Genomic DNA, 143,183 nt, shown 5'->3' with positions numbered 1-143,183 from the left:
AGACACATTAGCAAATTCCTGCCCTTATTCCACAGTGTAATTCTTTTTCCTACCCTGGTTCTGCATTTCTCTCCAGACCACGTTGGGTTTGGATGCTGGTTCCCAGCCAAGTAGAGGTTTGAGGTAGGGAAACGGGATCTTTCCTGGGAGGGGGAGGGTTTTTCCTCAGGGAGGGGAGGCACAGTGAGGGGTGTTTCAGAATGATGGGGTTTGGGGGTATCGCAGACTACTCCTGGGTATTTTAATTTCATTTCCAACTTGTCGGCCTTTCTTTCTCAACCATTTCTGTAACTTTCAGTTAAACGTACTGTAGACAGTGAACTTGACTGTGTATATTCTTTGCATCCGCCTGAGATTGTTTGGTTTCCGGTAGTCTTAGGCCTACTTTTAACCAGTACATAGTAGGAAGACTCTCAGATTCTATTCCCTTCCTCGAAGCAAGTGTTTTGAGATTTGGGCTACTGGTACTTTAAAGTTTGCTGACGCTGACAGAAGCCACCACTCTATTTCCCAGCTTCTGCATTTCTCATACCCTTTAAATTGGCATCTGGATAAAGTTAAGGGAAAAAGGCTCGGTGTATGTATAGGATGCTACCTTATTTTATGCAGACATAATTCTCACACCATATAATTCACCTTTTCAAGGTGTACAATTCAGTGGTTTTTAGTATATTCACAGCGTTGTACCACCGTCACTGCTCTTTAGTTCCATAACATTCTCATCAGCCCAAGAAGAAACCCTGTTCCCATTAGCGGTCACTTCCCATCCCTCCCTGTTCCCAGCCCCCGAAACCACTAATTTACTTTCTGTCTCTGTGGATTTTCCTATTACGAACTTTTCATATAAATGGAATCATATAATATGTGACCTCTTGCGACTGACTTCTTTGATTTAGCATCATATTTTCAAGGTTCAGCCATGTTGTGTTATATATATATCAGTACTTTTTTTCATGATTAAATAATATTCTATATATGAATATACCACATTTTATATATCCATTCACCAGTTGATGGATATTTGCATTGTTTCCACTTTGGGGCTATTATGAGTAAAGCTGGTAAGAACATTTGCATATAAATTTTTGTGTGAACATGTTTTTATTTCTCTTGGGTCTATATCTAGGAGCAGAATTGCTGGGTTGTATAGTAACTCTATGTTTAACTTTTTGAGGAACTGGCAGTCTGTCTTCCAAAGCAGCTGCGCCATTTGACATTCCCACGAGCAATGTGTGAGGGTTTCAATTTCTCTGCATCCTTGCCAACACTTGTTACTGTCCATCTTTGATTGTAGCCATATTAGTGTGAAGTGGAGTATGTTACCTTTTATGTAAGCATGAAGAGGAAAGAAGAATATATCTGTATGTAATTGCTTATTATTTTACAGAATAGCTCTGGGACATTATATGAGAAACTAGAAATACTGATCGCTTCCAGGGAGGGAAACCAGGAGCTGGTGGCCAAGGTGGGAGGGAGATTTTATACTCTCTACTCTTCTCGAAGTTATTCCATTTTAGATCATGTGGAAATAATTACCTATACAAATAAAATTAATTTGAAGTTTAAAAAATAAAAGTTACATTTATTGATGTATAGCAGGGCTTGGCAACTATGGCCTGTGGACCAAATCTGACCTGCCTCCTATTTTTCTGTGGCCCGTAAGCTAAGTAGTTTTTCCATTTTTTTAAATTGAAGTGTAGTTGACTTACAATACTGTGTTAGTTTCTCCTGTACAGCAGAGTGATTTAGTTCTACGTATATACATTCTTTTTTATATTCTTTTCCGTTATGGTTTACCCCAAGATACTGAATATAGTTCCCTGTGCTTTACAGTAGGACGCTGTTGTTTATCCATCCTATTTATAATAGCTTGCATTTGCTAATCCCAGCCTCCCAATCCATCCCTCCCACACCCCCCTCCCCCTTAGCAACCACAAGTCTGTTCTCTGTCAGTTTCTGTTTTGTAGGCAGGTTCATTTGTGTCATATTTTAGATTCCACCTCTAAGTGATATCATGTGGTATTTATCTTTGTCTGATTTACTTCACTTAGTATGATAATCTCTAGGTGCATCCAGGTTGCTGCAAATGGCATTATTTCGTTCTGAATAGTTTTTACATTTTTAAATGGTTGAAAACAATAAAAGAAGACTCTTTTGCAGCACATGAAAATTATTTGAAACTCGGTGTCCGTAAACTTTTATGGGTACACAGCCGTACTCCTTTGTTTACGTACTTTCCGTGGGTGTTTTCCTGCTACTGAAGCAAAGGTGAGTAACTGCAGCAGAGATTGTGTGGTGCTTTCATGGTTTTTATGCCACTGGTTGGAACAAGGCCAGTTGCAGTTGCACAGTTGGCACCCGATGGCATTTGGAGTGTCATACGTATTGCCATGCTGTGACTTAAACGCGAAGTTTCCAGGGCATATCCTTTATGTCAAAACAAGAAGAAAAGACAAAAGTGGACTGACTGTCTTGCTGGTAAGGCATAGTGGAGTGTGGTTTCTGTTGTTACCACATTACAAGGCAAGATGTTGCGTTTATTGTGCAATGACACTAAAGCTGTGTTCACGGAGTACAAGACACACCAGCAGGACCAGACTGAGCATTCATCAGAATAGTCCCAAATCAGAGGGAAGTGTGGTCAGAAAGATTGGAAAATTTAAAACGATATCTCATCATGACAGAATTTTTCTTCACACCAATAAAAAATGAAAAAGAATCCACTACCAAAATTAGTTGTCAAGGGGCTCATTTGTTAGCCAAGAAAGAAGCCATTTGTAAATGGTAAGATAATTAAATGGTATTTGATTGCAACAGCTGAATAAATGGGTCTGGGAAAAAAATGTTTTTAAGAATATTAGCCTCATACTGAGAGTAGTAGCTTGAAGAATTTAGGACATTGGGGACAAGAACAACTTAAAATCAGGGCAGATGTTACTACTCAGTTGGTGTTTAAGAAGTCAATACTAAGTTAAAAGTGACTAAAGGGCTTCCCTGGTGGCGCAGTGGTTGAGAGTCCGCCTGCCGATGCAGGGGACGTGGGTTCGTGCCCCGGTCCGGGAGAATCCCACATGCCGCCGAGCGGCTGGGCCCATGAGCCGTGGCCGCTGAGCCTGCGCGTCCAGAGCCTGTGCTCCGCAACAGGAGAGGCCATGGCAGTGAGAGGCCCGCGTACCGCAAAAAAAAAAAAAAAAAAAAAGTGACTAAAGAATTAGCCTCTCTGAATAGTCTGATTGAAAATATTCTCGCCTGTAGTTCAAAGACATTGATAAAACGCAAATTCAGTACAGCCTGAAATTCAGTGTACCCTTAAGTAGAATTTACTAAGATGTGTTACAACCAGAGGTATTAAAATATGTGTGCATTAAATAGTACAGACTTCCAGTTATAAGATAAATAAGTGCTGGAGATGTAATGTACAACAAGATGACTAGAACTAGTACTGATATATGACCCATAAGAAAGGTAGGAGAGTAAAGTCTAAGAGTTCTCATCGCAAGGAAAATTTTTTCCCCTTTTCCTTCTTCTCTTTTTCTGTTTTTCTTTTTATTGTATCTATATGAAAAGATGGCTGTTAGCTGAACTCCTGTGGTCATCATTTCACAATATCTGTAAATCAAACCATCGTGCTGTACATGCCTGAATCTTGGACAGTTTGTATAGCAATTATTTCTCAGTAAAACTGGAAAAAATATGTGTGGAGCAGCCGTTGGCTTGGTTGGACAAAGATGCAAAGATTGTGAAAAAGTGAAGTGTTTAAATCTATGGTAATTCACTGTATTATCCATCAGCAGGCACTTTGAGGAAAATATCTGAATCTGTCACGTATCATTGAATCAGTAGTATCAATAATGAACTTCATTTCTTCTTGTGGACATAAACATCAGTTCTGTGAAATTTTGTCAGAAATACAAGAGGGATATCCTCACTTGTCCTAACACAGAAATTTGAAGGCTTATCAGTGACCAAGTTTTACTGAGATATTTTGAGCTCTGAGTCAAATTGAAATTTTTCTGAACAAGAAGGACCTCTTTCCTTCAACCACTATTAAAAATACTGAATGGCTTTGGAAGTTGGATTTTCCTGTGGACTTGAAAATGTTTTTTAAATGAATTCAAACTAATATTAAAAGTCAAGAGACTTCTCTGGTGGTCCAGTGGTAAAGAATCTGCCTTACAATGCAGGGGATGAGGGTTCGATCCCTGGTCAGCAAACTAAGATTTCACATGCCGTGAGGCAACTAAGCTTGCGCGCCACAGCTACTGAGCTCGCACGCCTCAACTAGAGAGCCTGTGAGCCACAACTGCAGAGCCCACGTGCCCTGGAACCCACGCGCCACAACTAGAGAAGAGAAAACCCACCGCTACAACTAGAGAGAAGCCCATGTGCCACAACGAAGAGCCCACATGCTGCAACTAAGACCTGACACAGCCAAAAAAAAAAAAGTCAATACAGAGCTTATATGTAAAACACATTGTTGTTAAGTCATTTCAACTTTACTGTTTGACTCACAAGTAATGTCAAGCTGCTTTACATACTTCCCGTGCTTTAAAAGTTGAAACAAGAGGGAAGATCTCAATTCCTAAACAAACTTGCTGTGCATTTAGTTTTTGAGTTCAAACTGCCGTTCAAGTTGTGCTTTTTAGACTTTGATGCAAACTCAAAGGAAATCTGAATATTTAAAAATCCATTTAACTGTGTAACTGAGCAGCTTCCACCCAACCTTCAGCTGGAACTGATCAACCTGTAATGGAATGATGTGCTGAAAGGAAACATCAAGAGGAGAACCTAATAGAATTCTGTAATCTCCTTGTATGTGATGAAGATGCTCAATTAAAATCACAGGCTTGTGCACTGTTACCAGTTTCGGCAGTACCTGTCTGTGTGAAAAAGCATTTTCAAAGATGGAAAACAAAATCTCATCACAGATCAGCATGTATAGATGAATATTTGCATTTGATTTTGATTATAGGGGACACTAACTTTGATCACCAATTAAGCAAATTATTAAGCAATTATTAAGCAAATTATTCCCCCCAAAGTATTCCATTCTTCTCATTAGTAGACCTATATAACAAAAATTATAGTTATTATATTTTGAATTTCACCAATTAAAAATTTTTCAAGTTTGTTTCCTCTCTTGTTATATAAGTGTGTACATTCTTGAGTTTGCCCTTCACCCACAGAGCCTAAAATATTTATTATCAGGTGCTTTCTTAAAAAGTTTACACGTTAGAGCAGTTGAACTTAACAGATGTATACAGAACACTCCACCCAACAGCAACAGCATACATATTCTTAAGTGCACATAGGACATTTTCCAAGATAGACCATAAGGCCACAGATTAAACCTCAGTAGATTTTAATAGATATTATACAAAGTATCTTCAACTACAACAGGACAAACTAGAAATAATAACAGAAGGGAAACTGGGAAATTCATACATTTGTGCAAATTAACACTCAACCAATGGATCAAAGAAGAAATCACAAAGAAAATACTTAGTGATGAATGAAAACAAAAAGCATCACAAACCAAAACTTACAGGATGCAGTGAAAGCAGTACTAGTGGTGGAATTTAGAGCTATAAACACTTACATTACAAACAAGAAAGATTTCAAATTAACAACCTAAATTTACAACTTAAGGAACTAAAAAAGAAGAACAACTAAACCCAAAACTAGCAGAAGGAAGGAAATAATGAAGATTAGAGCAGAGATAAACAAAATAGAGAATAGGAAAACAACAGAGAAAGTGAATGAAACCAAATGTTGGTCTTTGAAAAAAATCAACAAAATTGACAAACATTCAGCTACATGGGCTAAGAAAAAAAGAGAGAAGACTCAAGTTACTAAAATTAGAAATGAAAGTGGGGACACTACTACCAATGCTACAGGAAAAAAATAGATAAGAAATTACTATAAAAAGTTATAGTCCAAAAAATTGGATAACCTAAATGAAATGGACAAATTCCTAGAGACACCAACCTAAATCATGAAGAAATAGAACATCTGAATAGACTTATAACTAGGAAGGAGACTGAATCAGTAATCACAAATCTCCCAACAAAGAAAAGCCCTAGACCCAATGGCTTCATTGGTGAATTCTACCAAACATTTAAAGGAGCACCAATACCAGTCCTTCTCGAACTTCTGCCAAAAATTAAAGAATGGGGAACACTTTCTAACTCATTCTGTGAGGCAAGCATTACACTGATGCCAAAGCCAGATAAAGACACTACCAAAAAGAAAACTACATACCAATGTAATACACCACATTAAGGGAGTGAAAGGGAAAAAAACAAAACAAACCACATACACATGACAATTGATGCAGAAAACGTATTTGACAAAATTCAACACCCTTTTATGATAGAGTGCTCAACAAACTAGGAATAGAAGGAAACTAGCTCAATATAATAAAAGCCAAATATATCTTTTACCACTGAGTATGTTAACCCACAGTTAACATACTCAGTGATAAAAGACAAAGATTTTCCTCTAAGATTAGGAACAAGGCAAGGTGCCCTACTTTTACCACTTCTATTCAACGTAGTACTGTATATTTTAGCCAGAGCAGTTAGGCAAGAAAAAGAAATAAAAGACATCCAAATTGGATGCCATCTGTTCCCAGATGATATGATCTTACATGCAGAAAACATTAAAGATTATAACACAAAAAAAACCTGTTAGAATTAATAAATAAATTCAGCAAAGTAGGACACAAAGTCAACACGCAAAAATCATTTGTATGGACAATCTTTAAAGGAAATTACAAAACCAGTTCCATTTACAGTAGCCTCAAAAAATTTAGAAATTAACATCAAGGAACTTGTACAATGAAAACTCTGAAACATTGCTGAAAGAGATTAAAGAAGATATCAGTAAATGGAAATGAATTCCGTCTTCACGAATTGGAAGAGTTAATATTGTTAAGAGGTCAATACTACCCAAAGCAAACTACAGACTCAATGTAATCTCTATTGAACTGAAATTAAAATTTTTCTATTTTTTACAGAAATAGAAAAACCCATCCTAAAATTCATATGGAATCTCAAGGAACCCTGAATAGCCAAAACAGTCTTGTTAAAGAAGAACAAAGCTGGAGGCCTTAACACTACTTGATTTCAAAACTTACTACAACAGGGCGAGAGAGAGGCATGGACATATATACACTAACAAACGTAAGGTAAATAGCTAGTGGGAAGCAGCCTCATGGCACAGGGATATCGGCTCGGTGCTTTGTGACCGCCTGGAGGGGTGGGATAGGGAGGGTGGGAGGGAGGGAGACGCAAGAGGGAAGACATACGGGAACATATGTATATGTATAACTGATTCACTTTGTTATAAAGCAGAAACTAACACACCATTGTAAAGCAATTATACCCCAATAAAGATGTTAAAAAAAAAAAACTTACTACAAAGCTACAGTAATCAAAAGTGTTTGCTAACATTGTATTAGCATATAGACAGATATATATCAATGAAATAGACTAGAAAGACCTGAAATAACACATAAATACATCATCAAATGATTTTTGACAAGAGTGTTAAGACCATTCAATGGGGAAAAGGACAGTGTTTTTAAAATGGTGCTGTCAGAGCTAAATGTCCACGTGCAAAAAAGATGAAATTGGACACTTACCTAACACCAAACAAAAAAAAACTCAAAATGGATCAAAGATCTAATGTATGTAAGATGTAAGACCCAAAGCTATAAAAATCTTAGAAGAAAACATAGGGACAAAAGCTTCACAATGCTGGATTTGGCAATGTTTTCTTGGATATGAACCAAAGGCACAGGCAACGAAAGAAAAAAACAGAAAAATTGGACTTCCTAAAAAATTTTAAATCTTGCGCATCAGAAGACAATATTAACAGAGTAAAAAGGTAATCTACAAAATAGGAGAAAATATTTGCAAGTCAGTAAAATAAGGGATGGGTATCCAGAATATAGCAAGAAAACTAAAACTCAACAACAACCAAAAATCCTCATTAAAAAACAAAGGACTTGGGAATTCCCTGGCGGTCCGGTGGTTAGGACTCTGTGCTTCCACTGCTGGGGGCCCGGGTTCAGTCCCTGGTCCGGGAACTAAGATCCCGGAAAGCCGTGAGGCACAGCTGGGAAGGAAAAAAAAAAGACTTGAATAGACATTTCTCCAAAGAAAATATAAAAATGGCCAATAAGCTCATGAAAAGATGCTTAACATCACTATTCATTCTGGAAAATGCAAATCAAAACTACAGTGAGATAGCACCTTACACCCATTAGGATAGCAACTATCAAAAACCCAAAACAACCAAACCCCTAAATAAACAGAAAATAACAAGGAAATGCAGAATTGGAATCTTTGTGCACTGTTGTTAGAAATTAAAATGGTACATCCACTGTGGAAAGCAGTATGGCAGTCCCTCAAAAAATGTATTTATTTGGCCGCACTGCGTGGCTTGCTGGGTCTTAGTTCCCCCAACCTGGGCCCCACTGGACCGCCAGGGAATTCCCCGCTCAAAAAATTTAAAATAAAATTACCATATTATTCATAGTTCTGCTTCTGGGTATACACTCAAAGAATTGAAAGCAAGATCTTGGAGAGTTTTTACACCCATGTTTATAGCAGCATTATTCACAACTGCTGAAATGTATTAGTAGAAGCAGCCCAAGTATCCCTCCATGGGTTAACTGATAAGCAACATGTGGTCTATACTACATGCAATTGACTAGTATTCAGTCTTTAAGAAAAGGAAATTCTGACACATGCTACAAAATGGATGAGCCTTGAGGACATGTGTTAACTGAAATAGGCCAGTCACAAAAAGAAATACCCTGTAAGATTCCATTGATATGAGTTACTTAGCAAAGTCAAAATCATAGAGACAGTGGAATAGTAGATGCCAGGGGCTGGGGATTGGGGAGTTACTGTTTAAAGGGTATAGAGCTTTTGTTTTAAAACATAAAAAGAGTTATGGAGATGAATGGTGGTGACGGTTGCACAATGTTATGAATATATTTAATACCACTGACGAAGAAAGATGCTTTTCTTTCCCTGGCCTCCTGTGTTAGATATTTGGAAATAGTCACCCCGAGTCTTCTTTTAGAATAAATTTTTAAATTTCTTTGGGAAAAAAATGTTAATAGATGCTTAAAATGTTAGAATTAATGATGATGACAATAATAACAACAGAAACCTACTTGGTCACAGTTGAAGGATGCTAGAGGGTAAATATATTATTTTGAACACTAGTAAATAAAGACGGAGAATCCAGCACTTCCCTTGCCTATCCTAGACACACTGTATATCTGGGTAACCAAATAGATGAGAGCAAGTTTCTTTTCAAAAGAAGCATTCCAGCTAATACATGGAAAAGGAATGCTACTATGAGTTTTTGACCATCTTCCAGCCCCTGATGAATTGATGTAGACACTGAACATCAATGATGCTTTCGACAAAAAGAGGGAAAACAAGACAACATGTATTATCTAATGAAAGTAACGGCCCCACCTATGAAGTCCAGACTGTGGAAATAAATTGTTTCAAGGAAGAAAAAAGGGAGATGGAGGGGGACCTATGGACCCAAAGGAACTTGGGAATTATGTCAAGGAATCTTATTATTGGATCCTTATTGATTTGTTATTTTTCAGAGCAGTTTTAGGTTCACAGCAAAATTGAGTGGAAGATACAGAGATTTCCCTTTATACTCCTTCCCTGCCACCCCCAGCCTCCCCCATTGTCAATATCCCCCTCCAGATGATGCATTTGTTACAATAGAACCTACGCCACTGGCACATCATGATCACCCAAAGTCCATAGTCTACATTAACGTTCACTCTTGGTGTTGTACATTCTATGGGTCTGGACAAACGAATGATGACATATATCCATAATGATGGTATCGTACAGTGTAGTTTCACTGCCCCCCAAATCCTCTGTGCTCAGTCCTTTTATTGATACCCCCTTCCTTCACCCCCGATCTTTTTACTGGCTCCATAGAATGTCATATAGTTGGAATTATACAGTATGTAGACTTTTCAGATGGGCATCTTTCACTAATAATATGCATTTAGGTCTACTCCGTGTCTTTTCATGGCTTGATGGTTCATTTCTGTTTCGTGCTGAATAGTAATTCCGCTGTCTGGTTGCACCATAGTTTATTTACACATTCACCTACTGAAGAACATCTTGGTTGCTTCCAACATTTGTCCATTATGTGTAAAGCTGCTATAAACATCTGCAGGCAGATTCTTGTATGAACATAAGTTTTCAACTCCTTTGGGTAAATACCAAGGAGTGCGATTGCTGTATTGTATGTTGAGAGTATGTTTAGTTTTAGAAGAAAAAGCCAAACTGTGTTCCAAAGTGGCTGTACCACTTTGCATTCCCTCCAGCACTGAATGTCTTTTGCAGAGTAGAAATTTTTAATTTTAATGAAGTCCAGCTTATCAGTTATTTCTTTCAAGGGTTATATCTTTGGTGCTTTATCTAAAAAGGCATCAACATACCCAAGGTCATCTTGGTTTTCTCCTAGGAGTTTTGTAGTTTTGTGTTTTACATTTAGTTCTATGATCCGTTTTGAGTTAAATTTGTGAAGGGTTAAGGTCTGTGTCTAGATTTATTTTCTACATACGGACGTCCACTTGTTCCAGCACCATTTGTTGAACAGGCTATCTTTTCTTTACTGTACTGCCTTTGCTCCTTTGTCAAATATCAGTTGACTATATATTGCGGGTCTATTTCTGAGCTCTGTTGTCCCATGGATCTATTAGTCTGTATTTTCGCCAGCTCCACCCTATCTTGATGACTGTAGCTTTATACTAAGGCTTAAAGTAGGATAGCATCAGTCCTCCAACTTTGCTCTTGTCCTTCAACATCATGTTGTCTATTCTGGGTCTTTTGCCTCTCCAAATACCTTATAGATTCACTTTGCTGATATCCACAAAATAGTAAGTTTTGATTGGGATTGCAATGAATCTGTCGATCAAGTTGAGAGAGACTGACAACCTGACTATATATATATATATATATATATATATATATATATAAAAAAACATCTTTATTGGAGTATAATTGCTTTGCAATGGTGTGTTAGTTTCTGCTTTATAACAAAGTGAATCAGTTATACATATACATATGTTCCCATATCTCTTCCCTCTTGCGTCGCCCTCCCTCCCACCCTCCCTAGGTCACAAACCACCCAGCTGATCTCCCTGTGCTATGCGGCTGCTTCCCACTAGCTATCTACCTTACGTTTGGTAGTGTATATATGTCCATGCCTCTCTCTCGCTTTGTCACAGCTTACCCTTCCCCCTCCCCATATCCTCAAGTGCATGCTCTAGTAGGTCTGTGTCTTTATTCCTATAACCTGACAATATTGAATCTTCCTATCCATGAATGTGAAATATCTCTCCTTTTATTTAGTTCATTGATTTCAATCATCAGAGTTTTATAGTTTCCTCATATAGATTTTCTGCATATTTGATTAGATTTACACCTACGTATTTCATGTAAATGGTATTTTTAAAATCAGATTCCACTTGTTCATTGCTGGTATATAGGAAAGCAATTGACTTTTGCATTTTGAAACTGTATCCTGCAAACTTGCCCTAATCACTTATTAGCTCTAGGAGTGTTTTTTGGTCAGTTCTTTTGGATTTCCTATGTAGATGATCATGTCATCTTCAAACAAAGACAATTTAATGTGGATCACACTAGTTGATTTTTGAATGATGAATCGGCCTTCCTTGCATAACTATGGTAAATCCCACTGGGTCATGGTGTATAATTTTTTTATACGTCATTGGATTTGATGTGCTAATATTTTATTACGCACAGAGTCCTAACCACTGGACCGCCAGGGAATTCCATTGTTGAAGATTTTTGTGTCTATGTTCATGAGAGATACTGGTCTGTAGTTTTCTCAGAATATCTTCATCTGGTTTTGGTATTAGAGTAATGCTGGCCTCATAGAATGAGTTAGGAAGATTCCCCCTGCTTCTATCCTCTGAAAGAGATTGTAGAGAATCAGTATAATTTCTTCCTTAGAGGTTTAGTAGAATTTATCAGTGAACCCCTGTCAGGCTCTTATTTTCTGTTTTGGAAGGTTATTAATTATTGATTCAATTTCTTTAATATAGGTAGGCTCATTCAGATCCTCTATTCTTGTGTGAGTTTTAGTAGATTGTATCTTTCAAGGAATTGGTCCATTTCATCGTTATCAATAGCTAATACTATTCCTTTATTATCATTTTAATGTCTAAAGAATCTCTAGTGAAGTCCTTGTCGACTTAATGGATCTTTTCGTAGAACCAGCATTGGTGTCATGATTTTCTCTATTGATTTCCTGTTTTCAATTTCATTTATTTCTGCTCAAATTCTTAATTATTTTCTTCTGCTCACTTTAATTTCCTTTTCTTTTTCTATTTTCCTAATGTGGAAACTAAGATGATTGATTTTAGATCTTTCCTTTTTTCTAATATATGCATTCAATGCTGCAAACTTCCCTCTGAACTCTGTTTTGTTACATCCCACAAACTTCGACAAATTGTGTTTTCATTTTCACGTGTTTAAAAATATTTCAAAATTTCTATTGAGATTTCTTCTTAGTCCCATGTGTTATTTAGAAGTGTGCTGTTTAATCACTGAGATTTTCCAGTTGGAAAATCTTTTTTGTTTTTAACATCTTTGTTGGAGTATAATTGCCTTACAATGGTGTGTTAGTTTCTGCTGTGTAACAAAGTGAAACAGCTATACATATATTGTCATATCCCCTCCCTCTTGCGTCTTCCTCCCGCCCTCCCTATCCCACCCCTCTAGGTGGACACAAAGCACAGAGCTGATCTCCCTGTGCTATGCAGCTGCTTCCCACTAGCTATCTATTTTACATTTGGTAGCGTATATATGTCCATGCCACTCTCTCACTTCCCAGCTTCCCCTTCCCCCTCCCTGTGTCCTCAAGTCCATTCTCTACGTCTGCGTCTTTATTCCTGTCCTGCCCCTAGGTTCTTCAGAACCTTTTTTTCTTTTTTAGATTCCATATATATGTGTTAGCGTACGGTATTTGTTTTTCTCTTTCTGACTTACTTCACTCTGTATGATGGTCTCTACAGACCTGTCCTCTTTCATCTGAATATTCAAGTCTCCTTCTCACATGGATATTTCTTTCCGCTCAATGCTTAAACACACTCAGATTGCTTCCATCTTAAAGAAGCAAAACAAAGACCAACTTTCCTTGACCTACCTTCCTTGGGTCACCGCCCCACCCCCAATTTCCTTCTCTCCTTAACAAACACTTTGTAAGGATTACCAACTGTCCCAGTTACTATGGCTACATAACAAATGACCCTCAAACTTAGTGACATTTATTGTTGGTTTCTTTGGGTCAGGACTTCAGATAGAGCGCAGTGGGGATAGCTTGTTTCTGTTCCACAACGTCTGAGCTCTGGCTGGTTATCCCAAAACCTGCGGCTGGCGGCTGGCGTTACCTGAAGGCTTGTTTACTCACGTGAGGAGGTGGGCGATTGCTATCAGCTGGGATCAAAGTGGTCTCTTCATGGACTACTTTGGGCTTCTTCCCAGCATGGCAGCTGGATTCCAAGGATGAATGTATTGAACAGAACCAGAGGTTGTTAAATTCACAGAGACAGAAAATAGAATGGTGGTTGCCAGGGGCTAGGGAGGGGGGACAGTCGGGGGTTAGTGTTTAATGTGGACAGAGTTTCAGTTTTGCAAGTTGAAAACAGTTCTGGAGATGGGTTGCACCATGATGTGTATGGACTTAACCCTACTGCACTGTACATTTTAAAACGCTTTAACTGGTACATTTTATGTTACACAACTCGAGAGAGAAAGAGAGAAAGAGAATAAATATGAACCAGGGAAGCTGTATCCTTCCGTATCCTTTTAATGACGCAGCCTCACAGACCACGTGGCATCAAACCCCCTGTTCTCTGTTGGTGAAAGAAGTCACAGGTGCCCCCAGATTCCCAGGTTTGGGGATAGGGTCCACATCTGGATGAGCAGAGGCGAGGTTCTAGAGGAGTGTGTGGAGCCAGCGTCACTGATGCGGGCGTTTGTGGGAAGCTCCGCTCTCCACGTTAACCGTCACAGCCCCCACAGCCTCGGCGCACAAATCCCTCTTCTCTCTCGTCTGGCTTCTGCTTTTTAACCACTCTTGTGAAAGTCACCAGTGACTTCCATGTCACTACATCAAATAGGTTTTTTGCTTTATTTTCTTGTGATGTGTGGAAACGTTCAAATATATTCAAAAATAGAGAGAAGAGTATCACGAACCGCCATCCTCCGACTTCAATTACCAGTATTTACGAATCAGTCATTTGGAAGAAAATCTCATCTCACTGTCCCTCCCCCGCAGCAGCGCTGGACAGAGGTGACCTCTCCCTTCCCTTGAGACATTGGCTCCCTTGGCTTCTTGGCACAAACACCTCCTGGTGCCCCTTCCCTTTCCAGACCTTTCTTCCTTGGTCTATTTCTTGATTATCATCCTCTCTGAAACTCCAAAGGTGAGGGCACGCCAGCACCTGCTCTCGGCTTTCTTCACCATCACCTGGTCTCACTCATGCCCTTAGCGTCAATCACCACCCACGTGCAGGTGACTCCTGGGGCAGAGACCACCAGTTGACACCAACGTCCGTCCTGTCTTTCTTAGGAGCCCTGGCTTCTAGCTGGGCACCAGGCTGCCAAGCTAAAGCCACATTTCCCAGCCTCTCTCTCTACTTTTAATTTTTAAAAAATTTTATTGAAGTATAGTTGATTTTCAATGTTGTGTTAATTTCTGCTGTACAGAAAAGTGATTTAGTTGTACATATATATTCTTTTTTTTAAATAAATGTATTTATTTTTGGCTGCGTCGGGTCTTCGTTGCTGCGCGTGGGCTTTCTCTAGTTGCAGCGAGCGGGGGCTACTCTTCGTTGCAGTGCGCGGGCTTCTCATTGCGGTGGCTTCTCTTGTCACGGAGCATGGGCTTTAGGCGCGCGAGCTTCAGTAGTTGTGGCACACAGGCTCTAGAGCACAGGCTCAGCAGTTGTGGCGCATGGGCTCAGTTGCTCCGCGGCATGTGGGATCTTCCCGGACCAGGGCTTGAACCTGTGTCCCCTGCATTTGCAGGCGGATTCTTAACCACTTTACCACCAGGGAAGTCCCTATATTCTTTTTCATATTCTTTTCCATTATGGTTTATCACAAGATATTGAATATAGTTCCCTGTGCTATACAGTAAGACCTTGTTGTTAATCCATTCTATATATACTAGTTTGTATCCACTCATCCCAAACTCCCAATCCTTCCCTCCCCTACACCCCTCCCCCTTGGTAACCACAAGTCTGTTCTCTATGTCTGAGTCTGTTTCTGTTTCATAGACAGGTTCATTTGTGTCATATTTTAGATTCCACATATAAATGTTATCATATGGTATTTGTCTTTCTCTTTCTGACTTACTTCACTTAGTATGATCATCTCTAGGTCCATCCATGTTGCTGCAAATGGCATTCTTTAATTCTTTTTTATGGCTGAGTAATATTCCATTGTATATATGTACCACATCTTCTTTATCCATTCATCTGTCAATGGACTTTTAGGTTGTTTCCATGTCTTGGCTGTTGTAAATAGTTCCCAGCCTCTCTGGGAGTACTGTGGGAGGCTGGGAACTATTTACAGCTGGGAGTACTATGTGACAAAGTTCTGGCCACTGGGTAGTGAGAGGAAGTGACACATACCCACTCTGGTGCCTTCATAGAGAGGGCCCTGGCCTCTCCCTCCCCAGGGCCCCTTCTGATGCTGGAATGCTGTCGTTGTGATGAGCCAGGCTGCCCCTGCAGACAAGAGCATCACCCCACGCAGGTAGAAGACACCTGGGCCCTGGGACACCTCGTGGAGTGGGGCTACACTACCTTCTCAGTGTTCTCCATGTCATAGAAGTGACCTTCTATCCTATTGTGCCCCTGTTACTTCAGTTCATCAAAAGAAGCCAAACTTATACCCTAACAATCAATTTCATCAATTCTGTGATGCATTTTTTCACATTTTATCTGAAATCAAAACTATTCAGTCAGAGGCATGTCATGGTTGAATCTCAGTGCTTTTTTTTTCTTTCTTAGTGGCATCTAAAATAATGGTGCAGCTTCCAATCGGTGGCATCTTAGATGACATGAAATCCAGTCTCAATGCCACATGTGTCTCCTCAACCCAGACTGTCCTCAGAACTCTGGACTTAATCATCCAATTGTCTACTTGGCATCTCTGCTTGGGCATCTCAAAGGCAATGAACTCAGTGTGTCCGTAACCTCCTCTTCCCCCTCCCCACCCTCCACCAAAGCTGACCCTTTGTCCAGCTCCCTGTCTCAGTAGACAGCACCACTGCCCATCAGTAACATGCACCAGAAGCCTAAAACGTGACCCTTGAGAACTTCCTCTCTCCAACCCCATATCCTATCCATCACCGTGTTTGTTTTTCCTCCTCACTTTTTTCCACTTTTCCAATGTACATTGTCATCATCTCTGTTTTGAATTATGGCCTCACCCTCCCAACCCTTCCCCCTTCTTCCTATCTAACTCAACCCCAATCCATTCACCCCATCGTAGCCAGAGGGATCTTCTAAAAACCCGGATTTACTCATTTCATTCTCTTTACCAAGAATCCTTCAGCAGGCCTCCCATTGCTCTTAGGATAACGTCCCTAATCCTTAAGCTGGCTCTAGAAAGCTTTGAATTATCCACCCCTCGAGCATCAAAGGGGCCTGATGCAAGGGGACAAATGGAGGTTACTGGGTCTCCACCCTCCTCTTTCTTCTTTGCCTTGGTCCCACCTTCAAGGGACTGGACATGCATGTGTGTTGACACCCATGCCACACATCCAAGCTCTGTCCACACCCTCAACCACAAACCACTGCCCCTTGGTCACTCCTCAGGCCCAGAGTGTACACACCAGGACTCCATCTGCCCTTGGAGGGTGGCCCTGAAGGAGAAGCCTGAGCATGTTCATTTTTCTACCCAGAGTTGTCAATCTTTTAAAACTTTTATCATTTTTCCTGTCTCTCAGACATGTATTCCATTTCCCTCATCAATTTCTGAGATGTTATTTCATGTCATTTTCTCATACTTCCTTGGGGGTGTCCACTTTGTCTGGAATCTCTAAGAACTCTTGGGCACACATGGGATCCCAGTACTTTGATGTGTGGGTTACAAATGTTTCCCCCCAATTTGTCATTAGTCTCTTAATCTTGCTTGTGGAGATTCTGGTTGTTTGTTTTGTGCTATGGAAGTTTAGAAGGCATCAGTCTTTGTCGTCATGGTGTCTGATTTTACTGTCATTGTTGGAAGGGCATTTGCTGAGCCCCTAATTCTTTCAATCACCAATATTGTATTCTTTTTTTTTTTTTTTTTGGTATGCAGGCCTCTCACTGTTGTGGCCCCTTCCGTTGCGGAGCACAGGCTCTGGACGCGCAGGCTCAGCGGCCATGGCTCACGGGCCCAGCCGCTCCGTGGCATGTGGGATCTTCCCAGACCGGGGCACGAACCCGTGTCCCCTGCATCGGCAGGCGGACTCTCAACCACTGCGCCACCAGGGAAGCCCACCAATATTGTATTCTTGTTCTCCTGTGGTTTCTTCCCCCACCATCCCATATCCTTGTCCATATGGAATCCATCCTTGATGTAAGGAATGAGGCAGGGATCTGGCCTGGATCTGGCATTTCTGGGTTCTGCTTGTCCAGCATGTCTTCTCTCTCCTTCTGGCAAGCACCCCTCTTTCCTGTGGGGCACCCTCTCATTGAGTCTAAAGTGGCCCATCCACCACCCATCCTTGACCCGTGTCTGACCAATCAGATGACTCCATCCCTCTGGCCACAGTGATTCGTTCAGAAAAGGGCATGTCTTGTAGGTTGGACCAATCAGAATTCTTCCCTAGGACTTTTTTCTACCATAAAGGTTAGGAAAGAACCAGGTTTTTTAGGCTTCAGTTGTTAAGGTACTATGTGAGTTTGGCTATTGGTGGCCACCATGCCCACCTTAGAGAGAGCTTATTGGAGAAATAGAGACAAAGGTGGAGACCTGTTGGTATTTTTGGGCACCTACCTCCAGCTCTCCTACCCATTGGACTTTTGAGGTACTTGAATGTATTTAAAAAATACATTCCTTTTTAAAAAATTTTAATTAATTAATTTATTTATAATACATTCCTTTTTTGAAACTTAGTTTCAGTTGAGTTTCTGTCTCTTGCAAACAAAAGAATCCTGATGGATACATGACCTTATTTTTTACATCAAATGCTAAGCCAGGGATCATCTATTGCTTTGTCTGCCCAGAAGAGCATCCCTTTCTCCCTCCCTCCCCCTGCAAACTCCCCATTTATACTGGGAAATCTTTTTCTTCTGTTCCAGCTTTGTGGTTTAAACAGAAGCTGTCATTGTATAGGCCCACCTTCCCAGTCACCTTTGATTGGCCCAGGAATGGCTTCTGATTCAAGCCTAGTCTATCTTCCTTTCTTTAATTTTTTTTTTCCCCAAAGAGTTAGGAGATGAGATGCAATCCATTAAAATAATATATAACTTTCTGGGAGATCAGGAGTATATTCACATTCATATTGTTTAACATCCAAAAGATATTAAAGACTATAGAGTAAAAATATCTACCAGAAACTCATAAAAATCAAGAAGAAAACTATAGTAACCCTAATAGGAAAAAATATAAGAAGATATGAACAGGCACTTTACAGAAGAAGACATGTGAAAGGCTGATAAGTATATGAAGAGATACTTAAACTCATTAAAAATCATAGACTACAATTTAGAACAATAACAGCTATCACCTTATACCTACTGGACTGGCAACATTTTAAAAGGTGGTTATTCCGCAATGAAGACCTGGCGCTGCCTAAATAAATAAATAGATAAATAAATATTTAAAAATAAATAAATAAAACGTGGTTATTGCCAAGCATTGGAAGGATGTGAGGATATACACACCTTTGTGCCTGCTTATAGCTCAGACTGTAACAGGCACTCCTTAGTGAAATGAAATATATGCTCTACTGCCCAGAAATCCCACTCCTGGGTGTATGTCCCAAGCAGTGGCTACATGGGCCTGTAGGGGACGCATATAGGTATGTTCATCACGCCATCGTTTGGGGGAACATGGAGTTGAAGGCAGCCTGGGTGTCCATGGTGGTCACTAAGACTGTCTACAAATATTCCAGCTTTCTCTTTCCACAGCCACGTGGTGGGAGTGAACTTCCCTGCCATGTAAAGTAGGGGGGACCATGTGAAGTACTTTTGCCATCAGAATGTGGGCAGGAGGGATGTGTGTCACTTGCAGATGGAAATCAAGAGTCAGCGCGTGCTTTGCTACATTCTTTTGTCTACAGTGGACATGCAGCGTCTATGAGAAATAAGCCTTAGTGATTTTAAACCATTATACAGACATACCTCAGATGCTGCAGTTTTGGTTCCAAGCCGTGGCAATATAGCAAGTCACATGAATTTTTTTCGTTTCCCAGAGCATATAAAAGTATGTTTATAAGTGTGCAATATCATTGTAGTCTATTAAGTGTGCAATATCATTATGTTTAAAAAAACAATATATGTACCTTAATTTTAAAATACCTTATTGCTAAAAAATGCTAATATCATCTGACAAGGAAGGATTGCCACAAACCTTCAATTTGTTTTAAAAAAAGCAGTATCTGCAAAGTGCAATAAAGCAAAATGTAATAAAACAAGGTATGTCTGTAATCTGGGGAGTATTTGTTACTGCAGTGTAACCTACTCTGTCTGACTGATACAGAGGCCACAAGTAGACATTGGAAACCATGGAGGAGGCACATACACAGCTTTGTGGATAGATATTAAAAACAGTGCTGCAAGACATGGAAACAACCTAAATGTCCATCAACAGATGAATGGATAAAGAAGATGTGGTATATATATATATATATATATATACATATATATATATATATACACACACACACACATACATACATACAATGGAATACTACTCAGCCATTAAAAAGAACGAAATAATGCCATTTGCAGCAACATGGATGGACCTAGAGATTATCATGCTAAATGAAGTAAGTCAGAAAGAGAAAGACAAATACCATATGATATCACTTATATGTGGAATCTAAAATATGACACAAAGGAACCTACCTATGAAACAGAAACAGACTCACAGACATAGAGAACAGACTTGTGGTTGCCAAGGGGGAGGGATGGGTTGGGAGTTTGGGATTAGCAGATGCAAACTATTATATATAGAATGGATAAACAACAAGGTCCTACTATATAGCACAGGGAACTGTATGTAATATCCTGAGATAAAGCATAATGGAAAAGAATATGAAAGAGAATATCTATCTATCTATCTATCTATCTATATATATATAACTGGATCACTTTGGTATACAGCAGAAATTCACACAACATTGTAAATCAACTGTACTTCAATAAAATGAATTTGAAAAATTGCTGGATGGGAAAAAATACTGAAGGAGGTCTATACCATCACACCATTTATATCAATTAAAAATAATGTACCCCATGTTGCTGAGTGGGGTCAGAAGCAGGAATGATTGTCACATCCTTATATCAATATGTCAAGGGCAGGGACTTCCCTGGTGGTCCAATGGTTAAGAATCTGCCTTCCAATGCAGGGGATGCAAGTTCGATCCCTGGTCAGGGAACTAAGATCCCACATGCTGAGGGGCAACTAAGCCCGTGTGCCGCAACTACTGAGCCTGTGCACCACAACTAAAGAGAAGCCTGCGCTGCAGCTACTGAGCCCACACACCACTAGACAGCCCGTGCTCTCTGGAGCCCATGTGTCACAACTAGAGAGAAGCCCATATGCCACATCGAAGATCCCGCACGCTGCAACGAAAGACACTGTGTGCTGCAACTAAGACCCAACGCAGCCATAAATAAATAAATAAATATTTTAAAAAATATGTCAAGGGCAGTTGTGGATACAGAATTCAGAGAAGGCAGTTCTGAAAAGCTCTTGCTGCAAAAATATTTGATAAACTATTCTTGGTTTGATGTGGTGAAAGTTCTGTTGAAGATTCCTGGAGATAAATATGAAAAATGGAATTTAAATATTGTAACTGCTGCTTCTCAGCAGAGCAACCAACTTGCTTTTCTGATGAACAAAATTGAATGACTGAAGGGAATGATACTTGATATTTTGTAATAACCTATAAGGGAGAAGAATCTGAAAATTTATATATATATATATATATATATATACACACACACACACATGTATAACTGAATCACTTTTCAGTACATCTGAAACTAACACAACATTGTGTATTAACTATACTTCAAAAAAATCCTAAAAATTAAAAATCTGTCCAAATCTGTTTTTAAAAATTGAATGCCTGAAGGTAGGCAAGCAGAGCTCACTGGGATTATTGGAAACTGGTGCACAGTATACTGTAATCCCCGAAGGAGGATAAAAGAGCAATAAGAGAGGGGTGAAAGTAAAATTTGAAGGTCTAATGAGTGGTGGGTGAAGTCTGGTATGTGTCTGTGTCTAGTTTGGTGGTTAATCTGAATCCAAGTTTGTTGGTGCTGGTTGATCATCTAATTATTTAGGGACTAATGAGATACCATAAAAGTACCCAGCACAGTAACTAACACATAATTAATCCTAAATACATCATTTCGCTTGTTGTTGGCATACATTTTTTCACTTATTCTTAGAGTTATCACATTTGTCAAATCCAAAGTTATAAACTCACTGGACAAATACAAATACTGATTAAACGCATGTAATCTCTTCAAAATATTGAAATCATATCTGTATGTTAAGAAGAAACATGTTCAGGGCTTCCCTGGTGGTGCAGTGGTTGAGAATCCACCTGCCAGTGCAGGAGACATAGGTTCGATCCCTGGTCCGGGAAGATCCCGCATGCCGCAGAGCAACTAAGCCCGTGTGCCACAACTACTGAGCCCACGTGCCACAACTACTGAAGCCTGTGCGCCTAGAGCCCGTGCTCCACAACAAGAGAAGCCACCAGAATGAGAAGCCCACAAACCGCAACAAAGAGTAGCCCCTGCTCACTGCAACCAGAGAAAAGCCCGCGTGCAGCAACTAAGACCCAACGCATCCAGAAACAAATAAATAAAATAAAATAATAAAATAAATAAATTTTTTAAGAAAAAAAAGAAACGTGTTCAATATTAAATTCACATGCAAATTCAAAATAGATAATGACATCTGATATGTCTTTTTCTGTGATTGTACTTTTTTAATATATAAACTTGTTTTAATTTTTAAAAAATGTGCCCCAGGGACTTCCTGGCAGTCCAGTGGTTAAGACTCTGTGCGTCCACTGCAGGGGGTGTAGGTTGGATCCCTGGTTGGGGAACTGAGATCCCGCATGCTGTGAGGTGCAGTCAAAAAAAAAAAAAAAAAAGAATAGGTAAAAATGTGCCCGGAACAATCTACACATTTTCCCAAGGACACATACACACAGAAGGATACACATCAAACATACTGGAATTGCTGTCAATGGTGAGAAGGGAATTGCAGCTAAAAGGGAATAAGTAGATCGGTAAAACAAGAGGCACCTTGCACAGACCAGTGACGGCCTGGCTGCAACCTGGGGACCATCGTTAACTCTTTTCCTGAGGTCCAGTAAGGGGAAAAAGATTCTCGCCTTGTACCTCCTCCCTAGAGGCATCCAATAATATCTGTTTACTACGTATCCTGCTGGGGTGGGTTAAACATATGCAAACAAATATATGTGCTTCCCCCAACACCACACACGCATGCAGCCTTTTTATACAAACGGAAGCACGCCAAAGGGTACACTGCTTGGCCCGTTGCTTGTTTCTCAGTCCATTTTTGATGGTGAAGTTGGAAGAGCTGGGGCATGGGACAGGGTTGTCACTATATGAGAAAAAAAAACCCTGGGAGAATAAATCCATGATGCAGATATCCACCCTTGATCTTTCTAGAGTGTTATGAATCTCCATTCAACCCCCCTTTTGCTTAAGCTATTTCACATTGAGTTTCTGTTACATGTAACCAAATGAATCTTGATCAATACAATCAAATGCCACTTGGATCGTATATTAGATTTCCATACTCTTGGGCCTCTTTTCTGGATTTCCCGTTTCGTTCCAATGCTCTGTTTATAACATGTTTATAATATTTAGAATGTGTTTTATAGCTAGTCAAGCAAGTCTGTCCACAACCTCCATTTTCAGAATTTCATCTGCTTTTCTTTTATATGATTCATTCTCCCAGATGAACTATAGCATAATTTTGCAGCTTTCAAAAAATCAGGGGAGGGAATTCCCTGGTGGCCAAGTGGTTAGGACTCTGCCCTTCCACTGCAGGGGGCATGGGTTCGATCCCTGGTTGGGGAACTAAGATCCCACAAGCTGTCTGGTGCGGCCAAAAAAATAAAAAATAAAAATAAAAAACCGGTACTCTGAGGTTGCATTACATTTAGAGGTTGGTTTAGAGAGAATTGTCATCTTTAAATGTGGAGTCCTCCTAGCCAAGGAGAGATTTTTTTTTCATTTATTCTAATATTCCTTTCTGTATTTCAGTAAACTTTGTTTGGGTTTTTTTACTTTATTTATTTTTGGCTGCGTTGGGTCTTCATTGCTGCGCGCAGGCTTTCTCTAGTTGCGGTGAGCCGGGGCTACTCTTCGTTGCGGTGCGTGGGCTTCTCATTGCGGTGGCTTCTCTTGTTGTGGAGCACGGGCTGTAGGTGTGCGGGCTTCAGTAGTTGTGGCTCACAGGCTCAGTAGTTGAGGCTGGGCGGCTCCAGAGGGCAGGCTCAGTAGTTGTGGCGCACAGGCTTAGTTGCTCTGTGGCATGTGGGATCTTCCCGGACCAGGGCTCGAACCTTTGTCCCTTTCCTTGGCAGGCAGATTCTTAGCCACTGCGCCACCAGGGAAGTTCCAACTTAGTTTTTATCTAATAAAATCCTGCACTTGTTACGTTTATTCTTAAGTATTTTATAATTTTTCTTGCTGTTGTGACTGGTGTCTTTTTCCAGTTTTACTTTGTAAGAGGTTTTTGTTAGTATATATGCTGTAGGCTCGGAGTGTATTTATTCTGTACCTAGTCCATCAAGTGGTTTTAGGGTGGGTCTAATTGTTGCAAGAAATGGAGACTCCCTCAAAGTAATCAAAGTGTGTGTGTGTGTGTGTGTGTGTCGGGCGTCAGGGAAATTGAGTGGTGGCCGAGGGGAATCCAGGTAAGGAGTGAGGCCGACCGCAGAGGCACGGGACCGGGGAGGCGGGTGAGAACCGAGAAGCTGCTTGCTCGCCCTTCCTGCTGGAGGTCCTCTGCTCTCTCCTCACGGCTCCTCTGCTTACCTGCCTATCAGCTCCGTTCTACTAGCTCGGCCATCTGGCTCCTCCAACGGGCTCCTGGTTACGATTTCAGCTCCACAGTGGTCCAGCTGCCCCTACCTGGGTCCCCTGTAACGCTTCCTCTGCAGCATCCCTCACCCGGTGGCTGCTTCAGTTGGTTCTTTCCTCACATCCCTGAGGGAAGAAATCTGATGGCATCACCTCCCCTTTCTGTGCCCGCAGGTGCCCTGCATCTCCACCTGTTCCTCCCTCCTTCAGTCCCCTGTAGCTGGGAGAATGGGACCATTTGGACTTTTAAAATCACACACAGACACGCTCATGGAGCTTTTGGCCGTCAGCAGTGTTGAAAACAACACACTTGCTTTTTTCAAGGCGCGGAGGGGGCAGAGCAGGCAGAGCTTCCCACAGCCAACGGAGAGCTCAGCCGGTTCCAGAGAGGGTGGAGAGGCGAGGTTAAGAGCAGGGATTCTGGGGACCTCCCTGGCCCAGTTGTTAGGACTGGGAGCTTCCTCTGCAGGGGGCACGGGTTCGATCCCTGGTCGGGGAACTAAGACCCTGCACACCATGCAGTGGGGCCAGAAATAAAAGAGCAGGGATTCTGGAACCAGAGTGGGATGGGAGCTCCAGGAGCCTCATAACCTCAGCCAGGCCACACCTCCCTGTGCCTGTTTCATTCTCCATAGATGGTGGCATTAAAACATAATGTAATGTAGTATAATGTAATTTAGTTCACGTAATTTAATGTGTGATATTATGCCCCATCATACACATGTAATTATGATATAAAATATATAGATATGTAGCAACGTAACATGTCAATAGATATTAATCTCTATCATAAAATATTGTGGTATAATAAATTATATATAACTGGTAATATATCACCTTATACATGTGTAATTATAATGTGAAAAGTTATATCAGTATGTAGTAATATAAAAAAATAACCATTACTAATAATCTGTAATAAAATAAAATTTATGATGTACAATATAAATTATATATAATTTAATATATAATAGTATCTAATATGTAAAATTCACCTATAGGTGTGATTATAATGTAAACTATATTATATAAATGTATCTAGTAATATATTGTTAATAATCTAAGTATCTCATGACACAAATAGGATTTAAAGCCTCTTACAATTGTTAAAAGTATTGAAGTATTTTGACAAGGCCTAGCCCATAATCAGCACTCAGTTAGTATAAAATTTTATGGTTATAGTTGCATAGTTTATGAGTAGCAAAGTACTAAGCAGTGCCTGGCCCATGGTGACTGCTCCATTGATGCTAGCTTTTACTGGTATATAGTAGGTGAGTATTAAATCAGTACCCAGTGCTCGTGTTAATTTTATATTATACTGCACTTAGTAAGTTTTCTTTGAGATTTTCTTAAGCTATACAATCATGTCATCCACACATAATGACAATATTACCTTCTACTTTCTTGTGCTTTTAATTCCAATTATTGTTATTATTTTGTCTAATTGTACTAGAAGTGCAACCTTTCAGAGCCAAATTAAATAACAGTGATGAGAGTAGATTGTTTTGTTGTTCCCGGCTTCAAGAATGTTAAGAGTATTGCTAGCTGTTGGATCCATTCTCACAAACAATGATATTAAGGAAGTGTCCTTTTATTACTAGTCTTCCAAAGCCTTAAAAAACAAACAAACAAACAAACAAGCAAACAAAGCAACCAGGAAGGGACCCAATGCTCTCAAATGCCTTTTCAGTCCCCAACGAGCTACTGAAGGTATCTTCTCTTTTGACCTGTTAAGTGGGAATCATATTGACCAATTTTGTGATACTCATCTTTGCATTCTGTCCCTAAACCCATCTTGCTCTGGTCTGAATCCTGTTTGCTATGATTCAGTTCATCTCTCACTTTGTAAAATACATCAAGCACCAGGGTCAGGAGGCAAAGGATCCGTATCATTTTGGGGAAGAACCAAGGGAGCCAGAACCAAGCCCAACATGACAACATTCCCCTAAATCCTATCAACTGGTGGAACCAGCTTTGACAAACCCAAAGCAAAATCTGTCATAATTGCTTATTTTGAGGACAAGGGCAGAGACTAACTAACTCTCAAGACTCATTTGAATTTAAACTCTTACAGTGAAGGTTAGAGTTTCAGAAGACACACTAAGTTGTACCTGGAAAAGCTCTTGATCAGATGTGAGTGTGAGTTAATTCTGTGTCTGAATTTAAAACTATTAATTGAAAAAACAAAAAGTGACATCAGTTAAATTTTTATTTGCGGTACATAGGTGTAAAACAAATCCTTTTTTTTTTTTTTTTTTTTTTGCGATACGCGGGCCTCTCACTGTTGTGGCCTCTCCCGTTGCGGAGCACAGGCTCCGGACGCACAGGCTCAGTGGCCATGGCTCACGGGCCCAGCTGCTCCGAGGCATGTGGGATCTTCCCGGACCGGAGCACGAACCCGCGTCCCCTGCAACGGCAGGCGGGCTCTCAACCACTGCGCCACCAGGGAAGCCCAACAAATCCTTTTTTACAGAGAAAGAAATAGAAGACAGTTTTACTTTGTTTCGGTTTTTTTGTTTGTTTAATTTTATTGGAGTAGAGTTGATTTACAATGTTGTGTTAGTTTCAAGTGTACAGCAAAGTGATTCCGTTATACATAGACATATATTCATTCTTTTTCAGATTCTTTTCCCATATAGGTTATTGCAGAATATTGAGTAGAGTTCCCTGTGCTATACAGTAGGTCCTTGTTAGTTATCTATTTTATATATAATAGTGTGTGTGTATGTTAATCCCAAGCTCCTAATTTACGTCTCCCCACCCACCCGCCGCCCACGTTTCCCCTTTGGTAAACACAGGTAAGACAGTTTTACTTTGAGCACACGACAGGTTTCATCGAGGATTGAACCTTCATTGATTGAACTTGTTGCAGGCACACAGCAGGGACCTCATGGTGTCTCAGCTACTATTACTACTCAATAAAAGTAAAAGCCTTAAGACAAATGATAAGCTACTATTATGACTTCAATTAATTGCTGAAACTGTTATAAGAATATTTGAACCTCTATATGATGATAATGGAAATGTTTATAGTTGTGGATAGAAGCAATTATGGAATTCTTTGTGGGGTAATTTGTCAACTGATTGTACAATGAGCTATAATTTTATGGGTAAAGGTTGAATGCTTTGCTATCATGTGCTGTTGCTTGAATTTAACCTGGCTTACCTGCTGATTTTTAGATTTTCCAGTTACTAATTAAGGAAAGGCCTCTTCGCTTTTGTGAAATGTATTCATTTCTTCCTTCGATTCTGGTTCCTAGAGACAAATAAGAATTATTCTAGCTGTTTCCGTGACAATAATTCTGTTTTTCTGAGAAGGCTAGAAAATTCGAATTTTTCCTTAAAACCAGTCTGATTTCTCCTCACCTTTTTACCGTTTTTTTCTTTAGGATCCCCTGTTTTTCTGACCTACAGCTTTTTAGTGGCCATTCTATTTGCGATCTGATACTAAAAGAGGTTTTGGTTTGAAATTAAGAGAAAAAATGTAGCATCAAATCACACGAATGAAACTACATAAAGGGTTCATCAAACCTAAGGAATCTAAGACCTTACAGTCTTGAGAGCCATCAGAAAAATGTTGTCACTGTGGACTCTGCCACCAAAGGCTACTTGATAATTGGGAAAGAAAGAAAGAGGGAGAAATATTGAATAACTAAAGATTTACGAAATGCAATGGGATTTAAAATGGGTCTTCAGATGTTTGCTAAACACTAAAACATCATAAAACCCCAAGAACATAATTTAGAATGCCCCCACTGATCAGTTACTACGATATCCCCAGTTTGCCAATCTATAAAATTCTAAAGCAAATGCCAGATGATCAGGGAGTAAATGATGAGCATACACAAAAGCATTCTTAACCTTTGCTTCGGGGGCTGTTCAGTAATCCCAGCCCTCTGTGTGGTTTTCCATTCCTCAAAGACATTGTTCCCTGAAACCCAACTCAATAGAGACTGTCTTTCCTTTGAGGTACCCCGACCTTGGGGAACAGGGTCACAGTACGTTTTTTCTTCGTTAGCTATTTCTCTCCTCTTGGAAAAAGAGCAGAACCAATTCTTGTTACTGGTCCACGGATCCTCATTTCTAGCAGCTGATCTCAATTATTTTCAGACCTGAACTTCATCTCTGACGCAGCAAAGTGGAGGAACAGTATTGGTAGGTGGGGTCAGGGGGGTCCTACACTCACCTTCCTATTATTGGAGGAGCCATATTGATGAGCTCGTCGATTTCAAGAGAAAATGGACGCAATCGCCCTCCTGTCTCTCCAGGTGTTTCATCCCCAAACTCATGACTTCGTGCCAGGTGCTCTTCTGGGCTCTGTGGTGAGGCCATTGATTCCAGATTCTGATATGTGAGTCTTTCCATCTTTCACTCTCTTCCTAACCCCAACCCCAAGTCCGACCTCCTCTCGGCCAGAATCTCAGCTCTTCGTGTGTATTTCTGTAGAACCTCACTTAGGAAAGGAAGAAATCTGGGATGCAAGGCCATAGTAAGTCCCCAAAGACCCTCATTACAAAAGCGCATTTGTGTCTCAAAATGTGTGCTTGAAAGACATGGAGGGCGCTCAGCCTTCCTTGGGGGTGCGCCCAGCGGCTCGAGCTCCTTCCTCAGACCCTCACACTCTTCTTACCCTTCAGGTCTCGGTTCCAGTGTCACCTCCTCCAAGAAGCCTTCCCCGACCACATCTTTCTAAGCAACTCCACCAGCGCATCATGTCCTGTCACTTTACATAGACCTTGTGGCCCTCTGGCTCACCTCGATTATTAGGTTACCATTACTGTCTCAATGTCTAGAATGACAGAGCTTTCCCTCTGTTCACTCCTGTCACTCTGGAGCCTAGCACAGCGTCTGGGGGATAGTAAGTATTCAATAAACACCTGCTGAGTGGATAAAATAGTCTGTGCTGTGACAAAGAGAGAAAGTTACTCTCAACAGATTTATGCAGAGAAACTACCAGAACAGCATGGCGATAAAAAACGAACCCAGGAATTTATATGAGCAATGCCCCTGCCCCGGCCCCATTGAGCCCTGTGTCAACGAAATCCCCATTTTGGAAATGCACTTTGCCTCTCCGTAGAGAAGTACTCCATGGGAACAGGGGCCAGTCTGCCTGGTCGCCATCAGCAGGTCCAGCACTGGTCTACTGGAGGCATTGGGCGAATCAGTGATGGGGAAAGGGTTTCCTAGATGGCGGATTGTCTATCATTCAGCAACATCCCTGAGTTTATTTCCAATACGACAATTTTGGGCATTTTTTTTGAAGCAAGAGTCTTGGGTCAGAGTTTAAAATCGCAGGCTCTCGAGTCCCATTATCTGGATTTGAATCCCAGCTCTGCCACTTACGGCCGTGTGATCGTAGACCAAGCAAGTTGTTCAGCTTTCTACTCCTTGAGTTCCTGTAAAACACAGATAATAGTAGCCCCTCGAGTTATTCCTTGTAAAGCACTAAACCAGATCAAGCAGGTAGTAGGCACTCAACATTATAGCTCTTCCTTTTGTCATTAATTTACTTTGGCACGTCTCTTGTGGACCACTGATGTGATTACATCTAATTCTTTTTTTAAAAGGATATTTATTTATTTATATATTTGGCTGTATCGGGTTTTAGTTGTGGCATCCGATCTTTCATTGTGGCGTGGGCTTAGTTGTCCCACGGGCGTGTGGAATCTTAGTTCCCGGACCAGGGATTGAACCTGTATCCCCTGCATTGGAAGGCAGATTCTTAACCACTGGACCACCAGGAAAGTCCCTACATGTAATTCTTGTTCATCATTCTTTGCAGTGGCCACTCATAACACTGGAAGGTTTTAAAAATTTAATCTTGATATTTAGGATTCTTTTTTTCCTTGTTCTAAAATTTTTGTTACAAAATTAGCATATTCAAAATTAGAGGGGTGTCATGTACAGCATGGTGACTACAGTTAATAAGACAGTATTGTCTATTTGAAAGTTGCTAAGAGAGCAGATCTTAAAAGTTCTCATCGCAAGAAAAAAGAATTTTGTAACTGTGTGGCAATGGATGTTAACTTATTGTGGTAATCATTTTGTAATATATACATGAATCAAATCATTATGTTGTACACCTAAAGCGAATACAATGTTATATGTCAATTACATCTCAATTTAAAAAATTAGGATAGTATAATGAACCCCCATGGACTCATCCTCCAGGTATCAACTCACAGCCAATCTTGTTTCGCCTCTGCCCTCTCTCAATGATGTCCTGGAACTGGCTTGCTCTGCCTGCCAAGACCTGATTTTCTTCCCAATTCCATGTTCAGTGACACACTGCTGGGAGTTTGCAACCAACTGTGATGGGAGTATTTACATCATGGAAATTGGCAAATACTGCAAATCAAGCCTTCCTTCTCTCTGCCACCTTCGGGCGGGAGAGCCTGTTGTTAAGGAATTACCAGACTATCCACTGCTCCCACTCCCACCCCACTGGATTCTTTTGGAACCTCATATTACTTTGTTTCAGTGGGTACACCTAAAATACTAGATTCCTTAAAAATTATCCTTAAAAATTCCTTAAAAATTATCACTATAATTCCCCTGTCACGTACTAAAAAATTAACACCAATTTTTAAAATATTGTCAAATACCCATTGTTCAGATTTTCCTGATAGTTTCATTTTTTAATTTTTTTCATAATTTTAACAAGTAGTTGGTTTGTTCAAATAAGAATTCCAAATAGGTCTATACTATGGGATGCAATCAGCAAAATCTAAACTATGGAAAACTGTAGAGGACAATAACCGTTTTCCTTCAACAGCTAAATTGTAAAATGTAAAAGAAAAAAAGAGAGGGAGAAACCTACAAATTAAACAAGATTTAAGAGTCATATAGGGGCTTCCCTGGTGGCGCAGTGGTTAAGAATCCGCCTGCCAATGCAGGGGACACGGGTTCGAGCCCTGGTCCGGGAAGATCCCGCATGCCACGGAGCAGCTGAGCCCGTGCACCACAACTACTGAGCCTGCGCTCTAGAACCTGAGAGCCACAACTACTGAAGCCTGTGTACCTGGAGCCCGTGCTTCACAACAGGAGAATCCACCCAATGAGAAGCCGCCCACCACAACAAAGAGTAGCCCCCGCTCACCGCAATTAAAGAAAGCCCACACGCAGCAATAAAGACCCAACGCAGCCAAAAATAAATAAATAAATATTTTTTTAAAAAAAGAGTCATATAAACCAAATACAAGGGACTTCCCTGGTGGTCCAGTGGCTAGGATTCTGTGCTCCCAATGCAGGGGGCCCAGGTTCGATCCTTGGTCAGGGAACTAGATCCCACATGCCGCAACTAAGACGCAGTGCAGCCAGATTTAATTAATTAATTTTTAAAAAAACAACACAAATACAACATGTGGGCCATATCCAAGCAGTAGTTTTCTACGCTTTCTCCTAAAAACTTTATTGTTCTACCTTTCACATGCTGATTTCCCCCATCTTTATTGAGGTATAATCGACAATGGAAAATGTATGTATTTAAGCAGTACAGCTTGATGTTTTGATATATCACCACGTTACGCGCATGAACACATCCATCACTTCACATAGATAGCATTTTCTTTTTCTTTTTTTTTCTTTGTAGTGAGAACACTTAAGATCTACTCTCCTAGCAAATTTCAAGCATACAACACAGTATTAACAAAAGTCACATTGTGTACATCAGATCCCCAGAACTTATTCATTTGCGTAACTGAAACTTTACCTCCTGAACAATATCCCCTCCCCCTCCCCCCCCCAGCCCCCCCATCACCCCAGCCCCTGGTAACCACCGTCCTAATTCTCTGCTTCTATGAGTTTGACTCTGTTAGATTCCACATATAAGGGACATCACACAATACTTGTCTTTCTGTGTCTGGCTTATTTCACTTAGCATAATGTCATCCAGGTTCATTCATATTATTGTAAACGACAGGATTTACTTCTTTTTTAAGGCTGAATAATATTCCATTGTATATACAGTATTTTCTTTATGCCTCTGTCCATAGACAGATTTAGGCAGTTTGCATATCTTGGCATTTGTGACTGACGCTGCAATGAACAGGAGAGGAGGGCTGCTTGAGATACTGATTGCATTTCCTTTGGCAGATACCCAGAAGTAGGACTGCTGGATCATATGGTATCTCTATATTTAATTTTTTGAAGAACCTCCATACTGTTTTCCATAATGGCTGCACTAACTTACATCCCACCAATAACGTACAAGGGTTCCCTATTCTCCACATCCTCACCAACACTTATATTTTGCCTTTTTGATAATAGCCATTATAACAGGTGTGCGGCAATATCTCATTGTAGTTTTGATTTGCATTTCCCTGACGATTAATGGTAGAGTGCCTTTTTATATACCTGTTGGCCATTTGTATGTCTTCTTTTGAGAAATATCTATTCATGTCCTTTGCCTATTTTATAATCAGGTTTTTTACATGTTTTGCTCTTGAGTTGTGTGAGTTCCTTACATATTTTGGATATTAACCCCTTATCAGATACATGGTTTGCACAGATATTCTTCTATTCCATACATTGCCTTTTCACTCTGTTGATTGTTTCTGTTGCTGTGCTGAAGCTTTTTGGTTTAATGCAATCCTACTTGTCTATTTTTACCTTTGTTGCCTGTGCTTTCAGTGTCATATCCAAAAAATCATCACCCAGGCCAATGTCCAAAAGCTTTTTTCCTATGTTTTCTTATTTTAGTTTTATGACTTCAGGTCTTTATTTAATCCTTTTTTTTTTTTTTTTTTTTTTTTTTTTTGCGGTATGTGGGCCTCTCACTGTTGTGGCCTCTCCCGTTGTGGAGCACAGGCTCCGGACGTGCAGGCTCAGTGGCCATGGCTCACGGGCCCAGCTGCTCTGCGGCATGTGGGATCTTCCCGGACCGGGGCACGAACCCGTGTCCCCTGCATCGGCAGGCGGACTCTCAACCACTGTGCCACCAGAGAAGCCCAATTTAATCCATTTTGAGTTTATTTTTTTCTTTTTTTTTAGCCATTCTTTAAAAAGTGAAGTATAGGGGGCTTCCCTGGTGACTCAGTGGTTAAGAATCCACGTGCCATAGCAGGGGACACAGGTTCGAGCCCTGGTCTGGGAAGATCCCACATGCTGCGGAGCAGCTAAGCCCATGCACCACAACTACTGAGCCTGTGCTCTAGAGCCCACGAGCCACAACTACTGGAGCCTGTGTGCATAGAGCCAGTGCTCCGCAGCAAGAGAAGCCACCACATGAGAAGTCCACACACCACAACAAAGAGTAGCCCCCGCTCGCCACAACTAGAGAAAGCCCACGCACAGCAACGGAGACCCAACGCAGCCAAAAATAAATAAAATAAATTCATTTTTAAAATTTAAGTGTAGTTAATTTGCAATGTGTTAGTTTCAGGTGTACAGTGAAGTGATTCATTCTTCTGCTTGTGGATATCCAGTTTTCCGTATACCATTTAATCAAGAGACTGTCCTTTCCTCATTGGTAATCTTGTCAATAGTCAGTTGACCATAGGTGTATGGATTTATTTCTGGGCTCTCTATTCTGTTCCATTTTTCCTTATGTCCATTTTTATGCCAGTACCATACTGTTTTGATTACTGTAGCTTTGTAATGTATTTTTAAATAAGGACGTGTGTTGCCCCCAGCTTTGTTGTTCTTGTTCAAGATTGTTTTGGCTATTTGGTATCTTTTGTTGTTCCATGCTAATTTTAGGATTTTTTTTTTTTCTATTTCTGTAAACAGTGCCTTTGGGATTTTGATAGAGATTGCATGGAATCTATCGATCATTTTGGGTAGAATAGACGTTTTAACAATATTCTTCCAATCCATGAACATAGGATGTCTTTCCATTCTCCTATGTTTTCTTTAATTTCCTTCATCAGTGTTTTATCATTTTTAGTGTACCAGTCTTTCACCTCTTTGGTTAAGTTTATTTCTAAGTATTTTATTATTTTTCTTGCTTTTGTGATGGAACTGTTTTCTCAACTTCCTTTTAGGATAATTTGTTTTCTGCATAGAATTGTGACTCATTTTTGTAGATTTTTTTAATCCTGCAACTTTACTGAATTCATTTACTAATTCTAACAGTTTTTTTGGTTGTTGTTGAGTCTTGAGAGTTTTCTACGTATATGATCATGTCATCTGCAAAGAGAACTAATTTTACTACTTCCTTTCCAATTTAGATGCCTTTTATTTCTTTTTCTTGTCTAATTGCTCTAGCTGCAACTTCTAGTACTATGCTGAACAACAGATGAGAGTGGGCATGTTTGCTTTGTACTGAATCTTAGAGGAAAAGCTTTCAGTTTTTCCCCATTGATTATTGTGTTAGAAGTAGGCTTTTCATATGTGGCCTTATTGTGTTAAGTTTCTTCTACACTGATTTTGTTGAGAGTTTTTATCATGAATGGATGTTAAACTTTGTCAAATGTTTTTCTGCATTGATTTAGATGATCATGTGATTTTAACCCTTCATTAATATGGTGTATCACATTGATTGATTTGCACATGTAGAACTATCTTTGCATCCCAGGGATAAATCCCACTGGTTCATGGTATATGAACTTTTTAATGTGTTATTAAATTTGGTTTGTTAGTATTTTATTGAGAATTTTTGCATCTGTGTTCATCAGGGATATTGGCCTGTGGCTTTCTTTTCTTATCTTTGTCTGGCTTTGGTATTAGGGTGATGCCTACCTCATAAAATGAGTTTGGAAGCACTCCCTCTTCTATTATTTTGGAAGAGTTTAAGAAGAATTGGTATAAATTCTTCTATGAATGTTTGGTAAAAGTTACCAAAGAAGCCATCTGGTCCTGGGCTTTTCTTTGTTGGGAAGGATTTGCTTACTAATTCAATCTCCTTATTTGTTATTAGTCTGTTCAGGATTTCTGTTTCTTCTTAAGTTTTGGCAGGTTGTATGTTTCTAGGAATTTATCTATTTTATCTAGGTTATCCAGTTTGTTGGCATATAATTGTTCATAATAATCCCTTATGATCTTTTTTTTTATGAGGCATCTGTCATAATGGCTCTTCTTTCATTTCTGATTTGTAAAATTTGAGTCTTCTCTCTTTTTTTCTGCCAGCCTAGCTAAGGGTTTGTTGGTTTTGTTTATATTTTCATAAAACCAACTCCTGTTTTTTTTTCTATTGTTTTTCTGTTCTCTATTTGATTTACTTCTGCTCTAATCTTTATTATCTCCTTCCTTTCACTAGCTTTCGGCTTAGTTTGTTCTTCTTTTTCTAGTTTTTTGAGATGTAAAGTTATATTGTTTATTTGAGGTCTTTCCTCTTTTTTAATGTAGGAGTTTATCACTGTAAACATCCCTCTTAGTGCTGCTTTTGCTGCATCCCATAAGTTTTGGCATGCTATAGTTTCAATTTTGTTTATCTCACAATACTTTTTTGAAATAAATTTATTTATTTATTTTTGGCTGAGTTTGGGTCTTTGTTGCTGCGTGCGGGCTTTCTCTAGTTGCAGCAAGTGGGGGCTACTCTTCGTTGTGGTGTGCAGGTTTCTCATTGCGGTGGCTTCTCTTGTTGCGGAGCATGGACTCTAAGCATGTGGCTTCAGTAGTTGTGGCTTGTGGGCTCTAGAGCGCAAGCTCGGTAGTTGTGGCGCACAGGCTTAGTTGCTCCACAGCATGTGGGATCTTCCCGGACCAGGGCTCGAACCTGTGTCCCCTGCATTGGCAGGCGGATTCTTAACCACTGTGCCACCAGGGAAGCCCTCAAAATACTTTTAAAATTTCCTTCTTTAAAAATTTCCTCTTTGACCTAATAATCGTTCAAAAATGTGTTATTTACTTTCCACATGTTTGTGAATTTTCTCATTTTCTTAGTGTTTTGATTTCTAGTTTCATTCCATGTTAGATGGGAAAGATACTTGGAATGATTTTGATCTTCTTAAATTTGTTAAGATTTGTTTTGTGACCTAACACATGATTTATCCTAGAGAATATTTCATGTGCATTTGAGGATAAGGTTTATTCAGTAGTATATATCTGTTAGGTCTTTGTGTCTATGTGGTCTATTGTGTTGTTCAAGTCAGCTGTTGGATAGAACATCCAGAAAGAAAATCAGTTATTAAAAGGCTATGGATTTTCGTATGTTGATCTTATAAACCTATTCTTTTCTAAATTCTCATTTTTTAGTAACTGTTTTTCTGTGAATTTTTTTGGGGGGGGACTTATGGTATTTAATTATATCATTTGCAATAAAGAATAGTTTTACTTCTTTCTTTCCGACTCTCAGACCTCTGATTGCTTTCTTTTGTCTAATTGAATTGGCTTATATTTTCGATAAAATGATAACTATAGTATGGCAATGTGAGGCATCCTTGTCTGTTTTGATTCTTGTTCCTGACATTGGTGGAAAAGCTTTTAGATATTCCTCATTAAGTAAAATGTTGTGTTCTGTAGAAAAATATATTTTATATATGTATCATACATATATAATTTATATATATAACATTTATATAATATATGCTAATAGACTTATATTAAGGGAGCATCCATTAATCACGATTTTATTGGATTTTAAAAAATATAAATGGGTGTTAAATTTGGCAAATCTTACTATGTTGCCAATATTGAACCAGGTTTGAATTCACAGAATAACTCTTACCTAGGCGTGATGTTTCATTTTTTTAAACTAATATTGGATTCTACTTGCTTATATTTTAAGATTTTATGATTGATATTCATAAATGAGATTGGTCTGTAATTTTATTTTTGGATGCAATGTTTGGCATGTTTCAGAGTCAGTGTTATACTTCATAAAAATACTTTTGAAAGTTTCCTTTCATTATATGCTGGAATAATTTTAAGTAGTATTGGAATTATTTGACCTTTAAAGGTTTAGTAGAATTCTCCTATAGAATTACCTGGGTCTGGTGCCTTTTTCCTTTTCCTCATTATAAAAAAAAAAAAAATTTTCCCTCCTCCCCTCCATCCTAAAATTTTTTTTCAGTATATATACTGAAAAAAAGAATCAAATCATAGGTGTACAGTTCAGCGGATTTTCTCAAATAGAGTATATTTGTTTAATCAGCATTTAGAGCAAGAAGCAGACCCTGGTGCCCCATAAGCCTCCTCCATGTTTCCTTCCACTCACTAGCTTCCCGCAACAAGCGCCTGAAGCCCGTTTGTCATGGTGCTCTCTAGGCTCTGTATTTTTTTTCCCCCTATGTTAAGCGGTCTGCTTAGATTTTTTTGTCTCCAGTCAGTTTTGATAAACAGTATTTTTCTGGACAATTAACTATTTCATCTAGGCTTTCAAACTGATTTATATATAATTATGCAAATGAGTTCTTTATGATTTGAATGTTTTTACCTGTTATATTCCCTAATCCTTAAAAACTACAGGTTCTGGGTGTATCTTTCTAAAGTTCCATCATGGTCCATGGGACAAAAAATTATAAATCTCTGTGTGTGTGTTTGTAATAGTGTTATTGCACGCATACTTTTCTGTCTTATCTAGCTAGCTAGCTATTTATCTCGCCATCTAACTATTTATCTTGCTATCCTGGTATCTATGTATATTTCACATGGTAGAGAGAACAAAGGGCATCTACAAAGCATTTGCATTCCTGATGAGAGAATTGATTGGGCTGTCCTTTTCTTCTCCTTTCTGCCTTAGGCTAAGACATGGTACCATTTTGCAACAACAGGAGAGAAGCCAAGAGAACTGTGGAGGCATAGGCTCTGCCATTGATGAGCTGCTGAGATAACACCAGGAAACACCTACCTCCAGAATTCTTGGTAAGTCAGAGGTATAAGCCTCTGTTTGTGCCGCTCCAAGTCAGGGTTCCATTATTTGCAGCTGAATACATTCCTAACTGATAGAGGAAGTAAGATTTTTAGGCGAAACCAGACAGTTTTAGTTGTTCATAGTATGTAAATGTTTATATACAGAAAAATTATTGTAGAGACACCAAATTCGCCAACTCTAAGTTAGGAACTGGAGTAGCAATTTCACAAATTAAGTGCATATCGCATGGCCTTTTTAGTGTAACCATTGTTAAAAGCATGATTTGCATAAATTATTCACAATGTTTTAGATGTATTTTACCTTTTTCATTTTTGTACAATGGGATACAGATTTGGTTACATCTTGTACAGATGATAGGGTATATATCCTCCTAGGGTTTCAAAATGATTAAATGAGATAACCCATATAAAGGGCCTAGGACAGTGCCTGGCACATGGTAAAGTGCTCCATAAATGTTAATTATAATGTTTTAATAAGGAATATTGATTAAAGAATAGTGATGTTTGCTACTCATACTTAGATGACTAGCTCCTTGTCATCCTTTGCATTCCCATAAGAAAAGTCACCTCCTCTGAGAGGCTCTCCCTGGCTATTCTATCTCAAGTGGCATCCCTCCCCAAATAGCTCCCATTCCCCATCACCACCATCCTGTTTATTAGCCCAGAGACCTTTTCATCATTTGTAATTCTTTTAGTTATTTATTTGGTAAATGCATGTCTCCCCTGATAGAACTTACCCATGAGAGCAGAACTCCCAGTGGCTGGCATAGGTTCTGTACTCTCTATATATTTGTTGAGTAAAAAGATCACCAAAAATGTCCAAGAAACCATTATCATAAGAGAATACCATTTGACATAGAAAGGCTGTTCTGAGGTGGTCATTTCTTTGGGGATAATTTTGCCTACATTTAAATAAAAGTGAAGGTGGGTAAAATTTCTGCCCAATTCTAGACCCTCCTCAAACTAAATAAGCCCTCAGGGGGCTTAGTGGTTTATTATTATTATTATTATTAATCTCAAAAAGATCAGAGAATAGTTATTTTTAATATTTGGCCTCTACAGCTTTATGAAGTGGAGCACAAATTGTTACTTTTAGAAAAATACGTTGTTTTGCATTTGAGTAGGGATTAAGATTAAGTAAGATTCAGCTAACAACTAAAAAACTAATGGTTTATTGTCATCAAATATTTAGATGAAATTCTTCATGATGTTTTGGAATTCTGAAGATCCTAGAATTTAGATTTTAAAATAGCCCTATAAGAGTTACGTTTGGTACCAAGTCAAAGGGAAAACGAAAATGAAATTGTTTTAGTAGAAGGGATAAATCCCAAGGAGGAGAAGGGACCCTGAAACACATCTGAGTGACTGGAGGTGGCCCCATGGCAAACCTCTGAACTGGGGGTAAGGCAGGAGTGTGTCCAGTGCCATTCTCTGAGGGATGAGGATGTCCCTCTCCCCTCCCCGACCTGCTCACGACCCCCCACCCCACCCCACCATCACCACTGGATATGGAATCAATGGAGACATGCAGGATTTCCCCTTGGGGTCATGGGTCCTGGGCTCCTGGCAGCTGGCATCCAGGAGAGGAGAGCAGTAGATCTTCTCTTTTTTTGTATATCTTTTAGAACTACAGGATATTGTAGTAGCCAAGCAGTGGGCTTTGGCTACCTGAGTTTGAAGCCCATTTTCCCTGCTTAACTCTTGGGGCAAGTTACTTTGGCCTCTCTAGGCCTCGTAAAATGGCAGTAATAGCTGAACGGGTCTCATTGGGCAGTGATTTAATTGGCACACAGTAGGTGGTGGATAACCGTGACTTTTATTACCCTCTTTCTGGACGTCATCACAAAGTCTCTGCCAGTTTTGACCAGCAAGGGCCGGGGGTTCTGGGATATCATTTTCTATGTATAAATGTTCTATAGCCTGAGAATTTGCTTCCTAATTGTGATGGCTATGTGGCTAGCACTACGACAATCTTACGTGGATTATTCAGAGAAGGCTCTAGAATTTCTGTGTGGGCGGGGCATACAGGCGGCCATATTGGAAGAGGGGCTTTGGGACTTTATTCTCCGCCAGCACTTTACTTGGATGGGTGTTTGTATGGTGGGCTGGTCTTGTACTTGTTGCCTAGGGTTTAGTTAATTGTGTTTATTTGGAGTACTTTGGACAATTATGGGAATTTGGGGACTGGTCTTCTGGCTATATTTGCATAGCAAGCACTCGTGTAGATTATATGTTAATCTGGGGGGGCGGTTTGAGTCGTTTTGTAACGAAATCTACCTAGTAAGCCAACAATTTTTACGTGGAATGAATGTTACATAGGAAGCTTTGGGAAGGTTTATGGACATGGGGTATTCGCTACTTTTTCTGCCCTCCGTGGGGCATGCTTTGCTCACCTCTGGTATACTCTGCTTGAGGATTAATTGGCTGGGATTAATTTGACCTAGAAAATGGAACAGGAAGTAGGTTTTTGGCCTGAATTACAGAATCAACTTGATTAATGTCCCATTTGGCCAGTTTCAGAGGGTGCAATGATTGATGCTGGGGGCAAACTGGTCTCTCCCTCCCACCCCTCCAGGAAGCCACACCATGGGTGACCGTGAACTTAAGGGATGAGCCTGGGGGGGTGAAGGACTAGGGAGCCCAAGTGGACCTCAGGTCCAAGCCATAACCCACCAAGGATTCAGAGTTTGATGTGGGGCCCATGAGTGCTGGCGGCCACCCCCTCCCCCAACAGTGGTGGAATATTGTTTTATTTGTATTTCACTTCATTATGAGTGAGGTTGCATGGTTTCCCCAATGTTAATTAGTTATTTGTACCTTTTTAAAAAAGTAAAATTGCTTGTTCATGTACCTTGCCCATTTTTGCGAGAGGTGCTTGCTTATTAATTCTTCAGAGCTCTTTGCTTATTAGGGAAACTAACCCTTTGTTAGATTTTTACCCAGTCTCCACCCCCCACCCCATTCATATTTGATATTAATTTTTGTATGGTCATCCCCCACCCTTTTATTTTTTTTATAGCCTCAGGTCATGCTTAGAGATGCTTCTATAAACCAAGGTTTTAATTATAAAAATTGCCATTTTTAAAGTAACTGTTTGTACTTAAACATATGTGTTAGACCCACGTTGAGTTCATTCGTGTATGGAACAAGGTAGGGATAATTAGTTATTTGTACCTTTTTAAAGAGTAAAATTGCTTGTTCATGTACCTTGCCCATTTTTGCGAGAGGTGCTTGCTTATTAATTCTTCAGAGCTCTTTGCTTATTAGGGAAATTAACCCTTTGTTACAGGTTTTTACCCAGTCTCCACTCCCACCCCCATTCATATTTGATTTTAATTTTCGTACGGTCCTCCCCCACCCCAGCGCCTTGTTTTTTAAATCTTAGGTCATGCTTAGAGAGGCCTTCTATAAACCAAGATTTTAATTGTAAAAATTGCCTTTTTAAAATTAATTAATTATTATTTTTTTGCGGTACACGGGCCTCTCACTGTCGTGGCCCCTCCCGTTGTGGAGCACAGGCTCCGGACGCGCAGGCTCAGCGGCCATGGCTCACGGGCCCAGCCGCTCCGCGGCATGTGGGATCCTCCCGGACCGGGGCACGAACCCGCGTCCCCTGCGTCGGCAGGCGGGCTCTCAACCACTGGGCCACCAGGGAAGCCCTAAAAATGACCTTTTTAAAAGTAACTTGTTGTATTTCCACATATATGTCTGGCCCACACTGAGTTCACTTGTGTATGGAATGAGGTAGGGGTTGAGTTTTTTCCCCAAGTCGCTATACCATTTCTTTCTCAACCCCCACCTCCCGCCTTTACTGAGATACAATTGACAAAATTTTAAGATATTTAAAGTGTAAAACGTGATGATTTAATATGCATTGTACACCATTCCTTGAATAACTCTTTCCCTGATTGTAAACTGCATTCCTAAATTCCTCCCACCCAGCTGAGTCCCTGTCTTAATGCAGGACAGACAGCTGAAATTCAAACACCTCTTTGGGGAGACCAGGTAAGCAGGCACACTGTGAGACAATACATAAGGGTATAAGTCGATAGACTCTTTGGATAGGGCAGCAGTGATCAAAGCACAGAACTTTTTTGATGGGGCTTAGTGGTTTTCTATGGGGCATGGTTCGAGAGGAGGACAGAGTGGACATTTTGTATCGTCTGCAAATTGTTTTCAGAAACCCAAGGTTCGGTCAACAAAAACATAGAGTGGCGATATTTTATACCCACTTATAACCCTGGGGCCTTGTCACCTCACCACAGGGGCCTCCCAACTTTTGATGCAGTCAAAACCCTGGACAATGGGTGTCTGCTCGAAACCACAAATAATTCACGGGAGTCACATCCTTTGCTCACATTTAATTTTTATTTTGATTTTTTTAATGCTGCACAACACAATATTTATTTCATTTGTTTCATTTATGTCATTTATTCTTTTATTTCTTTATTTCTGTTTGCTGCTGTTATTTTACTTACTTAAAGAGAGAGGGAACGTTTGTGGCCTTTTTTTCTTTTATCTTTTTCTGTAGGCCGCCTTAAGCTTTCTAAATTTGGAATATTTAAGCAAGCTGAAGGGTAAAGGGGGTTTCGCAAAATCACTTGAGGGAAAGGAAAGGTTGCTTTGTTAATCATGCCCTATGGTGGGTGATCAACTGCGTGTACAATTACGTTTCACTTTTAATTAATTGTGCTTAAGGCCTTAATTAAATTTGGAAGTTCCCTTCTTAGAGCAGCTCATACTGACGGAGGTGCATGCGCTGGATGATGTCACGGCAGTCGTTGAACACACGGCGAATGTTCTCTGTGTCCACAGCGCAGGTGAAGTGAGGGTAGCAGTAGTGGCGCCCGTCTCCACTAGCAGTGCTGATTCTCTGTGGGCAAAGAAGGAAACTCGGTCAGTGCCGCCTCTCCAGTAAGTCCCCCTGTCGGCAGTGGGGTCACCTACCAAGGACTGCCCACCAGTCACTGACGTTATGTTAAAACAAACCCAAGTTGAGGGGCACAAAGGCTAAATTCATACTGACTATTGGTGAAATAACACTGAGGAACTGGATGGTTTGATCCCCAAATTTAGAAGTAAGGAAACTTGCGCCCCTAAGGATAAGAGAACAAGCAGAGAGAGGGAACCAAAGACAGTCTCTACTCACCAGAAATTCATCTCGAATGAAGTACTTGGCCCGGGTCACGCGTGGGTCCTCTCCGGGCTCGGGAGTCGCTGCAAAGAATATAAATATTTTGTTACTTAAGTGATTAAAAAAATAAGGTTCTTTGGCTCCTCCCTACAGATCCCTTATAGTGTGGTGGTGGTTGAGGGAGCGGGGGGTTCCATTCTTAGAGGATGTTCATTTTAAAAATCCAGAACAGAAATTTTTAACATATGCAAGACACCCCGTAGGACCAAGGGGGCACTAATCAACTGCAGAAGGCCACACATACCATCCTCAGGAGTCGTGTAGCGAGCAAATTCTGGAAAGTAGTCCTCAATCTTCGATTTTCCAGCAAGGACTTTCTCAGCGAGCAGATCTTGCTTGTTGAGGAACAGAATCACAGAGATGGTGCGCAGCCATCTAAGAGAGAGAGACGCAGGTTTAATGCTCAGGAAAAGAAAGGATTCTTTCTGCAAGGGGTTTGAGATGCTTGCCCAAGAACTCGCACAAGATTCTTTTCTACCAGCCATGCAAATACAGGGCCTTGAGATCAGTGGGGAGGAGACCGGGGGTCACGCCCAAACCTGTTGTTCCAGATGCTCTTGAAGAGGTTCAGCGCCTCCTGCAGGCGGTTGGTCTGGTTGTCCTCCCGGATGACCATGTTGTAGCTGCTGCTGGCAACCACGAAGATGATGGCAGTCACATCTTCGGCACAAGAAAGCAAAAGCAGTGCACGTTAGAAGAGAAAATGATCCTTGACGATGAAAAGACCAAAATGTCCTTAAAGAGCAGAGAAGCCCATGGCTTCCGTACCATTGAAGCACTGGATCCATTTGCGGCGTTCATCACGCTGGCCGCCCACGTCGAACATGCTGCAGGAGAGAAATGACACCTGGTCACCCCAAGGGCCAACACTGGTCCACCATTCTCCCTGCCAGAGGGAACGTCAAGAAATCTCTCTCTCTCGTTCTTTCTCTTTTTTTTTTTTTTTTTTTAAAGGGAGCCATTTACTTACTGGAAGTTGACTTTATCCACCTGGAACTTGGTCTCAAAGATTCCAGAGGTCAGGACGCGGCAGCGCAGCAGGTCCTAAAACAAAATCTTAGGTCAAGGGATCTCACCCAAACCAACCTAAACATTATTAATAATTGACAGTCTGGAGCAAAAGTCTTGACTCGTTCGGAAAGAGGGCTCTGCGTCCTCTGCTTGTGAGACCGTGTGCATACCTGGTCGCTGGGCACATAGTCAGCCTGCTTGATGACGTCAATCTTGTCCAGGAAGCTGGGAGGGAAAGAAGAATGCACAGGGGTGAGCACACAGTCACGCCACTTCGCCCACTATTCCTGCCTCTCTGCCAAGTCCAGCTAAATGGAAATGATCACCCCCCAGTTACCTGGCATTAAGTCAATGCGGAGGTTGCTTGTGTTCATTATGAGTCCAAGCTTATGCCTTAGAAAAGGTTAGAGCAAACAGAATTTAAGATAAATGTACCTGGCTGACCAGTAGGTCTAGGAACCAGGAACTAGGGGTGGGCTCTCAGGACCCCTGGCCTACAGGTACAGCACAGGCCAGTGCAGAGCTCTGGTCTTGCTTTAATTTTAAAAGGCTGGTTCTGTGCATGTCAATTAGCTGAAGGCCCCAAGTCAGGTCTGATTTTGTGCCATTTGATAAAGACTGAGTAAAATATTCAGATTTTCAAATTGTTTGCCTTTGACTAAAATGGCGAGTAGTTTGAAAACTGTACCCTTCCACGTCACAGTTTTTTTTTTTTAAATGAAAAAGATGGCATACTTTAAAGAAACAAGGATTCCCCCGCCCCCCCTCCCCAGCGAGGGACTAATGAAAATAAGATTGAGTTACTCAGAAAGGGTATCCCTTCCTTCTACTTTTAAGAAGGGGCCCTTTTGGCCCTTACCACAGTGAACAGGAAACAGACACAAAGTTCCCTTCCGTTCCACTTGGTCCATGAAATAGGACAGTCCAGATATTAAACTTTGAGTTTTCAAAAAACCTCACGGCCATCCAGGTTAGGGGCCCTTATCTGGGCAGGGAGCAAGTACAGTGGAGGGGCGGGGGCGGTCTCAGGGGCCATCATTAGTGATGCAAAAGCTTTAGGGGGAAAAGCAGTGTTTTCTATCTCCTGCTCCACAGCCATAACTGTTCCCAAAGTAAAAAGTATCTTGCTTGTGTTGCCTGACTAGATACACTGTTAGGAAAAATAACTTCTAAAAGACTGGACTAATTTAATTACTGTGAAAAGTTAATATTAAAACCAGCTTTTTGGGGGGCAGGGGTCTGGATTGTTGTAAAGTGGGCTAATCAGGAAAAAATCACAAAGAGAGAAAAGTCTATTTAAAGAAATTCTATAAGGTCCCCCCCCCCCCTTCCTTTTTACCAGTTTAAAGTTAGTCTGGCTTAGAGGATATACCGACTTGCCCAATCAGTCTTACATTACAGCACCGGGCCAGAAATAGCTCCCCAGCCGCCCTGGCCTGCAGCATGTTGCCATGGCAACAGAACCACAGTTCTATAAATAGATCATCAGCACCAAATCTTGTGAGAGAGACATCTGGAGTAAGGCCAGCCAAACCCCAGCTCAACAAATAAAAATAGGCACCTTAAGGAACGGGCAAGGTACCGGGAGCTCAACTTTAACATAAAGGCCGTTAAACCAGAAACGCGTTGGTCACTGCAGAGGCAGGGCTACTTTAATCATCGGGCTGGGGAAGACATTTTCTAAGATTCAAGCTATGTTCCCTTTTTCCCTGGAGTTCCCTTGAAACTTTCCATAAATTGTGCAAATGTTGCCATTTTCAGATAAAGTTGCAGGAGTAACTGAATTTTGCCTTAAAAAAGCAACTTTTAAATGGTGTCAGATTCAAAAAAAAAAAACTGGCTAACTGTTCATCAATGAAGTTGTTACACCCTCCCCACTTCCAGAGCGCTCAAAACTGGGACGGTTAAACCCTCCTAATCTTGTACCTGTACTTCTGACTTGGATCCAAAATACAAAAGGCAAACAATTCCAGGATTTCCATTTGTTTTGCGTTACTATAATTAGCACTTCCAGCTTTAAGCTCAAACTTTTGAGAAAATCAGGGGCTTTGTTGAAGAAGGGGTGGGGGTGGGAGGGTCACAGGGACCGGCCCAGATGGACTGTTTTTCTGCTCCTTGAAAAAATATACAGATTTGCTTGTATATTTAAAAAAAAAAAAAAAAAAAAATCACAAAATAGCTACAGGTGTGACAACTGAAAATAATCAAATGCATTTTCGATGGGAAAGCAGGGCCAGGGAAAGATAAACTGATAGGTTTCACAGCCCCTAACATCAGCTTGTGTGATGTGTCTCTAACAGGATTCTGGGGAGCTTGCTTTGCATTTGCTGTTTGAGCGCTGTCACCTCTTCCTCCCTCCCGTTTATTCGAGTGGTTTTCACAATAAGATCCTCCGGCGTGGGGCTCCTACGTCATGCGATTTTAGCTTGTTCTGAGCCAGCCGGGGTACCTTGGTCCTGGTCACTTAATATTTTCAATAGCAAAATTGTTTGTGAGTTTCAGTTACTTACATGAGAGAGGCTAAAACATCACAAATCTCTCTTGCCCTTCCCCCGGTCATAAAAGACAATCCAACTTGAGAAAGTGATAACTGAGCCCACTTAGTATATTTGTGCCACGTCAGCAAACAAATGACACCTTTAAAATATTTTTGATGGCTCTGAACCTCACATATTTGCTATGTTATGTACAGGATAAGGAGGGTCATAAACTATTTAAAAGGCAACTTTCCAGCTGTGTTATCACATCCACTGGAAGGCAGCCCATGAAAGGACAGACCAAGGACCCCAAGGGGGGAGCATCCTTGAATTAAGGCCCAGTGTGAATGAATAAATAAGGATAGGAAATGGAATTCAACACAGTCCCCGACTCTAGATGAACCAGAAACATGGCACTCTGGCAGCTACTGTAGTCACCTACCTGATAGCAGAAATAGCAAAGCAACTTATCAGTCACCCAGGAGGAGGAGGCATATTTTTGTCCTCACTGTTCCTCTTTGTCAGGTTTTTACATTACAGCAATAAAATAGAATATTTCTACCTGATGCGAAGTGTGAGAGCTGCCCTATCTCCCTGAACGCTTGGAGGTCAATTCAATTAATTACTTCAAGCTCATTAATTATGAATGTCACTTTATTGCAGGTAATTATCATTTTGCTCTAACAGGCATTAATTGTTTGTATAAAAATAATGTCACCGCACTAAAAAGTGCAATTAAGGGCTTTATAAAACAAATGAATCAGACTAGAACTTTCTAACCGCAGGTGGGAATAACTGGCTGGCCTCTATGAAAAGAACTCATTTACAAGTAACTTGAAAAGTGGGAGTCGAGGTTTGTAAGGTTCTCTCCGTGCGCCCGTGTGTGCCTATCTCACATGCGGATGTGGAGACGGGGTTACTCACTACTGGGCGCAGTCGATGAGCTGGTACTCGTTGGAGCGCTCGTAGCAGGCACGCACCCCCTCGTCCTCCCACAGAGCCTTGGCGTGCTCGTAGAATTCCTGAAAGTGAACACGAGAGGGAAGGTTTAGACGCGGGAGCTGCTCCAAGTCAATGAGACCGGAGTTCACTCTGCCACCAACCCTGGGCGTGATTATTCCCAATTTCGGGGCGAACGAAGGAATGGGCGTTCATAAAGACCTTCAGTGCGCTAAACGTATTCAGAAATTGAATCCAGCTGTCCTCTTATTGCGAATTACTGTTCTTGGGTAGTTTTCAGCCTATATTTTTTGGAGTGGGGGGCGGGGCCAGAGTAGACTACTGAATAAGTTTGTTCACCCAACGGCTCATCTAGGAGAACTATAAGCTCATTAGGAGGCGCCGCCAATGTATGATTCCATGTCGTGGAAACAAGACGTTTTCATTTGTGAAGATGTGGTGGGATCGAAATTTTCCTTCCAGGAAAATTTGAATTTTAGAAAAAAAATATTATGGTTGGGAGTTGCTGGCAAATCCGACCTTGTCCATCAATGCCTGTCGATCAAAAGAGCAAGTGACCTCGGCGTGGTTTTAAACTGCAGCAGGTCATGATTCGTATTTCATTTGAACAGAATAACATTTTTAATTGTATCGGGGCAATTCGTCCCTTACAAGGAAAGAGGAGGTTCTTCTGCAATGTGAATGCAGCAAGAAAAGGGTCAAAAGTAGGCAGGAACGTGAAGTTCAGCTAACAGAAGACCCTCTTAAGAGGTCACCGTCCTGGTGTATTTTTAACGGGCTGCCTTTTTTCTCCTATTAGAAATACAGAATCACGTCTCATGAAAGAGTCTGTGTCTGGCATTATGTGTGCTGTGTTTACTGCTCGACTTCTTTTCCATTTAAAAGAATTTACCTAGCCGTACTTACTAATACTGCTTCCTTGCTAGGAGAAGTTTGCAGCCAAACCCATTTAAAATACACAAACACAAATTCCCACGAAAGCCTGACAAAAGGCAACAATAAGTCATTGTTTTTGCTGTAGACAAGTCTTTTCCTTCTGGGCCTTATAAACTTGCCCATCTTTCCATCTTGTTTCCTGTTCCCCTCTTATAAACTATTCTTCCCCCACAAAGGGGTCAAAACATATATGCTTGGGCCACAGGCAATCTTGTGTTCCCTAAATATAGTTCTTTATGGAGCAGACAAATCTTTGTAAGCAGTGTCCACGCCAGCCAGGGTGCATAGAGGACAGTGCCTGGGTTATGATTTATTTAGGTGAAGGTCTTTTCTTTCTTTTTTCTGAATAATGAGAAAAGACTTCATTTGCCCCAAGACAAGGACTGACTTTAGAAAAACCTTAATAAAGGTTAAATGGCAAATTGTTTCAAATGAGAAGATCTTCCGTTTATAAAACTCAGAGCTGGCTCCTCATTTCTGCATTCCTTGTATCTTAGGATATCTTCGATTAGCCAGACAATTAGCATTTGTGTGTCATACTTAACAGTTTGTCACAAGATGTGTATAGGGGAATAATTAAGGCTGCCACAACTCGTGACTTTTTCTCATAAAGATTTACAATCTAATACAGCGAGAGCTGTAGTACTGAACTGTGACGTTGACTTGTGGGGACGGGCGAGCCAAGACTCACGAGGGGCGACAGAAATTCGCTCATCCATCTTGACCAAAGCTCTAACGATGATTTTTCCTATCAATATCACAGAAATGGGTTTTGCTGGCAGCGTGCCTGTGCGGGGGGACAGCCCAGGGGGTGTGTGGGGTGGGAAGGGGCACGGGCTTAGCTTACGGGAGGGAAGTCAAAGTCTGGCACGTTCATCACGCTCAGAATGTAGTCCACTCTGAACTGGTTCTCGGGGTTGGCCAGCTCCACAGGGGGCACCAGGTTGCTCATGGCGGCCACGATGGTCTGAAAATGACGGAGCAAAGCGGTCAGGGGAACAGCGCTGTCTGACAGGGAGGCTAAAAGAATGACAAAAAGGACCAGGCACGTACTTCAATGGCCTCTTTCAGGTTGTTTTTGATGTCCTGCACTTTGGTTGCCTTCTCACTACAGTGGGATTGAAAAGGAAAAAAAAAATCATATTGCATCACGCTGACTCACAGTGTCGCTTCAATCACGATTTTCCAACCAAAATAGTATTCTGTTCTTGAAGGAGTGGTGGGTTCAGATCGGTGCAGAGGTTGGAGAATAAAGGTGGTTTCAAATGATAACCTCCCAGACTGTGTCCTGAGGACACGCCCAATTGGGGCAGATTACCAAGTCGGCATCTAGATAAGGATCAAGGCTACTGTACCAGAAGTGGGGGCTGGCTCATCACTATTCAGGGGTGCTTCCATTTTCTTGAGGCCCACACCGCACACCAGCACTTCCAAAAAGGTTCCTACTGGCCCTTGCTAGCATCCCTGCTTTGGGGGTGGGGTTGGGAGGGGGAAAAGTTCAAGGTGTGCCTTGGGGCTTCCTCAGTCACTGGATTAGCACACGGACAACCAGTGGATGAAATGCAGGTGGTGGTGTTAATTACAGATTTGAGGGCTTTGGGGCCCTATTTATTTTTGTTTATTTCAATAGTCACTGCAGCCAGCAGCAGTGGATGACATTCCTAGTTGATGATGTTAATATAGATCGATCCCTCGATGTGAATAAGGTAAAATAACATTCTGCCCCCGGAAGGCTTTATGATCTGGGGTTTATTGGGGGGAGGGGAGGGAGGCGGTGTGGCTCTTGTCCCTCCGTTAAGTAGAGGTTAGCGTTTGTTGCTTATTAACTTGGGCACCTGGGACGGCCTGTGTGTAGATGTGGAACCATCTACGTTCAGGGTCCCTGGGACCACAGATAAAGGCCACGCCCTTTGGCTCTGTGGTCCCCTGACGTTGTTTGTCCCCCTGTGTCTTTCAGACACTGTCCTTCATCACAGGCACAGCCAGGGAACATTCTCGGATTTGTGTTTTTAGGGGTTAAGGACCTCTTGCTCAGGGTGTAAATCTTGCCACTCTACTGCCCAGGCGTCACCTCTTGGTTTGGGGGGTGGGATGGGGTACTGAACCCACAGCCATGACACACCTACTGCGTATTGGGCCCTGGGACGTGACAGCACCGTCACGAGGACCTAAGGTGCTGTCCTCACAGAGGAGGGGACTGAGGCTGAGGGAGGGAGGGTCTGAGTGACAGAGGCAGGACGACAGAGGGGGAGACAGAGTTTACGTTTTTCTTGCCGGGATTTTTAAAGAAATGTCTTTAAAGAGAGTCCCAATTTTTGACGTATTCACGGGGTTAATTGCCCAAGAGTCGTGGGATGGAGGTAGAAATTAAACACGTAGCCCCTCAAGGCAGAACACGACAGGACATTAATGCGGAGGACACGCGGGGTGGGGGGGAGGGGGGCGGGTAACAGCAAAGTGCAGCCCAGGGGGGAGGTCAGCATGTGACGTGGGGAGGCGGCTCTCGGGTCGGGGGACCACGGCGGTGGGGGATGGGGGATGTCACGTGCTCTCCTGCAAGAGCCCCGCCCCTCGAGAACCTGGCCTTTCCTTGCATATTCGTTTGAGGGGTGGGCCCTCGTTTTCTGAATGATCTCATCGCATTTCATCCCTACCCCAGGGGCAAACTAGCCTTTGAGACCCCGCCCCTCTCACACCGGAATCAGGAGCTGGTTTAGAGGTGCTGTGCTCATCAGGGGCTGAGGGTGTGGGGCGACAGATGGTACCAGGAACCCCCTCATGGTCGGGAGAACTCCAGGCACGGATATGAAAGCTGTGCTGCCAACTAGGAGAGTGGGATCCGTGCCCCAAGCCCCCAGACTCTAAACGCAACGACCCTAGGCTTAAAGGGCGAGTGTCCCGACCCCTCTCTGTGGGGCTATTCTGCTTCGTACGTTTCTGAAAATTACTAATCGTGTCCAGACTTGGTGCTACAGTCTGAATCAGGTATTTAAGCCGTTGGGGTTTTAAAAGGACACGTGTTTGTCCCTAACGTTCACCCAGGAATTCAAAGTCAAAACCCCATAGGACAAATCCATTCCCATTCATTAGATACAAGCTCCACTTTCATGGTACCGAGAGCCTTTAACCTGTTTTTATGGTCCCACCAGAGTTAAAATTAGATATGTCCGGGTATTTAATACCCAAATGAACAAAGAGCAAGAGCAAAGTTATTTCCAGAAACCTGATTCTTTCATTCAGTTTGATATTTTGGTCTAAGTAGTAGTATGATAATTGGAAAACTTCCAGTCTTAAATACGGATATTCTGAGAACGTGTTCAGTATTCATCTACGTATGTGAATAGGTGTGGGAGTATATCAAGTATAAAACAGCTAAAATAGAAATCTAAAATCTAATTCGGGCGTGTAATACTAAAACATAAAAATTCCTCCATTGAAGCAGTTACTCTGTAGATGGAGCTATGATTCTGGGGGCTGGCAGGTTTATCATAATTTTTACTATCGCTTAATGAACTTAATGTTGATTGTGACATTTGGAGAAAATTCCTCAGATGTCTCTAAACTACTTAACAAAGCCAAATTGTATATCAATTGCTAGAATTCTGATGGACTGAAAAATGGGGGCTGGAAGTACTTATAGGATATTGTAGCTTCTCCCCCCCCCCCCCACGTATAAAGCAGATCAGGGCTGCTTTCTATGCTAGGTTTGAATTCTAAGAGCTGCCCACCCCGCTCCCCCCTTCAGCTAAGTATTAGGGGAAGGCTATGTCGTACTAAGTTCTATACCTTTCTTTTATCTTTATGCCTTTCTTTTTTCCCTTTGGTGGGAAAAGACAGAAGACAGACACAAGATACAGGGATTGCTGAGACATGCAGATAATTTTTATTTATCACATATGTTAATACTTATTTCTACTTGTAGAACAGAGTCACAGAAGAGCAGGCTGTTAGTAGGTATTAGAAGGGTTCAGGGGTCTAGCATAGCATCTAGTACACAGTAGGTGGCTCAGTAAAGATGTGTCGTAGCTCTCAAATGCCAACTTTTGGTACAGTAAACTGTCAATCACTTTTTATGTAGATGCCTTGGATAGTTGATACACTACATTTTTGTCAATTAGGGATTCTTTTTTTTTTTTTTTTGGTTTTTTTTTTTGTTGTTATCTTTAGAGGTTAGGTGGTAGGGCCCCTCCCCCCTCCCCCCTCCCCAACAGAATAGTATTCTTATTAGAAGTTCCTAAGACGGGCAATTCCAGCATGCAAAGTGTGATAGGACATAGCCGGGAAGATGAGACACTGAAGCCATCATCTAGGGGTAATGTTGTCTAAAAAAAACAGATGAACAAACATGTGTCAGTTACTTAGTCCCAACCCCCTAGTATCCTTTGCCCCTCCCCTCCCAGGCCACAGAAGCTATTTCTTTGAGATGCCCTAGGCTAGGTCAGTCGGCTCTGCATGTTCTCAGGAGAAATAGCTGCTCCCCCACTGCAAGCTGAATAAGCAAAGCAGTGCTCAGAGGGTTACCTGGCATGCGTGTGTGTGCGTGTGCGCGCGCGCACGGGCGTGATGGGCAGTGCGGATGCAGGAAGTGAAGAAAAAAATAATTTGATAATGAATGGAAAAAGATGGAGGCCATCATTAATTTCCTGTCCACTAGCTAACATAAAGTGCCTTGGGTTAAAATAAAGTTGACAATTTTAAAAAGACCAGAGGCTTTTCGAGATCATTCTCAACAATGACCTCCCCTCCTCCTCGGCATGCTGTTTTCCCAAAATTAAGGACAGTGTGGCACCACGTATTTTAATAGAGGTAAAAAAAAAAAATCCCCCCCGCCCCGCCCGAGGTCTGAAATTTTAAAATCAGACCAACCACTGGGTAGATGGAATTTAGTAGTTTTAAAAACAAGTAGCCAGTTTTAAAAGCAAGCAGCCAATTCAGATGGTGAGCTGGGGGGTTGGGGGGAGGATAGAAACCATATGGAAAAACATCAATTGTAGAGAAACCCTAAACTGATCGTCTAAAGCTGAAATCTATAGCCTCCCCCCAGCTGGATCTAATTATACTTTAAGGTTGGCCAAAAAAAATTGTTTTGCACCTTCACTTGCTCTGAAATGTTAAGAAATGATGCTGTTTGCAGACATACACCAAGATGGCTGATGGCCCTTAAATGATTTTGGTTTTCTTCCCGGGTCTCTGTGCCCTCAGTTTCCCAGTATGACCCTCGTGTGTGTCAAATGTGCGTGTGAAGAAGTTTCTCTGTTTTTGAATGTGCCTACCCATCGCTGTTGCTCCTTGCGGCCTGCGGGTCCTCTTCGCCGCCCCTTTTAAAGAGAGATTGAAAGCTCACCTAATCTGCAAGGCACCGCAATTTCACAAAAACCCCACACAGCCTCTCTACATTCCTAAACAAATGGCCACCATCCTCCCGTTAATTCTTAGGTCGCCTTTCTGGCTAAATTGGAATGTCTACTGAGACTGCAGGCCGTAGAGGGAAGAATTCCACACCTTCGCTGCAGTATTAGCAGAGTCCTCTGGGGACTCCCGTCGGGTACAGAAGAGACGGATATTTTCTTGTGCTTTCACTAAACGTACGTGCATCAGGGAGCTAAAGCAGTGATTTATCTCACAATTCTTTGGAGAATACAGCAGCGCATACGGCCCCTGATTGTCCCAGACCTCAATCTTCACCATGTTGCATCTGAACACAGACATGGGTGCTTTTGGCCCATGATTTCCTGGTGCCAATATTAATTTCCTCCCTTTTTGTAGTCGGGAAACTACCTATGTTATTTCTATATAATTGCTCCCCATAAACTGTCATCAATTAAAAGTGTGCCTGGACCATAAGGCAACAAAAAATAAAAAGAATAAAACCCACCCACTACCACCAACCCTCCCCACCCCCCAAAACCCAATCTTCATGAATGGTAGGAAATCCTCCTCGAAGGTGGGACGGGCAAGATGGCTTAAGCTGTCTACGTAGGTTTGTACTTGATTAGCTTATCAGCTCAACCAGTGTTAACGGCACTTTTTTTTTTTTAATGTAAGATAGAGAGTTAGCGTTGAGTTAGGAAAATCCGCATTTGACCTCTGTATTTCTGAAGGTCAGATTAATGACATGTTACTCTGCAGATGTACTTGGCACAGCAGTCTGCGGACAGTTAAGGCAAATGTAATAGCTCAGCCCAGCCCTGACAAAGCGCACATTTATGGAGGAAGGAGGGAGAGACCCTGCACCACACAAAACACCCTTTCGTGGACGGATGTCCCCACTTCACAGGGAATTCCTAGTGGAGAAGGAAACCGCTTTTGTTGCAATACCACAGCGAGGAAAAAGAAAAAAGGAGGCTCAGTTGGACAAGATAAAAATAAGGTTTCTAAACTCACATAAAGAATTCCCCTGTATGTCACTTTCACGGACTAAATTTACCATCCTCGGAGATTACCTATGGCTTCCTCTACAAAGCAGGCAAACTGGGAATGGCGCTTCCTCTTTTGAAAAAATAGAAAAGAGAAGTTCTGGTTTAAATGCCTCGTCTGCATTACAAACGGGCTCACTTAGGGAGGAGAATCCTTTCCCTAAAAATTAAAAAATTTTAGGGCAATCTGCAGAGTAATAAAACTTTAAGTGAATTATGTCAAGGATGTCCTATCTTCTATTGGACTCGAGCTAAGGTAAACAGTGGCTGCTGCATCCTTTTAAAAAATTCGAGCCATGTCCAGTTTTAATCAAAATATTTATCTAGAGGGTACATGGTCAAATTATTTTTGCTTAACTAGCCTCATGAAGAAGCTCTCCCCAGCAAGTTGCAGGGGGGAAAATTATGCAAGATTTTTCTTTAGATTACAAAATCATAGCAAGGAGCCTATTTCAGGTTTTTTGTTTTAATTGACGGATGGCAACTCTGGTGGCAAGGCTTTAGAAATTAAGAATTTCAGACTGGTTTGTGACAAGTCAACTGACTAATTAACAGCATGTATGTGCGTATCGGTAACTCATCAGGAGCCATTCATAAAATTAATAGTCCATCCCTCTGAATTTTAAAGCTTAAAGCATCCTAAACTAAAATGTCCATTTGTATGGGCGATGTCATCCTTTTCTCCACCCCCCCTTATTTGGTCTAAGAAATTCTAGAATTTTCCATAAAGAGCCTGTTTTCCATAAACTGCCTTCAGCTCAGCTCTTTTACCTCTGAAAGGTGATAAAATTCATCTTTGTCATGTCCCCCCCCCCCCCCCCCCCGCCCTTAGTAGGCAACAGTAACTTTTTTTTTTAACTGGTTTGTTCTGGGTGCACAACTGAATTAAACTATGCCCCTTTGACTCAATCTTCCCTTTTGAAACCAAGGGGGAAGGCAACTTTCAACTGAATCCAGGTTTAAGAAAGGGAATAGGATTGCTAACCAACTACTAACTGCAGACTAGTGGCTTCAGGTGTTTGTAATCTAGTGAGGTTAACTGCTCTCACCCCCGTGAAAACAGAGGCTGGGTCTGGGGAGACTTGTGCCCCTTATTTGCATCCTTCCTGGCAAGCAGAACGCCATGCCCGTCTTCTACATCCCTGATATAGGCACTCTCTCGTTTCATCTTTATTCTCACTGCGGTATTGTCACATTGTCCTATAGCAAAATGCCCTGAAGGACTTTTCAAAGGCAAAAGTACCTCTTGGTCTGGCCGGAAGTGCCCAACTCCCAGCCTTTCCATCATTTAAACGTCTCCTTTTTCTTTTCTTTAGGCAAGACCATCGATTTTTAAAAAGGGAAACAATGATCTACCCATGATAATTCCAAAGGGGGTGAGGGGTGGGGAATGAGGAATTATGAACAAGGGCTGACTCTTCCAACTTAGTTCTATGTGAGAATATTATTGAAACCATGTTTCCCTAGTAGTTTACAACATCCTGCACTGGTGCATTGCGCTGAAATGTGCCTGGGGGCGGGGGGCGTCTCTGCAGTGGTCAGCGTCACCAGGCAAAAGGGTGGCCACGGCCAGAGTCAGCTATGTCTGAGACCCACTGCACCAAAATCTGCCGCAGACCCGTCACAGGGCCAACACTGGGACTTTATTATTATTACTGTCTCGTTGCTGCACCAAAGAGTAAAAGGAGGGAGAGGAGAACAACCCCTAAAGAGCTCTTCCCTGGATTTTCTAACATGTAGGCTGAAAAAATTCAAGCGGACGTTGCCCAGCCCCCAAAAGCTACCTGAACTTCCTAAAGGTTAGCATCCAATGTGCTACTCTGCCTGTGCCCTTGCCACAGATTTGACACTTACTCTCCATTAAACCCATTAACATGCAGGATCCTCATTTGCTTCACGATGGTGCTTTTACCAGATTCTCCAGCACCTAGAAAATGAAAGTAAGTCTCAGGTTAAGAGGGAGGCATTTTACACACTTTGGGCAGGGAGGAGAGAGAAAGAGGACTGCCGTTTTCTCCATAGAAGCAACACACAAAAAACAAACAAGAGACTTGCAATTTTCCTTGACATTTCGACGCAGAGAAAATGAAATAAACATCCAACTTTGTGTGTACCTGCAGTATTCCACCGTCAGAACAACAAACAAGAATGAAAGGTTTTGGTTTGTTTAGGTGTTTTGTTTTCTTCTTTTTATTTTTCCTTTTGGTTGCCTTAAAATTTGTGGGGTGGGCAAAGGGGCAAAGAAAGAATGACGCAATTCTGTCATGGGAGGGGGGGGTCAAGAAAATTGCTGTTAAAGCCATGAAACTGGATGTTTGAACTATGAGCGTTCACTGGTAAAAATGTACACATTAATGTATACGGCCACATAGTTCACTGCTCGTCAGATGTTTCATGGTTAAAATACCCCAGTATTCACAAAACAATGCCCCGGCCCTGCAGGCGCCCCCAGATCACGTACTGACGCAGCGACTGCCTCTTCAACATTTTCTCAAGGCTGCTGCCTTCTCTGCAGGGTTCTCGCCCCCCGGGCTACTTAAAAATCAACCCCTAAGCCCCATACTATTACATTTTATCCACTTCTCCACACCCCTCCCCCTTTTCCTGCTAACTTTGTTTTTCTAAAGATAAACTCTGGATACAACAACCATGGTGGGGGGGACACCATTGATTTGCTGTCACCTTCTCGAAAAACACATTTAAATATTAAATACAGGGCTTGAGAACTACCCTATTAGCATGTTAAAAGGGCAGGACTTTAATCAGAAGGGAAAATATTCCTGGTAACCACTGAATTTTCAAAGATTCCAAGCCCTTCCCAACGAACAGAGCTTAGAAGGGGCACATGCCCCCATTTTAAACCACCTTTCATTTGTAAAAACATATATTTTATGGAAAAAACACAGTTCCACCAAGCTAGAAGGAGGATTGCTAGTTTCTCATTTTCTGTTTTTGCAAATGGATACTCTCTCCAGCAACTAACCCTGAGGGGACAATTTCTGTCCTCCTCAAGCACAAACCTGTTTGGTTTTTTAGTCCTCTTTTTCACTTTTAATTTTATTAATTGTTTTGTTTTACTGCCCAGAGAGCAAAGCATTCCTCCTTCTCTTGCCTTCTCACAAGGCTGTAATCAATATCTGTAAAAAGTTAAAATCAGTTTCCACAGAAACATTGATTTCAAAGCAAACATTCTATCTTAATGAGCCTAACTCTCATAAATTAAAATATTAAAGGTACGATTAAGAGATTCCATGAAGAGAATACATAGTCTTAATCAGAATCTCCAACACTCTCGTGTTAAAGTGTGTATCACCTCTCTTTAGGGCACAAACAGGTCCGTGCCTCAGTTTCCACATTTAGGAAATTGGAGAATCGGACTGAAAAATTACTGCCAGATCTTTTGTGATACTGTAATTCACTCAGATTTCATATCATTAAATTAAAAAAGAGGATTCTGGGCATCACTACTTTTCCTCTTTTGCGTGGGGGGGCATCATTTGGTGAGAATCACGATTTAAAGATGCAAAATGTGTGGCACTGCCTTGGGCTGCAGACCCCCCTATGCCAGAGCCTTCAATAAGTTATGGTAATAGGGCTAAGACACCTGGGAAAGGTTAGCCCAGTGATGCCAGGTGTGTTCAGAGCAACAGTCTCAAGTGAAGACTTTGTGATGTCCGTGCAAGGCTGTTAGAAATTTAAGGTACCATTAACATCACACTTGTTTTAAATTAGTATTCAGATAGCAGGAGTGTTCCTAGCAAAGATTCTAGACTTTTCTAGGCTTATACTTTGAAATCAAATTACATGGCACATTAATATTCACATAGCATAGTTCCACCTTTTGTAAGTTTTTGACGACACCTCAACATACGTACCATTTAATTACTGTAATTGCAAATGCATAAACACACACCAAAGGGACTTATTTTCACTTAATAATTTTCTGCTTTACATAAATCTGGACCCAGGAGAACAAAGACGTGACCCATCCAAAAAAAAAAAGCAAAGCAGACGCCACCACAAAGAAAAAACAGCCCTTTACATTTTATTCTTCATAATCAAGCTGTTCTGTTGATATGTGACCATGAACTAGGTCTTAACCTAGCAAATTCACAAATTAACTCAGATAGCCAAATTACTAAGGAAGTGGAAAACTTCCATACTAATTAATGCTTGTGTAATTCTTCTGGTTATTTCAACAATTTCTTTTATGCTTTTGTTTGATTTATTTTCCCAAAGCAGCACCTTTAAGACAAAAGGGGAAAAGGCCATCTCCTTAGAGTTGACACACACCCCCACCCGCGTTTTTTTTTTTTTTTTTTGGCCAAAGAGGAAAAACCGCAATCAAAAGAGAAAACCCCAAACCAAACAACCAAATGTCACTTGACAAACAACTAACGTAGTCTCATCTCCTTCCACCTGGAAAAAAAGTCTTTTCCTTAAAGCATTCTCAATCCCCCTCCCACCTTGAAAAGGACAAAAAAAACCACGCCATTTCCAGACCAAGAAGCCATTTACAGACAAATGTCATTTTCCAGTTCTGATCTGTGCATGTCTTTTTTTTTTTTCTTTCCATTTTTTTCACAAAGCGCTCTCAATGTGGCCGACTAACAGGAAAGTGTGTGTGTGTGTGTTAATGGTTTGGGGGGGCGGCAGCTGCTACAGTTAATTCTCTTCTTTGCTTTTCAAAGAGCCTGCATATCTGGAAGGGGAAAAAAGGTCATACTGTAAAATGACGTGTCATTTGGCTTCACTGGGCACTTAGAGTACTAACTCCATTTTTTTTTTTTCGGCCTTATTTTATTCGATTCTCCTTCTCTTCCTTCCACGGCCCGGCCCGGGACACGTCTGCTCCGCGCACACAGTGTGTCCTGCCCGCAACGCACCAAGTCGCGCCCAGCGGCCGCCGCGCTCCCTCCTCCGCCCGCCCCCCCACTCCGGCGCCACGACTCGCCCGCGCCCCCTCCCCCTCGCTGCACCACCTTTACCACTCCGAGCCCTTCCGAGGGGCTGATGTCACCCGCCCCCACTCTCCTCAGCCACTTCTCCCGCCGAACCTCTCCCCTCGACGAGGCCCCCTCCGCCACCGCGGCGCCCCCCCCCGCGTCACCCCCTTCTCCGCCGGCCCCTCTCGCTTTCTCCCCTTCCCTCTCCCAACAAATCACACACCCAACGGAGGCGGGTCCCCCTCCCTCGGCCCGCCACCCCATTTCCTGTCCCCGAAACCCTCTTTTTGTCGCAGTCTCCCGAGCCCTGTGGGACTCCCCCTCCCCCTCCCCAACACGCACCCGAACCCCTGGCGTCGTGTAGGCCTCGCGGAAAAAGAGAGAAAGAAGAGCGAGGGGGAGGGCGAGAGAGAGACAGAGAGCGAGCGGCCAGGGGAGGGGGACCCGCGCCCGCGTCGCCACGGCCCCCGGACCCATTTTGGGCCCCCGCCCGGCCGAATGGCGCCCCGGGGTCCCCCTTCCGGCCTCGCCCCCGAGAGACTGAGCCCGCGGGCAGGCGGCGGGCTCGGGAGCGCGCGCCCGGGGCGGGGGGCGGGCTCGGCGCGCGCGGCCTGCGGGGCGCCCCGAGGGGCCCCCGGGCCGGGCCGGGGCCGGCGCCCCCCGCCCCGCCCTTACCCAGCAGCAGCAGGCGGTGCGTGGCCCGGTAGACCTGCTTGTCCTTCTGCAGCTGCTTCTCGATCTTTTTGTTGGCCTCGCGCTGCGCCTTCTCCTCGTTGCGCTGGTCCTCGGTCTTACTGTTTCCGAGGCAGCCCATGGCGGCGGCGGCGGCGGGGCGCGGGGCGCGGCCGGGCTGCGGCGGCGGCGGCGGCGGCGGGGCCGGGCGCGGGCGGCCTCACGCGGGCGGAGAGGGCCGGGGCAGCCGGGCGGGCGGGCCGGGCGCGGGCTCGGCTCCTCGGGGAGGAGCGCGCGGGGCGGACTGCGGACCGCGCGGGGAGGGTGGTGTCGGTCTGACCGAGCCGAGCGCGCGGCTCCCGGCCCCTCGAGCCGAAGCCGAGGGGTCTGATGGCCGCCGCGGACCGAGGCGGACCAGAGCAGGAGCTGCGGGAGCTGCTGCCGCCGCTGCCGCCGCCGCCGCTCTTATTGCCTCGGCCGGGGCCCCGCCGCCGCCCCGACCCAAAGCTCCGCGGCGGGCGGGGGGAGGCGGGGGGAGGAGGAGGCGGCGGCGGCGGCGAGGGGGGTGGAAGGAGGAGGAGGAGGAGGGATGAGGAGCGGCCGCGGCGGCGGGGAGGGCGGGAGCTGGTGGAGGGAGGCGCCCCCCCCACGGGTACCCGGGGAGGGGGTCCCTCTGCCCGCGCCCGGGACGGGACGGGCCTGGGAGACGCCCCCTCGCCCCCCTGGCTCGGGCCCCAAGCGGGGCCGGCCACGGGGGGAGAGGGGGCGTCTCCGAGCCGGTGACGACCCCTCGCACGACGCCAACGCTCCACCCCCCGGGCCGCGTCGCCCAGCGGCCCCCGAGGCCGAGCCCCCTCCCCCCTCCCGCGGGCGCCGCCGAGGGGCCGGGGTGGGCGGAAGGGGAGGGAGCGCGAGCCAGAGCCCGGACTTAGGAAATTTTTCGAAAAGAAGAGAGAGACAGAGAGAGCTAGAGAGCAGGGAGTGTGGAAGAAGCGAGGCGAGCACGAACCAAAGGACAGAGCAACCGAAAAGGAAAATGTGTCCAAACACACACACACGAATACTCAATAAAACTCCACACTACACAACGATGGTGGTGTCTGGTGGCGGGGAGGGGGCGGGGGTCTGACTAGATGAGCCGCTCCTCGCGCCCCTGGCGCTGGGCGCCATGGCCCGAGCCGAAGGCACCCGAGGTCCCGGGGCGCCCATGGCCTCTGCGCTTGGCCCGGCCGCCCACGAAGGAGAAGAAGGCGCAGCCCAGGAACATTCGGAAGCAGCAGATCGCCCCGAAAAAGAAGCCGCAGCCGCGGCCCTGCTCCGGGCGCTTCTGCAGCAGGAAATCGAGCACCCACGCGGGGCTGCGCACGGAGAGAACCGGGAAGGTCAGGAGCGGCAGGTGGGCGCTCAGCGCGCTGATCTTCAGCAGCCCGGACCCCCACACGGCGCCCCTGAAGCCCCGCAAGGCGTCGAACAGGTCGTCCTCGTCGCTCGAGTCCGTGTCCCACTCGATCCAGATCCTACTCGTGGCCCCGGCGCCGGCGCCCACGCCGCCCCCGTCGGCGCCCTCCGCGGCGCCCTCGTCTGCGCCGCCGGCGGCGGTAGCGGCGGCGACCTCCAGGCCTCGGGCCTCCTCCTGGGCTTCTGGCACCTTCTTCTTCTTCTTCTTCTTCTCCTCCTTCTTCTTCTTCTTCTTCTGCATCTTCTCCAACTTCTTCCTCTCCTTCTCCTTCTTCTTCTCCTCGTTTCTTCTCTGCTCCAGTAGCTTCCTCTCGATCTTCCGCCGCTCCTTTTCGGTCAGCAACTTCTCGGAGGACGCCTCTTGCTCTGGCTTCTTGGGGGGCTTCTCGGTGTCCCCTTTCTTCCGCGGTGCGCGCGGCTCGGCCAGCGCTGCAGCCACCGCCGCAGCTTCGGCAGCCACCTCGGCCGCAGCCAACGCTGTCTTCCTCTCGCTCTCCACCGCCCAAGCTTTGATCTTCATGGCCATCTTCAGCATGGTGGCTCGGCCACCTCGGGGTGCCTGGCTCTCGCCTGGCCCGGGCGCCCTGCTTGCCCCCGGCCTCGGGCTGGCCGGACCCCGTGCGCCCCGTGTCGGGGGAATCGGCTGCGATCCCCGCTGCGCTGCCCCGGGGCCGCGGAGCGCGGCTGCCGGGCTTCGTTCGGGCTGCTGGGCTGGCTGCCTAAGAGTTAGCGCCAAAAAAGGGTGAGCAAACGAAAAAGGGACGAGAACAAACCAAAAAGCACCCAACAACACGAGAAATCAAAAAGCAACAAGAAACGTCAAACAACTCAAAAAAGAAAAGTGCAGAGGCGCGATGGCACGAGGTTGCTGTTACCCTCAGGCGCTCCTTGGTTAGGCTCTTGGGTACGCCAATGGAGAAGAGAAAAGAGAAGAGAGAGAGAATTGGAGAGTGCCCGGGAGGCGCGGGCAGGGCGGCAGTGCTGGGGCGCCCCTGCCCCGTCCCGGCCCCGGTGGCTATTTCCCCGCGCCGGGCGACTCGCACTTCCGCGGGAGGCCACGGTGCCCCCGGACTTACATGTGAGTGAGGTGCACTCACACGCAAGGCAGTGCCTGCCTGCCGGCCGCCCGCCGCCGCCCCGCGCTGGGACAGGAGTTCGCTCCAGCCGCGGCGCCGCAGCCCGGAGCCAGAGAGCCTGCGAGCCAGCGAGCAAGCCGCGCCGGGCCGGCCACCTGACGCAGCCCGCTCCGCGGTGCCGACGCGACTGAGTGTCCCCGCCGGAGAGCAGCGCTCCTAAGCAGCCCGATGACGCCCCAGCCTCTTCAGAGGACGGACCCACCGTGGCGGCCCCTATAAACCGAAGGGGAAGCCGAAAAATCGGCCCGCCGGGGACGCGCCCAAACGGGCCGCCGCGCACCCCGGAGGTGCAGGCCGGTGCGGGGGCCACGCGGGAGTGGGCGCGGGGCGCGGGGGACGCGGTGGCGGGGGCCGAGGGGGCGCCCAAGGCGGTGGGCGCCGGACCCCGCCTCCCAGACCTGCCTCCCAATTTTCGGTGAGTGGTGTAGCCCTGGGCGGCGTGCAAAGTGTGCGACGGCGGCGCTTACCCCTGCTGCGCGCCTCCTTACCTCCAGCTTCCCGGTTAGCGCGCGCGGAGACCGCCACCCACCCCTCCCTCCCGGCGGCGCGTGCCCGGCGGCGGCGGGTCGTCCGATGAGAGGTGTTATGTGAGCGCGAAAAACGAGCATCGCAAGAGCAAGCAGGCGCCGGCGACTCGAGAGCCGAGCGGTGGTGGCCGGGGCCGCGAGGTCTGCGCCCCCGGAGTCCTCCTGGGCGGGACAGGTGGCGGACCAGGGCGTCCCAGTTATACGAGGCCGGGCCGGGGTGCCGCGGGGGGATGCTCTGGAACAGACGGAAAAGTAGTTTATTGAACACGAATTTGTTTGAGAATTGTTTAAAGACTTTCAAGTGTCCCACTCCAAGCCCTGTCCCATATGAGGATGCGGTACAGCGTGGTGGGTGAAGAGCAGTCACACCAAGTTCTCAACGACTCGGCCGCGGCTCACTTTTCCTGGGACCTTGGTTGAGTCTCCTGGTTGAGCCCTGCGCGTGTCTGCTTGGGTACAATTCATTCATTCAGTCAATAAAAGTTTGGTCCGTGCGGCCCACCTTGGGCCCAGGTGAGTCAAGAGTAGCCCAGCCGTCAAGCTAAGACTTGGCAACTGCCTTTGGTGGGTCGCGGCTGCCTGCCGGTCAACCCCAATCCATAAAGTAGTCGTGAACTCTCTCCCGCCTTTAACTTTCTTTCACTTCGAAACAGTAAAACTTTGGATGTTTGGGGGGATAGAAAGAAAGGAAGAGGCAGCCTACTTGTAAATGGAAACACAGCTAACATACCTAGGGGGTGGGGTGATTGTTCGGTTTGGTCAGAGGCCTTGAGTAAACTGTCCAAAGAGTGTTGTTTTCTTTGAAAATAGACACTGTTAACCATTCAACGGGACTGCTGCAATCCCCCGCTTCTCCTCAGTTTGCTCAACTCAAAGTAAGAAAAGTTGTGTCAGATGAAGATGTCCGCTATTACTGTTCTTGGCCCCATCCAGTACACCTCTACCCCCCTTCTACAAGGCCTCACTTTATGGACCTGAAAGACAGCGGAGGGCAATTCAAAGCCAGCAGAGAACACTTGGAATTAAGAACAGGAAGCGAAATCTTCACGCCAGACCCTCATGATCTACATCTGCTACCTTGCCTGACTGCGGGTCTCAGACTCTCTCGAACTCTGCAGAAAAGTTGCTGTGCTTGCCCTTTCCTCCTCACATCCAAGTAAGCCAGGTCTTGATCACACTCTGGATATGGTCTCTCCTTCTTACACAAAAATACACCTTCTTTCGACAAAAACTCAAAGGAACTACCGTTCGTCTAAACAAAAGCCGATAAAAATATTTACCCTATAGACGGGAATGTTCTCCTAAGCAAATTCGACAGTAAGGCTGTTTGCAAAGATCATGACACAATCATTCACCAACTAGATTAGAAACTACCTAAAGACGGGGCCCAAGTTTTATACCTTTACATCTTAAATAAAAACCTGTTGGTTGAATTTGATTCATCAACTGATTGTCATTTTTAAAAATTGGTGAAGACTTATAAGGAGGAGGAATAGGCCAGACATTTTCTGCTCCATTTGTTCCAAAGTATCTTTCCTTCCTGCTTCTAATGTGGCAAAGCGCAAATACATCGTGTTTAAGAGCAAGAAGGAAAATAGTAACCAATACAACCTTGATACTTATGCCAGTAGCTACACGTTACTACAGTGAATATAATGAAGGCTCCTTATTTGGAAATCCCTGAGTTGGGTTACCATCTCCCCCCTTTTAGATAAATATCACACCTGAACTTTGAAAGGAGTGAAGCTGTCCCATGTCATATACTGACATATATTCCAGGCAAGGCACAATCGGGACTACTGTCCTAGAATGAATAAAGCAAGGTCTGGCTTCAGTCATTTCAACTTCTAACCTGGCAGGCCATCCTTGAAAAAAAAAAATTGTGTTAAGTGTAGGTTTCAGCTATATTTTATTATGACCAACCATTGATGGACAAATAAAGCATTTACTTTGTAAATAAATGACAGCAGGTGGAATCAAGGGTTTACAGGTAAGCAAAGGCCACTGAGAGCTCTGAAACACAAGCTCGTTTGTGGTCTGTTCAGCTTTCTGTTTTCACCCGACACAAAGTGAAAGATGAGATTTTTACTTAATTGGCGTGGTGAGCTGATACCGTCTACAGTTTTCAGTCTAGCATTTGACCTACCTGGGCCTTAAACATTTTAATAAAAATTAAAAAAAAAAAGGCTTTCAGGTTTGGAGGCCACCATGCGTGACCTTTTCATATGAATTAGTAATTTATTTTAATAGGTTGTTACCATTTTAAGCGCCTGGTTTATGCTTTGCGAGTGAGCAATCCATTAGCATAATTCTTGGAACAGTCCAGACTCTAGAGTTTTCCAGTGGAAGGGGCCTCTTTTTTGGCTCAGGGAGAGATGGAAGTTGTGGAAATTTTAAGCTCCAGAGAGGGGCAAAGGGCCAGAATGTCCTGGGTGTAAAATGCCTGGTTCAGGTGACTTGCTTCATGCCAAAGCCGGCAAGTTGGGATAATAACACAACCGTAACCTAAAGCACTAGGTCACCTCACGATACAACTTGGTAAAACAGATGGGCGTCCCACCGCTATACACAGGGCCGGCCTAGCAAAAGCTCTTTCCAGCAATACAGATTTTACAACAATGGATGCATTCGCATGTCATGCCGGGGTCTGAATTTTGTGGTCTTGTAAGCTTCGTATTTATGGGTGGATGTGTTCCCTGGCTCTTTTGCACCTTCCTGTCTGAGAAAGAATGCCTCGTCTGCTCTTAAAAGAAACAGACTCACTATAGCTTAGTATCTTGAAAACATTTTTACACTTAATGATGTAATTCAGTTTTTGGACAAGGGTGTTCTTTTTGGCCTTTCATTAGATGGGGTCACTGTAAGATCCCAGAGAAAACAGAATTATAATATTATTTTAATAGCCTAGGGAACAATAAATAGGTTTCCACTGAAACAGAAACCTTAGCTGTAAGGTTTTAATAATAGCGCTTAGCACTTCAATGGTGCTTTCTGTCTTTAAAGCACATTTCGCACTTTATTTAACTGGAATTACTGAAATTGTTGCAAATGAATGTGACTTGAAGCCTGCACGATACCGATGAGGAAGCAGGTATTGTAAAAAGCGTTTTCCTAGTTCCAGTTAATCCCCCGTGAGAAGGTTCTATTACTTAGGACCATAAAGTTCTTAAAAATCTAATGTTGTGATTACCTAGGGCATTTTTTTTTCCCTTGTCATATTCACTAGTTAATAATGGCAACCACAAAGTAATCCAAAACTGGCATTCAGAACTAAACATGGTGCTCAAGTTAGTAAAACTTCATTTCAAAAGCCCTGACATTAAGGGACTAACTAACTACAAGGCCATATGAAATCTCCCGATTTAATTTCTATCAACTAATTTTAAAAATAATTTGTTTTTAATTTAGAACATACTCGAATCCAAACAAAATATAGGGGCACATTGGCCAATGTGTTTGGACCCAATGGCTTTGAGATACCAATCAAACGTCTACTTAAAACCACAGTTCACAAAACGAGGGCAGTTGGGACTTCTGTGCCTTTATGGATCTTCCTTGACTTTGATGTGTGGACACCATCGAAGAGAGAAACTTCCTGGTCTCCATGGATGCCCAGTTCCCAGGACGATTAGTGCCCTTCTCACAACATCCCCAGGAGCCCCAGAGTGAGTGGGAGTGGACTTTTACCAAAGCCAGCATCTACCTTAAAAGGGGAAACGATAAAGTAGAGACGACGTGCATTACAATGTTCCTTTTAAAAACTTAAACCTAAATAATATGATACATATGGTAGCCCTGAAAAGATTCTAGATGGATAACTTGGATTAGGGGCTTACTGACATCAACCACAGACCGATGGACCCGCTTACTGGAGATCTTGGGGCTGGGACAAAAAGATGTAAATTTGTTACCACTCTATAGCAGGAAAGTTAATTTTCCTAAACTAAGATACCTTTAGCCTCCCTTGGGGGCGGGATTTCACGAGGACTAAGGTGATGGGAAAGCCTGTTGCTTAGAACTTTTAATTTGGCCTTGAGGATGGGAACTCATCCAGGATGGGGAATAATGCAGGGAGGACTAGTTAAAAACAGGTGCGGGTCAGCTAACTTTTGTTTTTATTTACAAGATGCCTTATTTAAATGACATTTTGATCCAACATCTTACTTAACAAGTACCAACAGGAAAAAATAAAACAAAAAGCAAGTTGGCGCGATCAAGAGAGTCTCAAAGTCCTAAGAAGATCTCTGTAGATAAAAGAAGCTCTTTAATTGCTCTGATTTTAAAGATTTTCCTGTTTTTTTTCCTTTTCTTTTCTTCGCATTCAATTCTTCAAACTTAGCCCCATACGATTAAGAGTTCAGAGCGTTAAACACTCTGGATGAATCAGGTAATACATTTCCTTTCATTAAATGCTGCTTTGTGTATACATATATACATAGGAAACAACTGCTAAATACAGCTTTTACATCTTGGGGTTTTACTTTATTTACCTACCAGCCAAGCATGGGTGGCCGTTTTCAAACAGGCTTGCACTTAGTTACTAGCCTCAGTTTGGGACAAGTGAGATTCTGACAGGGCTGTAGGTGTCACCTGCCCTCGTAGCTGAACCCTCCTCTCTAAACCCACTTCCGCCTGCTGTTGGTAAACCCGGAATTAAGCAATTAATGGGACATAATTAGTCACACGTTTAATTTATCTAAAAATGTAGGTACCTTTTCATCTGTGTTTACCCACACACGTTGAAATTGAAAAACGTGTAATTATAGTTTAGCTCCTCCTCTTTCCCCGGGTCTTTATTTTGAGGGGGCACAAATGCTTGGCTCCCCGAGGATGAAGGGCAGCCTCCTCCTTTGCACGTGGCTACCAGCCAGAGGCTGTGCCCGCCACTCCCTCCCTCACTCAGCACTTTATGGAGGGCTTGGCAGCCCGCACGGCCCCCTCCCCGACAAGTCAGGAGCCCACTCGACTCAGCGGAGCCCAGAGGGCACTGTGGCTTCCTAAGGTCTTTGCCGACCTCTGGAAGTTAGGAGGAGGAGAAGACTATCCAGCCAAAGCATCAGGCATTTGCAATCAGTCTGGGGATCAGATGAAAAGGAGATGTTTTTATGAGCTACAGACCTCAGCTTTACCCACACCCACGTCCCGGGGTCTCTGCCCGCCGCCCAGAAAGGGGAAAGAGGCCTCTGCCCGCTTTCTCCAACATTCCTGTCTCTCAGTCGCTTAAGTCTCTACTACCTTCTCAGATTACGGCTCCTTTTGTGCTAATTACACTGAAAAAATTGAAAGAATGTCGCTGACTTTACAAAGAACACAAAGCAAGGCTTGCTTTAAAAACTAAATATAGCCAATTTCTTTCAGAAGGCAGACAACTCAGCTTTCAAACGATTTGTACTATGTGGATGAACTGCAGATGGACAGCTACGAAGACCCAGGTAACAGAAGGGAGGATACGTCTAACATGTGTGTTGCTCCGGGGGGCCATTTACATCAAATCCCAAATCTGGTTAATGATCAACTTTCCCCATCCCACCCACCAGCACTTCATTGTAAATTAAGACTTGCCACAGGGCCTTCCCTGGTGGCCCAGTGGTTAGGGCTCCGCGCTTCCACTGCAGGGGGCGAGGGTTCGATCCCTGGTTGGGGAACTAAGATCCCACATGCTGTTCGGTGTGGCCAAAACTTAAAAAAAGAAAAGACAATATTTGTCAAGGATGGCAGACTAATATAAGCTTACCATGAAAAAGGAAAGGGATGGAATGCCCATGTGTAGAAAGCTATGTATTACGCAGGTAAAAATATAAATGAAAGGAAAAGAAAGTCTAACTTCTCACTCTGGGAGGCTGTGGCTGCCAGAGAATGAGAGGATGCTGTTTCTGCAGCTCCTGTTCGCCATTATATAAGAAATGGTCTTTTAAAAGGAGAACTGGGAAGTGTCTGTTACTGGCCAAGAAAACTATGGATGACACCCCCGCCCTCCCTCTATGAAATCCTCTAAGGGTTAATAGGTGAACAGTAGCAGCTTGGAATGATTTATTTTTCTAAGGAACATTAAATACTGAATTGCTCATGCTGAAATAATGCCACAGCTGTGACCCTTAGGGCTGAATTTTGGACACGGGCACAAGTGACAGGTGTGCTCGATGTATGCCCAGCTTGGCTGAAGCGATGCCTAACTCAAGTCACCCCCCCGCTCACCCCACCCCCCCGATTAATTGGTGGGGACTCTGGAGCCAGCCAGGAAAGGGCCTTTTGCCACGGAAGACCATGTGTGCTCAGCCGTCAACAAAAATGCCAGCCTTTGAGGGGGATGGAGGCCCTGCTCCCTGAATAGAAAACAAGAAAATCAAGACAGACCTCAGAAGACAGGGGAAAGAGGAAGTGGGAGCCGAGAGGTCTGATCAAGATCAGACCCTTCTAGGTTTTAAAGCAAACAGATCTGTCCTATAATTGGCTCTTGAAGGATTTTAGCAAACGAAGCAAGCCCAGGATTCTAGGAAATGTGTCACCAAAATTGGTATTATTAGAGGAAGTGGCACAAAGCTAGACATACAGAGTCTAATCTGTAACATACTAATTACACCTATTTTTATCCCAGGGTTGCAGTGACCTAACGCCAAGAAATGAAAACTCTAGAAAACTAGCCCTTCACGTATACAAGACATGAACACCCTGAGGGCAGGGGCCACAGGGCAAAGGTTTCACTGAGTCCTTTAATCTGACCTGCGGTTAGAAATCAGCAGTCACGAAGGTAGCCAACTTTCGAGGGAACTTGGCAACAGTGGAGGAGGGCCCGTGAGGCTCCAGCCCAAACCTTGGGAGCTCCGGTATGAAGTCAGCATGCTGGTAAGAGGACGACTCTGGAATGTCAAAGTCCGGCCTGAGCAAAGTGCCTACGGGGTGTCCTGGTCTGCAGAGGGCAGAAAGAAAGCTCTGCTGAGCCGAAAAGGAGCCTAGATGAAAAAGCTTTCGTTGGTCCATCCCACCAGCCACACAAAGGCCCTGGGTCCCTATCCTCCAGCAAGATGATGCCAGATGGCTGACGGACAGAGAACCACCTCCAAAAGTGGACAAATCTCCCACTTTGGGGACTGGTTCCAATAAGGGTGCTTCTCACTGTGATGGTTGAAGGCATCAACCAGCTTAAAGCAGCATTAGGTTTTTTGCTTCCTTATCCTGAAAAGACAAATCTCTGCCTTCTGAGTACCAGGATATTTTCATAATTGTACTCTCCGCTTCAAAAAGCCTAGCTGTGAAAGAATCTTTCAAAGGAAGTTGATATAAAACTTAGTTGGGACCCAAAGACATCTAATCTGCAAGTTAAATGGATATTCCATGCATTCATAACCATTCAAAGCATCCTAATGTCTAGAGAAACCTAACTGGCCCCATCCTATCATGATGTTATTATTAACCCGGGCCTCAGGGGGGCGCCCTAGAGCAGGGGAACTTAAAGTCATTCTCAGCCTTAAAAGTGAATTTCTTAAACGGTTTTCTATTAGTTAAATCAGTAATTAGTCTAAATACATCATTTCAGTAATCTGCCATGAGTCAGTTGAATGCAAAATGGGGGGAAAAACTGTGGGCTAACTAGGGTGATCCCCAAGGACACAATGTTTTAATCTTAGATATAAAATAACTTTATATTTCATTTGCCTTGCACATTCTTGAATGTGTTAAATAGATGTGTATTCCTCAACCTGGCATAACTACATATCCTCTAGATTTACTGAGCGTACAGAAGGCAGACAGGGCAACTTTGTGGAAAAAAAAAAAAAGAAGAAGAAAGAAGAAAACTAAAGAATAGAACTCTACAACAAAAATGTAGTTTCTAAAATGGATGCCAAAGTAGAAAAGATATTGAGAGAAAAATATATGTGTATTTCAGCAAAACTACAAACACACCAAAACAGGTACCAGCAGCATGAAAACCCCAGGGGAACAAACCCAAAAAATCACTCTAATTTATAGTAACTGAACCCTTGGCTTTACCTTCCTCCCAACACCTGATAATTCTGTGAAAGCACCCAGCTGTCACTCTTTTCCTTTTAGAAACATGACACTGATTTGTCTTTATTAGAATTCAGAGGTCTGCTTGATGGGGCCCCTAATAAATGTAAGTCATCATCACTTCTTGACCTTTTTTCCCCTGAAATTCTCGGTACGCGGTTAAACTGCAGAAAACATATTTGCAAGGTTCTGTGACTGTAACATAAAAATAAAGGATCAAGGCTGGGTGGCTTTGGAGGTCTGAGCACATCTGGGCTCCGCCCTGCCTGCACCCCAGAGGGAAAATAAAGCAGATCGATTAGAAACAGCATCTGGGGGTAATAGCAACGCTCTGCTTTGGGCTGAGCTGTCTGCAAATAGGAATGCTCTGCACAAGACTGAAGTACAGGAGGGGGTGTGCCAAGGAGCCCTTGCCCCTTCCTCTGCCCCTCCTAGCATCCCCTTCCTCCCCCACCTGCCTGGCTACTGAGTGCCTTGAAAGAGCAGGAAAAAACCCTGTAGCCCAGAGAGCCTCAATTAGCTATCCACGTGAGAAAGAAAGAAAAAGATTGATGATGGAGTCCTAGTTATGGTGACTTTGAGATAAAAGGATGGGGGGCGGCTTTTTCAAGAAACTGAATCATGACGCTTTTTTTTTTTCTTTTTCTATAAAAGCAACACTTGTCGTCCTTATTTGTTCACTGGCTGCACTGGACTGGTGGTACCCTAAAACAAAATGAGGGCAGGTGGTCTCAGCCTTCACCACATCCTAAGATGGCCTCAGGCACCAGACAAATCTTGACCCTGACCGTGATGTTGCCAAGAGCCTAGTCATAAAGACTCCCCCCCTCTGCACGCCTGCCTGTGAAGACTGGGGTCCCCCCCTCCCCTCTACTGCAGACTTCAGATGGCCACTGCAGAGAAAGCGAGAGGGTCTATGACATCTTATTCGTGTCCCCTCTACTTCCTCATTCCTCAGAGAGCAGAGGAACAGCTTCTAAGGTCTGTTCCCTCCAATTCCTAAAAATAAGTTTCCCTGCAGCATTGGGTTGGGGGGATGTCAGGGTAGGTGGTCAGATAAGCTGTTTCTCAAATATTTGACAAACCGGCTGTCTGTGGACAAAACAACCAGTTGCTTTTCCACGACTGAACTTTCGACCAAATTGATTGGATGCTTTGGTGTCAAGAAGACAAAAACTCAAGTCAAAAAGATCAGCAGAATAGGAAATTGTGGGCGACAAAAAACAAAACAAAACAAAAACCAAACAAACAAAAACCATACTACAGTAGGAAGCATTACTTTTTCTAGCAACAAAAATCTGAGTTTTCAGGTTGTGCTAAATGACTCAAAATTCGCCAGTGAAGAGACGGCAGAGAGAACGGATTTTTAAAAAGGTTATATCATTCCTATTTATTTGGGTTCGCTGCTGCCGGTAAGTGGCTCGGAGCCCTCTTTTTTAGCACTCTATAAGATGTAAATGGTCTAAATTAAGAAGCCATCTAATCTCCACCAATATTAATTCTGACATGAAAAATGAGACCAATTCTTCAAACAGGATTATGATCCCCACCACCCGACATTAACCGATCACCTCACCCTGTTTCTCAAAGAACGAGATATTTTCCTTTTCCAAAGTGCCTATTTATTTCTAAGAGTGGATCCTCACACACCTCCCTTATTCCGACATTGAAAAGGTACAGCCTCCTAACGTGGGCTGCTTTGATACCCCCCTCACCCCCAACTCAGCAAGCTTTTTTGTCTTATTTGTCTTTTTTTGTGTTTTTTTTCCTCCAAACTAAAATCCTTCTAAAATAGCTAAACACCCCAACGGTCGTAAGTTGGGATGCTGCCCCTTCCTCCTTGCAGACTGAACTGCCGGATCCTAAAATTGTTTTCCAAGCAGAAAAGGGAAAACTGAGAAAAATAAAGATTTTTTTTTCCTCATGTTTTCTCCTCAACCGGTCCATTGAAATCAGCAGGATCACGGTTCCTCCGTCTATGCAGCAGGCAGAATCACCGTGCGTCCAGACAAAGAATTTGCCTTTTGGCTGGGCTCAGATGGGGACACTGCAGTTGTTCTAGAAAAAGGAGGCATCTCTGTATCCCTGCAGTACCGCCTCAGCAGCCCAAGACCCCGACCCCCTCCCATAAGATCTCGCAGATGCTGCATTTGGCTTGTGAGTCCTCTTGGTACGTGCAAGAAATAAAGTGGCTTTACTCGGAAATGTCCATCATTCACCTACCACACAAAGCCCTAAGTCCCTGCTGTTTCATTATCCTCTGCCCGGTAATAATCATCAAAATCAGAAGGGTCTCCAGCAGCACGATGATTCAGTCAGGGGCATAAGGGATCCCGGGAAAATCATGGATTGTTTGGGAGAACTTGCCACATAGCCTCCCTGGGGAGAGGGGAATAAGGCCCCTCGGTGTTTATCGCAAGGCTGCGGGGTGCTCTCTCTGGGTGACATCACTTTTAACAGAGACATCGGGTAATTTAGTTACACAAGAGCAGCGAAGGTGAGCAGGGTCAGATCATCTCTCCTGTTCTGTGTAGTTCTGTCCTAGAGGCTCTCCAGCAGCCTGCACTTGGTGTTTGCAAGGCATGAAAGGGTCCTAAAACGGAGGAGGGGGCTGAAATAATGCACCTTCTATGCCTTTTTGTCCCCCCCCCCCCCCCCCCCCCCGCTCCCTCCATCCCCGGGGACCCGCGGGCAATGTGGATGCATGTGGGTGCTATCTTCCTCACATTCCCAAGCCCAGGAGCTAAGGCTCTTTTCAGCTGAGAGACACTGCCAGCACGAATCCCAGGGCCACCTTCAGGGGCTGTTAGCAACCCAGTTGGGGGCGGGGGTGGGTGGGGGTTCCTGAGGGCTCAATGTCTAAGGTCAACGCAGGGTGGGTGGAAGGGGAAATGGGCCCTTTCCCTGATTCTCGCTTGAGCTGAAAGAAACTGATTAACATCTGCTTTCCACCTCTTTTCCCATCGCTAAAACGCCGCCTCTGCCCTCAGAACAGCAGCCCCAGGCCTGCAGGGCTCTCTCTGGCCTCCTCTGCAGCTCCAAGGCCCTGGAATGGCCATTTGAACCAAGCACCTGACTTGACTTAAAAAAAAAACAATAAAAAAACAACCCACCATTTTCAAGAATGAGACGTACGGCCACTGAAAACCCCTCGGCTGCTTTCAAAGCCGATGGAGCAGAACACAAGCTAGACCCCCACCCCCACCCCGCCCTCCAAGGCTCGGGGTTAAAGTCACAGCTCACCCCACAGAGGGGAAGGGGGAAGCCGGCACCCAGCAGCTGGCTAAGTTCTGCCCTACCGGCCCTTCCTATGCCCGGCTCACCCCTGCCTGCAAACAGCGGGCCTGACCGGCGCAACGGGGGCCGGGACCCAGGACCGTGCGGGGGGGCGCTTCCCTCCCTCCTTCAGTGTATACATCAGCCCGCGGTGATAGCCCGCTTTGCACTCCACTCGCATCTCTTTCAGAGCCCCCTCCCCTTCCCCCCACCACAAGCCTCCTCGGTAAAAAACCAAAAACCATCTTGTTCTTTCATCATAATTAAAGTGCTGTCAGGGAAAATGGCATGGCTGATTTTTGCCGCAGCTGAAATGACCCTCTGCTTTCCTCTCCTCTCATTTGCTAAAGTGGTCCTTTCTCTGCCTGAAATCAGGCCCTTTGGTGATGGAAATTTTAGCAGGAAGCAGAGAGTTCTAAGCAGAATCCTAACCTTGGGAGGGTGGGGAGAGAAATCGATGTTTTTGGAGCTGGCCCCTCTGCTGCAGCAGCCTAGGTGCTGCAGGGCTATCCTCCCGGCTGCCGCAGCCCTCAGCTCCATCCACGCCCGGCTCCCTAATTACCAGACATTGTCAGGGGTCGCAATTTAGCCACATTTGGAGGTCGAGTCTCCCCGTTGACTTATCTAAAGGGCAGGAGGAAGCTGCTTGGAAGGAAGTAAACAGGTTCTGGATCTGGGAAGATAAAATCCAAGCGCCTTCCTCGCCCGGAGGGAAAGCGTGACGGCATATTTAACATCCTCGCCAGCCTGCGTGTTTGTGTTTGAAATAAAGCTATAACTTAGACGCATAATGAAATGCCCTCCTCCTCCCCGCCGAGTGCTACCGAGCCCCTGGGTGACGCTCCTGTCACGGCCACTGCAGTGCCCAGGGCTCTCTCTGGCAATGGCATCTCATCTCATTTTGTGAAAACGTCACTCTGTCCTGTTAGCTATCAGAGAACTTTCCAAAAAGGACATTTCAGGTGAGCAATGCAGTAATGTTTAAGGGGGAAAAAAAAAGGAAAAAAAAATGAAAAAGAACGAAAAGGAACCCAGGGCCCTGAGTACTTTTCAGCTGTGCCTTTGGAATCCATGACATATTATTCAAACTCGTATCATGTGAGGAATTCATAATATTCATCCCAGCCTTCAACTACTTCGATTTTAAGGAAACATTTCAAAATTAGCTTAATTTCCTTTTCCTAAATATCGTGCATCTTGGAAAGGCCCCTTCTCAGTTTCACTGGGAAGCTCAATTGGCAGGCTTCCGGGTTTCTAGAAGGGTATGCTAATATCTGGCAAGTCAAAATGGCAATCCAGGCCTCCCTCAATTGAATCATTAGTTGTTAATGCACCTCTGAGTAACTCCAAGCTCAGGTGTGAAACCAACCCAAGTGTCACTAAAGCACCACTTTTTCCTCGGGCTGCAGCGCGGGGTGGTGGGGCTGTTTATGTAACACGCCAGCAGCAACCTTGTTTGTGCCGCTTCGTTATGTGCTGGCCTGGACTCCTGCCTCCTTGCTCCTTTCTCCCCCCAGCCCCCGACTTCCCCCCCCCCCCTTTTTAGAGAAAGCAAAGCAGCTGTATAGTACTCAAATCTTTTATTTCCTGACTATTCTGTGTGTCAGAGCAGTGGACGCTGGAGAAAAACATGGGGCTTGTTATTACCGGCCTGAGCCGGAATGAGTCAGGCACCCGAAGCTTCCATCTGGACCTGACTCTGCCATTCGGATGGGGGCCCCCTCCTACCACCCACTAAGCTGTACCTGGAGAGCTGGGGTGAGGGAGAAAGTCCTGGGGTCACGGGGGCAGGGGAGAGGGAGCCAATTCACCGCACTGGGGGTGCACAGAGCTGGGCTGGGGAGAATGGGGCTCAGGTGTCAACTGCCCTAACGCCCCCTCCCCTGTCTTCCTCCACCGCCTCCTGTTAGAATTCTATTCCACTATTAAAAATGTGACTCTCTCAGCTTCCTGGCCTCGGAGAGCTCTTTATTAAAATGCAAACGTCCCTTAAGGGTAGCTCTGTAAGCCTCTGCCGGCTAATGGGATTAAGTGAACAGAACACAGCCACCTGCAGGGAGGTAAGGAGGCCTGGGGGCCAACCCCACCTTCTCAAATTTGCCAAAAGCTCATCCCTGAACAGGCAGAAAGCAAAATTCAGCCTTCCCCGTCTCAGATGTCTTTGAAAGGGGACTCTGTAGCCAGAGCCCGAGTCCCAGCAGTGGGATCGTTTGCTCACTGTAATTCTTGGCGCCCTGGTGGCCCCATCTCTTTCCAATCATTTCTCTTAGGATGGACATCGTTTTCAAGGTATCCTAGCAGAGTGGTCCGGATTCAAGAGAGGAGCATCAGGCCAGCGGTGGGGAAGTAATTGCACATAACTAATTCATTTACAGAGGCAGCCACTTGTAATAAAGGACGTTTTCAAAGTGACTTGGCAAACTGATTTTTTTTCCTGAGCTGGTAAACAAGCTTCGCTTTATGCCCTGAAAATGGGTTTTCACTCACATTGATTTCTTAGTGTGCCTCTCAGGTGAAGGGCATGAAAATGTCACAAACAAGGAGAAGCCCAAACTTAATAATTCTGTAAACCTGAATTTTACTCATGGAATCAAACCAGTCCCTGTCGTCTGGGAGTTCCTTCAGTTCAGTAGCCCTCACAAAAGCACTTCCCTCATCGTAGAGCTAAAATAAAAATTCTCCATCTATCTGTACACACACACATATTTTATAAAAATCACATACCATGTGCTGAGCATTACAGGAGACCTTTAGATAAAACGACTCTTCCAAGGCTACTGAAGAGATGACTGAAAAGTTTGTGAAAGAAAAACTGGAAATTAAATTCTGGAATTAAGGCATTTTTCTTCCCACAATGACCGGGAATTAATTATACTACTGAATATTGCGGATCTCTATTTGCATTAGGAAACAGGAAAAAGAGGCCCAGAGCTCAGGATCTAAGATGGAGGACGGAAGCTAAGATGGAGGACAGGCCAGGACCTAAGATGGAGGACAGAAGCTAAGATGGAGGACAGGCCAGGACCTAAGATGGAGGACTGGAGCCAAAATGGAGGGCAGCCCAGAAGCTAAGATGGAGGGCCCAAGCTAAGGTGAAAACACTCCACGGCACCTCAGGACTTCTGGCTGCAAACTACAAACACTCCCTCACCCCACCCCTCAGAATACAAACCCTAGACACAGAAGATTCTAAGGTTCGGTGGAAGAATGTGGGGCTACCCCAAAGAGAATTCTCAGTCCTTGAAGATCCTGGAAGGCATAGTTAGGCTCCAGACAGATCAGAAAATGAAGAGAGATGGGGCTAAAGGCAGTTCTCTCACCAGCCCAGGGCCAGGCCTCTGGAGTCCCTTCTGAAAGCAAGCCCACGCCTCAGCTCTCCCAGGGAGCCCCAGGGCAACACCTCCCGGAGAAAGGCATCCTTCCGTAGCATCTCCGAGGCCCACACGGCGCCTGCAGAAGGCCCGTCCCCGCTGTTGGCATATAACTGTTCAGCCCCAGACTGGCATGGAAATCTGAACTGTATGCCCGTCCAATATCTACACACAGGTGTTAGTTTTGAGCCAAGCAGATCCTTCGGGGTTTTCTGCAATCTCATTATCAGGACTCAACAATAATTTCATGTAACCACTGATCTGCTTTGCTTAACTAGGTTGGAGTCGTGTCAGAAGGCCGCTAAAGTCTGTTTTTTGACAACCTTTCCATCTTTTCTTAGCTGCCATGTCTATTCCCTATTTAATCACCGGGTAGCGACGGTCCACGCTTAACTTCCTGGGGCTGTTTTGCTCAAAGGGAGCTGCAATGTCTTATCTTCCCCACGCGGAAGGGCACATATCAGGTGTATATTGAGTGAATGAATGAATAAATGAAAATGCCTCAGCGAAGGCCAACTCACCGACCCGGCAAGGATTTCATCCTTCTGGGAGGCTTGGCAGACACGTGAGCAGCTACTGCAAGTTAAGAGATGCTACTACAAAGGCAAAAAGGAAACAGCCATTTCGACATCCCACTTAACCCCCAAATTAGGAAAGAACTTATCAGTGAGGGAAAATGGGAGCATTTGCACCGAGAACTGGGCAGTATTCCATGCTCTTTGCCAGGCTGGACACAGCCTACTTATGAGGTAAACCTCAGATCTGCCAATAGTCAGAAACTTGAAAAATTAATTCGTGACAACTGTTTTCATTTGGAACCATGATTTCCCTCAATTAGGCGTGTCACTTGATGCTAAATTCCCATCAAACACTTCCCAACAACTTTTTCTTTATTTTTTCTGAAGAACAGCCATGACCCCCTTTCCCCAAAGATTCTTAAAGGTCACAGAAGGTCCATTTGATAAGCATATTGGTGGCAAATCCCCTTTCCTGACTCTTAGGACAGTAATTGTTTTTCCCCCTACTGGCCCCTAATGGGCAATTTTGCTGGGTTTCAAAGCAATGCAAATTTAGCTCCAATCAATTAGTAACACATTTCTAACTTCTGGGGGCTTGGGAAAAGTGTGAACTTTTCCTGGTGGAGGGAAGTTAAACCTTGAGAACAAACCAAATCCTGGTCAACCTAGCAAACCTCTTCTGCCTCAGTGGGCTGTGTTTTTGTTTTGTTTTTTTTTTAAGTCCCAAACTTGGGAGAATGGAGCCCTACTTAGGACAAGACTTTGTTGGGTTTTTTTTTTTTCACTTGAGCTAATGAATAAGGCACAGGACACAGAGGCAGCTGACGGAATATTTTCTCCACTAATGCCAGGAAGCTGAAATCTGCTCTCGTGTTGTGCTTTTTTTTTTTTTTATAGCCTGAGAGATTTGCATCTGGGTGTGATGTGCACTTGGGGCCCCCCAGCACAAAGCAATCAATCTTGTCTCCTGCTGCAGAATCCCCCTCCCCCTTCCTCACTGAATAGAGCTGTCTCCCCTCTCTAATGAACATACCCAGGAGAATAAAACTTGTTTTTCAAAAGTGTGGGGAAGGAAGAAAGGAAGGAAGGGAGGAAGGAAGGAAAAAAAAAGCACACAATGCCTATACTGGGTCTGGCCGGAGCCAAGTTCTCGAGGACGCTAACCTATAAACTTCTAAGGATTTCCTCAACGTCTGAGATGTATACGTAATATACAGGGTGTTTGCTTTCAGCCTTAAGATTTGCTTTGCTTTGTTTTGAGTAATTATCAAAGAACTCATAAAGATTGACCTTTTTTTTTTTTTTTTTAGGTCAAAAAGGTCCAAGGGTGCCAGATTTCTTAAAATCAAACCACTCAGTGGGGTAAGGCTGGTGAAAAGACTCGGAAAGTTAGGTCATGCTAGAAGGGGGCTTATTACTAATTAAAAAAAAAATTGAGCTATCATTTTAGGGTCAGGAGAGGAACATTCGGGAAACTGAAAAAGGGCCGACTGTGGGAGAGAGGGCAGTGGTCAGAGCTCAGGGGACAGTGGGGAAGGGAGGTGGGGGCCTTGGTCCTGGCACTCTCCACCAGCCCTCCAGTCCCTGTACTACTCGGTGCGCTCCTGGGACCCACATGGGCCCATGGGGCCCATGGGGCAGAGGGACGGGGAGGGGGTGATGCCCCCCCCGCCAGACTCCTGGGCCTGCCTCCCCAGTCCTCCGGTTGAGGGCAGCCTGGCTCCTCAGCTCTCCATCCTCTGCCTGGGGCAACCTGCATTCCTTGCACCCCACACCTCTGCCTCGTCCCTTCCAGACTCTAAGTTCCTAGAGGGCAGGGACCACGTCTAGTGTCTAGAACTAAGTGTAGCAAAGGCACTTTTTCTTTCCTTCTCTTTCTCTCTCTCCCCCTTCTTCTCTCCTCCTTCTCTCCCTTTCAAACTTTTCATTTCATCTCTGTGTTTCTGTAGCTCTTTCCTTCTTTTTGTACCTTCTTTCTCTGTCTTTCAACAATAAAGAACTGGCTTGGGGGGAGCTGGTTTTTAACTGTGGAGTAGTTCACAAAAGTTCGGGGGAGGAAACACAAAAAAAGGAATTCAGATTCCTTACCCCTCCCCCCATCCCACCCCAGGGAAAGCGCTGAGCAAGTAAAAGAACCCTGAAAAGACACAATGGAGAATGTGGGAAAGGCGCTCAGGAAGTCAGTGTGTGTTGGCTGGGGGGTGAGCTAAAGGTGAAGTTGTTTGCACACCGCGATTAGTACCCTCTTTAGAAACATCCATACGTCTGGGTAAAGAACAGGAGGAGATAAGGAGATATAAAATCCTGACAGGATAAGGGCGGGACGGGGGGGGATTTCCTGTAATATTATAATGTCATTTTAACAATAAGTACGACTTCTGGAAGAAAAAGGGAAAGGGGTCAGGGAAAGTATGGGGTGTGGATTCCCAGTCCTGTGGGCAGCGAAAGTGGGCGGTTTGGCCCTGTGTGGGAGACCCTGAGTTCTAAGAGGGCATGGCCCCCTAGAAGGTAAAGATGTGCGTGCTGTCCGGGGAGGGGGGGGTGGGGGGTGGGGGGTGCGGGGAGAAACTGGCAAAGAAACCCATCAAATGAACAGACCAAAGCCCCCTGTTCCCCCAAAGCACAGAATGGCAGGATTGGTGTTAAAACTAAACTCCCAGGGACCCAGCACAGGATGAGACGGCAACCTGAGATATCCCCTGAAACCTGGGGCTTTTTTCCATAGGGCTTTCCTACATTTCATCTAGAAAATTCTAAGTGATCCCACTTCCTGCGAGCATCCCAGCCATTCTGAGCTCTCTGCTGACCTCTGGTGGGGGAGGAGCTCTACTGGCCCAGAAAAGGTGTTAGAAACTGGGCAGCGCACCTGCCCTGCTTTCCCAGGGACCCCAGCACCCAGAGGAACCCCCTTCCCCGGGGGGAGGGCTTTGTTAACCTGCCTCGTCCAAGGTTCAGGGCTATAGGTTGGAAGGTGTGAGGAGGAAAAAGGTCAGAAAAGCTTTAAAGGAGCCCCAGGTGATTAGGAGCTTAAGAGAAGCATGTTGGAATAAAGTTTGTTGACTTAAAGAAGAGGATTTTTTACTAGCAGGGCGGGGGAAGCTTTTGCCCAAAGTTAATATATTTTATTCAGTCCCTTTGATTTTGTTCAACTATAAAAGAGGGAGGGACGAGAACGTATCTAAGAACAGTATATGGAGGGTAAGTTTCGTTGGAAAGGAATAAACTCCCATGACGGGACTTGGTAGGTCCTGGCATGGTAAGTTCACGTGGCCCTTCTCAAATAGATGACCTCATGATTTTACAGCTGCTGCAGGGAGGGGAGGGGAGGTGGGGGGAAAAATGGCAAGGATGCCTGTTCTCTTCGGAACCAAGGAACTTGGCCCCAGACACCATCAGATCTCACCTCCCCTCCACTGGAACTTGGCCTAAACAAGACAGAAGTGACCTTCCCCCAAGTCCAGGGTTGGGCCTGAGATGGAGGGTGCGGGTCCCATCCGTAGATGGAGAAGACTCTTCTTAGTAAGAATGCCCCTGAGTGCTCAGCGGGTTTGCAGCCCTGAGAGGTAGAGAAGGGTTGTAAAGGGGAGAAAATTAAAACTAGCTCTGAAATCTGAGACCCTCAAAAACCCAATGATGCTCCCATGAATGAAAAAACCATAAGGATTTACTCTCAGCCAGTATCTTCTCTATAAGACAGCACCGAGCATTCACCCCAAAGTCTCCTCTCTCATTTCCCTGCATCTTCCCATACTGTCTCAAATGCTACCTCCTCCAGGAAGGCTCCCTGGGTTTCCCTGATGGAAAAAAGGACCTCAATCCACCTCTGAATTTCTTTTCTAGCCCTTGATTGGGGTGAGAAAGAATGTCCCACTCTCCTCTGCATCCTGCAGAGATTCTCCCAGAGGTGGGTTCTCAGAAATTATTAATTATGTGCCAAAGGGCAAAAGATAGGCCTAAAATTGCCTGTACAAGCTGCCATTTTGAGAAGGATACTTTTAAGAGAGAGAGAGAGAGTGTGTGGCGGGGCAGGGGGGTGGTTTGGCATACCAGTTCTACTACAACGTTTAATAAGAGAATTAAAGAACTTTTAAAGTGAGAAGGACATCTCTCTCATTTTTCAGATGAGAAAAACTGGGACCCAGAAGATAAAGCAATTTGCCCAAAGGTCTCAGAAACTGGTTCCCAGAAGACCTAGGGCACACACACGGCCTAGGAATTTAGAGGTCATTGTGATAGTGTGTGTTCCTGCACTGGCTAGGGTCTAATAGAGCCACTAGTTAAAAGGGACAGGATTGGGACTTCCCTGGTGGCGCAGTGGATAAGACTGCGCTTCCAATGCCCGGAGCCTGGGTTCGATCCTTAGTCAGGGAACTAGATCCCACATGCATGCTGCAACTAAGAGTTCTTGTGCCACAACTAAGGAGCTGGCGAGCCGCAACTGAGGAGCCCATCTGCTGCAACTAAGACCTGGTGCAACCAAATAAATAAATAAATAAATAAATATTTAAAAGATAAATAAAAGGGACAGGGTTTGACCTCAGATATCAATTGTTCCACTGGAACACCTTTAAAACTATCCCTGGGCCTTGGGGGCGGGAGCTGTGTCCCTGGGAAAGAGGATTAGGGGAGGGGCCGTGGAATTCTGCCTTAGGCACCAGCACATGGTGAATTTTGAAAAGCCAGGCTCTCAATAGTAAAAGCCGAGCGCCATCTGCCAGCCAGTTCTGAGCAGGCTTGCTTTATTTTATTGTCTCTACTTCTCAGCCCTAAGTCCTTGGTGTTCTCGTCTCTTTCCCTTTAAAAAAAAAAAAAAAAGGTATTTCTTGCTCAGAAACCCCCTTAAAATAAGAATCTTATTTAAAAAAAAATCGCGAGAGAGAGAGAGAAAAAAAAAGGGAAAGCAAGGAAAAAATGAGGGAATCTCTTAAGAGGCTGATTTCTCCCCCATTTCTGAGCTGTGCGGACCTCTGGGGAGAATGGGACAGAGCACCCCGCTTTCTCCATCAAAGGCAGCCTTGGTGGTCTGTCTCCTGACCCTTTCTTCCTGGCAGGATGAAAGATCAGTGCCCAGCTTGGAGCCTGCCTTAATATCAGAAGTCAGACCCTATCTCTGGGGAGTCAAGGTTCTAGGGCCAGAAAGAAAGAGAGAAGTGAGGCCTCTGCCGTCTGGCAACTTAAGTCTCAGGATAAGATGTCTGCAAGGGTTTTGGATTTGTCCCTTGGGTCATTACCTCTTTCTACATAAAGGTGAACACAGAGAGATCCCCCCTGGCTTTCTGTTGGATGGCCCACCAAACTTAAGCCTCTATCTTGACCATGGCAGAACCATCATAACATGGAGCCTTGTTGGTACTTTTAGGAGTCAAATTTTGGGGCTTCCCCGGTGGCGCAGTGGTTGAGAGTCTGCCTGCCGATGCAGGGGACACGGGTTTGTGCCCCGGTCCGGGAAGATCCCACATGCCGCGGAGCGGCTGGGCCCGTGAGCCATGGCCGCTGAGCCTGCGCGTCCGGAGCCTGTGCTCCGCAGCGGGAGAGGCCCCAACAGTGAGAGGCCCGCGTACCGAAAAAAAAAAAAAAAAAAAAGAGTCAAACTTTGGCCTTTTCTGGATGTCACCTGGCAAATTCATGGAACCCCTGAATAGAGCAGTGCAATCAACCAAGGTTCTGGAAATGAGAGCCGGCTAACATTTACCCAGTGTGCTCTTTCCGCCATCCTGGGCCCCTCTGCCCGCCCCCTCTACAATCAAGGCAACGTGGAGAGACAGCGAAGGATGATAACAAGCTCACCCCATCCCAACCGCCCAAGGATAAAGATTCCTGAGAGCGCTCCAGAGTGACCAGATCCCATCGGGAAAAGGCCCAAAGACTTGCATTTGGAAAGGGCAACCCTCCCTCAAGTGTCCATCTTAAAATCAGCCCTGGCCGTTTGTTTGCAAAACAAAAGGATCTAATACGCTTCCCTTTTAGCAGCTAAAAAGGAAGAAATGAAATCACCTAAGTGTTGAATTATAAATAGCTATTATTTTCTGGCAATCCAACTTTTAAAAATTTTCCCCTAACGTCTGGCATTTGTTTTTGGGTTCTGCCTGGAACCTTCTAAGCATTTCCTTGGAAAGATGCTGCACTTGGTCCCAGGCAAAAAGTCAAAATCAACATTCAAAAAACATGCCTTGGGTCGTTCTGAGGATTCTGCAATAAGAAGATCTTAGTTAGGGGCGCTTCACTTAACTAAACTTGAAACCTATAAAAAAAATGATATTTTAAATTTAACATGTCCAATATATCATTGATCAAACTACCAATCAGTTTCCACCCTTTACCCTAAAGTAATCTTAACAGTAAAAGCAAAAGTCCAAGTTCACATAGGTGTCTGGAGTGGAGAGTGGGCTTTTTGTTTTCTGTTTTTCCTTCTAGACTTTGCAATTAACTTAAAGGCCACAAATTCCAAATTCTCTAAGGAAAAAGAAAAAAAAACTTTTTTAAAAAAAAGTTAAATCTCTGATGAATCTGTAATAACCGTATTGGAAGATCAGAAGGGGGCAAAAATATAAGTGTTTTAGGCTCAAAATATAATAAAGAAGCGATAAAGTCTCCTTCCATAAGGGATACTTGGGGGAGAGACTCATTAGGTGCAAGCTGGGGGCCTAGACCACTATTTAAAAGCAAAATGATTTATTCAACTATACTTCCGTAAAAAATTTTTGTAAAAAATAAAACTAAAAAATGATGTATTCCTGTTGTGATTATTCCAAGATATTGGTTATAGAATCTGCCCTAGGATGAGGGGGCGGGCAGGGTGCATCGACCATCTTACCAAAAACCAAGTGCAACTCTCTTGATCAGGAAATGTCCCTGGGTTCTTATTCCTGTTGGCACAGGTATGTTTTATTCCTAAAAGATCTCATTTGACCTTCCTCAGTACGGTCATTCAGAGGCATTCCTTCCACTGCCCCCTATCCCACCCCTACAGCTTCCTGCCTTGAAATATCAGTTGCTATAGGTTAGGGGGCACCTCCGTTCAGTGGGCTGGTTCCCTGTGGTCGTGGGGCTCAGGTGACCCAGTTAACAGGGCCCACGCCCATGGCAGGCGTGTACGCACTGCCAATCCCAGGCTCCATTTGCGTTTTGTGGGACACACGCAAGGTGGGTCCCCAGCCATCCCAGAGCTGATATACGACCAGCAGCCATCGGAGTATCAGTGCTGATTATCTCGGCCACCCTCCTCCACGACGCACAGTGAATTAACGTACGCACAGCAGACGGGGAGCATTCCCTGCCTGCTGCAGACAAAGGCCCCTAAAGAACCCCTGAGTGGTAGATGTGATCATTTAAGGGTTAAAGTCTATGTAAGCCCCGATTTATCCTGGCCCATCGATTAGCTATGGGACTGACTTGGTTAATCAGAGTCTTAGACCGATTCATTATTTCCACCCTTTTCTATTCTATTTAGGGTCAGCTGGCGACTTTTTAGGTCACCTTCTTTGCAGAGATTTTTGGAAATTAGTTCTACCCTGGAATGTAGGCTCACCAACACTGGCATAAACCTTTCTGACTGGTTATTAGTAACTGAAGTCAACAGCCTTTTCTCTGAAGATAATTTTTTATTTTAAGGTGTTCAAATTCTGACCTGTATGATCTCTACCTTCCCCAGGATTTGAGGTTGATAATGTTAGGGCAGTGGTTCTCAACTGGGGATGATTTCTGCCCCCGCCACCCTCCACCCCAGGGGATACTTGGCAATGACTACAGGAAGTTTTGGTTGTCACACTGCGTATGTGGTGGTGCTTGGTGGGGTAGGCTGTGTGTGTGTGTGTGTTACTGGCGTCAAGTGGGTAGAGGTCAGAGAGGCTGCTAACACCCTACACTGCACAGGACGGTCCCCATGGCAACAGAACACCGATGGAAGACCCCTTTGTTAGACAGAGCACCCCGAAAATGCTAATATCCCAGCATAGAGCCAGCAGGGAGAAGTCAGAGCTTAAACATAAAAGGCTAGGTCTGAGTAAAGCTCTGGGGCCTGTTAAATCCAGGCTTTGTCCTGGCGTGGGGTGGGAGGGTGCAGTTGGAGTGGGACCCTCCTCTGTCTCTGCTGGCTCTTCCCTTCCCCTCTCATTTTCACTACAGATGTGACACCTTTCTTCTGCCTGTGCCGTCTCACCATCTAGTGGCCACCTGAAATATCAACTCACCTTCACCATCTCTGCGCCATTCTAGATTCAGTCATTAAAAAATTCACATTGGGGGGAGGCAGTGGGTGGAAGGACCCCGAATGACGTATATGATTTTATTAATAAGTTAATTAAGCATCTTGTAGGCCTAACAGACCTATATAGAGAACAGCTATAAGGAATTAAGATGAACACTTTCTATGATTTCAGCAGCCCACAAAGGCCCAAAACCTTAGGAGTTACCTTATATAACCACAGAGAAGCAAGGGGCATCTACTTAAAAGGGGGCGTCCAAGTGGCCTCAGCAATTTAAGTAGCTATATACTTCCTAAGTAACACTGCCTACTCTCCACAGATTGGTTTTTCTTTGTCAAAGGTAACCATCAGCTACTTTTACAGCTAAAGAAACAGGCCTAGGCATGTGGTCCCCAAGATCAGAAGGGTGCTGGGATGGACACTAGCTGAGATGTAGGACCTTGTCCCTATTTCCCTGGGTTGAGCCCCGGCAAGCAGCCCTTCTTGGCCCTGGATTCTATCACAACGCCTGATTTTAGTCTGTGTGCCTCATCTTACGAATCATTCTTTCTTTGCAAAAATCCCACAGCTGCAGACTTACCTGAATGGAGGTTCCCTATAAAAAAAGTCTCCAAGGTCACTTGCAAATTAGCAATCAGTTTGAGGCAAGGCAAAACTGTTCAAACAGGAAAGAGGAGAGAGGTACTCTGGTCTTTGGATGGAGGGGGAGAGTCAAGAGCTGGACAAATCGAGTTCTTTTTCCCTTAGAAGAATCGACGCTCCGTGTTGACACGGAGCTCGTGAAAGCTTGACTGTGCCACGCCTTCAGAAGTGGGTACGAGAGATTTTCCTTCCCATTATCAACTCATTAAAGGAAGTTTAAGGTACGTACTCTGTCCCACACACCAAGTATGTGTGACAACTTCAGAAACATTGACTGACTCATAATAAATTCGGGATCCGGTAACAATTTCTACCTTTATACCTCTCTCCTCACCCCAAATTGAATCATTAAGAAACATTTAGTAAGATCTAACGTTCAAGTTCTGTGGGCAGAACTCCAGGAGTCGAAATGCTCGGGAATTCTCCTGAGGTTTAACAAATTACTCTGCAGTGCAACGTGGGATTTTCCTTCTAAGTAAGGACGGCAGAGGCGCAAGCCCTTGATTTTCGTTGCTCTGTCACAGATCAGTTACCTAACATCCTTCTCTATTACAGCCCCCAGTTGCTGTCTGGGTAAAACTACTCCAGTAATTCTGATTGGAGGGGGCTACACCTCTCAAGTGTTTGCTGTCTGAGAACAGAGCATCCCATATCTCAACTGAGCGTGTGATGAGCAACAGGAAAATTCAAACATGGGTTTTTTTTGTGTGTATGCTGTTCCCTACCTCGTTCTTGGAGGTCTCTCCTCATCTTCCATTCCCAGTGGCTGGCCTTCGTCACCATCTGGCTGTCGGGAAGGAAAACTAGAGACAATCTTTTTTTTTTTTTTTTTTGCATGTGTAATAAGTACAGAGCAGTCTGTGCTCAGGACCCCGGGCTCAACCATAGTATCCGGTTGGTTTATAGATAGGAGCTAATAAAAGGAGGGGGAGTGGCAGAGGGGGCTGTGGGCTCCAAGAGGGGGGTAGGCGGCACTTTCTCAGGACAGGTAAAAAGTAAGTTCCCGCCTCATCCTGTTGCACACCTAACAGTGACTCCACACGATCATAAATTTGGCAGAGTCGTCAGTCTACGGCTTGGGTTGACCCTTCTTTATAAAACGTGTACAAAGAGTGTACTCTGAAACGTCGAGGCAGAAAGGCAGGATGGGTGCCTGGGACTTTTAGAACTTTAGGTCTCATGGGGAATACAGAAAACAAAAAAAAACCAACCAGGGACTTCCCTGGCGGTCCAGTGGTTAAGACTCCCACGCTTCCAATGCAAGGGGCAGGGGTTCGATCCCTGGTCGGGGAACGAAGATCCCATATACCACATGGTATGGCCAAGAAAATATTAAACAGACAAACAGAAAACATCAAAAACAAAAAAACAAACCCTCCCTTGGACCAGGGAGACAGAAGTCCAGGAAGAAAAGTAAATTTCTAAACATAATGGCTACCATTTATCAGACACTTACATGTGCCAGGCCCTGGGTTCAAGGCTTCTCTCAATTTCTAGTATCTGGCCCCCATTTTAGAGGAATGAAGGAAAAGGACACATCTTCCTCTGATTCTTCTGCAAACGCCCCTCCCCTCCCTTGGCCTACTCCAATGGCCAGTTTGTATCTGGGGCTTCCCACTAGCCTTCCTCAGTTTCATAAAGGCCACTTTGACTTGCTGACTCTTCAGCAGAATCCCAAAGAGAGAGACTCAGGCCCATCTTTCTCTCACTCCCTGAAGAGATGAGGATCTTATGCCCAGGGTGACCACAGGCCACAACAGGAATCTGATGGGACAAAGACCCTTTCAGTCTAATTCAATGAAATCTGTTGAGGTTGGTGTTAACAGGGCCGAGTCTGAGTTCCTCTTACTGGGGGGGCCACCAGAGCTGGAGACGGTTAATTAGAATGACCTGACTAACTGTTTTAATTGCTGGTGGGAACCCTGTCACAGCAACTGGCCCTGCCCTTTCTGTTTTGAAAATTGCTACACTTGCAGAGGAATCCGATTTTGAAATGGACAACTGGCATGTTAATTTCACTTCCATTAGAAACCCTAGGAGGCACAAGGTGGGTTGGGAAGAACCCTGCCTTTGCCACAGGTTAAAGAAACAAGAAGTATGGAGACCAGTTTTCACTTGCTATTTACATGCCTCCTAAAAGTCACTGAATGGAGAGGGATTTGGAGGGCCACGGTTTTGCTGGGGTAAGGGGTATGTTTTATTTGGTGGGAAAATTAACTCTATAAAGAAGACACACGGTTGGGATGGAGAATTTCAAATCTAGTCAATTAGTTTACCGTCTCTAAAAAAGTTTTTTTTTTTTTTTTTTTGCTTAATACCAACCTTCCCCCATAAAAGTCAAAGGTGATTTCCAAGATTATGTACTGACACTCACTAAGGAGGAATTAGCCCCGACTGAAAGGAAGGAATACTTTTAAGAAATAATCACTATGAAGAATATTGAGTAAGAGTTATTTTAATAGGGTCATTAGATCCAGGCCAGGAGATTCTAAACAGTCTATTACACTCTAACACTAATAATGGAGGGGCTATGCATAAAAGCAACTGTATTTTTAAATGATGATGATAATGATGTTTTAGTGGAAACCTGAGTAAAGAAAAAAGCTTTAGACCTTGCTCAAGAACACTTCTGGGGGATTTTTTAAAGACTTTAAAGAAAACCTGCATTTAAAAAAAGAAGTCCAACAAACAAACAAAGACTGCAGTGTTGGCAGATGAATGACAGCAAATGTGGAAACAAAATATCACCACAGCAGTGACAGGTATCCCAGCAATGAGGAGGCTCACGTTTCACGTACACTCAATGGACACTTATAACCAAGGGTCTGTCTGGTTCTGGTTATTATTCAGGAGGCAGAAGACTGCGGGACACCTGTCATCTGACAAGGGATTTTAAGAGCACATAGCGCACTTAACAATAATCATGGCTCACACTGAAATGACGCTTTATAACTTATTACCACATGTTGGGGGTAAGCACTGAATTAGAAACTTCTGATTCCTTCACTTACCTTGCAGTCTTTGAGCAAAAGTCCCTGACATTTAATCTCTGAGCTTTTGGTTTACTTGCCTATGAAATGGGGTCCCATCACATTTTTACTGCCCAAGGCTGTTGCAAAGGAGAAATGTGACTGGATGAAAGGCTTTTAAAAATACGGTAAAAAAGTGCTATCATTATGTGTAATCATTACTCTTACAGGTTACTAACAATTCTGAAGGCAGTGAGGCTATCCCTCTCAAGCTGGGGGTGGGGAGAGTAAGGGGGTGGGATGAATGTACAAAAAGGTGACAAACCCCACTTTTTTTTTTGCTTAATACCAGTTTTCCATGGTATATGTAACGTAGGCAAATGATAAAAATTAACATAGCTGTATAGAAAGGCATTTTTTTTTTTGAGAAAAATCTATGGAAATTGGATTTTAAAAGGCAAGGAAGAGATTTTTGGCCTGGTAAGCCATGCCCTTCCCACTGCACCAAACAGCTCAGTGGAGGCATTTTGAATACGGAAAAATGGCTGAATTAAAAATAAATAAAAAAGCAAAGCAAAGGGCACTCCAGCAGGATGAGATAGATGCCTCACTGTTGTACCTGGTGGCATAAATAAATTATCATACAATTAATTGAGATTCACTGTATAAACAAAGTGTCATGGCAGAATAGCCATTATTATATATAGCATTTGCCTGCACAATTTTAATACAGTCAGCAGCTACTAAGAAATTCTAGCCTAGCAGTCCCTTCAATTCTTAACAAAAATGAGGGAATCACCCAAATTAGGTTTCCAAAACATGTTTAAGCCACCAAAATTATTCAGAAAGGCAACAGAAACATGGAAATAAGTCTATTATTGGCTAGAGTAAGAAAAAGGCTTCAACTTTTTAGCTATTCTAGAATTTCAGTCATGTTACTGATAGTCTATCTATTTCTAACTATTTATCTACCATTTTCCTTTTTAAGAGTCCCTGTAATGTGGTTAAGCTGTTTGGGCAATAAAAATGGAGAGGGTATATACACAGAAACACATACAGTTTTAAAGCAACAGATGAATCTGTATGTCACCAATTATCAAAGGATGGTCATTTGGTCTTCCCTTTTCAGTGCTCAGCGTATACGGATGTCTTGTTTTATATGTTAGGATTTAAATGTTAGTGAAAAGTCTTGTCCTAAATGGAAGTGGGTCTTCATCCTGCCTCCTCTCCCCCTCTGCAAACATGGAAATAATTCAGACCCAGCGGGGTGCCTCTTGTCACTTTGGCAAAATGAAACCTTGTCAGATTGCAGCCTGGCTCCACAAGCCACACTGCCACAGCAGGCAATCTGGCTTTCTGAATTCAGGTTCGTGCTAGACAGGGCCCACGTTTCACCGGACTACACTGCATGCAAACGGGCTTGACCTGGGTGCAGGGCCAGGATGATGGCAGGGTGACCCCAGCTAATTTCCTTTACTTAAGGTGAATTTTTCCCCCTGCATATAAAACATGGGTAAGCAAGGGAAACTTCTAACATTCTTAAGGCTCAGCCCCAGACACGGGCTGTTTGCTACAGAGTTGATGCGTGCATAACCTATGGTTTAAGGCTCCAGTCCTGATTTAAGTGGATGGTGCTCCCCAACCCCCAGAATAGGGGATTCAGGCCATGGAGCAAAGGAGAATTTAGTGAAGATCTGCTTGAAAGTTTCATTTCACAAATGAGGCAACTGAGGCCCCGGCATATGAGCGGCACTGGCCAATTAGGGCTCAAGTGCACGCCGTCACTTGGCTCTCCTGTCTGCCCCCAATTATGGCCGCCTCCCCCATCACAGGTTTGCTACCCAGAGCTATGCTTGGGATATTGAAATGGGGCTCTTGTGGCAAAATCAGTTGTCTGCAGGAAAACAGCACGCTGTCATTTGAGGCTCTGTGCCTTCCACGCAGTTGAGGCATCTGAAATGTAAAACTGTCTCCCTCCTGTATGTTTTTGGGGAAATGATGTTGTCTGTGTTTCCCTGGGTGGGCATAAACAGAATGACCATCACATGTAAAACTGTGATGCGTGAGAGGCACATATCACAACAGCAAACAGTGATGCCCATAGGTCATTAATAGACACCATCACACATTATAAAATATTTAGCAAACAAACATAGCACCGCCTGAAAAGTTGTGATCTTGAAATCCCTTGAGAGGTCTTAGAGAATAAAGAAAGAAATTAAGATTGTGGAGTTTCACATCTGAAATTTTCACTTAAGCCCCACATTCAGACCTTTGCTAATTGCTGCTTTGATTAGCTGTGGCACGAGTCAAGCTGTGGGGGGGAGGAGGGAGGTCCTGGAGAGGGGAGAGGACCCTGAAAGCTGGCATAGGTGAAGGGAGGAGGAGGGGGAAGGCCAGGGCCACCAAAGGTACCCTTCCAATGGGATTATTAACATCTTTTTAATGTTTCTGTATCCCAAGCCCATATGCAGAGGATCTTACCTTTGAGCCTCTTTGCCCCCAGCTAAAGCTGCTTGAAAGAATTCACATGCAAACATTTACATGTCTCACAGTTTTATCACATTTTGTCCACACACTTAAAATACACTGGAAGCATTTTTTAAAAAGTTTTATTTTAATTGCATTTCAAACACAAGATGGGCATTCCACTCCCAACGCATAAACCCTCTCTCTTTACACCAAGCCCCTCCTACTGTATTCTGTAAAAGGGTAAATGATTGGCTTACCTCAGGCTCTTCCCTAGGAAGAAAAATGATTTCATATTTTTTAAACATGGCCACGCCCCCTCCCACCTCCCCAGCCCCTCCCCCCCGGAACCAGCCCCGTGTGGTTTGGGATACGGGACTCGCCTACAGCGGGTTAAGTGTGTGTGTGGGGTTTCTCCCCCTCCTCCCTCCGCCCCCCGCCAGGTGAGCAGAGTGTGTGCAGAATACCGAATTTCTGCGCGCAGCCCCGGACGCCCCAGATACCTGAGTGTCTGGTTTTTCAACCGTAAAGGCGGGAGGGTTGGGCGAACGAATGAGAAGTGAGGAAACGCTTAGCGCAAAGGGAGAAAAGAGAGAAAGACAGACAGAAAACAGGTTACGGAGGCCGGCCAGAGGCGGCCCCCTCCCCCCGCCCCGCCAGCGGCCCGACATCCTGCCCAGCGTCTCCCGCTACCTTCTCGGGCGTTTTCGCGCCGCCCACTGCACAGCGCCAGCGCACAGGTACCACCCGAGTGTGCGAACACGGAAAGTTTTTGCCCGCGCAATGGCGCAAAACACAAGACAGCCCGTTCCCCGGTACAAGTACACAGTCGGCGGGTAATTTGGGGGTGCCAGGGGCGGGAATGGAAGAACGCTTGAGCATATCATGCACAGGCGGACACAATATGGACACCAACACACACCAACAACAAGCCGTCTTACTCCAAGCAGCCGTGCCAGGCGAGGCGGGGACGCACCTTCTCCAATGACCCCAACCCACCAACGGCCCCAGCCAGCCCAGCCTGAGCGACCCCGGAGCCCTCCCCTGCAGTTCCTGGCTCACCTGAAGCCCCCGCCTTTCTTGCCGTCCCCCACCCCACGACTCGGCGACGTCTTACGGTCGCTGGCGCTGGTTTGTCCAGCTGGAAACGACCCTCAGTGTTGCACGGCACCACTTTTCTCCCTAAAGGGCACACACTTCGCCACCCAAGCCCACCCGAGGCCCCCCCCGCTCCCGGGGCAAAGTTAGGGCCCCCAGCTGGAACTTTCTGGCAGGTTCTTCCCGCCTTTGCCCAGACCCCGTCCTCCCGCCGCCGGGCCCCAAGCCCCACCGGGCAGCCCTGCCACCCACTCCCGGGGCCCCCGGGCGGCCCTGCTCCCCACGGGCAGAGTCCGCCGCATTACCTAGAAGCAGCAGGCGGTGCGTACACATGTAGCCCATCTTCTCGTTCTGGAGCTGCTTGTCGATGAGTTTGCTGCGTTTCTTCTCTGTGCGCTTCTGGGCGCGCATCTCCACGCTTTCCTTGCGGGTCTGTCTGCGCTTCTCCTCCAGGGCAACCTTCTTGACCTTGGGGCTGAGGGAGCCTCTGGACTGGGGGCTCTCGGATCTGCAGAAGCAGCCTCCGAAGGCCTGAACGAGGAAGTTGCGGAGCAAGTTGCGCCGGGTCTTTTGGCGGCGGCGGTTTCGCCTGGACTGAAACCAGCGGTGGCATCCGAAGGTCCCATCGTCGGATTCGTCTCCGCTGTCGCTGCTGACCGATATGTCGTCGTTGTCGCCGCCGCGGTAGCAGCTGCGCTCAGACCTGCCCCGCCAGGCATATGCGCGAGGAGGCTGCGGAGTAGGCGGATCGGCAGCCTGGATCTCGGGGCTGGGGGGTCTAAGGAAACTGATCTTGGGTCGGGCTCCAGAGGCTGGGGTTGCCCAGGCGGTGGGAGCGGCCCGGGGGACAGGGGTGGCCCGGGCGACAGGGGCGGCCCGGGCGACAGGAGCTGCCCGGGCGGCAGGGGCTGCCCGGGCGGCAGGGGCTGCCCTGGCGGCTGGCGTGTCAGGGCCGGCAGGGGCTGCCCCGGCGGCAGGAGCATCGGGGGCTGCCCCGGCGGCTGGCGCGTCAGGGGCTGCTCCGGCGGCAGGGGCTCCGTCTCCGGGATCAGGGACTTTGCCTCTCTCCGCGGCAGCGTCGGCTGAGCCTCCTTCCATCTCGGCTGCTTCTCCCTCAACTGGGGGTCTCTCTCCCTCTGCTTGCTCTCTCTTAACTGGGGCTCGGGAGACCTTGATGGGCGGGCCGTCAGGCGCGACTCGGGGGCTGTCCACGTTGACGGGAGCGTCGTCGACCCCAACGGGGGCGCTGCCAATCTCGCGCGGGGGTCCGGAGATCTCCATCGGGGGGCTGTTGCCCGCGAAGTGTGGAGGAGGTCTGACAGCCTCTCGAGATGGGCTGCCGATGATGCCTGGGACCCAGAGGGGGGGCTCGTTCGCGGCGGGAGCGAGGAGGACCGCACTCGGGGCCGCGACTGCCGCGATCTGGTTGCCGCCAAGGCCGTCGATTTGTGGGCTAGCTCGGGGGAGCCCAGGGGGTGGGCTGTCGTCCCCAAAGCCTGCTCCATCAAACTCAAATGGCACATCCTCCTCACGGGGAGGGCTGCATCCTCCTCTGAAGCGTGCGCTTGCAGGTCTGAGATCTTGGGGCTCCTCGGGAGGAGCCCTAAAGACCCCCGCACGTGGGCCTCCTGGAGCGAGGTCTGAGACCTGCAAGAGAGGTTGGTTGCAGCTTCCCTGCGCAGGCTGCTCAAACTCAAAGGGCATAGCTTCTTCGGGGGGAGGGCTGTAGCTTCCCAGGCTTGACCCGGCCTCACCGAAGGCTCTGGGCTCCACGATCGGTGGGCTGAAGGCTTCAAGGCCTGCATGGGCCCCAGTGGTGTCTCCAGGGTGCTCCAGGGTAGGCCAGAAGCGTCCCAAGCTGGACTGCTCGACCTCGAAGGGCATGGCTTCTTCAGGAGGTGGGCTGTAGCCTCCATGGGCTCCGGCTTCCTTGATGGCCTGGCTGAGGTCCTGGAACTTGGGCCTGGAGACTTCTGGGGGTCCACAGGCCTCGCCTTCAATCTCGACGGGGACGGGCTCGCTGTGAGGCGGTGGGGTCTCCATCTCTTCGGCTGCGCCAGGCCCAGCACCGGGGGCAGCTGCCCCTGGGGCCTCCAAAGGTGGTTGCTCGGGCTGTTCGCCGAGTTCAAGGGGGATATTGCGTTGTCCTGACATATTATTGCCGTCGAGGCAGTTGCGCACGCCCATAACACGGTGGCGGTTTCTTAAAATAAACTTGGGGCCCCGTAAGACGGAGCACCCGACCGAACTAGGGTGAAAAAAATATTTTCAAAAAAAAAAAAAAAATTGAAGTACCAGCTGGAAAGTTCTCCAACCACACTTTCTAACCCCAGTGAGGTCTAGGGGTTCAGGACCTCAAACCCCAGACCATGTTAGAAGCAAGTCTATTGTTGCTGGTTGAGTCTTGGCTCCTTTCTGGCCACTTTTTATCCCCTCAGGCGGCCCCTGGCCCCCCCTTAGGCCTGCTTCGTCCCCTCCTCTCTCTTTCTCTCAGCTCCAGGCCAGCCCCGCCTGCTTGGATCAGAGGAGCGTGCCGATTCGGTCCGAAAATCGCTCGTAGTGCTCTTTCTCTGCCACCAGGGGACACCAGCCCCGGCCGAGGTGGCTCCGGGAGCCGGCTCCGGGAGCCGGGAGCCCCGGACTTTGGGTAAGGGGGCTGATGAGCGCAGGCCTCGCAGGGACGTTTTGGTTCCTTCCAGTCCTCTCCCTGACTGATTTGGAGTCTTTCTCCTCTCTTCTCCCCTGGCCAGAGAGAGAGCTCTCCTGCGTTGCGGGACACGTGATGCAAGACGTGGGCCCCGGGCTGCTTGAGCGCAGGAGCTGAAACCCTCCCTCCCAGACCCAACAGACTCTCCTCGAGGGGAGGGGGGACTGCAGGAGTGTTTCATAACCCCAAATTACCCCTGAACCCCTGAGCCCCAGCCCCCAGCCCTGGGCAGCCTCGGATCCTGCCCAGGTCTGGAGCGCAAGGCTTTGGGCGGGTGGGAAGGGGGTGCAGGCGCGCGCGGGGATGCGACAGGTGGTCGTGAGCCCACCGGCGGAGCAGGCAGGAGGCGAGGGGCAAGGGGTGCCGAGTGTGAGCACGCAATTTGTTTTTAAAATGTGTTGGGGTACTTTCCATCGCTTCTGCGTTTTTGTTTGCCGGTTGCCGAGGCTGGCTCCTGTAAAGCACCTCTATGCACCCCCATCCCCACCACACTCTGGGGTCTCAGCAGTGGCCTGCGGTGGCGCAGGCAGGGTTCCTCCCCGTTTATGGGGACTATGATAAATACAGGGGAATAAGAGGGTCTCGGGCATCTACCACCGAGACTCTCTAAGCGGTAGCTGCCGCGGCACGGAACGCGGGGGCGTGGGACGCACACAGGGACCCCACAGACTGTAGGCCCCGGAGTTCCGGGGGTCCTACTGTGCGGGGGGAAGGGCTAAATGGAATTTCAGTTGAAATTTACGGCCGGTTTAGGGTGGTCTCAGAGACTGAGAAACCCCATGCGCACCAAATCCAAAAATACACACCGTGCCGCGCGGGCAGCTGCGGCCGCTGTGCGCTGCTCCCCGCCTCGGGCACCGGCTGCGGGGGTGGTCAGTCTGCTCCTCTAGCCCCGCTCCAGCCCTCCTCCAGCCCCCTTCCAGTCCTTCTGCTCTCGCTGTGGGTCTCCCAGAGCAGCAGCTTTACTTTTCCAGCGCTTGAGCCCGCTGAGGAGGCACACAAGTCTTGCCACAAACCCGGCAGTCGCCCGGCTGCATTCTCGTCGCCGTAGCGCGCGGTGGGCTCCGAGCCGGCGGGGATCAATGCCTACACCACTTGGGTGGGCTCGTGCGTGCATGCACACTGATCTGGGTTTGGGGTCGGCGAAATCTGGCTTTGAGCCCCAGGAAAGATTTGCTGTTTGCGGTTCGCGTAAGACCCGGGACTCGGGCATGGCATCGTATCTGACTCGCCAGTGGGTGACAGGGACCTGTGAGCCACTTTTAGGTGGAAGGTAGCTGGGCAAGAGTCAGGTGGGCGCCTGGCCTTAGGGCGGGGGGAGGGGCGGCGGGATGCGGCAAGCGGGGCGCATCGCCGGGATCGCACTGCCTGGATCGCTGTATCTGCCAGCCGCAGTCGAGCGAACCACGTACGCACGTATGCTCCAACCTCGTGAAACCTAACGCAACCCTCTTCAAACGAGGGGGTCACAGCCAGAGCGCCTCACTGCCCCCGCGCGTGGCCGCGCTGCGAGGAGGAAGCTGACCAAGTTGGACCCCGGGTAGCGTGTGGAGCCTCCCCAAGGGCGTCTCCTCTCATCTCTTCGGGTCTACACACTTCCAAGTGCCAACACTGAACTTTGGTTCAAACTTTGGACAACTATCCCCACGCGTAACGGCTCAACCTTTTGGGCATCCACTGAATGGTCCAACTGGGTCGCAACAGTCAACTCGCTCCCCTCCGACCCCAGCGCTTGGTCGGCCATTGGGCTGGGGTCACGCCAATCAAGGCTGCCTGGCGAATGAGCGGGGGGCGTCGGACCGGAAACCGGATATGAGTGGGAGGTCCAATAGGGGGCGCCGCGTTGGAACGCCCTAAGAGGTTATGCGGCCGGGGTGGTTAGAAGCGGATTGGTGGGCGGGCGTATGGCGACCAGGCCTGGACCGCCACGAGGCTGGGTGGCGCCGTGGGGTCGCTCTTCTTGGCGCCCCAAGTCACCAAAGCTGAAAGGGGAGGTGAGGGCTCTCAGGGACCAACCCTTGTTCTCGCTGATGGCGGTGGGCGAGCCCACCTAACAGGGATCCGCCGCCGGGGTGAGGCGAGGAGCAGGCTTTCCAGGGCCTGGAGGTAGAGGGCCCAGACCCTGAGGAGAGGGGCTCACTGCCCCGCTGCAGAGGAGCGGCCCCAGATGGATAAGGAGTTGAGGTCGCGGGGGTGCTGAGCCCTGCCGAAGTGGAAGGTTAGTAGACGTCGCGGTTTGGAGCCTCAGGGAGGCCACGGTGGGGGCCCCAGAGGGACGGTTTGCTCTCGCCAGGCCTCGCGCGCCGCCCACGTCAGCAGGGAATGGGCACAGGGTCTCTGTTTGACATCCTCAGGAGCCGGTAGCATCCTGGTGGTTTGCCAGGAGAGCACAGGCATTGGCGGGATACAGATTGGGCAGAGAGCAGCCCTCCCTCGCAGAGGCTAAGCAACATAAAAACGAAAGAAAAGACCTGCAACTGGGGGGACCTTGTTGGAGACAATAGAGTTTCACGTGGGCCTCTGTGGAGGGATAGATGTCTAGGCTGTGAACAGAAGGGGGGGGGATGGGAGACATTGGCCTACCACGAACAAAGATCCAACAGTGGGATACGTGGCACATGGCTGGGTAAAGAGAACAGGCCACCTTGCCGGGTCTGGGAGGACCAGTGGGGGAGAGAGGCAGGAAAAATTGGGTAGGATTTCTCAGGGCAGGCAGTTTTGAGGCTCTTTTGGTAGGAAATGGAAGAGATACTGAATTTTTTGTCCTGCAAGTGAGGATTTGAGCCTAGTTTTAGGACAGGTTTGAGGCAGTGCGGAGGATGGTCCTGTTGAAGAGAACAAAGGAGGCTGTGTCTGGTCATGACCTTTAAGGGAGCGAGAACCACGCACAGGGAAGGAAACAGGAGGGCTGGAGGGAGGGACTCAAGAGGGATCCCAGAGGACCCTCCAGCGACTTCTGTGCAACGCACAAAGGGTGGCGGAGTCAAGTCTGGTGCCTGGATGATGGGACACCTGTGGGATAGGGACGTTGTGGAGGATCTGGAGAGAAGCTGGCATGGTGGTGGAGCCAGTCTGGTTTTAGACATGGCAGAGGGGAAGGAAGGATGTACAGTCTGGGTGGAGATTTTCTTCAGCTTATTATTTAGGAGGAAGGGACCAAAGTTTAGAAGGAAGGTAAAGACCCCGAATTCAAAGGGACAGTTATCCTTCTTAGGATATGAAATCACTAGATCAGATAAAACCTTCAAGGGGAGAAATACGTTTGGTGATAGAAGCTCAAACACCTGGAGCACTGGAGAAGAAAAGGGGGGACATTACAGGAGAGAGCAGCGGGCCTAGGACGGGATGGGCGGGAGCACGCCGGAGTGAAGAAGTTAAGAATTGGTCAACAGATCTCATCTCGATGGTGGTTTCTTAGCCTCTGCACTGGTGACATCGGGGGCCAGGTAATTCTTTGCTGTGGTGACTGTCCCGGGCACTGAAGGACGCCTAGCAGCGTCCCTGGCCTCTACGCACTAGATGCCAGTAGCATCCCCTTAGGTGTAGCCACCAAAAATGTCTCTAAATTTTGTCAAGCGTCCCCCGAGAGGCAAAATCACCCCCAGTTGAAACTGCCCCACTGCTGTGGGCTGAGAAAGGACCCTTAGACTTGAGTAGGAACTGCCTTTAACGGTTACAGATAAGTTGGACCAAGGAGAAAAAATGCCAGCATTTAACTCTAGTGTTCCCCTTTTTGTCCACTCTTATTTTTCTCTAGTTACTGGCTACCAGAACCTGAAAACCCCAAATCACTTGGATGAGTGAGGATCAGAGCTGAAACTCCACCACAGATCAGCAGTGGGACCTGAGAGGTGGCAGCAATGTGGCCGATGTTTGAAAGGCAGCTGGGTAGCCTGACCACAGGGACCCGAGGAACGGGTATGGTAAGAGCTGGGGGTGGTCAGCTGGTGGGCTGACTGGGGGCCACCCTGGTTGGTGGGACTGTCTGGCGAGCCCATTCGGGGCTGGTGATCTTGGCTGAGACGGAAATGTGGCCTTCACCTGCATGGAGATGGCCAGAGGGCACAGTTTTTAGGATCTGCCATTGTAATTTTATAATCCCAGAGTATCTGGGGCATAGATTTCCAATTCTGGATGGATTTCTATCGGGGAAGAGGTGTATCTTTTCTAGGAATGAGCAGGAAGGAGGAAGAAAGTTAGTTAATGGGTTCACGCAGCCCAGGAAGAAGGCGGCAAGATAGGCTAGTCAGGGTGCCTGAAGGAAGGCTGAGCTGGGGTGAAGCTGCGGACCAGGGTCTGGACCCTACCTGACGGGGAGTGTGCGAGGGGCTGCAGTGAGATGAGGTGTCCGTGACAGGAGGAGAGGATTGGCTCTCAGTATCCAGGTGAAGGGTTCTTGAAAATTATAATATATTCTTAGCTACTTGGAAAGGGTAACTTTTCTCCACTTGATGCATTAAGAAAGGATGGGAAAATTACTCGTTTCAGTTAAATGCTGCACTTCTAAGGAAAGTCAGTCTGTTCAGACCAGACGGCCCAGGTGCCACACAGGTAGCAATCGGCTGGCTTTTTGTAAAGAGGTAACCCCAAACGGAAGGACGGTGTTTCTTCACTGTTGACTCTGAACGGCACCAGTGCCACCTGCAGGGATGTGGCCCCCTTCCTTGGTGGCTCCACACGACTCCCTGGGCCTCCCCAACTCCATCTTGCGCTATATCGACGCCTCCACGGCAGCACACGTCATAATCAGTGAACGATTTCAGGGTACTTATGTTCGGGGACTCTTACTCATTGCCCAAGGCACAAGCCCCATCCAGATTTTAAGTAGCTGCCTGTCAGCTTTCTTTTTTAGTTCATCCCTTTATTCAAGAAAGAGAAAGCGAAGTGGAAGAGGGTCCCTTGAGAGGGAGGGGGGGTAGGCAAGAGAGAAGGGAGCAGAAACCAGGAAAACGTGATCTTGGGCGGCGGCGTTTCCCCCTAGCAGGGCGTCGGGTGGGGGGCAGTTTGCGGAAGAGCCTTCTCTGCAGCCCCCTCGAGTCATTAGCTGCCAGTGGGTTACTTTCAAATGAGGAGGAGAATCTTTCCACCGGTTGTGAGGAAAAGGCAAAAGCAGAAAGGGGAGGACAAAGGGAAGCGAATTCAGGCTGCGATTATGTTTCTCAGCCTCCCGGTGACAAATGTTTTCTGAGTGCTGACTGAGTAGCAATAAGACTTTGAAGCTGTTCAATTAATTACTGTTCAATTAGGACTCGCTGCGCCCATCCTTCTCCCTTTCAGCATCTCCTCGGCCAGCCATGGCCGGTGGAGGTGGCAGCAGCCTACTGCTGTCTGCAGAAGGGTCTGCGTGACCGGGCTGTTTCAGGCAAATGCTAAGTGCAAGGAAAATGCCTCAAGTGGTTGAGGCTTAGGGGCAGATGCAGGGCTCATGGTGCCAGACAGTGGCAGCCAGATGTATGAGAAGACTTGACCTGCTCAGAGTAAAAAGCCCCAGGCTGGAGCCCCAGAGGCCAAGGGTTCCCTCTATGAATTCAGACCCCCTCGTTCAGCTCACTAGCTGTACTCAGCAGCCCTTGTCTTGGACCGGCCCCCCGGGTCTGGCTGCAGACCCGCAGGCATCTCACCCCCTGCGCTTGTAGGGTGGGTCCAGACATTCTCCAGTCACCTGGATGAAGCTGTGGTCTCCACGCTGGCTGGTGGTGCAGCAGACTATTTCAGGGGGAGAAGTGGTGGTTCCAGTGCCACCCCAGGAAGGGGACTGAGAGGGGGCAAAAGTGGGGGGCTGGGATGGCGGGAGGGAATCCCGGAAGAGAAATTTGGCTTTAGAGGCACCCCGGGTGATTCCTGGCATAGTGATTTGAATTTAAGGGGAATGGTATATTTCACCTTCGCGCACAACCTCAATTACCCAGAGTGCAGTTTCCTAATGAAATCTAACTGAGACAGCAACATAAGCCAGGACACTCAGAAGCCGGCTCTCGCGTCGGGGAGGAGAAACTTGTCTTCTTCAGCGGGGGCGGGGTGGGGGAGTCTTTGGCCCTGCACCCCCTAACACCGCTCAGGTTTGAGATTCGGGGACTCTCCCTGAACCAGAATCCAGGCCTTAGGATCTGAGCCACATGAAGCAAGGTTTCCTAGGCTGCGAATCTTTCCATTTAGTTGAAGCAGCTGAGGTCATACGTATGACAACTCTACCGCACCTAGAAACTGAAATTTCTGGGCCAGGCCTGTAAGAGACTCTCAGAGGGACGGTGAGGTTAAGGGTGACTAATCTGAGACCCCCATTAGCGGCCATCCCTTGTCATCCTTGTCTGTGAAAAATGCTCTTCCTGATGCTAAGCTGACGTTGCCCCTGCTGCCACCACGTATTTGAAGACTGCCATGGAGTCTCCCCTAAACCTTTTTCTCCCCAATCTCGTGCTTCAACCTGTTCTCTCTAGCCCTAACATTTATAGGCTTTGTGATCCCCATCTCCAAACCTCATCTTTTCCTTGTCAGGTGTCTTGTCTCCCTCTTTTTCCTGTGATCCCCCCAAACCTTCTTTTCCTTTTGTCGTCCTCACGTCTACCCCCCATTACAGCCACCACCTGCCCTCTGTCCATGAAGCCTCCTCTAGCTATGGCCTGATATCTGTGCCCCCCCCAGCTAATTGGCCACGTGCTCAGCCTAAAATAAGCCCAAAAAACAGGCCGTGTCCACACGTGAAGCTGGGGGAGGATGCCTTCCCGGTTCTACCCTGGAATAGGGAGTTGGGGGGTGGGTTCCGTGGCGTCAGCTCATCTCAGGTGTCCCGCCTCAACTGGCTGAGTGCTGTCAGCAGGTGATGGTGGCCCTGCACTGCAGACTCTTGGGCTTGGGAGAACTGAGTCACTAGGCTGTTTACTCTGGCTTCTCTGCCGTGTGAATTAAGTAGGCACTAGCACCAGTATCGGCACCAGGGGGCTTGGGGAAAAAACATGAGATGTAAGAAAGAGAAACCAAACATCAGTAAAATCCACCTTATATATAGCCTTTTAATACGTAGCCCCCCAAAAGTTTAAAATACAAAACAAAAACAGAATGTTAAATCACTTAATTTGACATAAACCAGTTCTTTTAAACATTTGCTTTCTTTATCTCATGCATTTGCAACAGAGACAAGATTGGTTTGGGGGGAGTGCAAAAAAACCCTTAGCTATTACCAGATCCCGCAGTACAGAAACATAGACGATATATCTCTAACATTTCATGGGCGAGGACTAATTAAGAAAAAGATGTCTGAAGAAGCTCCTGGGAGGGAGTGATAAGAGAAAAAAAATACAAAGGTTGAGAAAACTGGTTTATCCTAACTAGCTGCAGCCTCTGGGCTATTTTTTCAGGTCTCACCTAATCAGGGCACTTGAACGTGTTACCAAAGAATATATTCAACACTTGTGGTCAGTTAAGCAGCGGGGCTGTTAAGTTTGCTCTCTCCCAAAGCGGCCAGCATCTCCCGGCTGCAGTGCTCAGGGCCAGGCTGGCTCCAGGGCTCCCTGCCCCGACCCTGAGATCAGGGAGGGCAGGTGGGAAAACCAGCACACCTAAGACAAACACTAAGTATCTGCTCTTGAGGAGGCCACCCCCACCCCCCCCACCCCGTTAGTAATAGAACACAGTGGAATTCTGAATTCTCTAACCTGCCTGCCTGCTTACTTACTTACTTATCTATCGTTTATTTATTTCTAACTGGCCTCGAAACCATTTTTGCCCCCAATTCAAAACCAGATTTGGGAAAATCAAATTAGATCAACACAAAACGGATTTCTTCCCAACTGGCTTTTATTCTATCAAGCTTTAACGTTCGGGGCGGCGGGGGGGGGGGCTCCTTTAGCATTAAAATCATTGGTATGAGTCAAATTGGGCAACTCCAGGCTTCTTAATCAACCTCCAAGTGTTGGGAGCAGAAAGGGATGCTAGGACCATCTCTTCAGCTACTTCATTTTCCACGTGAAGAAACTGAGGCAGAGGCCACCGGGTCTGACCCGAGGCTGCTGGGCAGGGCCAGGGTGAGAAGAGCCTGAGGTCTTAGATCCTGCTGCCCACTTCTGGGGCATCAGGATTTAGAAAATAGCGTCATTAATGTCAAACCCGCAGAGCAGGACGAGGAATTCCATCCCTCATTCTGGAACATGGGGATTAAAGATGTAATATGAGAATCTCATTCCCCCTTTGCTGGACAATTTTTAAGAGAAGGGTAGCACTCGAGCTGGCATATGACATCACTCTGGACGCTTAATTTGATTCTAGCGATTTGCTGTTATAGGTCACCTTTCTGTTAAAGAGACATACTTTCCCCAAACACCAAGGTTTCTGCTCAGTTTCCTCTCCATAGCCTCCCTTTACATGAAGAGCAGTAACAATACAGACAAATTAAGTAAAATCCATGCAGGTTATTTAAAACAAACAAAAAAACAAACCTCCTTCTTACCTACACTGAAGTTGCAGCTTTCTTTCTCATTAAACCCTCCATCACAGCTGCTAAAAATGAGGGCTGAAGTGTAAAGGGCTGATAGCAATTCCAAGGGGAAAAAGTTTCTAGCGGGTTAAAGAAACATTATCTTAAAACAATTCCAAACTTTAAAATTCCCAATTCCTGAATTCTGATAAACAGATTAGAAGTCTTGCTTGCCAAACCTCAGAAGTAAACCTACACCAGCTTGTTGACACCACACAGTATTTGAACACTGCTGCATGACTTTCCAACTCAAAAAGTTCAGTTAAAAGAGCACCTTTGTCCAAGAAAAAGCACATTTCTATTAAGCAAATGATTAATGTCGCAAAATTAAAAATCCTGAATATCAGAGCTTACAATTTAAGTAGCTTTACCCTCCTTCCCCTCCTCTTCCCCTTTCTCTCCAATCGAAACCTTATAACTGGCTGGTAATTCACCCCAGTGGTCAACTCTTAAGGTCTGCTTTTTCTAAGACAATTTCCTAAGTTGCAAGGGCAAGTTAAGCCCATTCAAATGCTAACACCCCAGTTGAGCAGGGCGAGACAAAGGGCTAGTTGGGAGACTAGTGAGTTGGGAATGCTTGGAAAACTTGCCAGAAATGCCTCTAGAAAAGAGAGGCAGCTAAACACCAGTGCCTTAGGTAGAAAGAGTATTTTTTGAAGCGTCTCTGTAGCAAAACTCCCTCTCCATGGGGTGAGTCCTGGTCATAGGGGTTTGGTATGCTCCTCAGTTGTTGTGTATGTGCCTAATGACTCTTCCACCCCGGAATCAGGATGGAAGGAGAGGGGGTGGGGGAGGGGAACTGAGTGGGGGAGGGCTGTGGGGGTGGGTAACAGGTTTTCACAATCATGTAGCTCATGGAGGAGCGTCTGAAAGATGGCAAACTGTGTGTTCCTACATGGGCCCCCCCACCCCCGCCCCGCAACAACTAACCTGGTATATTGGTTACTGTTAAGAAAGACAGCCTCTCCTTATGCAGGCTTCAGGTTAAAAAAGAGCCCAAGACTGGGGTGACAGGTGTGGGCTAGGCACTGACGACTTAAAAAAAAAACTTGTATATTCATCCTGCAACAAGGCGATATGCTAATTTCTCCAATGAAAAACCCAGCTCTGCAGGAAAACGGGTCCCCCCAAACCCCCCAGCCTGTGAGGGCAGCCCTCACACAGAAAAGCACACCAAAAAAGCCAACCGCACCCCTGGCTGATTTTGCCTATTCACCAGAGACATTTTGCTGGGTGAACTCAGGCTGCTAAGACGTTAACAGAGAAAAAACAGAACACTTAATGCCACGGAAAGGAACACAGAACCGCTGTTTTTACACTAAGTAGAAATGTCAGCTTTGGGGAGCCCCATTTCACTTAGGCAGTTTTCACGCCTTCAAGCCAAAGCCAGGGCGCACCGGACCCTTCTACAAGTCCTCGGCAGTCTCCAGACTTCTGGACATTTCCCCGCTGCCCAGGGAAGCCCCCTTCCCGGTATTTACTAGTGAAGACCAGAACAGCATCCAACAGCCATTAGCGAGCGCCGCAGCCCAGAAGAAGTTCTGGGTCTCCGCGACGCCTTGCCCAGGGAAGAGACCTGGAAGGAAGACCCTTTAACGTGTGTTCCTTCTGGCCGCAACCTTATCTTAGGAGTCTAAGAACCTGACCCGTCGTCTTTTCAAGTCTCAAAACGTTTCACTCCCCCCCCCCCCAAATCATTCTCATCAGAATAGCTCAAACCAACGCCAAACGAGACGCGCGCGCACCAAGATAAAGCCAACTTCCAAATCGGGTGAGGTTTTGTAAATACATTTCACTAACCAGTCTTTTCCCCCAGGACTGGTGAGAAAGGCACACTTTCCGCACCGAAGATGCGTTACCGGATTCAGGCCGTTTTTGTGCTCCGACACCAGGGCAGCTTCGCCTCCAGGTTAGATTCCAAACTTAGCTCCACCGGAGCTGAAAATGGCCGGTGCGCGCAGCCTCCCCTCCCCTCCCCTCCCCTCCTCGAGGCTGCCGTAGGCGCCGGCTCCTGCCCCCTCTCGACCGATCGCCCAAGGACTTGCCCAAGGACTTGCGTCGGATCCAACACCTTTCCCCAGCTCGGCGGGTGCCGCGCTCTTTGGGGACGCGTTGTAGGGTTCCCTGGTGATAGGCGCGACTCCCTCTCCAGCTTGTTCCTTGTTCCGCTTTACCTTTCCCCTGGTGACCACCTCGCTGACCTCTTGGCCCCTCTCTTACATCCCCAGGCCCTTGCGCAAACAGCCCGGGACCTCTCCAGCCAAGCTGCACCCCGCCCCGCCACCAGACTAGCTGCGCCAAAAGGCTGGCGATGCCCCGACGTGACCAAGCCCACACCACCAACCCTGGTAGCCCGTTGGGCACCTCCCAAGACTCCCGTACCTCCTCTGCCTGCCTTCCAAGCACCGGTGACTCGTGGGGAACCGCCGGCCGGCTCTTAGAGGTCGGCTCTGGGGCGTGCGGGCAGGTGCGCACGCTCTTTGCTGCGGTCTCCGGCCCCGCAAGCGCCCGGAGACGGGCGTTGGCGGCCAGGACCGGCGCGCAGCCGCGGGGGGCACTGGCGCCGAAGTCCGGCGCCTCCAAATTGACAGCGACGGGACCTGGGCTCTAGGCTCCGAGTGTCTTAAGCGGCGCGCGCGTGTGCGCGCAACTTTCCCCGGGAGCCGGCAGTCTCCGGAGTTGTCGCCCAATCCCAGCCTGGTTAGTATTCGCACATTGCAACAGTGTCGCTACCGCCGGGCGGCTCTGCTTTCTGAAAGTTGGCGCGAGCACCTCCGAACCACGTTTCGGGCACCCGCCAAGGCCAACTGGTTTGAGACTACTTACTCTAGGAGGGAAAAAAGCACGTAAAACAAAGTACTTACCCGTGCCTTCTGGGTGTGCAGCTCGAAACCTGGGGTGCTCCCGGAATTCAGTCGTGCATCCTGGACACCAGCTCGGAGACCTCAGGCTGTCTCCAGAGGGGCGCGAGAAGCGCCCCGCCGCCCCTCTGGCCAACAGGCCTTTGGCCACCCGGGCGCCCGCCAGCGCCCCGGGGGAGATTCGCGGAGCTCTTCCTAGCTCGCCCTGCGCCCCCGCCTCCAGGGCTAACTAGCTGAGCCCGCTCTCTTCCCGCCTTCCTTCTAACCTGCCTTTGCTTCTCCCTCCCTTCCTCCCATCGCTCCAGCACCGACCCCAGACTCCCCAGTTTAGCGGTTGGTCACCAACCTGGGTCAAAGAAAACAAGGAGAATCTGGGGCGCGTCCTCCATTAGTGACGCCGGATGGGGATGGGTCCCCTTTTGGAAGGAGACTCCGGAGATGGGTCGCGGCGGGTGGGCTTCTTCGGCTTGCAGCGGCGCCGTCGCTGCTTCTTCTCCTTTGGCTGCTCAGACTCCTCGGGGTCCCTCGGATCCTTGTCCTCGGGCTCGGGCTCCTCCCCTTGTCTGGGGCTCTCAGACTCCCGAGTGCTGGGCTGCGTGCGACTCGGGGAGGCGTCGGGGCTCTGCAACCTCAGGGCGTTGAGACGCTCAGTGAGAGACTGGTCGAAGGTGCGGCGCTTGGCCACCACGGGGCCGCGCTCGTCCTCGGGCTCGGTCTCGGGCTCAGTGGTGGGGGCGGTCTCAGGGTCGCTCTGGAAGTCGGTCTCCGACTCGATTTCAGACTCGGTCTCGGATTCGTAGTCGAACTCTTCCTCGTACTCCAGGCACTCGGGGAGGGAGAGCTCGAGGTCTGCCTCCTCGTGCTCGTGGTCGGATTCGGGGGGCTCGGGGAATACCTGGGCGGCGGAGCGGTGGTGGGCGTTAAGGAAGCTCCGGCGCTGGGCAGCCGCGCGCTGCTGGGCGCGGGCGCTGGAGGTGGCGAGGGCGCGAAGGAGAGCAATGGAGCAGGAGAGCCAGAGGAGTGCGGTGGCTGCCCGGCGGCCTAGGGGTGGGCACAGATCGTTGTAACTGTGGCGAGCTCGGCGCCCTTGCTGAGCTCGGGATCTGCGATCCATCCTCACACACACTCGGCGAATCCGACCCACCCTCTGGCTCTGCAGAGAGCAGCTCCGAAGAGCATCGGCTGCTAGAGCCGGAAAAGGTGCTCCTCGCGAGGTTAAGAAGCTGGGTCCGGAGGTCCCAGCTCCACCTCGGCGCGAGGAGAAAAAGGAAGCACCTACCTTCTTGACCACTCAACTTTCTAAAGCTCCGCGCCTCTATTTGCCTCTCTGGGCAAAAAGAAGGGATGGGAAAAGGGGAGAAAAAGTCTATCTCCTCCCAGGCTCCTCTCTCTAAGTCTTAGACTCTGCAGCCTAAGACTCGGGGAGAGGTGCCTCCGCTGGTCCTCTCGCCTGGGAGAGGAAAGAGGAGACTGAGGCGAAGACAAATGGGGCGGAGAGGTTCTGCAAAGTTGCGCGCCCGGACTTCTGCCGGGCATGTGCAGTAGGGAGGCGGGGGCGGCTCCGCGTGAGTTGCGCAGTGGCGCCGAGCCCGAGGCGTAGACCCTAATGGGCCGGCAGGTGGCAGGAGGGAACCTTGTTTGAAAGGATTTGGGCGATGGGAGCGGCTGGGGGCCTGGCGGGTGCCAAGGAGCGAGCGAGCGAGCTAGCTACAGGTTAGAGTGCTTGCGCAGCTAGGCATGGGTTCTCCGTGGGGTCCGTACCGCTCCCCAGCTTCTCCAGGGTTATCGATAAGTTGAACAAAGCCCGAAGCAGCTAAAAACCAGACCGCAAAATTGCGGATATTCCGGAGGAATGAGCTTCTGTACGTCAGTATTAACGGTGCGGTTCCGGGCATTTTCCAGGGGCTCAATAGTGTGAGCATGGTAACCTCAGGCAATCATTAATTAATCGTGAGATCACCTTTGGCAGACCTGGTACAGTGACCGTAATCTGAGCAGTTTCCAATCCCCCCAACCACCAATGCGGTCTCAAGAGACTAATTAGTTACCTAATGGATAGATGAGCATCTTCCCTAAGAAGGACCCCCACAGACAGACGGAGTGATGGTTTACACGTCCCCAAGCCCGTTGGTGGACCACCCTGAGCTCTAGCTGAGAACATGTGCCGAAAGTCTAATTAGCTGGAACCACTAGTTAATATCTGTGCTCTTCAGTAGGTGCAGCCAATTGTCTGCCCTTGGGGGGCGCTGCAGGGCGATCAGCTATCAAGGAAACCGCTGGGTACCACTCAAAGCTCTTTTCATAGATAGGTTTTCAACGAAGTGAGTTCATTCAACAAGTGAGTTCATTCAACAAATGTTGAGTGCCTAGCACATGCCAAGCTCTGTTCTAGGTGCTGAAGATAGAGTAGGAAGAAGAAAAGGAAAGAAAAGAAAATCTTACATCAAGGAAAGGATACTTAGGATTAATTTGCTGTTACTCAGAGCATTAAACCACTCAGGACTCCCTCCTTACCCACCAACATTGTTTAACCCGGCGTGCATTCTAGTGAGAAAATTATTGGATCAACCAGAGCATTAGGGCTAAGGGACCCCTCGACACCCTAGGTCATGTCGTTGAACCCCAAAGGAAATGAGCCCATCTCTTTCTCAGCCCTGGAGAACCAAATGAGCTCCATGTCCTCCTGGAGGGGGATCCGTGGAGTGGTCGTTGCTCAGGCAGGATGGTGCTTCGGAAGCTCTGGGGTTCCACCTGTAACCTGACTGCTGCTTCTGGGTTGTGCATGCCCTCCCCGTTAAAATATGCAGCATCACTTTTGCCCTTGTGACAGGTCCACCGGTGGTATAACTCAGGGCAAAACCATCTTCCTAGAATCTGTGGAAGCAACAACAAGGCATTACAGGTGCGACAGGTGGTTTTTCTTGTCTTTGAGTCAACATGGGGGACACTTGAAGAGTCCATGAGGTAATTCTGCCTTCCCTTCTGAGGTGGTCCACCAGGTGTCCCCTCCTGGCACTGCTTCCTGGTGCCGAAGTGTCCTGCACCCACAGCTATTCCTCAGTGTGGTGTGACTCACCCTTATCCCTTGCGCACCATGCCTGCCTTAGAGCTGCTGAACCCAGAGTTAAGACCTTAGTGAGATCCTAGCGACTGTTTTGACATGTGGAGGTTTTGTTTCTGCATCTTCGCTGGGGATGGTCTTGAATGCTCCTGCCCTGTCTTCTTGGCTGTGTCTATCTTGCATCTTGTTTTCTTCGAGTTAGTTTGTAGCATTAAAATACTGATTGGTGTAATAAAGTGGGATTGATTGCAAACCTCGTAAAAAGACAGACGTCTGCGTTCTCGTTGTGCTCTCCTCTTTACCACTTTGCAGAGTGACTGAAAGGGTTTTATTATCACAGGTGTCTGGATGGCTCCAGTCATCATATGGATGGTATCGGGGGACACGGGACAGGGCCCTTTGGAACTGCAGATCTCAAATCCTGGTCTCTCAGCCCCAACCTGAGACATTTCCAAAGGTTCTGCTCACACTGACCCGCCCACTTGCTTTCTTCAATCAGCTCAGCCCCCCTGACAGTGAGTGGAACATAAAGACATCGTTCAAGTGGTTCTCGGGGCACATTGGGAAAAACTCAGGAATATGTGGGTGCTGCTGAATGCCCTTTCAATGGAGACAAATGCCAGCTGTCAGCAACGAGGTGGATTATGATTCTTTAGTGTACATAAGAAAGTACTTCGTTTTGCAAAAGGAGTGCTTTCTGCCTATAATGGAGCTGGCAGCCCGGAGCCGATCCACTAATATAGATACACCGAGACTGCCTGCATTATTAGAAAATGTGCATTACATAATACATAGTTTTGGACTAGATTCTGCATTACTAATGCACTTTCTTTGCAAGATGCATTTTAATCAGCAAATGAACATTTAACAAAGCACTGCATTTAGAGCCCCAGTCATGTATAGTTACCGATACATTTCTGGCGTACATTCGACACGGGCTCTGGGGGCAGGAGAACGTCGCTGAAATACTGTTCCATCTCGCACTTAGTGCCGGGGCTGAGCAAATGGCTCTGTGCAGAAAGCGCTCTTTAAATGCGTTACGTGCATGACTTTAAAAGTGCTCGCGGCAGAGTGAATTTCGAAAAGGAGCAAGTGGGTGATGAACGGCCTCGGGTTGTTACCAGGCGAAGGAACCAGGGGCTCTGTCTGTCTGCGGTAAATAAAGTGCGGACATATATCAACGTATATCACCGGCGGGGCTCTGCCAGAGGGAGGCTCCTGGACCCATTGGGCTGGAAAGCGCAGCTTCCAGTTCATTACGATCAGGGTCTTATTTGGACGAACTGTGAAGAATAACTGTCTTCAGCCCCTTAAAGGATTGTCCTGTGGAAAAGGCATTATGATGTATTTTATGTGGCTCGGCAGGGCAAAATTAGAACCTATGGGAGGCAGTTTCAACAGGCAGATTTCAGCTCAGCCCAAGGAAGGATATTCCAACAGTTAGGGCTCTGAAGTGGAACGGCTGTCAGGAGATGGTGGCTCTTCGTCAGAAGCGGCGTTAAATCAAAGGACAGGTGACCACATATTAGAGATGTTTTCCCTGGGACTCCTGAGCCAGGTGGAATTAGAACTCCACGCTCACCGAGTTCTTTTCAAGTCAGATTCTGGTTCCATGAAAGGGCTCTGGAGGCCCTGGGAGAGGGGCTGGGGGCTCTATTGATGAACATGCTCTTCCGACTCGGCTTCTATTGTAGAAGCATTTGAAAGTGCAGGTGGCTCAGCGGCAGGAAGGAGTGTCTGGGTGGCAGTTTCAGGACACGAGCAAACAGGTGTCAGTGATGGAGGCTCGGCCAGCGGTGGGCCTTTTGTGACCAGGGTGGGCTCTGTGACTCTCCGCTCCGCAGCTCATTTGCTGAAGCAGAGAAATCCGTCTCTGTCTATTAGTTGTATCGGGCCTCGTTGCCTCCCCTCCCGGAGCTGCCTCGGAAATTAACAATGAAATTGGCTGTTAAGCAGCCTCACGTTGAGTCACTTCTGTGACCACGACACTCTTCCAGGCATCGTGGGGAGATGGAGGTGATTGAGAAGTGACCAACCCCTGTCATCTGACAACATGCATGTCAATGTGAAATGCCTCCAACTATTAAAGAGTGGATTGCCAACAGGTGCCACATTCTAAATCCTCGCCAGGTGGACAAACCAGGGAGGGAAGCTGCCCGACGGTGGCTACAGTCAGGTGGTTACATCTGGTGGTTTTCTGAAAGGTGAGCTTTTACCTCGTCTGACTTTGAGGTTTTCTTTTCTTTTCTTTTTTTTTTGAAGCCCATTAGAGCAGTGCTTTCAAGCCACCTGTTCCCGCATGCCTACTGTGTGCGAAGCCCTGTTCTAGTCACTCTGGGGGAGACATGACTCACGTGAATTCTCAAAAGGCTCGCCAGGCCATTGTCATGGGTCCCCTCGGCACCAACACGTTTTCCAAGATGAGACACAAAAGTTTGGTTCTGCTCCGCCAGGCGAGTGGGTACAATCACTCTTGAACACATTTTTTTGGACAGTCATTGATAAGGACTAATTTTAGAGATGGAGAGCTTTTCAAACTTTCCTTTGGGTAGAAATGAACTCAGGGAATATGACGTGCTCCCCACCACTGACTGTGGCAATCAGCCAGAAAGGCTCAAGCCCACTGGGAATTTGGCATTGCCTTGCTGCCTGCGCCCCCCCCCCCCAGAGGTCTGGGTACAATACAAGAGCATTTGGCTCGCTTTTCTGGGGCGCCACGTCGCTGTCACTCAGACGGCGCTGGTATCTGTCAGCTCTCACCAGTAGAAAGGGCAACGAGCCCGGGCTCCTGACTTTGTGATTTTGGGGCTGTGCCGTCTAGAGCCAGAAGCAAACAATAGGGGGAAATCATCATCTCTTTGACATGGCTGGCTTCTGTCCAGGCCTTTGTTGGGGTTACAATGTTCTATTTGTGCCCTTCATTTTTAAAGGGAGATAGGATCAGAAGTGACCTGTGTCCCTGTGCAGAGCTGCTGGGGTCCTCCTCTCAGGAGTGGCCCTTCTTTTCTCTTGGCTTTGTGCGCTGTCGAGGTAATCCTACCAACGCAACACCCACCTGCCTGCCTACCTGCCTACCTACCTACTCCTGTCATGGGAGGAGCAATTTCTAGGCTCCTAATCCAACAGGAAGTGTCTGGAAGGCCCCTCCCCCAGGCAGAATGTAAGCTTGGGTGGGCAGGTCCTCCTGGGGCACGGTGCCTCCCTTCCTCTGCTCTGGCTCTGGCTCTCAGAGCCAAAGCTTTCATTTGATGTGGTCCCTGGTTCACCCTGGACTCTGGCCCTCTGCCTGGCTCTGTCCTGGAGAAATGGCGCCTGGATTCTGTCACCTGCCCTGCTCCAGCCTGCCTGGTGCTCTCTCGTGGCCAGCGCTGCCCATGGCCCCGGTGGTGCTGGTGTCAGCTGTGTCCTCTGCCCTGCAGAGCTGCCCCTCCTGAGGCTGGTGGGCAGTGGCTGAAAACACTGCTGATTGCAGAGGACCACTCGGCTGTCGGGAACATCCTGTGGTGTGTGGTTTAGCTTTTGTCCACCCGGGCCCACGGCCACTAGACATTGACAGAGAGCCTCAGAGTTGTTTTTCTGTTCTCTGCTGAGGGTCTGACTCACCCCTTCAGACGTTGTGGGGGAGGGAGGCAGCAGCGGGGCCGAGGGAGCGAGGCTCGCTGGTGTCCTGGTTCAGGATGGCACTCGGAGCTGTCCTTTCAGCCCAAGCTCTTCAAGACGTGATTAGACCAATTTAACATATCTAGTCACCGAGGCTTTGGTAGATTGCGACTGTTTCTATATGTGCAAAGTGGAGAATTGAGGCAATTATCTTCGGACAAATGATGCTGGGCTCTGTAATCAGCCCGTCCTCATAACTGGGGAAATCAGCCTCATTCATCGTGGCAGTGCTTTGACTTGAAGAGGATTCTAAGGTATTTGTTACTTGCTCTCGGCTTTGTTTTTCCCAGTGGCAGTCGGGGAAGGGCCATCCTGCCCCACAGGTATGAGGGTCTGTGGCACCCCGAGGCTGTGGACCTGTCAGCTAGGCAGGGAAGGGGATGCTCTGGGTCAGCTCCCTCTCAGCAGGTCCATGGCCAGGTGTGGGCCAGGTGACCGACCTCTGCTTCCTGCTTCTGGCGGAGGCCTACCCCCCCGCTTCTTCTCTTGTGCATGAGAGTCCTGAGATGTTGGGGCAGATGATGGACAAGGTCACCTCCATTGCCAGGATAATACAGGTCCCAGCAGGGCCCACAGTTAGACATGAACCACCCAAGGTAAAGAAAATGTCACAAAACTAGAAGAAAAAAGAACAGGTCTTCTCAGATCAGAAATGAAAACTCACTATTGTCTGGTGATGACGACTTCTGGAGCCTCCCACCTTCATACTTTTTTTTTTGGCTAAAAATCATTGTAAATTGGGAGTTTTTCCCTTTGCTGGTCTAGAAACTCCTTCGTAAAAGAGCCGTTACTTCCCTCCCACCTCTCCACTCCTGAGGGAAGAAGGAAGAGCGAGACTTTTGTTTTTCCAAATTGCTGAGGTCTGATTGATTCGCGGCAAGTGAGGACTTCAGGCCTAATTGCCCTTGAGAACCATCCGTGTAGTTGGGAAGCCGAGAACAGCAAGAGGGCCCTGTAGGGCCTGCTGGGTGCTGGGCCGGTGGGCCGCAGCCCCTGACTAAGGAGCCCAGAAGGTTCCCTGGCGCCCGCTGCCAGCACCTCCGCCACCCAACCCTCACACTCATAATTAGAGAACAAGATGAATCTAAGGAATTTCAAATTGTGTTTTGGACAGCCTCGGAGGTGGGAGCTTGAGATGGCCCTAAGAATTCAAAACACAGGAATACGAAACACACGGGAATAGGAAACACACAGGAATACGAAACGTTTTTCTAGATTGTCAGGAAATCTTCATCTTTGTCACTTTGAAATTTTCTGATGTTGCTTAATTAGTTTTTTTAAAAAAAACAAACTCTGAAATTCCTATTCCAAATTGAGATGGGAAGGTTTTGAAAAACATCAGTCTGTCCTCAGGACAGCGGTGGCGTAGTGCGGCTTCTGTGTCTTTTATTGGTAGCGAGTTTACTTCTGCCGTGTTTGTTAGGCTGTGGCATCATTCCCCATTGGTTTAGTTGGTTTACAGCCTGAATGATCATCGTTTCATGCTATATTTTAAGATCTGCTGGGGCAAGAATCTTCTTACTGCGTATTATCTCAGACTCCTCTGATGGTTTTGACAATTTATTTTTCTATAGAATTTAAGATTCGGGACTTCCCTCGTGGTCCAGTGGTTAAGAATCTGCCTTCCAATGCAGGGGACGCAGGTTCGATCCCCGCGTCCATGTGGGAACTAAGATCCCACAGGCCGCGGGGGAACTAAGCCCGCACACCACAACTAGAGAGAAGCCCTCACGCCACAACGAAGACCCAGCACAGACAAAAAAAAAAAAAGAGGGCTTCCCTGGTGGCGCAGTGGTTCAGAGGGCTTCCCTGGTGGCGCAGTTGTTCAGAGTCCACCTGCCGATGCAGGGGACACGGGTTCGTGCCCCGGTCTGGGAAGATCCCACATGCCGCGGAGCGGCTGGGCCCGTGAGCCATGGCCGCTGAGCCTGCGCGTCCGGAACCTGTGCTCCACAACGGGAGGGGCCACAACAGTGAGAGGCCCGCGTACCGCAAAAAAAAAAGAAAAGAAAACAGAGTTTAAGAATCATTCTTGTCAAGTTCCGTAATGACCCTGGTGATGCCTTGACTGGAATTTCATTTAATCTATAAGTTAGGAAATAGCGTCATTTTTTTCTGTGTTTAGCCTTCAGCCGGAAGTATGGTCTCTCTCTTCGTTTGAGTTTCTATTTCTCCCATTAAGGATTTGTGTTTTCTTTATATAATTCTGATGTATATATGTGGAATTTGATATGTGAATATATATCATGTATTTCCCAAGTATTTGATGTGTTTATTGCTACTGTGAATGGACCCTCTTTCATCATTATATTCAGGCTGTTTCTCTTGTGCTTATAGGAACGGTATTGATTTCTGTGCATTTTTCTCCTATTCTGCTACCGTTAGAATTGGTTGCTTTATGAGGCAACCAGGAGCCTGCTCAGGCCAACGCTCAGCGGAGGTTGCTGCAGGAGGATTTTGTAGAAGGGAATCCCGCACAAGGGAGCGACTTGAGCTGAGTCGGTGGTTGCCAAATGCCAATGCGCAGTGAAGTGAGAAAAATAAAGATGATGTAGTGGGGTTTTCATCAGGTTAAATTTATTCAGGGAAGGGACTGTCCTTGAGATGGAGGCTGCGTAAGCATCCTACCTTTTGGTATTTCAGTGTCATTTCTTTTTGAGTGACAATAGATAGTGATATCGGTTTTCTGGTTTTAAGATTTTGTTTTTAAATTTTGTTTTTATTTAGTTTTTTTGTTTTGTTTTGTTTTGGGTTTTTTTGCGGTATGCGGGCCTCTCACTGTTGTGGCCTCTCCCGTTGCGGAGCACAGGCTCTGGACGCGCAGGCTCAGCGGCCACGACTCACGGGGCCCAGCCGCTCCGCGGCATGCGGGATCCTCCCGGACCGGGGCACGAACCCGTGTCCCCGGCATCGGCAGGCGGACTCTCAGCCACTGCGCCACCAGGGAAGCCCTTATTTAGTTTTTTAAATGACTTTACTTAGCATATTAAAAAAAAAGAAAAACTGGGTGGCAACCCAGGTTGGCATTCCGTATTTATTTGGAAATTTTAGCATTGTCTGAAATCTCAAAATCAGGAACTTCCAACTCATGTCCTTTCCGACTCCACAGTTTTGTGATATTTGGTAATTCTGGGCTTTTTTAAATTTTAAAATAATTTTTCGTTTATTCTTTTGTCTTCTAGTTAGCCATATCGTTTAGTTAAATTGGTGTTTTTATTCTTTCGTCTTTTTTTGGTTTCTTCACCCTTCCTTTGTGTGTCGCCATATTCTCTGAAAGTATGTGAGAGACAAGAATCTTTGCTCCTTTTCTAAATGAGATGGGTGCAGTGGCGCATCCTCATTGTGTTTCTTTCTTTAAAGGGCTTTTCTCTTAATGTCTTTTCTCTGATAGTATTTAGGTGGGTTTTAAAAGGAAACAAGATGGTATCCAATGAGAGGAACTCAACAGAGGGAGTTGGGATGAGAAGGAAGAAGCCACATTTGGGACCAGCTGGGCTGAATATACACCTTGCCTCCTTCTGCTTCATAGCTAACCAGTGGCATTACCTGTCTGGTCTTCTGCCTCCACAGTTGCAAAATAAGATCCTTCTAGGGTCCAAAGAAACCTCCTTCCAGGGTTGTGGAGGTGATCACATGAGGAAAGAAATAGGAACTGCTTAGTAGTGGTTGATGGCAAGCAAACTGGTACTGAGCTGCTGCAGTGAGAGTTCGTTCGGTCAGTGGTAGGGTAGCTGTCACTGATGGTGGTGGTAAAGGTGAAGAAGCAGGAGGGTGATGGTTAGGATTGGCAGGAGCCCAGCGAGGCAGAAGGGGCCTAACGGAAAGTGGGAGAGGCCAGTCGTGTTGGGTCTTGTCTCTTAGTGGCCTCTTAGATACCACATCTTCTTTATCCACTCATCCGTCATTGGACACTTAGGTTGCTTCCATGATCTGGCTATTGTAAATAGTGCTGCAGTGAACATAGGGGTGCAGGTATCTTTTCAAATTATAGTTTTGTCTAGATGTATGCCCAGGAGTGGGATGGCTGGGTCATATGGTAGCTCTATTTTTAGTTTTTTAAGGAACCTCCATACTGTTCTCCACAGTGGCTGCACCAACTTACATTCCCACCAGCAGTGTAGGAGGGTTCCCTTTTCTCCACGCCCTCTCCAGCATTTGTTATTTGTAGACTTTTTGATGATCCATTCTGACTGGTGTGAGGTGATACCTCATTGTAGTTTTGATATGCATTTCTCTAATAATTAGTGATACTGGGTATCTTTTCATATTCCTGTTGGCCATCTGTATGTCTTCTTTGGAGAAATGTCTATTTAGGTCTTCTGCCCATTTTTTGATTGAGTTGTTTGTTTTTTTGATAGTAAGCTGTATGAGCTCTTTGTGGCCTCTCGATGGAAGGTCTTAGAAGCCATAGTTTGATCTACAGAAATGTACTGAGTACCCACTATGGGCCATACTCTGTATTAGGCACCAGGATATGAAGATGAGCTCTCTCCGACCCTGTCTCTCCACCTGGAGCTGGGGATCTGGAAACAATGCATCACCACGTGAAGGAGGTTCTCATTACAGCCCGACTCGAGCTAAGGGCACTGGAAAAGAAATGTGCTTTTTTTTTTTTTTTTTTTTTCAGAGTATATGGCGGAGGAAGCTGCCCTCGATCTGGGCATATCAGGGAATACTTTCCTGGGAAGATGATATGTGCACACTTGAGCTGTGAACTGAAGGGTGAATGTGGGGTGGGGGTCGGGCGTACAGTTCCAAGGTCAGGAATAGCGTTCACGAGCCCTCTAGTGAAAAGGATGACGGGTTAGGGGAACCAGCCGAAGGTCAGCGGAACTGGGGCACAGAGTGAGCTGGGTCTGGAGGGTGGGCAGGGGCTGCCACGCAGGGCCTCGTTGGCCTGGCAGGACGAAACGCGGTCTTTATTGTGTCTTGAACAGGGAAGCCTCTGTCCTGATGGACGGGAGGTGCCGTCATCAGGTTGTTGGTTTCAAAAGTCTCTCTGGCCACGGGGTAGGGGGTTGGAATTTGAGGCGCAGAGAGATGGTGGTGGCTGGGAGCACGACTTTGAGAGTTATTTAGGAGGTTGACCAACAAGGCCTGGCAGCAGCATGGATGTGGGGCATTGGCTGGGTGAAGGAAGACACCTGGCGGAACTGGCCGAAGTCAGTGCCTTTCCCTGGGCTCGAGGGGGCGTGGGACCTCGAGTTCTGATGGGGTGAGTGGGGTGAGAGGCGGCCATTCTAACTAACCTGTGGGGTTGGGGTCTTTTTTTTTTGGGCCGTGCTGCGAAGCATGCGGGCTCTTAGTCCCCGACCAGGGATCAAACCAGTGCCCCCCACAGTGGAAGCACTGAATCCTAACCACTGGACTTCCAGGGAAGTCCCTAACCTGTGGAGTTAGAAGTGCCTTTGGACCACGTGTGAGGAGGAGTCGACTAGGCAGAAAGAGGTCATGGGTCTGGAGCTCGATGGAAGGGCAGCCGTGGGAGCAGAAGGAATCTGGTGCTAAGGGGGGTACCAGGGAGGGGCACCCCGATGGAGGACAGAAGCCGTCCCAGAGCTGGAAGGGACCTGGGAGATCAAATCTTAGCTTCTTGGCTGTACAGGTGAGGAAACCGGCTCAGAGGCGGGTGGGACCTGCCAGCTAGTGGCAAAGCCGTCTCTCAGACGGGATCTTTTGTGGTCCGGGTTCAGTGCCTGGTTCGCTGTGCCAACTGGGGGCCTTCACGGAGACACTGAACGCGAGCCAAGGGCTCGGATGTCAGCCCCCTGATTCCAGGTCTATTTCTTGTCAGCACCCAAATGGACAGTTCAGAGCTTCACATTCTTTTCTTGATCCACTTTAGAACTGACGTTCTGCCGGCTCCTTATTAAAGAAAGAGCAAAGCAAGAGCCGGCTACAAATGTTGGGAAGCTAGAAATAGAACTATACCAGGCCCTTAGTAATCAAGCCTGGCAAAGTCCACACGGCAGCCAGGAGAAGGACTTGGGCGCGGTTAACGCGAAGATTGTTTGGCGACGCTCTCTTTTTCTGCCAGTTATTCAAATACCCAGCCAACTCCAAAAGCACCAGTTCCTACCTAAAGCTCGTCCCTCAGATACGGGAATTAGGTACAAGAAAGGCAAGTTAATCTTCCTCAAGACCCTCTCTCAGGATGTCTACTCCATGAGACCCGTGGCATATTAGCAGCTTCTCCCAGCCATTACTTTAAAAATTTAATGTTTAATTAGACGTGGAACATAGGAATTAGATGCGTTACATGAGAAGTTAAAAATACTAGAGCTAAGGCTAAAGGCTGCCTTAGTGACCCTCCACCAGCCGCGGGCTCCATAACCCACCTCTCGAATCCCCCTGAGGTTACCGGCTAGTTTCCACAGAAAAATGGCTTTTTAAAAGAAACACAAGCAGCATGTATGCCACCTTGTGGCTTTTCACTTGGCCCCGTATCTTAGAGACCCTTCTGCACTGGTTCCCGTAAGCTTCCTGGCTCCTGGATTGTCACCCGTCGTCTCTGGTCTGAATAGAAGATACTGACAGTCACCTCCCTGTTGACGTGCGCTTGGTCCCTGTTGGAAGAGCGTTGCCCCCCGTCCCGGCACCTGCTCCATGTGTGCGTTCACAGGGATTTTTCTCGGGTCGATCTCAAGCGGTGGGACTGCTGGGTCCCAGGTAGACACAGGGCTTTGGCTCAGCCACCCTTCAGTACGAGGCCACCAGTTCGTCCCCACCAGCGGTGCATGTGTCCCCAATCTCAACACCACCCCGTTCCTCTGACCCAGAGAACCCAGACCTCCCTGGGTTGGGAGTGAGGGCTCGGGGCTGGGCCTCTGGGGCTGTGACCTTGGATTCATCATTCTTGTCTCTAACCAGTCAAGAAAAAACGTTGAACTTCAGTGAAGTTCGTTTCAGAGATCTGCCACGAAGGCAAGGGGCGGGAAACCTCACTGAAAGATCTGAGAAGAGAGAGGCCAGGTGTGCTGGGGTCGAGGCCACTTTTAGTTCTTCCTGAAGGTAACTGAGCTCTTTTAGAAACAGCCCCGTTCACACCACTACCTCGGGGTGGAGAGCTCTGCTGCGCTCTGTTGATTGCAGCCCTCATCGCTGGATTGTTTTGAACCTGAGCGGTAGACCTCCTGTCCTAATCCCGGATCTAGACAGTTTAAGTTGGGAATGGCCACAATTTAAAGAATGCCCTCCAGCCTTTGAAATCCAGGTCTCTGTCCTCCCCCTGCTTCCCACCCTACTCACTGCAGATATAGACAAGTTAGTCATGGTGCATAACTAGGGTGACCTAATCATTTGTCAGCCAACCGGGACACATTTGAGTGTGCAAGGCAGTGCTAACTGCGGGGGGATACTGGGATGACAGGTAAAGCAGGACTTCCCTGGCAAACTGGGCTGTATAGGCACCTGGCTTTTCCTTAATAATAATAATACTGTTATTAATAATGTGACACTACAAATAAATAAATGAGGTAATACAGTGAACAATAATATAATTATTTTTAACATGTTTAAAAGAGTCAGTTCCCATTTGAAGTATTTTTAAAATAGACTTGTATGTGATGAGAGCAAGGTCTGCCATTGAGAGCACCTGTTAAGTTGGGTGAACTGCCTACACGAAGAGTGACATTTGTTCATCTGTGTTTCTTTCTGAAGTCATTGTGGAAACTTGGGGAAAAGAACAAACTCAGGAGAGGAGAAACAGGAGCTTCTCCAGGGGCTCCTTGGGGTTCATGACCGCGAGCTGAGCCCAGCGACCCCCCTTGTTGGGGCTTCCTTTGGTAGCAGCTGCAGTGGGTAGGGGGGCGGGCTCTGGGCTGGCAGAGCCGTGGAAACGCCCCGAAGCACAGGGCCTCGAGCAGAGAAGGCTCAGTCCAGGCTGGGCGGCCGGCCTGCTGTGTGCAATGGCCGTTTTTAGGCAGAGAACATAGTCGGAACTTTCTGAGCTCAACAGTACCTTAGAAGTTAGAGAAAATTTACAGCCTCTTAGAAACATCGAGATCATTTGTGCTCTGAGTTCGCTTATTTCTGTTCTACCTTCACGATTTTTGCCATATCCGCATCCTCTAAGCACGTAATAGTTTTCTTTAAACCGACTTGCTTTCTTCTCGTAAATGAGTTTGGTTTTAAAGGAAAATTATATCAGCGTCACTTAGCTTCTGGCTGAGTATTTTTTAAATACACGCCAAGATCAGCGAGTAGCTCTAAAACGGACAGCCCCTCTGTTGCCTCGTGCCCCTCAGAATTGCCTCGGCCACCGCCTGGATCTAGTCCAGCGCCCTCTTCTCCGAGACACATACACACGTGGACCCCAGGGAGGCTGTGAAGACAGGTGGTCTTCCTGTCTCCCTCTCCAGTGACTTTTTGCCATCAAAGGGGACAAATTAGAGTTGACCCCAGTATGGAGTAAGGCCGCTCCTAGCGGAGGCGTGGTGGGAAGGATTCTGGTTCCAGCCAGCTGCACCCTGTGGAGTTTCAAAAGGACCGAATGGCTCGGGGCGGATTTTCTTTCCATGACATTTGCCTTCTAATAATAAATCGACAGATGTAGTTGTCTCGCTCTGCCTTTACCGTGACATTTGCCGTCACTTCGCATGTTTTTGTTTGCAGACACAGCCAAGAAACACGCTTCTCCGGGAGGCTTCACCCTGTGCCCTTGGCCTCGGCAGAGCCGTGCTGCAAGCAGCGGCCACTCGGGCTCGGGCCCCTCTTCCTTCCCGCCCGGCTTCTCGCAGGGCCGCCCTCTCCCCTCAGAGCCACGGCCACTCCTCTCCTTCGGGGCTTTTCCGGGAATTCCGTGGGGCAGTGGGGTCTTTCCTTCCATCGTGCTCTCTGTTCTCGACTGGCTGCCAGAAAATGCCAGAAAAGAGCCCGTGCCTAAAAGTCCATATTCAGACGTGGTAGGATCCGCGTTTCATAAAGTTCAAAAGCAAGCAGTATATGCACGAGGAAACCGCAGTGATGTTCACGATAAGCACACAATAAACCCCAGCTGACATCTTTGTTGCCTATGCAGAGAAGGTGGGCAGGGCAGGGGAGCAGGGGGTTCTAGTCCATAAGGTTACCGATTGCGCTTCCTTGGGTCGGCTGGAGGGTTACAGGGCTCATTGTAGGATTTTTAAACACTAAATTTAAAAGGTCGGCATCGGTGGAAGGGACATCTGACACCAGTCCAGGGCGTGCAGGGAGTGGACCCGTCGTGCTGTGGACTGCCAGGGCCTGCTCGCTTCTCTGCTGCTTGTACAGACTGACCGGTGCCCGGAGAGTTCCGGTGCGCGCTAGGCCCTCAGCAAACTTTTGCTGAATATTGTTTTCACATGTGTATTTGTAAAGTTGCAATGGGAATTTCCAAGCGCTCCGAGGCAACGATGAGGCAGGTGGAGCTGAGGTCCAGGGCCCCAGCACAGCTGCGTGGCATAAGCCCCGGTGCCCTGCTTCCCTTGTCACCCCCAGCCTTTTCTCCAGCGGCCTTTGAAGCGTCTAAATCCCAGAAATCATCTCATTGCTCCCACTCTTCCTGAGTTCTTTTGGGGTCTGTTGAAGCCGCCCTCCTCCTACGCCCCTGGGGAGAGCGTGTCAAGGTCACGGGCCCTGCTTTCCCTGCCTCTTCCCCACGGGGCGTTTAATCACTGCACAGACCGAGGGGAGCCTCGCCAGGGAAGGGGACCCTTGCTGCTGTGAGCCCCAGGAGGCTCCTAGAGCCATCCCCCATCGTTTGGGTTCCCTTTGAAAGGCCCCCCGATTGCTCACTGGAGATGTCCCCAGTTCCCAAAGCAAAGGTGGACACATTTCCAGTGACGAGGCAGGTTGCAGCCATGGTCTTTCTAAAAGAATGCCCGTTTGGAACATACGGGCCCCAAATCAGTGTGATGTCAGTTGTCACCGTCCGTGTGGAAAGATTTTGCCACGGCCAGCTGCCGGTCCTCTTTGTGCTATATTAATACAAGGGCCACGGGGCCCATCGGGGTTGGAAGCCAGGGAGAGAGGGACAGCTGTGGCAGACATCACACCACGCTCCCGGCATGTGCTCCGTGTCACGGGCACGCAGATGGCTCAGAGGGCCCCAGCCCGTGCCTGTCTTCTCCTTGTAGGGCCAGGAATGGGCTCGAGCTGGCAATACACTCGATGCAGGAGCCAAGCGAAGAGTGGCGGGATGGGGACGGAGGGCTCGGCCGACCCCGTGTTCTGGGTCAGCTGACGCGTTTACTGGAAGCGGAGGCATGTGCTGGCCGAGTGAGGCCCCGGTATTCAGACAGCTGGGGGTATTGGGTTCTATATGCCAGGGCTGGACAGATATTTTTAAATGTCCCAGGACAAATGGAAGCCCAGTCGGCAGCAGGGTAGAGGGGCAGGGGAATTTGGAGGACACCACTTCACCATAGCTAGATTTGGTCGGGAGAGCTGGGCAGGATTAGTGTCTGGGAAGAAGCCCAGCATGTGAAGAGGTAGCAGGAGGGTCCTGTGAGTGAGTGGTAGGCCCTGGCAGGCAGAGGAGGGCAGGTGAGGATGCAGAGCAGGTGCAGGGGCCAGGGGACGTGCCCAGGACAGGTCTGGAGGTGGGAGGTTGGCAGGACTGAGCCCCCAGCTCAGAGGGACGGGATGCGGATGCAGCCTGTGGTTCAGGCCCCTGGTTTTGGGTGTCAAACAGACCAGAGCACCAGGCTTACCCTGGTCCACCCCACGCCCCTGGGCGACGGCTCATCTGCCCGGGCGCTTCCTCCCTCCCCCAGAAGGCCCGGGGCTCTGGGAGACCAAGCCGCTAAGCGTCGCTGTTACCGTCAACAGCAAAACCTCATCGGTGCACACCCGCCACCCCAGAGTGGCGGTGGAAGCTGCCCCCGGGCCTGAGCCCACCCAGGGACGGGTTGTGTCTCGACTGCACAGATGTTTTTAGGTCCGGCTTCTTATAGCCGCCAGCATTTTGGTAGTAGGCGATCTGACCAAAGCTTTGGAGATTTGACTTCTCTTGGCCTAAGGGAGCCTCTGGGTGTCTGGGGCCCGCCATCCACAGGCCCCCGAAGCTGAGGGGGTGGCCGCCCCCTGTCGGCGAGCCTCACACCCGCCACCGCACCGTCACCTGGCTCCGTCACTCAAGGCCGAGCAGGGCCTGGCCTCTGTAGGCATTTTCACTCGTCCTCCGGCAGTAAAGTGGAGCTATTATTATCTCAGAAGGAACGAGGGCCATCAGAATTAGCCTCTGAGCTGCTGGCCGGGGCCTCCTTGACTTTGCCGTGACATTGGGCTGGGAGACCTGGGCTCATGGACAAGCCCTGAGTGGCCCAGCCTGGGGAGGAGCAGGTAACGGAAGGGGGCAGCGAGCCCCTCACCAGGCCTCGGCCAGGCCCATGGGGCCAGCGAGGTGGCCCAGTTTTCTCCCCATGGCCGCTTCGTAGCCTGAACAGACACTCCACAGGGTCAGGGCAGTTACCGCGGCTACACCGGCATTTGTGTGTCTCTGGGCCTCTCGGCTGTGGCCAGACGGCGGCTCAGGAAGGTGCTGAGGAGGCCAGGGCAGGGCCGAACCTGGGTGTGGCTCCTGGACACAGGGGAAGGAGAAGCGGAGGGGGCCGGGCTGGGGGTGGGGTTCTCTTGGGGCCCCTGGGGCCCTTGGCTGGCGGCGGGCAGCCCTTGAGTTCATTCCTATTCCTGTGCAGAGTTTCCTCCTTGTCCTCTGCAGGTCAGACTTCTCTGTTGCTTGTCCAGGCCCCTGGGAAGGAGCCACGGCAGCCATGCCTGCGGCTGGGCCTTCGGGGCCACCTCCGTGGACGCTTAGTCGGAGATCCCTCCTCTCCCGTTTCTCCTGTGGGAGAAGCGCTGGGTTGGCTGTCAGCACACAGCCTGCCCCACGCTCGGTCTTTTTGTGGAGAAGCCCTACTCCTGATTTGTTTGTTTCCCTTAGTTTGATGTGTCTTGTGGTGCCTGCCCTCTCCCAGACACGAGGAGAATACATTCATTCACTTAGTCTTGTAACCTTACGGGGAAGCGGAGGCACAGAGAGGTCAAGTAACTTGCCTGCGGCTGTACAGCTGGCAAATGGGGGAGCCTAGATTGGAAGTCAGGTGGTGGGTCAGGCTCCAGAGCTCACTCTCCAAGCTGCTGCCTTTGAATGCCTCTCAGGGCATGAGGGGGCTCCAGGGAGGGGTCTGAGATGGAGCTTGGACTGAGTCAGGAGCCTGCTGGGTCACAAGCTGGGGAAAGGCTCTGGCGTGGGCAGAGCTGGCCATGGGCCGTAGGGACAGCAGAGTCCAGCTTGGCTGCAGGAAGTGGGGGGGCGGGCGTGAGAGGAGGGCAGCAGGCTGAGGGGTCTAAGCCGTGGTCTGAACCCACGCCTCCTAAAGTCCCCCTGCTGTGACCTCCCTGGTGGCGCAGCGGTTAAGAATCCGCCTTCCAACACAGGGGACGTGGGTTCAATCCCTGGTCCGGGAGGATCCTCCATGCCGCAGGGCAACTAAGCCTGAGCGCCATAACTGCTGAGCCCACACGCCACAAATAGAGAAGCCTGCGCACTGCAACTAGAGAGCCCTGCGTGCCTCAGTGAAGACCCAGGGCGGCCAAAAGGAAAAAACAAAGCCTCCTGCTACCGCGGAGGAGATCGTCGGAGGCAGGAAGGAGCAGCGGGGGACCAGTCAGTCCAGATGAGGCCTGGCCGGAGCCACCAGTTGGCGGGGAGAGTGTCTGAGATGATCTGGGGGGCTCACAGCACGGCTGGTGGGCACATGAGAGGGGTCAGAGGTGACTTGGGGTGGCTGGGGTCTGCTTGCCAAGGCCAGTCTCAGGGCGGCTTTCCCTCTGGGTCCTTGTTTTTGACAGTTTAGAAGAGGGTCCCTGGTACATCTGGGCCCTTCCTCAGCCCTTGGGCTCAGCCTGTCCTCGGAGCTGGTTCCTTCTGGCCTGGAGCCCACGTGGTGGGGAGGTTGTCCTCGTTGGGGAGATGGCCGAGACTGGTGAAACCAGTGTGCACGGTGACCCAGCCTCCGGCAATGCCTCCCTCCCACCGGTCCCCTTCTGAAGGGGCCACCCATCTTCATCCTCTTGCCAGGGTGTTACAGGGGTTTTCTGGGGTTTTTGGACCAGTGAGGAAAGCGATGCTGGAGAGAGGGTCAGTGCTGGGAGCCGCTTCTCCAGTCCCCTGACGGGAACAGCAGGCTGGGTGGGCTGCGTGGGTGTCTGGTGTTGCGGGTCCACTGTGAAGGGGTCTCTGGGACACCCCCAGGCTCCCACTGGAGCCCCACCCGGCGTCCTGCTCTCTCTGGGTGATTGACCTTCCCGGGGGCCCGAGCCTTGGCACAAAGTGCCCCAGGCCCCCGCCAGCAGATGGCGCAGCTGCAGTAACCCAGCTGGCCGTGCCCCTTTCTCAGGAGACACCGGGGGTGGGGCTCCCGCGGCCCCCGCACCCTGGACACCTCCTGGACCTGCTCTTGAACCTGGCTGTGTGGTCACAGGTAAGTGACACGACCCGCGTGGCTTTCCCTGTCCGTACCATGGTTGGGTGCAGGGACCACGGGTTCCACCAGCTCTGTCATTCCATCCCGAGCGCCACACGGTAGGGCTCCCCACCCCCGTGCCTGCCCCGCAGAAACAGCAGGAGCTCGCAGCCCCGACTTCTTCCTCCGGCCAACTGGACGGGCTTTAGAGAAGCTCTTCTGAGCCTGGCTAGGGCCCCGAAGGAGTCAACTCCAGGCAGGTGATTTGTCTAAGATCACAAAAAAGGCCTGGGGGATCTCGACTCAACCCACTTCATTAACAACCTGCTCCCCTTCATCTGAAAAGGGGCCCCATTTTCAAAACCATGACCGCTTCTCCCTTAAATCAGCAGCGGACGACAGCCTAAAGATTGCCCGTAAATATACGTTGCCCTGAGGGCTGTTTTGGCCATTAGAAGAAGGACACCAAGTCAAAGGTCTGTCCGAGTGTGTCCTTGGGGCGTTGTGGGGTGTGCATGGGGGCTGCCTACACCCTGTTAACCCTCTGCCCCCTTTCCTCTCTCTCTCTACCCCAAGCCTTTCTGCTCTCGAGCGTCCTTGGAGCCGTCAGCAGCGGTGTCCCCCCTCTGAAGCCCCGACACGACTGTGTGGTACCCCTGAACCTCCATAATGCCACCTCATTGATTTGAAACCTCAGTGCTTCAGCCCCTCCTTGATGGGAGTCTAAGCTCGCCCTCTGAAGGAAAGGTTTGCTAAGAAAACAGAATTTTATGCACAGTCTCGGGAGGTAAGGCGTGGTCTTCACCCTCCACCAGAACCTGCCTGTTCTTAAGGGTTTCCATGTTGCATGATCTGCAGGTTAGAGTTGGGTCACGTCTAGCTTTGAATAAAGGCCCAGCAAGTTGCCTCTTAGAAATACCTTGTCACAGCTGACCTTAGGTTCACTATGGGACTTCTTTAAGATGGTCTGATTAATTCATGGTGGCCACCCCACGGCCCGTAGCCACCTGAGACAAGAGGATTTACTGTACCAGTTTATTGCCAGGCCGTATCAGCTGATAAGCAGGAAACTATAGACCATCTGTTTAAAAATAAAAATAAAATAAAAAATTAACAGCGGCACAGCCCTAGAGCAAACACTTTGTACTGCTGCATAGTAAACGAGCCTGTTGGATGTAGTGACCTTGGCTGAGGTAGCCACGGGCTTGTCCCTCCGTCCCTGTGTGTCCGGGGCGCTGGGCTGCTCAGATCTGTGGCCTTCCGGCCCCCAAGCAACACCCTGGAGGGCAGAGCTCCCTGCCCCACAGAGCCCCGGGCATCACTCCCGTCCTGGCCGCACCAGGCTCCCCCCTCCAGCTCTGGCCACATTTGCGGGTCTCTAACTCTCTTTAGGCCACAGCGACTGTCCCCAGGCAGGATGTCCAGCCCCATCAGCCGAGAGCCCCCACGTTCAGTCGCGTGGACCCATCGTGGAGGCCGGCCTGTGGGGTGGGCGGGACACAGGAGCGTGGGCCAAGGAGGGCTTCCTGGGGCCGCGAAGGACGGGCCTTTTGCTTGGCTTCGCGGTGAGCTGCCAGCCCCGTTTTGATTTGCAGCTTTTGTTCGGTACTGCGCGGGGTCTCCTTCGCCTTGGCACTGGCTGGGCGGGGGAGGCGTCATCACGGCTCTCCTCGGGTCCGCACGCAGGACGACATCGTTGGCGCGGCCCGCCACTCAAATCAAGGCAGCAACAGAACCTTCCGAGAAAAGCCTTCAGAAGTGAAATGTCGAGGCTGCCGTTATGCGTGAGACGGTGGCAGAGCCGCGATCCGCTTCTCTTCCTTTCCAGGGTGCCCTGAGGCTGCTGCTGAGCCCACGTTCAAAGGCTGTTTCTTCAAAGTAAACGGTGCTGCCTTCGAACTGGGAGGGGAAGCGGGCGGTTGGGAGGCAGGTTTCCACGTGCGTGTTGAACGGCTGGGGCGTGGTCTTTGGTCCATGATCGTGTGAGAACTTGGGGTGCGGACAGGGAGGTCCAAGTCCGTCTGGGCCCCGGTGTTGGCAGGGCCGGGAGGGGGCATCAGGCACAGCCCTGTGGGAAGTGACCGTGAAGGACCCTTCCGGAGGGCCCCCCCCAATCCTGTTGTGCTTGGTTCAGAGGGTTGGGCGGAGGCTTTCCTGAAGGCTCTAGGAGTGCTGCACCCACAGGCTGTGTGCTCAGGCGGCGGGACGTGGGCCCTCGGACGAGGGAAAGGCCGGCCCGGCCACGTTGTCTGCCTGCTCCCCCCAGGGAGGCCCCAACACGGTCAGCCGCCCCGTGGTGGCCAGTGGGCATCGAGATGCAAGCCCGCCTGTTTTTCCGCTGCTCCAGGCCTCTGGTGTCTCCCCACCGCCTGGAACGCAAAAGCCATGCCAACCTTGGTCTTGAGCATCTGCAGCTCCCCAAAGGCCCCCGATGCTCTTCAGCCTGCACCTGGCCTGTTCCTCCCCTCCTGGGGGTCTTCCTCGCTCTCACCCTGGCTGCCCACCTGGCCTGGCCAGTCCTCCCCACCCTTGGGAAGCCCCCTGGCCGTACAGCCCTCGCTGAGCGTCACAGCCCCTCTCGTCTCGGTTCCTTTGCTGGGTGCTTGTTTGTTGCCCACGCCTTCTACTTCTTCTAGACCGAGCCCCAAGGTGACGGCCAGCTCCGCCACGCGGACTGTTACGCTCTCCAGCTTCTGTCTCCACGCGTGGCACAAAGTAGGTGCCTAATAAATTTGTGTAGAACGAATAGGTGGGTCTCTTTGTCTTTGTTCTTTCTCCACCGAGCTCAGCTCCGCACGTGTAGCCTGTGTATGTGCACTCGTCCCTATCGGCCCTTCCCAGTGTGCCCCTAACTCATGGTCGATGCTTTAGGGGTCCCGCGGGAAGCCTAAAACCCACCTACGCCACCCCAGACCACGTCGGGTCAGTTTCGCTGCCATTTCTCTTGGTACAGTTTGCTCTTTTCCTTCATGGCATTCAGCACAGCAGGGAATCGTATGTTTATTTCCTTAATGCCCGTCTTGCCAACCACACTGAACCCCGAAGGGCACACGTAGAGCCAGACAGGCGTTCAGGTGATTGCTGGATGGGTGGGTGGGTGGGTGGGTGGGTGGGTGGATGGATGGATGGGCAGAACAAAAAGATTCAGACACTTGAGGGTGTGGAAAAGGCAACCGAACTTGAAGAATGTGTCACAAGTGCAGAGTGGCTTCCCGGCAATTCCTGGGACGCGCTGGGCACAGGCGGGTGGTGTGGAGGCAGGACGTGTCCCCAGGGAGTACTGAGAAGAGGCAGTAGGAAGACACCTTGTTCCCGTAGAGCCGTGAATTCTTTAAGACAGATTCCTCTGAGAAACTGACCCCCCCATCCCAATGGCAGCATGTAGTTGATGTACAGCTCCTGGGGCCCGAGGACCCCTGAGGCCCGTTTGCGGACCTCGCAGGCTGTGGCCTGGCTCCACAGGCTGGGGAAGGGGAGCTGTGGGGGCCCCACAGGAAAGGTGCCAGGTCCACAGTGGCTTTGCGCTGGGGAGCCGGGCCCTCAGAGACGGCCGCCCCTCTGCCTGCCCCAAGAGTTATTCCATCCGGGCTTGGGTGCCTTCTGCAACAGGGTACCGGGCAGAAGAGGCCTTGGGTGAATAGGACGGCGAGGCCAAGGGCTCTGGGGAAGGCCAAGAGACGAGGTTTAAGGTGAGGCCCTTGCTCCGAGGCCACCCTTAGAGCAGGGAGAAGCAGTGTCGTGTGGCTTCGGGAACTGTGTAAGTGGTTGGTCGCGAGCTCCACGGCGAAGTCCGCCCGCCCCAGCCGTCTCCTCTCTCCTCCACGCCCAGAACAGGGCACAGAGCTGCCCGCCTCGATCGCCTGCTCCCCTCCCACGCGCCCCATCACTGCTCCAAACCTTTTCTGTTCTGCAGGCCCACGCCCGGCACTGCTGTGGGCTTGGCCTCCCTCCTTCTGTAACACCAACTGCCAGCCGTTTCTCACTGTAGCCCTTACTTCTGTCTCAGGGAGAACAATGCGACCATCCTCTCCAAGGCCAGCCTTCCTTCTTGTGGCTTCCACCCCACTCCCACCTCCCCCTTCCCGCCACTCCAATAAGCCAGTGGGCACGTGGCCCGTCGTGGGGCTAAGGTCCCTTAGCACGCAAGAGAGGCCAGCATCCCTTCCATGTGGAGTTTCCTCTGGTGGGAAGAGGAAGGCCTAAATGAGAAATAGGAATTATGTAGTGTATTAGAAACTGATAAATTCTGCAGAAAAGTGTAGTGGGGTAGGAGAAACAAGAAGGCAGACTATGCAGAAACAAAACGAAAAGACAAACCTACAGACTGGGAGGAAATATTTGTAAACGATGCAACAGACAAGGGCTTCATTTCCAAACATACAGCCAGCTCATACAACTCAGGATCAAAAAACCAAACAAACAGCCCAATCAAAAAACGGGCAGAAGACCTAAATAGACATTTCTTCCAAATGTGGTCTCTATGGACTGCATAGTCCATACAGATAGGCAACAGACACACACATGAAAAGATGCTTCACGTCACTAGTTAATAGAGAAATGCAAATCAAAACTACAGTGAGGTATCACCTCACACCAATCAGTGGCTGTCATCAAAGAGTCTACAAATAACGAATGCTGGAGAGGGTGTGGAGACAAGGGAACCCTCCAACACTGCTGGTGGGAATGTAAATTGGTGCAGCCACTGTGGAGAACAGGATGGAGGTTCCTGAAAAAACTAAAAATAGAACTACCGTATGACACAGCAATCCCACTACTGGGCAAATATCCAGAGAAAACTCTATTTCGAAAAGATGCACACACCCCAGTGTTCACTGCAGCGCTATTTACAATAGCCGAGACATGGGAGCAACCTGAATGTCCCTCAACAGACGAGTGGACGAGGAAGATGTGGTACATGTGTGTGTGTGTATATATATATATATATATATATATATATAATGGAATATTACTCAGCCATAAAAAGGAATGAAATTGGGTCATTGTAGAGACATGGATGGACCTAGAGATGATCATACAGAGTGAAGTAAGGCAGATAGAGAAAGACAAATATGCTATCACTTACACGTGGAATCTAAAGAAATGATACAAATGACCTTATTTACAAAACAGAAACAGACTCACAGACTTAGAAAACAAATTTATGGTTACCAAAGGGGAAAGGTTGGGGGAGGGATAAATAAGGAGGTTGGGATGAACATATACACACTACTATATGTAAAACAGAGAGCAAGGACCTACTGCAGAGCACAGGGAACTATACTTAATATCTTGTAATAACCTGTAGTGGAAAAGAATATGTATATGTATAATTAATTTACAACGTTGCATTAGTTTCAAGTGTACAGCAGAGTGATTCATATATATATGAATAACATTTTAAATGTTTAAAAAACTCATAAAAATAAACAACCCAATCAAAAAATGGGTAGAAGACCTAAACAGACATTCCTCCAAAGAAGACATACAGATGGCCAACAGGCACATGAAAAGATGCTCCACATTGCTAATTATTAGAGAAAAGCAAATGAAAACTACAGTGAGGTATGCCCTCACAGCAGTCAGAATGTCCATGATCAAAAAGCCTACAGATAATAAATGCTGGAGAGGATGTGGAGAAAAGGGAACACTCCTACACTGTTGGTGGGAATGTAAATTGGTGAAGCCACCGTGGAGAACTGAATGGAGGTTCCTTAAGAAACTAAGAATAGAGTTACCATATGATCCAGCAATCCCACTCCTGGACGTATTTCCAAAAAAAATGAAAACTAATTGGAAAAGGTACATGCATAGCAATGTTCATAGCAGTGCTATTTACAATAGGCAAGACGTGGAAGCAACCTAAGTGTCCATCAACAGATGAATGGATAAAGAAGATGTGAGATACATATATATATATATATATAGAGAGAGAGAGAGAGAGAGAGAGAGCGAGCATGAGAGAGAGAGAGAGAGAGAGAGAGCATGAGAGAGAGAGAGAGAGGGAGAGAGCGAGAGAGAGAGAGAGAGAGAGAGAGGGAATGGAATATTACTCAGCCATAGAAGAGAATGAATTACGGCCATTTGCAGCAACATGGATGGACCTAGTGAAGTAAGTTAGACGGAGAAAGATAAATATTATATATCACTTATATGTGGAATCTAAAAAAATAACACAACTTATTTACAAATCAGAAGCCTACTCACAGACATAGAAAACGAACTTATGGGGGAAAGGGGGCGAGAGGGATAAATTAGGAGTTTGGGATTAAAAATACGCACTACTAGATATAAAATAGATAACAAGGACCTACTGCAGAGCACAGGGAACTCTATTCAATACCCCGTAATAACCTATAATGGAAAAGAAGCTGAAGCTGTCCACTTGAAGCTAGCACAATGCTGTAAATTAGCTATTGTTAAATTTAAAACATTAAAAAATCAAAGGATTAGAATATCATAGATGAGAAAGTATCACGCATCACTTCTATTAAATTTATGTATTATTTCATGAGAAGAAAAGAAAGCAGGTTACGACTTTAATGGGGGCCGCTCAAGTGTTCCTTCCCACTTGTATCCGGCCTGGAGGCGTCTCCACCTTCAGCACCGCGGACATTGGGGCTGGATCATCCTCTGCTGGGGGCCGTCCTGGGCACTGTGGGCCGTTGGGCAGCATCCCTGGCCTCCGCCCACGAGGTGCCGCCCTCACCAGTTGTAACAATCAAAAGCATCTGCAGGCAGTGTCCAGTGTCCTCCTGAGGGTATTCATGCCTAGTTGAGAACTACTGATGCAAAAGTAGCTTAAACAAATTTTACCTTGACCTGCTTGGCAGGGGAAAAAAAAAAAAAAAAAAAAAGATTTAGCTCATCACCTCTTTCCCTCTTTAAACTTGACCTAGACTCAATGCACCAAGGCAGCTGAGTCGTAAAGAAAATGCCCTTCAAGGGTCCTGATGACTGAGGATGTTTAGCTCAATATAGAGACTGATGGATGGATGAAGAAATGGTCCTCGGGCTAGTGTGTCTACACGGGCGAGTTACCTACATAAGTTTCCCATTTCTATCCAGGGCTCTGAATAGCAATGACACCCAGTAGCAACAACCACACCCCACGCTCAGATTTTGGTTTCTAATTCCACTTTCCAGTACAAGGAACCAGTCTCCTTGCAAAAAGGGCTTAGTGCTGGGCTGGGACAAGGACTGGATCATCTGACTACCCAAGTCATAGCACTGGGTCATAACCCAGTGTGTAAAATCAACGTCCACGAGACCACATGGATATCATAACTCCAAGGAATTCATATAGATCCCCCTTCAAGGAGGGGCAAATAACTCCTCAGCCCTGAAGTCTGGGCAGCACGCCAGGACTCGCTTCCAGAGTCCAGTGTAGAAAGGGGGGGAGAGGAAACATCACAGCCTAGAACCACATCCCCCGTCAGTGGTGGAGCCTTTTTGAGAGCATAGACCTGAAGGGACATGACGAGAAGGCCTGCGCATCCGCGGGCTTCCCCCAAACCCATGACCCAGACGTCAGGGGCACCCTACAAAATACCTGCCAGCACTCCTCAAAATGGCCATCGGAAACTAGGAAGACGTGAGAAACTCTCGGCCAAGAGGAGCCTGCGGAGCCGTAACAGCAGAGTGTCATGTGGGGTCCCCCGGGGGGGTCCGGAACAGAAACGGGGCGTCAGAGAAAAACCAGTGAGACCAGAATGACCAGTGGAGTTCAGGTAATAATAATGTATCAATATTGGCTCATTAGTTGTGATGAATTACCATGGCACGTGACAGTGGCAGAACCAGGTGCTGGGCACACAGAAACTGCTAACTGGCAACTTCCCTGAAAATCTAAAACTTCTGAAATACAAAGTTTACTGAAAATAAAAGTGTACAGGGCGTTCCCTGGTGGCCTAGTGGTTAGGATTCCGGGCTTTCACTGCCGTGGCCCAGGTTCAGTCTCTGGTCGGGGAACTAAGATCCTGCAAACCGTGTGGTGCAGCAAAATAAAATAAAATAAGATAAAACCATAATGGAAAAGAATATGAAAAAGGATATATATATATATGTATAAAACGGAATTGCCTTGCCATACAGAAGAAATTAACATGATGTTGTAAATCAACTATACTTCAATTAAAAAAAAAGAAATACAGAGAGGAATGGATAAGGAAGATGTGGTATGTATATATATACACAATGGAATACTACTCAGAAAAAGAACGAAATAATGCAGCAACATGGATGGACCTAGAGATTATCATACTAAGTGAAGTAAGCCAGACAGAGAAGGACAAATATATGCTATCACTCATATGTGGAATCTGATTTTTAAAACATGATACAAATGAACTTATTTACAAAACAGAAATGGACTTATAGATATGGAAAACAAACTTATGGTTCCCAAAGGGGAAATGGGATTGGGGGGAGGGATAAATGAGGAGCTTGGCATTAACATACACACACTACTATACTATACATAAGAGAGATACCCAACAAGGACCTACTGTATAGCACAGGGAGCTCTACTCAGTATTCTGTGATAACCTATATGAGAAAAGAATCTGCAAAAGAATGAATATATGTATTCATGATTCTAACTGAATCACTTTGCTGTACACCCGAAACTAACACAATATTGTAAATCAACTCCAATAAAGTTTTAAAAAGAAAAAGGCACTCCAAAATGGTAAAAAAAAAAAAAAAGGCAATACAGAAATAAAATTAGGAGATGACACCATAAAAAGCTATACAGGTGTATACATATGAAAATGGTTTGGGCCTAGCCTCATGAGAAACAGTAACAAAGGACCGGGCCTTCCTGGACGGAGCTGGGCGCTGCAGAGAGAACCACTGCGGGGCCCTCGAGTTGCGCTTCGTCCCAGCCCCACCCGCTGAGGCTCCTGAGGCCCCTTCCCTGCATCGCACTGTTGTGTGCGTATTTACGGGCTTGGGGCCCTCTCCTGCCAGACGGCGGGGCTCGGCTCTGCTCTGCCCACTGGGTCTCCCAAGTCCCAGGTGTGCTGGCACCCAGCAGGTGCACAGCCGACATCCAAGTGGAAGAGGTGAGGGAGACAGCCCCTTATGAGGGGATGTCTGGGGGCAGGAAAGAGGAGGTCAGTGAGCAGGAGGTGCCTGGGGCTTCGGCACCAAAGACAGGCAGTGGGCAAGTGAGAGGGTGGGCGTTGGGTCTGAGTTTAAGGCACAGGACAGGTGTGGCGGGGTTTTGCTCCCTGGAAGCTACCACATGCCCCTGACGTGCGCACCAGGACATCCTGGGGGAGAGGCTGCAGCCTCCTCGGGCCAGAACCACTAGTTCCAGAGCCTCCCTGGCTGGTTGCCAGGCAGATCCTGCCCTGCGGCCCTGAGGCTGTGTCGCGCCAGCCTTCCTAGCAGCAGGCAGTGGTTTCCACAAGGTGAAGAAAACTCAGAGCACACTCTTGGGGAAGGAGATCCAGGGAGGCCCCGTCTGCCCCAAATATCGCCCCCCCCACCCCGACATTCTTCCCTTTCTCAAAAAGGCAGGATGTTCTCGTCATCCGAGGTGGCTTGGGACTGATGCCATCCTCTCAAGAAGAGAACGTGCCCATGTCCTGGGCACTCGCACCCGCGTGCGAACGGGAGCCACCTGGAGCCTGTTCCTTCACATCTCACTGTGGTGTCTGGGCCTGCGGTCCAGGCCCAGGGCTAGGAGGAAGGATGCAGCCTTCTGCCGAGTGGAGGGGCTGGGATGGGGCAGCCAGGGATCTGTGGAGGGCAGGTGGGTGGGAACAAGGGCACCCCTCAATTTTCCTGAGGACCAGCTCCCTCTGGGAAGAAGCCTGAAAGGCCAGGGGAAGAAGAAGAGCAGGGGGTGCCCAGTGCCATCACCAGCTCTCTGGGGCCAGTCACTACCCACCTCTCCCTACAGACAGTGTGAAAAGACATAAGTGTACTTACTGCAAGCCAGGCCCTGCCGTGGGCCCCAGGGACACAGGGGAGGACAAGCTAGACACGGGCCTGTCCTCATGGAGCATAGAGCCCATGTCTGACACAGACCCTGGCCATGGGAATAGCAGGGTCTTGGCCAGGAAAAGCAGGGAGGACTTCTTGGAGAAGGTGGCATGTACATGGGATGAGAAGCCAGATGACTAGGTAGAAGGGAAGTGTGCCCATGGGGGGAGGGGGCAGCGAATGGAAAGGCCTTGACCTTGCAGAGCTCCCCCAAGCCCCACTCCCAGCTTGGATTTGACTGAGGGGTCAGGGAAGAAAGAGCCATTGAAGTGTTTCAGGCAAGTGATAAGCCATTTGCATTTTGGAAAGTTCCTTCGAGAATGCCATCTGAGACCAGAGGGGAAGTGGGGACACAAGTGCAGGGGGAGGCTGTTGGAGCCGCCCCTTGAGAGGTGGACGCACTGGGCCGGGGAGGAGGGCAGAGCGCCGGGTGCAGGTGGCCCTGGTCGCCGGGGGCTGCACAGAGGGGCCACCGAGGACGCGGCAGGGATGGGCAAGGCCGGGGAAGGCGTGCTTTGGGGCCAGACGCCCCGTGAGTTTGGTGTCTCCCTCCGCTTTTCGAGTCCCCATCTGCAAAATAAGGGAGCTGCCTGGGCTACTGGCCAAATCCCCTCCGAGCCCAGGAGCCCCGAGATGCTGCAGATGTGGGACTGTGGTCACCGGGAGGGGCTCAGACCCCTACCCCTACCCCACCCTCCAAACTTCGGGAACCGTGACGGCGCGCCTTCCCTCCATTGCTTAAACCTCCAGCCGTCCTCACCCGCAGCCCACGTCCACAGACGCCGGGTGCCCTTTCTGCATGGGTGACTCACCAGCATTAATGTTCATTTGGTTTTTACTATAAATGATGCCTCACATAACTTCTCCATTACTGGCGGGGACGGCTGCCCGGGAAGGCTGGCAGCCCCATGCTCACCCGTGCCGGGGAAGCGCTGAGTCATGGCTTCATCCACGTGCTGCCTGGAGGTGGCCGGGCCCTCACAGGTGGCTTCATGGCTGTGACTCCCCGATCACTAACGAGAGACGCTCGTCTCGGCCCCGGGGGGGGGGAGGGGGTATCCGAGAGAGCTTATGTTCACGTCCCACCTGAATATGGAAGAGTGAGATGTTGAAGGTGAAAAAGAAAATCTCTCTCTCAAAGATGGGAGGTCCCCTTCCCTCCTTCCTTCCTTCCAACTTTATTTATTGACAGTGCCTGGCATTGTGTGAAATGCTGGTGGTGGGATAGTGAACAGAACTAGACAGGGCCCCAGCCCCCCGGGTGCTTGCGGCCGAGCGGGAGACAGCCATTAGTTGGCTAATCACAGCAGCACCTGCAAACCGCTGCAAATGAGGGTGTGTACCAGGCTGGTCCCCCCACCCCCTGCCCCGAGAAGAGGATGCGGGGCTGAGAGCCAAGGACGGGGAGGCTCGGCCAGGAGGAGGAGTGTGCCAGCAGGTGCAAAGCCCCCGCGGGAGAGACCCCGGGGGCAAACAGGGGGCGCCCAAGGAAAGCTGGGCTAGCTGGTGGAGCAGCGGGCAGGGCTCAGAGCTCAGGGCTCGCGGGCCCCGAAAAGGACTGTGCTTAGTGTCCTGAGAGGGAGGGGATGTGCTGATGCTATAAGGAGGGGGTGGGACATAATCAGATCTGTCTCCGGGATCATTTCATGGACGAGGAACCATAGGCCAGTGCAGGCAGAGACCCAGACAAGACCACCGGGGGCCGAGAAGGGAGGGTCCCGAATGGGCCAGTGGACCCAGGGGCCTGACTTTCGTCCAACAGGAGGCTGCAGGCCTCTTCTTCATCAGCATGGAAATCATACGCCTCTTGGTAAAACGCCGACAAACCCGGGATGGTGACTCATCCACCCCAACTCCCCCGGCAGTGGAATAAACCGATTTGCTTAAACCTCCACTGATCTAGTACATTTGTCTTTTTTTTTTTTTTATCTGAAGCTCAAAAGAAACCAAAGTTTACGTGAAAAGAAAAAAACCCAGCACGCTAGATCGAAGCAGACGTGTGCGTATCTGTTTCCGAAAGAATTGAATTAAAAAACAAAGCTCACAACAGAACCTCACGACGCCATCTGCGCCAGGCCCCTCGCGGTGCCCCTCGCCTCGGTGCCTGGACTCAATCATGCTGCAGCCCGCCTCTCCTGCCTGGGCAGGGGCCAGCCTCCTTCCAGTCCTGGGATCCCTGTGACAGGAAGCACAGAGCGAGGCATACGTGGGCCAATCCTGGCAGCATAGTCTTTGGGCCCCGTGGGATCATTCCTGACACACACGTCCCATCACTGTCCCAGTCCGCAGACCGGAAACTGAGGCGCAGAGAAGTCAACTAATTTCCTAGAGCTCTTACCTTGTAAATACCAGAGCTGGGCTTTGATGCCTAGTTCTGACGCTAAAGGCAAAGGACACAGAAGTCCTAAGCCTCACCCTTCTCTCTTTCCAGACCCTGGGTGTATACAGAGCAGTCGGTACGGGATTCTGTTATTTCAGTGGTTCTCAACTCAGGGCAGTTTGCTCCCTCCCCCCGCTGCCCCCGCCCCCCCACCCCGGGACATTTGGCAATGTCGAGGGACATTTTTGGTTGTCACAGCTCAGGGGTGGGGAGATCCCGTTAGCATCTGGTGGCCAGGGATGCTGCTATCCTACAAATGCCTAGGACGCCATACAGCAGAGAATTATCCAGCCCAGAATGTCAACAGCACCCAGGTTGGGAAACCCTGATGTGGGTAAAGCGGTGTGGGTAAAATACACGCATATGCTCAGGCGCAGAGAAAGGGCTGGAAAGATGAGCACCAAAACGTCTACATGTGTTTATCTCTCGGTGAACAGGTTTGGGTAATTTTTTATTTTTCTTCCTTATGTTTTTGGTACTGTTTGAATTTTGTAAGGAACAAGGTGCATGTATCATTTTAATAATCTGAAAAGAAGAGCTGTTTTCATTTTGTAAAAAGAAATAAAAGGATCCAGGACTTATCGATTCTGATCTGGTTCCCTCACTAACTAGCTGTCAGGAACAGCTCTCTGGAAAATATGTCTATCTGGAAAGTGAGAAGAGCAATCCTTCTTGCATGATATTGTAGGAATATAAAGTAACATTGTCCTGGGAGGAGGCTCTCCGAGCTCAGAGGAGAAAAATTGTTGAGAGCACTGAGATATTGCTTTCCCCATATATTTCCCCTCTGCGGTGATGTGTACATTTTTGCAGCATAGAAATTTAGGAGATTTGTATTCAGTGAGGGTCTTCTGCGTGCCAGGGACTGGGAAACAGAGCAGGGTCCACGTGCTCTTATTCTCAGGGTGGGTGGGATGGGTTCTCCCACCTTTCCAAGACAGTATTTAGCTCCCAGATCATTTTGATTTCCTCTCAAGGCCGGGCTAGGGCTGGGTTTCTCCACCAGGGCACTGTTGACATTTGGGGGTGGGGGTGAGCAGGGACACTGTAGGGTGTCTTGCAGTCTCCCCAGCCTCCACCCACAAGATGCTAATAGCACCCCTCCTCCCCCAAGTCGTGATAACCCCAAATGTCTCCAGTCAAGGCCAAATGGTCTAGCCGGGGATTGCCAAGATCACATTGGTGCAGAGCCACTGGCCGGGCATGCACGGTGTTTTAAAGAGAGGACCTCAAAGCAATGGTACAGGCTCCTGAGTCAGGACGCTCGTCTGCTGCATTTCTGAGTCACTGCCCCTGTTTTCCATCTTCAAAAGTCTTCCCTTTGTGGCTCTCCAACCTGAGACACAGCCCCTCACCCAGGCAGGGACGCGTGGTGGTCCAGGAGCCCCCGAGTCCTTTGGACAAGTCCCACCAGGAGGTGGTGAGGTCTGGGGCTCCGGTTTCCCTACAAATAATGACAGTCAGACAGGCTGTGTTCCAGCTGAGTGACAACAGAGCAAACCGGCTGGCCGTGTACAAAGCCCCCTGCTAATTGGGAGAGGGCCAGGACATGTGCCACTGCGGCCACTTGGTATGCCAGCACCTACATTAGAATCAAGAGATGAAGTTTAAACTAAGATAAAACCAGTTTGGAAATTCAATATCTCACCTCCCTTCCTGTGTTTTTAAAAATCCATAATTCATAGAGAACCCAGTCAGGGGGTGTGCAGCTCAAATTGAATTATCTTTTTTTTTTTTCTCAGACTGAGGCTAGGAGAAGCATTTTCTCGAAATGGAGAAAATAAAAAGCAACTCTTGGAAGCTCATGTCCTCTGGTCTTGACCTCCTCAGCCCAGGTCTCCATCCCATGGGGATGGGAACATTACAGACACCTGCGAAGCAGCATTCTGAAACACATGCTAATTGCACTGCCAGGAATTTGTCCTGCCGCTGTCCTCGCTCGGTCTGGCAGTGATGAATATACAGGTTTATTCATTGCGGAGCGGTTGGTAATAGCAACAGACTGGAAACCACATAGATACCCGCCATAGAGGACCAGTCAAATAACCCCATTCCTTCCCTGCAATGGAATTACCACGTCGTGCTAAAAACAGACCAGGAGATTCATTGTATAGTGAGAGGAGATGCGTCATCGTCATTGCATTGTTGAAGCACGGTGGGGAACAGTGTTTATAGCGTGCTACCATCTGTGTTT

The 143,183-nt window shown here is 47.5% G+C and overlaps 2 protein-coding genes and 1 long non-coding RNA gene across 16 annotated transcripts; 1 reads left to right on the top strand and 2 right to left on the bottom strand.

The window, feature by feature from the left end:
• Positions 1–42,494: 42,494 nt before the first annotated feature.
• Positions 42,495–108,939, bottom strand: GNAS (GNAS complex locus). Of its 14 annotated transcripts, none has more exons than XM_060285408.2 (13): positions 108,818–108,939; positions 56,995–57,067; positions 53,999–54,042; positions 49,778–49,836; positions 49,572–49,691; positions 47,753–47,850; positions 44,522–44,576; positions 44,311–44,384; positions 44,109–44,167; positions 43,880–44,000; positions 43,585–43,715; positions 43,296–43,363; positions 42,495–43,019 (listed from the first exon to the last, which is right to left on the bottom strand). In XM_060285408.2, the coding sequence occupies exons 1-13, from the start codon at positions 108,858–108,860 to the stop codon at positions 42,873–42,875; spliced, it is 1,092 nt and encodes a 363-aa protein (XP_060141391.1). In that variant the 5' UTR covers positions 108,861–108,939; the 3' UTR covers positions 42,495–42,872. The 14 variants fall into 14 exon arrangements, with proteins under 14 accessions (XP_060141391.1, XP_060141392.1, XP_030697556.1 ...); XM_060285409.2 differs by having other exon boundaries at positions 49,778–49,832; positions 53,998–54,042; positions 108,818–108,935; XM_030841696.2 differs by lacking the exon at positions 108,818–108,939 and adding an exon at positions 94,739–96,635 and having other exon boundaries at positions 49,778–49,832; positions 53,998–54,042.
• LOC138842343 (neuroendocrine secretory protein 55-like) lies at positions 52,589–109,972 on the bottom strand. The gene is made up of 3 exons (XM_070043699.1): positions 108,818–109,972; positions 56,995–57,067; positions 52,589–53,046 (listed from the first exon to the last, which is right to left on the bottom strand). Exon 1 carries the CDS (start codon positions 109,583–109,585, stop codon positions 108,860–108,862), a length of 726 nt encoding a protein of 241 aa, XP_069899800.1. The 5' UTR covers positions 109,586–109,972; the 3' UTR covers positions 52,589–53,046; positions 56,995–57,067; positions 108,818–108,859.
• Positions 99,024–111,780, top strand: LOC132593520 (uncharacterized). The gene is made up of 4 exons (XR_009559119.1): positions 99,024–99,358; positions 100,898–101,058; positions 107,427–107,519; positions 107,839–111,780. It is a non-coding gene; the product is annotated as an uncharacterized lncRNA (long non-coding RNA).
• Positions 111,781–143,183: the final 31,403 nt, after the last annotated feature.

Source organism: Globicephala melas, chromosome 15 (assembly GCF_963455315.2).
Source record: "Globicephala melas chromosome 15, mGloMel1.2, whole genome shotgun sequence".
Lineage (NCBI taxonomy): Eukaryota > Metazoa > Chordata > Mammalia > Artiodactyla > Delphinidae > Globicephala > Globicephala melas.
This window is presented reverse-complemented; position numbering and strand designations above follow the sequence as displayed.

Bases quoted from the DNA above. Each gene is read 5' to 3' on its own strand.
- GNAS (XM_060285402.1), bottom strand. From the start codon at position 96,620: ATGGGCGTGCGCAACTGCCTCGACGGCAATAATATGTCAGGACAACGC. The intron at 57,068-94,738 runs GTAATGCGGCGG...TTCATTTTCTAG, and splicing joins GCACCGCCTGCTGCTTCTAG to GTGCTGGAGAATCTGGTAAA. The intron at 44,577-47,752 runs GTGAGTAACCCC...TTTCCCTCCCAG, and splicing joins CTCATCGACTGCGCCCAGTA to CTTCCTGGACAAGATTGACG.
- LOC138842343 (XM_070043699.1), bottom strand. From the start codon at position 109,585: ATGGATCGCAGATCCCGAGCTCAGCAAGGGCGCCGAGCTCGCCACAGT.